The sequence below is a fragment of the Mchenga conophoros genome, linkage group LG6 (genome assembly GCF_057382185.1).
Source record: "Mchenga conophoros isolate Kocher_MC1m ecotype Shallow Benthic linkage group LG6, M_conophoros_male_GT1.1, whole genome shotgun sequence".
In the NCBI taxonomy this organism is placed as follows: Eukaryota; Metazoa; Chordata; class Actinopteri; order Cichliformes; family Cichlidae; genus Mchenga; species Mchenga conophoros.
This window is the reverse complement of record NC_140531.1, coordinates 12,593,141-12,715,462: the sequence shown is the minus strand read 5'-3', so window position 1 is coordinate 12,715,462 and position 122,322 is coordinate 12,593,141. Positions and strand designations below refer to the sequence as shown.

General features: G+C 40.2%; 5 protein-coding genes and 1 long non-coding RNA gene across 10 annotated transcripts; 4 read left to right on the top strand and 2 right to left on the bottom strand.

The window, feature by feature from the left end:
* The first annotated feature begins 13,958 nt into the window (after positions 1–13,958).
* LOC146572233 (uncharacterized) lies at positions 13,959–18,856 on the top strand. Its single transcript, XR_014892680.1, has 3 exons — positions 13,959–14,027; positions 16,869–16,929; positions 17,416–18,856. It is a non-coding gene; the product is annotated as an uncharacterized LOC146572233 (long non-coding RNA).
* A 9,734-nt stretch (positions 18,857–28,590) lies between these two features.
* LOC146572232 (vascular cell adhesion protein 1-like) lies at positions 28,591–50,840 on the top strand. Its single transcript, XM_085278478.1, has 10 exons — positions 28,591–28,671; positions 31,950–32,219; positions 32,384–32,713; positions 36,078–36,335; positions 36,518–36,649; positions 45,911–46,135; positions 47,453–47,722; positions 47,973–48,305; positions 48,743–49,000; positions 49,108–50,840. The coding sequence occupies exons 1-10, from the start codon at positions 28,599–28,601 to the stop codon at positions 49,302–49,304; spliced, it is 2,346 nt and encodes a 781-aa protein (XP_085134604.1). The 5' UTR covers positions 28,591–28,598; the 3' UTR covers positions 49,305–50,840.
* Positions 50,841–54,233: 3,393 nt separating this feature from the next.
* LOC146572231 (hsp90 co-chaperone Cdc37-like) lies at positions 54,234–68,844 on the top strand. Of its 2 annotated transcripts, none has more exons than XM_085276260.1 (8): positions 54,234–54,451; positions 57,686–57,982; positions 58,063–58,168; positions 66,084–66,199; positions 66,285–66,407; positions 66,493–66,675; positions 67,874–67,945; positions 68,064–68,844. In XM_085276260.1, exons 1-8 carry the CDS (start codon positions 54,344–54,346, stop codon positions 68,166–68,168), a joined length of 1,110 nt encoding a protein of 369 aa, XP_085132386.1. In that variant the 5' UTR covers positions 54,234–54,343; the 3' UTR covers positions 68,169–68,844. The 2 variants fall into 2 exon arrangements, with proteins under 2 accessions (XP_085132386.1, XP_085132387.1); XM_085276261.1 differs by having other exon boundaries at positions 54,309–54,500.
* Positions 68,845–71,615: 2,771 nt separating this feature from the next.
* LOC146572230 (3',5'-cyclic-AMP phosphodiesterase 4C-like) lies at positions 71,616–95,209 on the top strand. 4 transcript variants are annotated; one of them, XM_085276243.1, is made up of 17 exons: positions 71,616–71,815; positions 72,785–73,528; positions 74,499–74,633; positions 78,570–78,697; positions 78,790–78,972; positions 79,074–79,113; positions 79,354–79,424; positions 80,693–80,855; positions 81,230–81,323; positions 81,422–81,579; positions 83,570–83,668; positions 83,760–83,924; positions 87,269–87,368; positions 87,452–87,606; positions 89,553–89,675; positions 89,753–89,935; positions 93,100–95,209. In XM_085276243.1, the coding sequence occupies exons 2-17, from the start codon at positions 73,487–73,489 to the stop codon at positions 93,973–93,975; spliced, it is 2,715 nt and encodes a 904-aa protein (XP_085132369.1). In that variant the 5' UTR covers positions 71,616–71,815; positions 72,785–73,486; the 3' UTR covers positions 93,976–95,209. The 4 variants fall into 4 exon arrangements, with proteins under 4 accessions (XP_085132369.1, XP_085132367.1, XP_085132368.1 ...); XM_085276241.1 differs by having other exon boundaries at positions 72,781–73,528; XM_085276242.1 differs by lacking the exon at positions 71,616–71,815 and adding an exon at positions 71,861–72,339 and having other exon boundaries at positions 72,781–73,528.
* A 2,523-nt stretch (positions 95,210–97,732) lies between these two features.
* LOC146572229 (ADP-ribosylation factor-binding protein GGA1-like) lies at positions 97,733–108,180 on the bottom strand. The gene is made up of 16 exons (XM_085276250.1): positions 108,000–108,180; positions 106,396–106,480; positions 105,864–105,939; positions 105,228–105,326; positions 104,618–104,741; positions 104,327–104,427; positions 104,173–104,253; positions 103,943–104,080; positions 102,175–102,382; positions 101,918–102,097; positions 101,765–101,826; positions 101,584–101,690; positions 101,342–101,481; positions 101,056–101,225; positions 100,183–100,293; positions 97,733–99,832 (listed from the first exon to the last, which is right to left on the bottom strand). The coding sequence occupies exons 1-16, from the start codon at positions 108,040–108,042 to the stop codon at positions 99,722–99,724; spliced, it is 1,836 nt and encodes a 611-aa protein (XP_085132376.1). The 5' UTR covers positions 108,043–108,180; the 3' UTR covers positions 97,733–99,721.
* Positions 108,181–108,330: 150 nt separating this feature from the next.
* ears2 (glutamyl-tRNA synthetase 2, mitochondrial) lies at positions 108,331–120,543 on the bottom strand. Its single transcript, XM_085276251.1, has 10 exons — positions 120,112–120,543; positions 117,348–117,503; positions 116,314–116,503; positions 115,762–115,912; positions 115,152–115,473; positions 114,960–115,068; positions 113,932–114,085; positions 113,523–113,653; positions 113,302–113,437; positions 108,331–110,778 (listed from the first exon to the last, which is right to left on the bottom strand). The coding sequence occupies exons 1-10, from the start codon at positions 120,290–120,292 to the stop codon at positions 110,680–110,682; spliced, it is 1,629 nt and encodes a 542-aa protein (XP_085132377.1). The 5' UTR covers positions 120,293–120,543; the 3' UTR covers positions 108,331–110,679.
* Between the last annotated feature and the right edge of the window lie 1,779 nt (positions 120,544–122,322).

The window sequence follows — 122,322 nt, the reverse complement described above, 5'->3', positions numbered from 1 at the left end:
TTTTCTAGTGTTGCCGGTTTGGGTCTTAGTTTAGCCCCTGCCACTGTTCAAGTTGTTTTGTTTCACACCCTTGTCATCAGCCCTAATAAGGGCTCGATTTTTGTTTAAGCTTCAGTTCCTCTCACTAGTGTTTGCTAAATGCTAAATGTATAAACACTTAAACTAAAAATTGGAGTCTCTTCAGCAGTCAGTGGTTATACGTTGTTGTTCTACCTGCACGCCATCTGTTAGCTGTAATATTAGTTTTTTAAAGCACTTTATAAATGAGGACTGTAGGGAGGAGAGCCTGTCTGAGTCACCAGGCCAACAAGTTGGAGTCCTGATTTTGTTGCCAGTCTGGGTGCAACGAGCCACAGAATCATCTGGCAAAGCAAATGTTTGCAAGATGTGATCAGTGCTTTTTTATGCAATAAAATATTCTCTCTTTTCCTAAGCACAACCAAACCAAATAATATTACACTATTATATATTATATATATTTTATTACGTATTATATACGTTTATATAAAATTACTACTATTTTACTTATATTTTAAATGAAGTTTATGCGCAAGTTCAATAAGGAAGATCTATGGCCTCACATCTGTGCGCTCACAGGTGTTGCCAGTTAAATCTAAGCTTTATCACTTTCTCATACTGTCAATCTGTTTGTGTAATCACTGGTCTAGTCCAGTCACCTTCTCCAGGCCAATCGGCATTCAGGTCAAGTAACTGAAATCTCACATTTTAAGTAAGCTCTGCCTGGGTTTTTTTAGGCAACAAATGTGGATAATGTAAGCTCAGGGAACTAAATAGATTACCGAGAAAGCTTTTTTTAAACGTTAAAAAGAATAATGTTAATCCTTTTGATTATTTTTTAATGCCAGCAGGTCTTCAATGATCTTTGTCAATGATCATGATGTGCATTAAATGCATGTTTTATAAAAAATGCATGTAAAATAATATGGTGCCTATTTGTCTTCTTTGCCTCCTAAAACCTAGAAGCACATCTGCATTTTGTTTAGTCCCTGAAACTTTTAGAAAGAAAGAAATCCGCAAATTATTTCATCCTTCTATTTTTAACTTGTGTTCCACTTTTATATGTTTGTTGTTTAAATCTTTGTGGTCATTGGGAAAGCAGCAAGGCTTAAAAGAATCAGTCAATACTAACGCATACATATCTTCATAAAATGAAGGCAAATGATCAAAGTGTGACTTTTCTTAAAATTTATTTTACAATTACGGTGAGTTTTGAGTCTTGAACTGGTACCTGTTATCCAACTCAAACCTGTCGACTCATCTAAAAACAGGAAGTCATATTAAATAAAGCCCAGTTTAAGTTATTCAGCTTTTCGTAAGCACTGCTAAACGGTGTTTTTCATCAGTAATGTTAAAATTAAATTAGACCCTGAAGCACACTGAATTTATTTGTGTATTTTATTGAATAATTAGCCCCTGAAGGAGGAAGATGAAGCTAATCTTGGGAAGAAGTCCTTCTTCCAGAAGATCCCGAACTGCTTTCTTTTCTTTTTTAGGCAGATTTCCTTTGTTAATAAAGTTACGTAGAAACCAAGCACACCATTGTTTTTCTTATGACATTACCAATAAGTTTGATGTGTCACATGGCCCTCTTCCTATTGAAAAAACAAAAGTTGTATCCAAGATGGCCGACTTCTAAATGGCAACCATGGTCACCACCCATCTTGAGGAGTTTGCCCCCTCACATATACTAATGTGCCATACAGGACTTTAATATCACCAACCATTCCCATGTTATTATGGTGTATCCATATAAATGGCCCAACCTGTAGAACCTGGAATGATCCCTACAACTGTTTCTGCTTACAGATGATTCTCTTCATTTAGCAGGGCTTTGGCTACTGAGTCTTAATCCTGTGTGCTAGACGGGAAAAGCTCCCTCCAATTTCATATAGCACTAAACTTCAAGTAATATGTTTTATCATCACATCAAGTCCATTTGGAGATGATCAAAAGACTTATCCAGACATGAATGTGCTGCCTGTAAAATTTGGATACCTGTACCTGGATTATTAGTTCTACAAACCATTAAAGATTTGCAAAATTTTTGATAATAAATTTGCAACTTTTGTGGTACTATCCCTCTTTCTGACTTGGAGTTCTTCCATCATTTATCTCATAATATAGACAAATATGACATGTATCATGAAAACAAAAAGGATCAACAGACTGTTCTGTCCAGAAAAACTTAAGTTACCAGATATATTATCATTATATGTCTCAGTCACAGAAGTAGGTTGGATTAAAATACAGTAAAAGAGGCTTAACTGATTTTTTTTTTACACAAAAGGTTCACAACAGTTCAACCAAAGGTCTCCTATAAGCTACAGCCCCACACTCCAACACAAATTACTGTCCTGATGAGGACACTCATATGATCTTTTTCTTATTATTTAGGTATGAATAGAAAGCTGAAAACACAACGCAAAGATGAGAACCAGTACACCTCAAGGTGCGTGGAGCCAAAGGGTGAAGAACTGAGGAAAAGTCCCACCTCTGAAACATAAGGGTAAGTTTAACTTCATCACATAAAACAGACTCAGACAGTCAGATTGCCTTCTTGGTGATGGGTACAGTCTTGAACTAAATATTTCCAGAGTGAAATTCCTACATGCTTTCAGTCACACGTTTTTTCAACAAGAATGTTAAAGTCACACACCAATAGAACAAAAAGGTTACAGTATTTTTTGGACCCAAAGACACACCAGATTATAAGGCGCACTATCAACAAATGGGTCTGTTTCATACATAAGGGTTGTTGTTGCAGTTTATTAATGACTAACCTCGTATTGTGGATGGATTGTCTCAGTTGTTCTCCTGACTGAAGTTTGGTCCATTTACAGAATCCTGCCATGCGATCGCATTTGTCCCTAACCATCAGGAACCCTCATGTTAACTTTTATTGAGTGGAAAAAGTTAGCATTCATCCTCCAGCTTCACTTTGTTTATGTTATGCTAACATAGCTGTGTTGCTAGCGATCACGTAGCACATCATTACATACCAGCTAGTTCAACTTCAGTAACCCTACAAACGTCACTGCTGTTTAGTTTTCTGTCTTCATTTATGTCGGAAGTAATAGCAGAGCTGTACATTTTAGTTTTTTTAAATTTAGAAATCTCTCAGTCAGAACATGACATATAATGTTTGGAAACTAGCGAGCTAACTTCCTGCTAACTTCTAACTCCATTAAATTTAATAAATTCTGTTTTCATGGATGCCTGGATGTTAAACTTAATAGTTACAGCTGGTAAATGTTGCAACGCTGATCATTTTATTAAAGATGAAAGACTTTAGACAGTTTTTAACTCAGTGATGCAGCAGTGTTCATTTGACTTTGGGACCTGAAGCGGATGGAGTTTTGGACCCAGATTACTCCAAATCCGCAAGGCTCCTGACTACAGTAGCCGTAAAGCCGTTAAGTTGTTCTAAACCATTTTCTTTACAGATTTTTGAACTTCGTGTATCACTTAAAATCGGTTCGAGGTCTGTAAGCACAATCAGAATTCATACATAAAGCGCACCGGATTATAAGGCCACTGTCAATTTTTGAGAAAATTAAAGGATTTTAAGTGGGCCTTATAGTGCATAAAATATGGTAAATGAATTGAAATACAATTTCTTTTCTACTACAATGATCTGCCCTCATATGCTTGTACATGGGTTGAAACGTACAGAGAATGGGGGGTGAAAAGAGGAACTGCAGAACTGATACAGTTGTCTGTGAAGATTCTCAGTAATAAAGGTTATCGTAGTCTAAGGAGCTTGGAAAAAAAGCGTCTGGACATCCTTAAGTTCCTTGAAGAGGTTTCACCTCGCATTCGAGAAGCTTCTTCACTTCTAAGTGCAATTGGTGGAGAGTCCCAGATTTTAAGCCCTACGGGAGTGTCCGCAAGACGGTCATGGACCCCCTTTAGAGAAGTCCAGACGCTGTTCTTTCCAAGCTCCTTGGACAACTGATACAGTTGTTACTGTTATGCAAGGCTGGAACTTGGTACTTACAATAGGCAGCATCCGAGGAGTGTTAGAAAACAGTGATAAAGGTCTCCAGGAAGGGAAGAGGAAAGGAATGTACCGCCCATTCATTTTTACTGTGACTTATGAGCACATAAATTTCTTCCTTAAGCCTGAACTACCAAACATTCAGTATTGTTGCCTCTAAATCTGGACTACCTATAATCATACACAAATAAATTTATAAATGTGTCTAAGTGACTTTACTCCAATAGAGGTATTTTTCAACCAAGCGGTCAGAGTATACAAAGGAGCTCACGGTGACTGCAAAGCGATTTAATGTTCTAACTAAGGCCTGTAGAGTCTAACATATAGCATAAAGCTTCTGCTTTTACACAGGTGATCCCACGTGTTGATGATCAAATATTCAGGTGCATTTGATTAGCACCTCCTGCCTCTCACACTCTTGATTCTTAAACGAATAATAACGACTTGTTAATCTTTCGTCATCCTGCCTGTCAGATTCTCGTTTGTGTAACCTTTGTCTCACCGCTTTCCCTCAGAGCTCCATCCAAGCCTCCATCTTCATCTCTGGGGGAGTCCCATCCTAACTCCTATCACTGCTGGGATCCTGTTGTGATTTGATGGGTCATTGGCATTTAATCATCAAACTGTGCATCTCTGTATCTTTGCCTCAATAAATGTCTTGCTGATGCCTTTGGTTTATTTGGTTTAGCTTAAGTACAAATTTCAAATTTCTAGTTTAGTTATTTCATTTCAGATTCTGGTGTTTGCTTGTGATGGGCATTATGTTCAAACAATGTCAACCTTTGGTTATAATAGACGATGCATATTTTCCACCGGTGGCTACATCATTTTTAACAAACCAGCAAAAGTGCACAGTCCTTTAAATCCATGCAATAAGGTTTCTAGAGACCATCTAAAGCAGAGTTGGGCAATTAATTTAACATGACAAACTGGATCGCATCACTAAGCTGAACTCAGTTCTGTTCAATATTAATTTGATCTTTTTTCAAAGTGTTGGTGAGAGTCGAGGCCACAGTTAGGCAATTAAAGATAAAACAGACAGTGTTAACCAGTATTCACCCAAATAATTGTGAACAACATTTGCCCATGAAACACACTATATTATGCTATATTATGAAAGAACAGGTAACTATAGCTGTCATAAAAATGTGGTCAGGCAAAATTGCAGCAGCTTCCCTGATCATTTTACTAAGATAAGTGAAGAGAAAATGATCTAAATATCTTAGCCCAGCACCAATTTAGCTCTTTATTTAATAACTGCAAATCTCCACAGATAATTCCAGTCAGTTTCCACACCTATGTGCCAGGTAATTATGTTTAGTTGATATTTTTATTCATTGGTACAGCACACAGCCATTACACTAGGATATTTAGATCATTTTCTCTTTATTTTTTATGTACTTCAAAGGTCAAAATATTCACAACCTGAACCTAAAATTTCTCTTAATATACCAAAGTTATGATGCATTAAAAGTCTGCTGATTTTGGGACTTTTCCAGATTTGCTTGTCTTTATGTGGAGTGGCACACTTTACAACATTTCTCTTTGCTTGTTCTAACGCTGCCTCTCGTTCTTCGTCAGTTCTAAAAGCCGTCGGCTCGGCCTCGGCTATCGCCTTCAATGTGACGGCCTACCATCGCTCGCTGCGCTCCTTCCTGCCTGCCAAAGAAAACCAGAAAATAACCTCATCAGTCATCTACTTCATGTGGAACCTGGTGCTCTTCTCTTCTCGTCTCACTGCCCTCGCTCTTTTCGCCTCCGTGCTGCTCTGCTTCATCTGACTGATATTTGCATCCTCTGTACTGTGTGGTGCTGGAAGATGAGCACACATCCTCCTGATTTTGTAAAAGAGTCCATGTCAGCTTTAATTATAGCTGCCTGTGTTGTTGCAGTTTATGTCCTATGTCTAATATTTAAATTTATTTATTATAGTCTTTCATCCAAACCCCGAAAAAGACAACACAGAGCAACAACCCGAAGATGAGGTGGGATTTTGTATGCTTGTCCCTGCACCAAAGATTGCAGACCACCGTCCATCCTCCCCATCAGCACACTGCAATAAAAGAATGAGGAAGCTGGCTGAGAACGTCTACTGCTGACGTGCACTTGACATCCACAGGACGACTAGAAAGAGATCGAGTCATGCAGAATGTTTTCATCTAGATCACGTGGCTGAGTTTTGTAGCACTCTGACCTTTGTCTGATTTAGCCACAGATATAATGTCTCAAGGCATTACTCATCTTAATGTGGAGATGAAATTGAATATGCACTTTCTGCTGTGCATTAAATCATTTCACTGTGTGTCAAACCATTTCAAGATATCAGTCTTTAAATTAAATGAGAGGCTTTAATTATTAAATCTGTATTAAATAGTTGTTGTTTACATGTGAAGAGATCCTTTTTCAAAGGCTATTTCACTGGATCATCTTTTCTAAAGAATCTTACAGGTTAAATGAGGATAAAATTATTGTCAGCAGTGACTGAGTCTGCCATCCCACCTACCAGAAAGAAGGTTTATATGACTGTCCATGAGATCAGTCTCACTGTGATTAGCACTGGAATAACTTACTGCTACTAAACACTGAGCATGCGTGTCAACAAAAAACAGACGTTTATAGCAATTTTTCCTCTTCACACAGTTAGCTGGTAGATGGCAGGCATCTGACTGTGTAAACTGCTGTATATGTGTCACAGTACTGGATCTGCGACCCAGTGTTTTGTCTATTTTAGTTTTTTTTTGTTGATAACTGTATTTTTCTCCATGTTTCTGTTTTATTTTGAAAGAGTCTGATGTGTTCTTGTTCGTTGGTGTTAGTTTGACTTTCCCTGTGACGTCATGTTTCATTTCAGTCAGCTGTTTTCCTCATGTGTTTTCACTTCCCCTGAACACATCCATTGTGTTCATAGTTGATTATAGTTTTTCACAGTCTGTCTTAGTTGTACCTAGTTTTTCATAGTTTCATGTTAAATGCCGTGACACATCAACATGTGGCCATGCAATAAAGCCCTTCCTTACCCATATCAGTAAAGGGGCTCTGTAGCTTCATGATTAGTTTGCTTTTTTTATTCCTTCACTTTGATCTGTGTTTGTGGACATATAATGTGTGTAGCAGGACCTGGTTTGTGGCACGCTTGTGGGGGAGGCTGACACAGCGGAGCTCCATCAGTTCATCACCCCTCCCCTGCATAAGACATGCTGGGACCTGAGGTTGTGTTGTTGTTGTGTGTGTGTAGCTGGCAGCTGGGGCTGAGGGTTGGAAGAGACAAAAAATGAGTAAAAAGTGTAGTAAAGTGCGATCTGTGTGGTCGGGTCCGTCATTCACTGTCACTGTGTGCAATGTACACTTTCCATTAATCTCACAGTGGAAAATTCATGGAAATCAAAGTCAAATATTTATCAGTTGAAGAATCAGACTCCTTTTAAACATTATATTTGTACTAAATGTGTATGTAAATATGGTGTCTGTATATTTAATGCCTATATTTGTGACTGTGTTTCTGTTGTAGTTTATTCCTGTATGAATGTTAAATACTTGACTGAAAGTATTAAAAATGTATTTGCATTGCTTTACAGAAAAAGGGAAAAATCGTAGGACTGTGGGGGAAAGAGTGATTACCTCAGTTAAACAACTCGTGTAATTATATTAGGTTCATCTTTAAGGAACTCTGCATGTCGCCAAACAGCTTTGAATGTCTTTGAAATGAGAATAATACAAATAGAAAAAGAAAAAAAGTGGACACATGCAGACAAAGTAAAGAGATGAATATTCAGTAAGCTATAAAGATTCAAAGGTCTCTCAGTTTTTCTCAAATGTGTGTGAGGACTGCTTGTTTGTATTCTTGGATGCACTTAGTAAATCCAACAGCTCAGCTATTTGTTGTTTGTTGTTTTTAAAAGTTGCAGGAAGAACAAACTTCTTAAATAGTAAATGAAACAAAGCACAAATTCAAAGTTGTTTTTTTTTTTCATTTTTATTATTTTTAATTTTTGTTTTTTAACTCAAAGTGTCCTGTTGTAACTGGACTTTTTGAGTTAAGAAACAGACCAAATCCCAACAACACTTCCCTCATGGTGCTTTATAATGTAAAGTCAAGACCCTACAATAATGCACAAAGACTCCAATCCCCTAGAGCAAGCACTTTGGCGACAGTGGGAAGGAAAAACTCACTTTTAAAAGAGAGAAACCTCCGGCAGACCCAGGCTCTAGGATGGGGTGGCCATCTGCCTCGGCCAGTTGGTGATGAGGGAAGGAAGTTGGGAGAAGAAGAGTAGTGATTTTTAACCACTCTGGTTTCAAAATTAAATTTAGAAAGCCCAATTGAAATGAATATTCACATGCACGTGTTGGTTCGACTTTAGCGTGCACATGAGAAAGCCCTAAAGATGATGTTTTGGCTCCTCAATTTTGCATGTTTTTTGAAGCTGCTGACGATTGCTTCATCCATTACTGGGTTTCTTGACCACATTAAGCGTATTGGAGAATCCCACCTGTCATGGAGTTCATTGTATATTGTCAGGGCGAGTTCTCCAATGTTCTCCAAGGACATTTTGTACTTTTTTGACAAAATTTTGTCCCAGATCTTCTGGAAAAGCCTCTCTACAATAAACTCGGATGCTACTGGATTCAGTGTCATCGTCTCATTTCCTTCGCTCATGGCGTGCATTACCAGATCTTTGGTCACATTTTTTACAACTTCCTTGTACTCTTGCCTGTCTTTAGAGACACTGAGTACTCTTGGTGGTAATGCCAAGAGGTGTTTGGTGAAGACTGAGACGGTAATATTGTCAAGCTGTTCCCTCAGATTAAAAACCAAAAGGTTTTCTTTGCAGTTGTGTGTGTTGCAAAGATCCTTGAGAATGGCCTTGCCCACATTAAAAATGCTGTCGTGGGATAAATTCAAGTGTTTCTCCTCAACTTCAGGCCAGATTTTCTCAATCAGACGATGGCTGATGCAGTCAGGAGTGAGGCGCTCTGTGAAGATCTTGTATTTGGAGGAGACTTTTTCTTTGGCCAGTAAAACCACCAACTGAATAACCCAGTTGACGCGCACCTTTTTCTGCAGCTTCAGTGTCTTTTCCAAAGCTGAAGCTGAAGCCCGATTGGTCTCATCCTTTAATACAAACTGCACTTCTTCTAACACTTGTTTTTCCTGTTCAGTTTGTCTCTTTGCGTCCTCTACCATTGTCTTCTCCTCTGACAGTGCTGCCTGTGCTTCATTCACTGCTTTTTTGGCCTCTTCACACTCTTTCTTTGCCAGTTTGGTCGTTTCTTCGAGTGCATTTTTCACTTGGTTCAGTTCAGCTTTTTCTGTGGCGTTTGAAACCATCAACTGAACAACTTTGTTGACACACAACTTTGAGGAGGAATCTGGGGTTGCCGTGTCTTTTTTCTCTGTCTTAGCCTCGGCTAATGGCTCTGTCTGCTCATCCACTTTGTTCTGCATTTCTTTCGTGTCCTTCACCACTTTCTGCTCTTCCGGGACTTTTAAATTTTCTTCCTCCTCGACCTCCAGGTCGCCCAGTGTGCTCTCTGGCAGAGTGCACACTAATTCTGGTTTTGCTTGTTGGTCACTCGTTTTTGACATTTAAGCTACGATGTTACAATGAATCAGACATTCAAATAAGACTGAGGGTCGCAGAACAAAATCTCATCCAGTGAATCGCTCGTGACTGTAAGAAACGTGCTGGTCCAGTGTGGGTTTCACCTGCAATTTATAGACTTGAGTTGATTGTGACGTCACGGCCTGGTTCTCTTGCCTTTCATCTTTGAACCAGGCCCCGCCCACAACAACGTTCCATATTGGCTCATTGAAAATAGGTAACGCCCACAAATAACGGGCTGTCAGAGTTTCTGACGTCATGGCCCGATTCTCTCTTTCCTTTAATGTTTGAAAAAGGCCGAAAACCATTTTCACCACTTACGCAAAAGCTCTTCTCTGTGGTAGAAAACCTTTATTTTCCAGCTCTCTTCACTTCCATCCGCCTCTATCACGTCTTTTTGCCCACTCCCAGATTATTGCCTGTGGTCCTGTGGCTTACTCATAATATTTCAAACAAGCGGGCGAACTGATCTATTAATGTTTCCGACACACAGTTTACTTGAAACTGCGCTGATTTTCAACAATGAATAAATGACGTCTTCGTTTTCTGTGTTTTATATATATATAATGAAAAAAGCTGAACTGCAATTTTTTTTTAAATCAGCCTTAAAACCAACCACACCGATAAAATATATTTGCTGTTTTAATAACGTTTAATTGCCACTGTATGAGCTCATCTTGTGTTACATCCTTGAGAGAGAGACCTGCGGCTGCCTCCTTCCTTTGGCTCCTTGGGTGTCTTTATCTGAGCATCACTTTTGCTTCCACTATGACGCCCCTGGTAGCAACATTTAACTTTCAAGGCTGTTTACAATCAGAAAAAAATGTCTCCGTTTTGAGCGTAATCAGCTCTTAGTTATTCTGACCTCACCACAGCGCCATCGACACGACGTCTGTGTGCAGACTCATGACCGTCATGTCACACGTAGTAGAACACATGAGAGAGATGCTGGTTCATCACAGCCATAAATATGTTACAAATGAAGACATTTCACTATGTTCAGATACCGGATTTAGTGCTACATGTGGTATTTTAATAGAAAAGGCTGCGAGACAGTGTTTGGATCCCCGTTTTTTCATGTTGTCTGCAAATCTCAAAAGTGAGTGTTAAACTTTAACCTCACCTGTTCGCTGCAATAAAAATACAGATTTGTTAAAAAGTTATGTTTGTTATAACAGTAAGAATATGCTTACCTAGTTTTGCTATGAAAATTTGTAATTGTCATGGTCCTGGGTTGCTGAATCAGTGTTTTGAGTTTATTTTCTAGTTTCTTCTGTTTTTGTATTCGCTCTTAGGGGCTGCGTCTTGTGTTTAGTGTTTCTGTTATCCCTTCCTGGTGTTCTTATTTTGAATGGTAAATGGCCTGGATTTATATAGCGCTTTACTAGTCCCTAAGGACCCCAAAGCGCTTTACATATCCAGTCATCCACCCATTCACACACTGGTGATGGCAAGCCACATTGGAGCCACAGCCACCCTGGGGTGCACTGACAGAGGCGAGGCTGCCGGACACTGGCGCCACCGGGCCCTCTGACCACCACCAGTAGGCAACGGGTGAAGTGTCTTGCCCAAGGACACAACGACCGAGACTGTCCAAGCCGGGGCTCGAACCAGCAACCTTCCGATTACAAGACGAACTCCCAACTCTTCAGCCACGATCGCCCCAAGATTAAGTTAACTTTCGTTTATGTTTGAAATTATTGGGTTGATTTTTGTTTATATTTTTCAACGAAATAAACGCCAGAACTTAAAAGGCCGTGACACTGGTACTCATTTCTTGTCGTCTCACTGCCCTCGTTCTTTTCGCCTCCGTGCTCCCCTGGTTCATCTTCGCTCACTTCATCTGCACTTGGCTAGTTTTATTCTTCGCTTGCACAGCCAAGACGAACTTCATGGAAAGTCCTTGTGGAGAATGGCTTCATCGAGCCACTGTTGGCCTCATTTGGTGTTTCGACTGGTTTAATTTTGCCGAGGTGAAGACGCGGTACAGGACTGCGCCGTTTCACCGGTTTATACTGAGTGATATTTGCATCCTCTGTGCTGTGTGTAGGGTTGCCAACCCCCTGAAAAATAAATAAGGGACACCTCGTGGCCAGGGCTGGGCAACCCAGTTGTCTTCACCCTTCCCAGTGTGGTAGCTCTTTTTTTGTGTGTGAAATTATTTTTTAACCATTTGACTTGAACTTGATTTAAGCAGATGCATATTCTTTGTGATATGACTATATGTGAAACAAATGATCATTTAGCCATTTATTTTTAGCTCAAAATGACAACATTAACACAGTAAAACAGGTCTCTTTCTTAAACAGAAGCCTGTCATGCTTAACTTTTGAGAATATAAGTAAATCTTTCTTTAAAAGAACTCTGTCCTGCTTAACTTAAAATTATATAAATTAATAGAAAGCAATAGAACAAAAATATTCTTGTAACAGTGCACATATAGTGCATTTAGTACAATTGGCTTCAGCTGAGGTATTATTTCAGCTTTTCTAATGCTAATTAGCTGCTCCTGTTTGTAAACCCACTTGTTCCCATGATTACGCATCATAACTCATCATCATTATTCATCTATGTATTACTTTTATGTATTAGTCATCTATTTGTTGTAATCATTTATCCTTGCAGTTGTTTATTACACAAAATAAATTATATTATTACACTTCTGGCCACATAGCGCTGATATTCACTGCACATGCCCATATTAACCTTAACCAGAGGGTTTAAAAAAACAAACCAGTGTTTACATACCATATCTGCTTCTGCCATGCCTGGTGGACAAGAAATTGGTTAAGGGTTCCCCGAGCTTTCACGCCCCTCGTGTTCTTCATGTGCCCACCATTAGAAGCATGCCTATGGAAAAAGTGCGCCAGCACACAGTGCAGTGCGCTTTATAGTGCACTTTTCCAGCCAGGTGTTTTCCTTTTCCCATTCCTCCCTGTACTTTTGCAGCCTTTTTTTTCTTTCTCTGAGCGAACAAACATTGCTGCTCTAATGCTGGGCTCACACTGTGCGATTTTTGGCCCATTTTGAGCCGATTTTTGAGTCGTGCGACCGATTTGGTGATCGGCCCGATTTTGGCCTTCATCGTGCATCGTGTAGTATACGTGGGGTAACGAGAAGCGATTAACACCTCGAGCAGCTCCCGATCATCAATCGCTCGTGAGGGTGTCACCACAGGCGCTCACATTGCTCACGCGCAAACACATAAACGTCGGTGAAAAAGATGGAGCAGCACGGCTGTGCAGCGTGTGATCTGGACACAAGCGATGGAGGCACAACTTGTAGAACTTTGGAAAGCTCATCCGAGCCTTTTCGATGTGGCATCACAAAATTATCACGACCATAACAACCGTGAAAATAGTTGGATTTACACTGTTGCTCAATCACAGCTGCCTGATCAATGTTTTTCATTAGCAATTTAGCAAAGTTGATGGTGGCGGTGTGCGTGTCTGTGTGAGTGAAAGACAGACAGAGAGAGAGCGACAGATTTTCTGTTATAACCTTCATTTTATGGAGGCACAGTGTGCCGTCCGAGACTTGCACCGCAGTGTCGGCGTTTGTTTCCCTGTTGGCCGGTATTTTCTTCGTAAGCGACCTTTCCTCGACCAATGAGATAAGCGATAATCTGACTTGTCATACTCGAATTGTCATAAGTGTGCTGTCAGCGCATTGGTCACAAAGCAGGAGAGGGGCTGGGAATTATGTTTTCAAACAAAGTGTTAATTCCATTAACATTTATAGACTACTTTTGATTCTCACTGTATTACGGGATAAAGTGCGTCCCTTATTAGCTCAATACGGGACGTGAACTTTTGTTTCTAAATACGGGACGATTCCGTTTTTTAAGGGACGGTTGGCAACCATAGCTGTGTGGTGCTGGAAGATGAGCACACATCCTCCTGATTTTGTGAAAGAGCCCATGTCAGCTTTAATTATTGCTGCCAGAATCTCCTCCAATGATTACATCCCGCGGTTAAAGGATTTTTCTGTTGTTTATTGTTTAGTTTAACTCTTGTTAGCTTGCCACATTCTTGCCTTAGTACTAGCAACTGGGAAGATACACTGAAAAAAGTCTAACATGCAGTCATTCATTCAATCTAATAAGTGCCATTCAAAACAGAATAAAATCATTGATTTGATTGTGAAACCCTTTCTTTTTGCATTTTAAAATACCACTTTTGATTTGGATGAAACTAAATATCTGTACAAAGGACACAACGCAAAGTTTTTGATTTCTCTCAAAACATATATTTCTTTTCATGTTGAACAGATAATATCTTTAATTTGAGTCAAAGTGATTTGCACTTGAACACGCCCACCAGAAATAGACCGGGACCCATTTTTATTCTGCATGGCTGCTGGAAACATCGTGTCACATCTTTGATTAATTTCATCTGAAAATAAACGTAAGTAAAGCCAAGTGTGTTACAAAAGCTTTTATAATTTGTATTGCCAAAATTGCAGAAAATAACCCCATTTAAGCTGGGTCGACAGCCACCCCTAATTTTTGCATGATTGTAGCTGCTAGCTATAAGCTAGCTAGCTATCCTGCGCAACGTTAGAACTGGTTACCAGAAACCGACCATCACAGTCCGGAATGCAAGTTAGGCAAAAAGCCGTTTTTTACCAGTATACTAACTAGCTAGCGTTACCACGATGCATCGGTGGTGGATACAGCTAGCTAGCATAAGTTCATAGTTCATAACATTCATAGTATAACTCCGTGCTCCGCTTCGTTTGAATTTTTCTGGTGAGCTCGCGGTTTCTAGACACAAGCTTGTGTTTGTGCTAGTGATGGGTCGTTCGCGAACGAAATGGCTCTTAGAGCCGACTCTTTGACGTGAACGACACGAGCCGGCTCCTTATCGCGAGCCGTCACGTGGGTTTTTTTTTCTTTCTCTCAGCCTCTCTCTCGCACTTTTTTTCCGCTTCACTCTGCACGCGAGCCTTGTGCTTTACGCTGGGCAGAGGGGGGAGGGGCGGTAGTTACACTCAGTAGCACAGGAACAGAGCCAGAGAGAGAGAAAGAGAGGCAGGGACAACAACATTAGAAAGGTATAGTAATCATCCACAACTATTTTCGGTTGCAGATGATAAAGGATTCAGAAAGTTTATTCATGCAGGTCCATATGACAGAGAATATGCATGTTCTTTTAGTTTTCATATTATAATTTATATTTAATTGTGTTGTGGTTTGCAGTGTTTTGTGTTCTTTTCACTTTAAATTTGTGAAAGGAAAAAGCTGAAAATTTAAATAGTTAAAACTTGAAATGTGAATAGTTGATTTTTGTATTATATGATTTATTTATTACATTTTATGTGGAGTGAATAAATAAAAGTATATTTACGGTGGCCCCTAGAGACAAAGCACATACAAACTTCAAATCACGTACGAACTCTGAAGCATGTACAAACTCCAAAACACGTAAAAACACATACAAACTCCGAAGCACGTAAAAACTCAGAAGCATATAAAAACTCAGAAGCACATAAAAACTCAAAACACGTACAAAAGACAACAGAAGTGCTCCAGGATGCTGGGCGCAGTGTTGAGCCTTTGTTATCTTGTGGCTACACAAGCCAGCAAGTACCAACGACCGGATTTGGTGTGTGGTAATAACAGGTAAATGAACTTTTTTTTAAATTATTTGAATATATATATGAGTGCCTGTGTATAAATACACAAACAATACACACATGCTTTCAATTGTGTCATTTAAGTGATCTAGTAGCTCTGCTTTGGAAGTTCAGTTCATGCTAGAAATGTGTTTTGGAGTTTGTACGTGTTTTGTCTCTAGGGGCCACCGCATATATTTATATATAAACATATATAAATAAAACCACTTGTTTTTACGTTAGTAATTCCTTTTGTGCATAATTTTATATTATTGTTAATAATAAATTAATTAAAGCAACAAAACAACCTGAAGAGCCGGTTCGGAGCCGAAAGAGCCGGCTCTTTTTAGTGAGCCGAACCGAAAGAGCCGGATCTCTAAAAAGAGCCGGAAATCCCATCACTAGTTTGTGCGCGCACGTTTGTCTCTCTTCATATAAATATCTGTGTGTTATGTGTGTGTACACCGAGCGCAAAAGATAATTATTAATGTGCATGATTTAGAGACAGAAATAACACGCCAGCATATAAGATCAATGACATAAGACTAATTCCTTCAATTGACTTTCAGGCGCGGCTCGGAAAAATGTGCATTTTCTGAAGAAATTGTAATTTTAACAGCAAAAAATTGACCCTATGCCAAACTTAGTCGCTAATGGCTGGTCTGTAGACTGTTTGGTATGTCATGTTACGTATTTCTTGGTTTTTCTATGTAATGTGTTTTATAGAGAATGTTATGGTTCAAAAATATTGGAGATGGACACCAGAGGAAAAACCCACAATAACAACACTGGTCCGGTCGGGTTGAGTCAAACGATGATTTAATGATCACACACGTGGGAGATGGACACTGTATGCAGACAGTCTCAGATCTCATCTCAAAAAACACATTTCCATAGTTTTATGAAATCAGGGTATTAGAACGCCCCCTCATGCGTAGTGACAGGTGTAATACAATCAATGTTGACAATTTTATTTAACACAAAGAATAACATTGTCTCCTTCCCGAGGGCAGACGCTAACTGCCCCCCTTCTCCTGGAACCGTCTGTACCCTGCTGAGACACAACATGGCAACTACAAGGACTCTTTCATTTATTAAGACCATCAGTGTGTATTGCTCTAAATCAAGTATATAATATTAAATGAATATTGCTGGATCAGCTACTTCTACTTAAAACATATTAAAACATGACTAAGCACAAAATCACCAAGAATGACATCTTATAAGTGCTGTGTAAGCGCGTGCGGCCTTCCAAGCTCAAAGCCTTTGCCCTCCATAGATCAGCCAGACTCACGCTGGCTGTAGCTTTTAACCTTTAATTACCTTGAGCACAACTCTAGAATGAGCAACAAACTGCAATGTGTATGGAATGATCATGGTTACATCTGAAATGGAAAATCATGTTATTATTCTGGTACCTGTAAGAAAGATCAAATTAAAGTTATCACCATCACTGTAATGCAAAGAATAATATAAGATCAAAAACTTCAATTTATGCTTAATGCAAAGCTGGTTATATACTTCTAAGGAACTAATAATGACATATTAAAATATTAAATGATAATGAGAAAAACATCCCCTCCTTATTCTACAAGAAGTAACATTATTCTTTTTTTTCTGTATGCTTTCAGAACCACAGATCGCTCCATCCATTCCATGGCTGAAGCATACATTTTCATTTAATCTGAACAGGTATCATTTTGCATTTACACTGCACATCCTTTTTAAACATTTCATAATAATCTAGACTCTCCCTCATTATCCTCTCATTCACCTTGCTGATGTGTTGAGGACTTGATAAAAGAATACATAGTATGTCCATATCTGTTCTGTCTCTACATGAGATGCAGTCTCTTGATGTAAATTTGACAACTCTGCTATTAAATGCAGTGATTAATGTAGGACAGCAACGATTAATCAACTCATCAAGTTAATATCTTAGGGTTCTGTATTGTTTTCTTTTTTTTTTCTTGGGCTTTGTGGAACATTTATGAAAATGTTCCACCATTGATTTAATTTAATGATTATGCAATTCACAATCTGATTAGTCAAATAATTGTTCTAATAGTCTGTGACCAAACAACTATCAAAATAGTAGTTTATTATGGTCAAAGATTTATCAGGTGTGCCAGACTTCAGTTCTTCACTTGTACATTTTGTTCCATATTTTACCTCAAGATATCCCAGAAAGATGAAGCTGAGGAAGAGCTGCAGAGTACCACCATGGCACTCTTCGTCTTCAGGGACAACTCAAGCCTCCTACATCAGCCTCGAGACATCGGGATAATCATTGATGGTGTGGAAGTCCTGAATGAGTTGCCTTCTGTGGCAGCTGGAGTGGCAATGGTCTTTGGACTCTGTTATGCTCTTAATATGGAATATCCACGAGGATTCAGGTTCACCTTTGAGGCTCTTCAAAAGATTATGATGGAGCTTGACTTTAACAAGATGACCTCTAAGATTCGCAAACTTAATTGTGAACTTAACACTGCACAGTAGTGTGTTTGCATGCATGTGTGCATGTGTATGTGCACATGCATGTGCATGTGTGCTTGGTTGGCCTGCAGTGGTATTCTACATTCAAAATTTATAAGAACACCCATTTGAAAGGGAGATTTAAGTTGATTTCATTGATACATGTGTAGATTTTTTTTTTTTTACATTGTACACGCACAGTGCACATATAAACATTTTTGAGTACTTGCAAATTGGTTTAAAAAGAGTTTTTATAATGGTTTTATGCCAGTTTTAGACAGGTTGCAGGTTTTATACTGGTTTTCAAAAGATTGCAGGTTTTATACTGGTTTTCAAAAGATTGCAGGTTTTATAAAACAAACATTTCTCTAATCATTTCTGCCGTAGCACTAAATCTGTATATTACTAATATAATAATATTAGTAATATACGCCTCAACATACGCTCATCATATTCTGTGATTATAGTTAAAATGGTTTGGAACAATAAATAATTTTGAAATAATTGGTTGGCCAACTGTCTTGTTTTTTATAGGAAATGCAGAGCATGTTTGAACTGAAATAAAATGAAATGTAAAAAATATAGTTTGAATATATGTAAATCAATTACCTGGCTTCAACACAAACATATTAGTTCATGTTAATTTGGTTCGATGTGAATACATTAGGTTGGTTAAATTTCAATATATTAGCTTGGTTCAATAATTAAAATATGGTTCTATGTAAAAAAAATCAATTTGGATCAATGCAAAATTTAAAGTTTCAGTCAAGTCTAGTAATATTGTTTATATCAACATAAAAGTATCAGGTCATATCAAGTGACTCAATTTGGATTCTATAAAGCGAAATATTTTGGATGTGACAACTGGACATCATTTTTTTTTATTTGAATAGGGTTATTCTTTTTACAGTGTATGTGCTATTTAGCCAACTTCTGGTCTTACAGCGACCCCTTGTGGACCCTACTAATTATAGTATTACCTGTTTCTGTTTCCAGACAACCATGCTTATAGTCACCTATACTGCATCTGCCACAATTATAAGTGCATATCTGGCTGTATCACGGTTGGATTAATCATGGCAAGCCCTGCTGTAACCAGTTCTTCTGTGAAGCTTCATTAAAGACGGTGAACTAAACTCCTGGACTGCTGCAGTCTTTCTGACCCAAGACTTAGGCCAGACTTGTATACCCAGCACTTCCAGTACATATATATTCTACACAAATGTTTATCAGTTGAAGAATCAGACTCCTTTTAAACATTATATTTGTACTAAATGTGTATGTAAATATGGTGTCTGTATATTTAATGCCTATATTTGTGACTGTGTTTCTGTTGTAGTTTATTCCTGTATGAATGTTAAATACTTGACTGAAAGTATTAAAAATGTATTTGCATTGCTTTACAGAAAAAGGGAAAAATCGTAGGACTGTGGGGGAAAGAGTGATTACCTCAGTTAAACAACTGGTGTAATTATATTAGGTTCATCTTTAAGGAACTCTGCATGTCTCCAAACAGCTTTGAATGTCTTTGAAATGAGAATAATACAAATAGAAAAAGAAAAAAAGTGGACACATGCAGACAAAGTAAAGAGATGAATATTCAGTAAGCTATAAAGATTCAAAGGTCTCTCAGTTTTTCTCAAATGTGTGTGAGGACTGCTTGTTTGTATTCTTGGATGCACTTAGTAAACCCAACAGCTCAGCTATTTGTTGTTTGTTGTTTTTAAAAGTTGCAGGAAGAACAAACTTCTTAAATAGTAAATGAAACAAAGCACAAATTCAAAGTTTTTTTTTTTCATTTTTATTATTTTTAATTTTTGTTTTTTAACTCAAAGTGTCCTGTTGTAACTGGACTTTTTGAGTTAAGAAACAGACCAAATCCCAACAACACTTCCCTCATGGTGCTTTATAATGTAAAGTCAAGACCCTACAATAATGCACAAAGACTCCAATCCCCTAGAGCAAGCACTTTGGCGACAGTGGGAAGGAAAAACTCACTTTTAAAAGAGAGAAACCTCCGGCAGACCCAGGCTCTAGGATGGGGTGGCCATCTGCCTCGGCCAGTTGGTGATGAGGGAAGGAAGTTGGGAGAAGAAGAGTAGTGATTTTTAACCACTCTGGTTTCAAAATTAAATTTAGAAAGCCCAATTGAAATGAATATTCACATGCACGTGTTGGTTCGACTTTAGCGTGCACATGAGAAAGCCCTAAAGATGATGTTTTGGCTCCTCAATTTTGCATGTTTTTTGAAGCTGCTGACGATTGCTTCATCCATTACTGGGTTTCTTGACCACATTAAGAGTATTGGAGAATCCCACCTGTCATGGAGTTCATTGTATATTGTCAGGGCGAGTTCTCCAATGTTCTCCAAGGACATTTTGTACTTTTTTGACAAAATTTTGTCCCAGATCTTCTGGAAAAGCCTCTCTACAATAAACTCGGATGCTACTGGATTCAGTGTCATCGTCTCATTTCCTTCGCTCATGGCGTGCATTACCAGATCTTTGGTCACATTTTTTACAACCTCCTTGTACTCTTGCCTGTCTTTAGAGACACTGAGTACTCTTGGTGGTAATGCCAAGAGGTGTTTGGTGAAGACTGAGACGGTAATATTGTCAAGCTGTTCCCTCAGATTAAAAACCAAAAGGTTTTCTTTGCAGTTGTGTGTGTTGCAAAGATCCTTGAGAATGGCCTTGCCCACATTAAAAATGCTGTCGTGGGATAAATTCAAGTGTTTCTCCTCAACTTCAGGCCAGATTTTCTCAATCAGACGATGGCTGATGCAGTCAGGAGTGAGGCGCTCTGTGAAGATCTTGTATTTGGAGGAGACTTTTTCTTTGGCCAGTAAAACCACCAACTGAATAACCCAGTTGACGCGCACCTTTTTCTGCAGCTTCAGTGTCTTTTCCAAAGCTGAAGCTGAAGCCCGATTGGTCTCATCCTTTAATACAAACTGCACTTCTTCTAACACTTGTTTTTCCTGTTCAGTTTGTCTCTTTGCGTCCTCTACCATTGTCTTCTCCTCTGACAGTGCTGCCTGTGCTTCATTCACTGCTTTTTTGGCCTCTTCACACTCTTTCTTTGCCAGTTTGGTCGTTTCTTCGAGTGCATTTTTCACTTGGTTCAGTTCAGCTTTTTCTGTGGCGTTTGAAACCATCAACTGAACAACTTTGTTGACACACAACTTTGAGGAGGAATCTGGGGTTGCCGTGTCTTTTTTCTCTGTCTTAGCCTCGGCTAATGGCTCTGTCTGCTCGTCCACTTTGTTCTGCATTTCTTTCGTGTCCTTCACTACTTTCTGCTCTTCCGGGACTTTTAAATTTTCTTCCTCCTCGACCTCCAGGTCGCCCAGTGTGCTCTCTGGCAGAGTGCACACTAATTCTGGTTTTGCTTGTTGGTCACTCGTTTTTGACATTTAAGCTACGATGTTACAATGAATCAGACATTCAAATAAGACTGAGGGTCGCAGAACAAAATCTCATCCAGTGAATCGCTCGTGACTGTAAGAAACGTGCTGGTCCAGTGTGGGTTTCACCTGCAATTTATAGACTTGAGTTGACTGTGACGTCACGGCCTGGTTCTCTTGCCTTTCATCTTTGAACCAGGCCCCGCCCACAACAACGTTCCATATTGGCTCATTGAAAATAGGTAACGCCCACAAATAACGGGCTGTCAGAGTTTCTGACGTCATGGCCCGATTCTCTCTTTCCTTTAATGTTTGAAAAAGGCCGAAAACCATTTTCACCACTTACGCAAAAGCTCTTCTCTGTGGTAGAAAACCTTTATTTTCCAGCTCTCTTCACTTCCATCCGCCTCTATCACGTCTTTTTGCCCACTCCCAGATTATTGCCTGTGGTCCTGTGGCTTACTCATAATATTTCAAACAAGCGGGCGAACTGATCTATTAATGTTTCCGACACACAGTTTACTTGAAACTGCGCTGATTTTCAACAATGAATAAATGACGTCTTCGTTTTCTGTGTTTTATATATATATAATGAAAAAAACTGAACTGCAATTTTTTTTAAATCAGCCTTAAAACCAACCACACCGATAAAATATATATGCCCTCGTTCTTTTCGCCTCCGTGCTCCCCTTCGCTCACTTCATCTGCACTTGGCTAGTTTTATTCTTCGCTTGCACAGCCAAGACGAACTTCATGGAAAGTCCTTGTGGAGAATGGCTTCATCGAGCCACTGTTGGCCTCATTTGGTATTTCGACTGGTTTAATTTTGCCGAGGTGAAGACGCGGTACAGGACTGCGCCGTTTCACCGGTTTATACTGAGTGATATTTGCATCCTCTGTGGTGCTGGAAGATGAGCACACATCCTCCTGATTTTGTGAAAGAGCCCGTGTACACTTTAATCACAGCTGCCTGTGTTGCAGTTTATGTCCTATGTCTAATGCTTAAAGTTATTTATTATAAAGTCTTTCATCCAAATATGAGCTGAAAGGGGCCAACAGAGAGCAGCAACCTGAAGATGAGGTGGGACTTCGGCTATTTCACTCGATCATCTTTTCAAAAGAAAAATAGAAAAAATAGAAGAAAATAAATATGCAATTCTTCTGCATTAGATTACTTGTAAAAATGCCTCTGAGTTCATCAGGCTAACATTTAGCAGCTGTATGATATGAAATAACGAAAGAAGCAATAAATTGTTTATGCCATAAACAGTCTGTATATCTTTTTATAGCTGGAAAACATTTCACTTACCAAAGCTGGACACTTGATGGGTGCACAGAAAAGTGAGTAGGAAAACCAGAAGAATAAAATGGAAAAACATTGTCCCAGATAGATTTTTGGAAATCAAATGTGTGAAAATGATCAAACATGAAGTCCAAACGTGGATGGAAAGGGAATGGGTTTTGCTTTTCTGTTGCAGAGAGCAATGGTGACAGTGGAGGCTGTGTTTTGTTTGTTTTCTTTCTCCCTCAGCGCTGCATCCACTCGTTTTGTTATAACAGCCATGCCTTCAGTGAAAGTGGGTGTTGTAAAATCACCAAACAGGAGGCATGACAGAAGCAGGTCAGGTCTGCTTCCTGGGGAGGTTCTCGTGCATCCCTCTGCAGAATATTTTTTCAACTGACCTTACATAATGTGAGTAAGTATGGAGCGTTGCACTTTTTTAACAGGGCATTAAGGGAAAAGTAAGGACAAGAGTTTTGTAAGTCAGCCCTTGACTGGTTATAGTCTGTTCAGATGCTGACACTACTAGAATAGAAAGACCCTCACACAATAACAATAATAATAATAATAATAACAACAATACTATTCATAAAGCGCCTTTCAAGACACCCAAGGACACTTTACAATAGGATAAAACACATAATGGAAAAATGACAAAATGAAGAACAATAAAACAAAAACACAAGATAAAATGAACAAACAGTGGGTTCACAGTAAATATGCAGATTTGCAGACGTATCACTTATATCTCATCTTTTAAGCTTCATTAAAATCCATTTTTCCCTCTGACGTACAAAGCATTTATGAAAGTAATCTGACTGTTAAAAAAGTAAATCTTAAAATTAGACATACACAGCATGCGCTGAGCTGGATGTGTAGAGACAGAGCCGTATGTTCTGGAAACTGACTAGAGAGTCAGTTTGGGAGATGAATCCCGAACCACTTTGACTCAGGTCTGCTGACACCAAAGATCAGAATAATGAAGATTTCTGGTCATTTCCAAGGTTCACCTGAATTGCTCAGACTGTGCACCCTTCACTGGCATGAGAAGCTATAGGTCCTGTTATCTTGGACACCATAAACACCACCTCTCTGTGTGTCCAGTATTCACATTTAAAACTATCAGAGCTTTTCACAAAGCTGAAGCAAATGTTTCTAGACCAGGAAAGCTTTCACTTGGGTGGTCTCAGAATTTCACTTTAGCTTTCCACAGATGATGTTGTTCTATTGGCTTCATCAGGTGACGGCCTCCAGCTCACACTGGAGTGGTTTGCAGCCGAGTGCGAAGCGCTGGGAATGAGAACCTCCAGTGCAACTGGAGAAATGTGGAGTGCCACTCCAGGTCAGGGTCCTGCCCCAAGTGAAGAAGTTTTTTTTGTATATCATGGATGTGTTCACGAGTGATGGGAGAAGGGAGCAGGAGATGGACAAATGGATTGGTGCAGTGATGCGGACTCTGCACCAGATCGTATCATTATACCGGTCGCGCTACATCCCTACCCTCACCTATGGTCACGGGTGTAGGTAATGACCGAAAGAATGAGATCATCAATACAAGTGGTGGAAATGAGCTTCCTCCGAAGGGCGACTGGCCTCTTCCTAGAAATGGGGTGAGGAATTCAGCATCTGAGAGGGGCTTGGAGTAGAGCCGCTGCTCCTTCACACCGAAAGGAGCCAGCTGAGGTGATTCAGGCATCTGACAAGACGCCTCCTGGGAGAGGAGTTCTGGGCATGTCCCCCCAGGAGGAGGCCCTTAGGTGCAGACCAGGACACACTGGAGAGATTATATCTCTCGGCTGGCCTGGGAAAGCCTTGGTTTTCCTTTGGACAAGCTGGAGGAGGGGGCTGGGGAGAGCGAGGTCTGGGGTTCTCTGCTTAGGCTGCTGTCCCCGAGACCCGGCCCTGGAGAAGCGGAAGGAACTTCATACAAAATCTGAGAACAAATAAAAAAATGATATAACTAAGCACGGTCCGCTGTCCTTCCACTTACTGTATGATTTTTCTCCCAGCAGTATTAGTGGTGTGCTACCTTAGAACAAATTCAAAGATAGTTTATATCACACATGACAATCTTTATAATACAATAGAATAGCCCATTATTGTTATTGTACATGTACCACGACTGGGATTTCCACATCAACTGCACAGGAATAAAATATAAATAGTAAGACAGCAGGAATAAATAACAAACGGGAGGAATACATAAAAATTAGACATACTATAGAGACGTGCAGTTTGATGATTAAATGCCAATGACCTATCAAATCACAACAGGATCCCAGCAGTGATAGGAGTTAGGATGGGACTCCCCCAGAGATGCAGATGGAGGCTTGGATGGAGCTCTGAGGGAAAGCGGTGAGACAAAGGTTACACAAATGAGAGTCTGACAGGCAGGATGACAGAAGAGCAATGAGCTTTAAAGTATATGGAATGGGAGCTGACAGGGGCAAGGAAAAACCTTTTAACAGGAAGAAATCTCCAGCAGAACCAGGCTCAGGAGCCAGTAGGGTTTGGGGAGAGGGAGACAAGACAAATAACATGCTGTGGAAGAGACTCAGAGATTAACAATAACTCATAATTAAATGCAGAGAGGTGTAGAAACACATAGTGAGAGTAAAATGGATGTGAGAAGGAAAATCATTCAATGCATCATGGGAATCCCCCATCAGCCTACACCTAATGCAGCATAACTAAGGGAGGCTTCAGGGTCACCTGATCTAGTCCTAACTATATGAAACTTTTAAGCCTAATCTTAAAAAGTAGAGATGGTATCTCTCTCCCAAATCTGGTTCCACAGAAGAGGGGCGTGAAAGCTGAATGCTCTGCCTCCCATTTTCATTTCATTTCATTTTTTTTTTCATTTATTTATTCATTTTCAGGCACAACAAATACCTATATTGAACATAAAATGCACAAAACAAAAAACAAAAATTGCCTGAAAAAGGAGTGGGATGAAGAAAACTTATTAAATCCCACCCCTATACTCACTCATCAACAAAAAAAACAAACTTCCCGCAGCTACGCCCATCATTGCATACAGACCCATCAACAGCCCCGGGCACATACAAGCATCTAAACGGCAGCTCGCAAACAACAATTAGAGCCTTCATAACTGAATACAGAATATATAAATTATAAATTGGATTACCACAGGTAACAGGCAGTAATAACTACAAGTAACAAACACACATACATATACATACATATATATCTACACACACATGTACATATGTGTACATACATACGCACACTTTATTTTTTTTGGAATCCATACCAGCAATGGTAAGAGGACAGACATTACAGAGCACACTAAAACCCATCATTGAGTATACTGTGACCAGACCAACTGTTTGTAGAGAAATTTAAATCTATGAATATTTTTGCATTGTTTCAATTGTAAACTCAGACTGTTCCAGATTTTCACACCACATACAGACACACAAAAACCTTTACGGGTTGTTCGAGTTCTGGGTAATTTGAATTCTCCAAAGCCTCTCACATTATAAACCTTTTCTCGAATTTCAAATCTAGTTTGTAAATTTGCCGGTAAAAGTTTAGTAAAAGCTTTATACAAAATTATGGATGTATTGTAATTAACCAGATCCTGGAATTTAAGTAACTTTGCCTGAAGAAAGAATTTGTGAGTATGATCTAGATAACCAGCCTTGTGAATAATACGCAGTGCTCGTTTCTGTACTGTGACTAATGGATTAGTTGTATTTTTATATGTGTTTCCCCACACTTCCACACAATATGTAAGATATGGAAGAACCAGAGTACAGTACAGAGTACGAAGTGCATCTTTATCAAGGTATGGTTTCACTTTGTTCAAAACTGCGAGGCTTCTGGAAATTTTGGTTTTTATGTGTCTGACGTGGGGTTTCCATGAAATTTTGTTATCAATTACGACTCCCAAAATTTTTTTTCACTCACATTATCAATTGGTACACCTTCAATGATAATTGGTAATTCTACATTATATTTTAAATTACCAAAAAACATTGCTTTAGTTTTATTTATATTTAATGATAATTTATTTATGTCCATCCATTTTTTTATTAATTTTAGCTCCCTGTTTACGGTCATTACAAGATCAGTATAATCATCGCTACTGAAAAATATGTTGGTGTCATCTGCGAACAGTATGAGTTTAAGTACTTGAGAAACATCAAAAATATCATTTATGTATACATTGAAAAGTTTTGGTCCCAACACTGACCCTTGGGGAACACCACATGTAATACCAAGTTTCTCTGAATGGTAATGCCCTATGCTAACATATTGTTCCCGACCCGTTAGGTAACTTTTTAACCAGTTACCAGCTTTCCCTCGAATACCATATCTTTCCAATTTATCCAATAATATTGAGTGATTGATTGTGTCGAAGGCCTTTTTGAGATCAACAAAAATACCAACTGCATATTATTATTTTACTTTTAAATACTCGAGGAACCAGAACTAAGTCTGAGAGCAAGTGCTGTAATGGGGTGATACAGTTCTGTAAGGTTTTTAAGAAAAGATGGGGTCTGATTATTTGATGAGAAGGACTCTTACTGCAGAATTTTGGATCAACGGAAGACTTTTCAGCTGTTTTTAGGACAACTTGATAATAATGAAACTAGTTTTTCAGCCTCACTCTGCTACAGGATGTTTCTAATTTTAGAGATATTGCCCAAATATCTCTTAGATAAGATTAAGACAATTCATTAAACTTATTATCTTGAGTGTATTTAGTTACCTTAGGTTAAACCAACATTATTATTCTATTTTGAAAATAACATATGTCTGATAAACCGCAATTTAACCTGTTTGCAATATATGTATTTTTCTTGTTCATTTTATGTTACATTTAAAAATATACAGCCTGTCTGCAGCAATGTTAACCAGGCTTAAAGCTGATGTTACGCTAATCTCCAAATCCTGACTCATGGTACAGGCCTCTGCTCTGAGCTCTCGCACGTTTTGGTTGGTTTTGTTTGCTTAGCTGTTTTGGTGTTGGCCCTCCCTAAAATATTTTTGAACTTCATGAGCTGTCTCTAAAAAGAAATTCAAATGCTGACAAAACTGGTACATGAACATAAACACCCCTCCTGTGGTTTTGCCTTATCAGCTTCAGTCATGTGTGACGCATGTGTGAAAAGTGCTTGACACCTCACAGAACGCACTTTTTAGAAAGTGAAAATGTTTGAACTTAGATAACTTTGTTTTTGTTTTTTTACATAAAACATTTATATATTACCTTAGTTTTTGTTCTGTGTGATTTTTAATTTAATAAAATGTTCCCTCTCATCTGACAGCACTCATCATGGGCATTAATGCCATTGTATTTTGGGACTTTTAACGATTTCTTTGAACTGCTCTTTTTCCCTGCATCAAAATGACGACCTTTCCAGAGACATTGATAGGCCTTGTCAAGTTAAAATACTTTGTATAACCTTCAGAACCAGTTATTACAGATGTGAGTGTGTATATATCAAATCAAATAAAAAAACATTTTTTTATATACACAATCATACACAATATGACATGCAGAGAGATGCTTATAGCTGTGCAACTGCCGACCAGATAAAAGAATAAAACTAAATTTAAAAGTCAAGTATAAAAGTTAAAAATCAAAATTAAAAAGGTGTGCAAATCAACAGTGTGCACACTGACAGTGAACAGTTATGAGTTATGAGGTATATTACTGAAGTACATTGTTGTTGTTGTTGTTGTTAAGTGCTTGTGCAATGATGTGTAGAGATATATAGATAAGAATATTTCTGTTTGTATGTAAACTCTGGCCCAGTGCGGACTGAATAAAGTCTAAAATAAATTCAAACTTGTGACCCAATTCTTGTTTGTGTGTTTTTTAACAGCGTGTGCTGTACAGTCATTGCACCCTGGAAAAAGAACAGTTCAAAGAAATGATTAAAAACCCACAAATTACCAAAAGTTTCACACCCACGATGAGTGTGTGTGTAAACCTATCATGTAAATTATTTTGATGAAGAAGTTTAGTTTGCATTTTGTATCTGGTATTTGTAAAAGCACCACTTGTTTATGATATTCCCACCCAGTCTCACATCACACCTACACACACACACACACACACACACACACACACACACACACACACACACACACAGAGCAGCAGTTCCTTTAAATTTCAGACCTGAGCTGATCAGCTTCACTTTTGGACGACATCAGCTGAACATCATGTTTTGCTGTTGCATATTTTTGGCTGTTTCTTTGTTGCATTCTCTGTGTCACTTCCATGTGTCAGGCTACGGTAAGTTCTCACACATGTGGAGTTTTGTTACTGTGTTTATAAATGGCAGTTCTATTTTTTGCAATGGTCTTATTTACTGTACATTATATTAAACGATTAAATTATGTGATTTTCACATGTATTGTTTCACAATATATATATATATATTTATTGTAATTTTCTTAATTTACTTTTCTCAGTATTGTGCCTTCCTTATTTTCTGTGTAATAGTTATCATCTATATCCTTTTCAGTGCCAGACAGTGCATAACATATGAAGTGATATACTGCAACTATATGTGTAGTACAGTATTAACCACTTTCTTAGCTAATGGAGCAAAGCCTGGGAGCTACTTCAGGCAGGCTCTGCATCATGTATCAATTTGTTGGTTTATTTAACGTTCACATGTCATGGTTTGAGTGTTTTGAGCGTTTTGAGTTTTCCTTTTGATTTATGATGCTTTGCTTTATCAGGATGTTTAGGTCAGAGTTTTGCTCCTCTAATGTTTTGTGTTATTTTGTGTTCACGTTTCCTTCCGTTACATTGTGAAGATGTTTTAATTTCATTCAGTTTAGTCTTGAGTTCAGTTTTTTTATGCTGTTGAGTTTATTTGTATCTGTTTTTTGGGCTCTGTCTCTTTCCTGTGTCTCCTGTGAGAGTCTGCCATGTCCTCTGTGTGTGTTTCCCCAGTCATGTCTGTGTTTGGTCTCGCTCCCTCCGTGTCTCGTCTCCCGTAACTGTTTCCATGTTTCCCTCTTTGTGTGTCCTTCCTTTGTCTCCGCAGTTGTCTTGTGTCCATTTGCGTTCCTTCCTCCAGCTCTGCCTTCTCGCTCCATGTTCCCACATCCAGGTCTTGTGTTCCGTGTTCTGTGTTTAGTGTTTAGCTTTAGTTCATGCAGTTTAGTTTGTTAGTTAAGTCTCTGTTCTCATTTGCCTCTTATTTATATTTTCATTCAACCCAAATAAACGGCTCGCCTTTTGTTTAAACTCACTCCCTTTTTCAAGTGTCTGCATTTGGGTCCTCATAATCTCTCCACACTGTCCGACATCAGAATTTCTCATCTCTCTCTGTCGCTTACTGTGTAGGAAAGGGTGACTATGTCTTTATGACGCACAAAGCTGGAAGATTCAAGTCAAATCTAAAAGTTACTTTAAGATAATCAATGATTAATTATCATTATTAACTGCAAAGTCAGTTATCATTTAAATGCTTAGCAGGGCCTCAATTTGCTCTAAAACAGCCTCAGTTCTTCTTGCTCTTGAGTCCAAAAGATGTTGACAGATTTGTCCCATTCAGTCTAGAGATGGCATGAAACCACTTTTTTATGCCCGATACCGATACCGATATCATAAATTTGGATATCGGCCGATATGAATCTGATATAGTGTGTTTTTTAATCAATATAACTGTTTTTTTTTAATATCTTGCTGCTTTTTGTATAAGTTCATACTCAAGTTAAAAAAAACCCAAAAAACCCCCCACTAAAGCTATTCTGTTATACCTGTATGCAAAAAATGCACTGCACCCAAAATATTTCATAGTTCAGCAATACTGATCAATCTAATAAACTTAAACCTACTCCATCCTCCCTATTCTGGTATTTTAAAGAGTAAGCAACCTAACTAATAGGGTTGCAAACCCCAGCAAAAAATAAAATAAAATAGGGAACCCCCCCCCCCCCCCCCTCCACCTCATGATGCTTAATCGACGTAATCAAGTTTAATTTGATGCAGTGTGAAAAAAAATGCACAGAAATACATTTTTTTTCAAGAATAATTAAATAGATTCAACATCTTTCTTCAACAGAACTGCAGACTGCACAGATGATACCTTCCCAAAGGAAAAAGTAGCTTACTAGGGTGTATTAGACTTAATGGACTTCTATTCATTTTACATCAGATTAAAAATTTGGGTGTAAGATTCAGATAATTATTTATTAAAAGCTAGACATTTTAAATGAGAATAAGAAAGAAAAGTATGTCTTTGTGCCCCCTTCTCCCTGTTCATGCCCTATCGGCCCCCCTGGCTAAACTTTGCTAGATCCGCCCCTGCACAGTTACCAGCCGTCAGCTAGTAGAAAAAGATCCTGGTGTAGAAAGTAATATTAAATAAATTCTAACAACAGCTTATCAAGCTTAAACGTGCTGCTGTTGTTCAGCCGCTGGTTTCCTCTTCCTGGTGCAAAGTGGGCGATAAACAAACAAGAGAGACGGACTCGCGACAGAAAAGCCGATCAGCTGATCACTGATCAGTTTCACGATTGAAGTAGCAGCCGGAGAGGGAGGGGGAGACAAGAGGCAGTCCTCCATATATCGGTTGTTAAGCTTAACGTGGGAATGCTTTACAAACATTCAGAGATGAACTTACACACTTGCTTTACTTCTCTCTGGGATAACTTCCTCTGAGATGAAATGCAGGATTGGTAGCAGGCTACAAATACACACAGCCGCTCTATCACGTGAGCATACTGCTCCGATGTGCTACGGTTATGAGGAGGGTTACGCTGTGTCGAAAGTTTTGTGAGGTGCTTTTTTGATATTTAATGGATCGGATTACATTTTTTATTTTTCTCCGATATCCGATCCAGTAATTTACGTCAGTATCGGACCGATACCGATACGTAATATCGGATCCATCTCTAATTCAGTCAGTCTGTTTTTGGTTTGGAGACACCTGTGAGAAAAGATGTTGGAAAACTTTAACTGTCCAGATTTGGTGGAGCCTGTCTCTCTGCAGCCTCTGATTTCTGTTTTGGCTTGTTGAAACCCAACATGCATTTGTGCTGCTGTAGCCTCGAGGACAGATGCTTTTCTGTCCAGCACAGTTGCAGGTGAAATCTAAATGACCATAGTCTGTCCTTTCTCCTCTGGCCTCAACAAGCCACTGTCTCTGCAGAAGTGCTGCTCACTGGATGTTTTTGGTTTATCACATCTTTCAGAGTTACTGAAATGTGAATCCCAGGAGATCGACAGTTTCAAATATAGTCAAACGTTATCACAGTTGAAGCGATCGCATATTTTCTACATCCTTATATTTGTCACAGACAGCTGATCGATAATTGTAATCATATTCTTAACTTTTCACTTTCATGGGAATTTCTCCCACCTGCTTCATGGACCCCATCATGATCTCCTGTACATGAAAAAGCTCATCCTCAGACAGGGTGCAGGCTTCAGTCATTTGTGACGGGCTCAGATTGGACCTGCTACACTTATACATTGAAAGCAACTGAGGTGAGCAGGATGGATGGTAAATATTTTCCTTGCAAATAATTGCATGTAATGTTTTTTTCTTACAGATCCCAGCTGCACAGAGTATCCTGTGTTCACTCCATCTGCACTGGTAGTGAAGTACGGTGACCCAGCCAATGTTACATGTGTTGTATGTCAGAAGGACTGCAGTGGAGATGTTCCAGGTTTGGAGCACACTGTGGGAAATGTTACACAAAATGGAACCACGATGTTCTGGACAGTTGACAGACTGACTGAATGGGGCATATCTCTACACTGCTATTATAACAATGATGCTGGCAATCAGTGTACAAGCATTCTGAATCCAACTCTTTATCGTAAGTATGCTTACTTTAGAAAATGAGACTTTTTAGTGGATTTTACATCATCTGTGATCTAAATTTAATCTCTTTGTGTAAATACACAGTTAGATGGATTCATACTCTCAGCGGTTACTGACTGACATCTACCTGTGTTACTCATTCTTTCCCTGTCTTCTCAGAGCCTCCAGAAAGTGTCTCCATCAGCTTTGTAAACCACACTGAGATGATGTTTGAGAATCAGCAGTACACCCTGCAGTGTAGCGTACAGAACGTAGCTCCTGTTCAAAGCCTCACTGTGACCTTCTACAGAGGAAACACAGCACTGCGTCACCTACAGTCCGACAGTGAACAGAAGAAACCAGTGAATGAGACCTTCACCCTGAACATCACTCCCAGAAGAGAAGATGATGGAGCCCAGTACTGGTGCGAAAGCAAGCTGGAGCTGAGACCAGCTGGACCACAGCGCCCTCCAGTGGTGACATCAGAAAAGCTCCCTGCTATAGTTCACTGTGAGTCTGAGGGGGGGAAACAGATTTACATTTACATGTGTAATTTTCATGGCTCTTTATGTAATGTAAGAGGTTTCAGTGCCTCAAATCATTTTCCCCATTTGTTCAATTTTCCATCGGATTATGACGAGAATACAATTTCTATCCTAAGTCTCAGACTGAAGACACATCTCTGACCAGTGAGACTCTGATCTTTTAATATCAATATATATCTAATATACAGTGGGTACGGAAAGTATTCAGGCACCCTTAAATTTTTCACTCATTGTTATATTGAAGCCATTTGCTAAAATCATTTAAGTTCATTTTTTCCTCATTAATGTACACACAGCACCCCATGCTGACAGAAAAACACAGAATTGTTGACATTTTTGCAGATTTATTAAAAAAAGAAAAACTGAAATATCACATGGTCCTAAGTATTCAGACCTTTTACTCAGTATTTAGTGGAAGTATTTTGGGAAAGATGCAACAAGTTTTTCACACCTGGATTTGGGGATCCTCTGCTATTCCTCCTTGCAGATGCTCTCTGATTCTGTCAGGTTGGATATAAACGTTGGTGGACAGCCATTTTTATGTTGGGTTTAAGTTAGGGCTCTGGCTCGGCCATTCAAGAACAGTCACAGCGCTGGTGTGAAGTCACTCCTTTGTTATCTTAGCTGTGTGCTTAGGGTCATTGTCTTGTTGGAAGGTGAACCTTCGGCCCAGTCTGAGGTCCAGAGCACTTGGGAGAAGGTTTTCGTCCAGGATATCCCTGTACTTGGCCGCATTCATCTTTCCCTCACTTGCAACCAGTCGTCCTGTCCCTGCAGCTGAAAAACACACCCACAGCATGATGCTGCCACCAACATGCTTCACTGTTGGGACTGTACTGGGCAGGTGGTGAGCAGTGCCTGGTTTTCTCCACACATACCACTTAGAATTAAGGCCAAAAAGTTCTCTTGGTCTCTTCAGAGAATCTTATTTCTCACCATCTTGGAGTCCTTCAGGTGTTTGTTTGTTTGTTTTGTTTTTTTTAGCAAACTCCATGAGGGCATTCATGTGTCTTGCACTGAGGAGAGGCAAAGAATGAACAATTTAAGTGGGTCTGAATACTTTCCATACCCACTGTACACTACCAGTCAAAAGTTTGGACACACCTTCTGAGTTAATGGCGTTTCTTTATTTTCATGAACATTTACATTGTAGATTCTTCTGAAGGCATCAAAACTATGAACACGTATGGAATTATGTAATAAACAAAAAAGTGTGAAATAACTCAAAACATGTTTTATATTATAGATTCTTCAAAATAGCCACCTGTTCCTTTGATTACTACTTTGCGCACTCTTGGCATTCTCTCAATGAGCTTCATGAGGTCGTCACCTGAAATGTTTTTGCAACAGTCTTGAAGGAGTTCCCAGAGGTGCTGAGCACTTGTTGGTCTTTTTGTCTTCGCTCTGTGGTCCATCTCATCCCAAACAATCTCGACTGGGTTTCGGTCAGACGACTGTGCACTCCATCACTCTCCTTCTTGGTCAAATAGGCCTCTCACAGCCTGGAGGTGTGTTTGGGGTCGTTGTCCTGTTGAAAAATAAATGATGGTCCAACTAAATGCAAACTGGATAGGATGGCATGTTGGTTTAGTGTGCCTTCAATTTTGAATAAATCCCCAACAGTGTCACCAGGAGAGCACCCCCACACCATCACACCACCTCCTCCATGATTCACAGTGGGAACTATACATGTAGAGACCATCCGTTCACCTTTTCTGCTTTGCACAAAGACGCGGCAGGTGGAAACAAAGATCTCAGATTTGGACTCATCAGACCAAAGCACAGATTTCCACTGGTTTAATGTCCAATCCTTATGTTTCTTGGCCCAAACAAATCTCTTCTGATTGTTGCCTTTCCTTAGTCGTGGTTTTTAGCAGCTGTTTGACCATAAAGGCCTGATTCACGCAGTCTCCTCTGAACAGCTGATGTGGAGATGTGTCTGCTACTGGAACTCTGTGTGGCATTTATCTGGGCTCTGATCAGAGGTGCTGTTCACTTGCGATTTCTGAGGCTGGTGACTCGGATGAATTTATCCTCAGAAGCAGAGGTGACTCTCGGTCTTGCTTTCCTGGGGTGGTCCTCATGTGAGCCAGTTTCCTCGTAGTGCTTGATGTTTTAGCAATATTCTGACTGACTGACCTTCAGTTCTTAAAGTAATGATGAACTGTCATTTCTCTTTACTTAGCTCATTGGTTCTTCCCCTAATATGAATTCTAACAGTTGTCAAATAGGGCTGTCAGCTGGGTACCAACTTTCTGCACAACACAACTGATGGTCCCAACAATAATTAAGAAGACAAGAAATTCCACAAATGAAAAATGACAAGTCACACCTGTGAAGTACAAACAGGTGAGCATCATGAAGCTCATTGAGAGAAGACCAAGGGTTTGTAATGCTGTTAACAAAGCAAAGGGTGGCTACTTTGAGGAATCTAAAATATAAGACATTATTTTTAGAGTTATTTATCATTTATTTCTTTGCTACATAATTCCATATATCTTGCTTCATATATTTGATGTCTTCAGTAAGTATCTACAATAATGAAAGTAGTAAAAATAAAGAAAAAACATTAAACGAGATTATGTGTACAAACTTTTGGTAGTTTTTTGGTGTATACTGTATATTATTTTTTGTATAAAGAGCAACACCCTGCAAGGTAACTGCAGCAGTTAAATATAATGAAGTGGAATAAATAGTAAAATATTACCCACTGAAAAATAAGTATTAAGTATACTAGCATACGGTGAAAGTGAAGTATAGTATAGTGTACTAGAGACAGTAATTTGATACTTTCCACTCTCCATGAATATGTGCTTCCACTTCAGTGTGGACACAAGGGGCATGCTCAGTCTTTATGTGATAGTCATATTGCCTTTGACCTTTATTATGTTTTTGTTATTAATTTAAGACCCCCTCAGTAACATATTTAAGATGAACATGATTCTCAAATCATCACAATCAACAGCACAGTTTGATCACTGATGTGAGCCGGTGACATGAACACATTTAAGCAGGTAACTTATCCAAACAAAGGAGTCTGATGTCAGACACAACTGTTAACTCGCTACTCTGACTCACATCTGGATCCAGAAACCACCATACGTATATGTGCATCATATGACCTAGAGGGGATAACATTAATTGAGAACATTTAGTAATAACTCCAGAAAGCCTCAGAGGCTAATTGTACACAGTTCAGCAGAGATTAAAGGAATTGTCTGACTGTCAAAACAATTCATGTGTTCATCAGTGAACATTCCTCTTTTAAATTAAAAATGGTTGATTTTGCTAATATATTGTGTTCTGTTTCTTCTTCAATAATCACACAGATGGGCCTGAGCTCAATGAGCCACCAAATCCAGATGTGATCACAATCACGGAAGGAGACACTCTACACCTGAACTGCTCCTCTGTGGGAAACCCCAGCCCCTCATACACCTGGACACTCCCATTAAATAGCTCTCCTTCCTACAGTGGCAGCGTTCTCACTATTAAATCTGTTGGGTTTGAGCATGAAGGACAGCATATCTGCACTGTGAGCAACACTGTAGGGACTGTCACCAAGGAGTTTAACATTGACGTACAAAGTGAGTGTTGTCAGATACTTCCTGGAAAATGAGTCACTGAAGATCAATCACAATATTTTCCTCTAGAAATGATACAGCAGTTGAGAATAATCCAATCTTTAATCCAAGAATTAAATTCATTGTGATTGTTTTGGTGTTTTTAATTTGCCTCGTGTATATTATTCTTCTTTTCTTTTTTACAGTCAGCTCCATCCCATACATAATACGTGGAACCTTACTGGGAGTTCTGGTCCTTGTCGGTCTGTCACTGGGATGCTACTGTAAACGCAAGCAAAGGGGAAACTACAAACTCAGTAAAATTATTGTTATTGACAGCTGAAGAAATGACTGAATGGTTAACACCTGATTCTGATTAGCAGCTTGTCTGTCTATCCTCTGTGAGCAAACTTCCTGTTTAGCACATATGCAAGGCAAGCTTTCACATTTCTGATCATTTCTGATCAACAGTTGATTTCTTTCTTTAAATATTACAGATATTTATACAGCTGTTGATGAGCTGTAGTCCCTCACTCTCTGTTTAGCCGAACTAAATTCATGGTTCTCTTCCAATTTTCTTAAACTCAATAGTAACACATCAGAGCTTCTGCTGGTAGGCACTAAACAACACTATCCAGAACTAATAGCTTTTCAATTACAATCAATAACTGGCCAGTCTCTGTTTCTCCATGTGTGAAAAGTTTGGGTGTCGTCCTCGATAGTACTCTTGTAACTCACACATCAATAACATTACTCGGTCTGCATATTTCCATTTGTGTAACATTAATCGTCTCCGTCCTTTTCCCACATGCCACTGCTGTTCTTGTTCATAGCCTGGTCACTTCCCGGATCGATTACTGCAACTCTCTTCTTTTTGGTCTTAGTCAAAAATTTCTCCATAAGCTTCAACGTGTCCCGAACTCTGCTGCTCGTATTATCACCAGGACCCCTTCTATGCACCACATCACCCCTGCTCTGCAGCAGCTTCATTGGCTTCCGCTCAAATACCGCATCAATTTCAAGATACTTTTGTATACATTTAAGGCTATTCATCATCTCTCCCCTTCATACCTCTCTGATCTGGTTCAGATCACCATTCCTTCTCGGCTCCTCTCTCTGTCCCTTCCCCTCGGTTAGCCACCATGGGGCACAGGGCTTTCTCTGCTCCTCGACTTTGGAATTCCCTTCCTCCTGATATGATAAATATCACTTCCTTCTCTCTTTTTAAGTCTAGACTCAAAACTCACCTGTTCACAATAGCCTATTCCACATAAGCTTTTCCATTCTGCTTTTTAAATTTACTCCACATTTTATCTTTATAACTTTGTAAACTGTTATGCTTGTTGTTGTTATTGCTTGTCTCTATTCTGCTGTGTACAGTGTCCCTGAGTGTTTTGAAAGGCGCTTTTAAAATAAAATGTATTATTATTATTATTAGTCTCAAAGTAGGGCCATAGGGTCTGCAAAATAATTTACTATCAGTTAAACAAATTTCTTTGTTATATCACAAAAACATCTGGGTGTCATTTTGTCTACAAAACAACCACATGGTGTCCTCTTCACTCCCTCGTGATATCAGTGGGACAAAGATCACTGTCAAAGATCACTGAGTGTGTGCAGGTGACCAGTATGTGTGGATATTTACTGGATATTTATTGCAATGTTATTATTCTTTGCATACTTCGGGCAACATCTTAACTGACTTATTTTCCTTGATCAAAACTCTTACATGATGTTAGCGATGTCTCTTTGTTGCATTTACAGTAGTTTGTTGTTGTTGTTCAGCTTAAGTACAGATTTCAGAGCTGTGGTTTAATTATTATTTCATGTTAGATCCTTGTTTTCTTATGTTTAAGCAACAGCTGCCACTGTGTAATTATCTAACAACCTGCATTCATAATGACATTTATTTATTCGTTACAGAAGCACACACACACACACACAGACTAACGAGCTATCATATCAATACTTTGTAACTGATGCCCCCTGGTGGTCACATCTTTTAAGAAACAAACATTATTGTCCTTCAAATTTGCTGCAACAGGGTCTTCAGATCAGCGGCGCCTCCAGGATTTTTTCATTGGTGTGGCCATATTTCCATTTTTATTATGCTGTTGTCAAATATAGGTGACTTGAAAAATAGAGTTGATATCACTGAAAACAGATACAAACATACAGACTTTTAACTTCACACAAAGTGCTGTCACTGTTATGCTTGCAGTTTATTCACCCACAGTTTTTATTTCATTTTTTACTTTTTTTTAGTTCAGCGAGAGAAGTGAATAATGTTTGAGTCTTGAACGAGTACGTTTAAGGATCCGTGTTTGTATTTGTTAAAGTCTTTGTTTGTCCCATTTCATCCTCAGCCTATCCAAGCGCACTTATCTGAACAAATCACTCAAATCCCTCCCTGTCATAGCCTCTGTCTGTCTGACTTCTGCAAGTGAATTTGCTGTAAAGCAAAGCACATCTGCAAGGGAAGGTTCATTGTTTATACTCATCATTAGTTTCATCTCTGATTTAATGTTACATTTGTGCTCTGCCAGCTGTTGATGAGCAGTGGATTTCAAAGTGGGGTTCAAGATCCTAAAACCCAGTCTGCAAAATAATTTACTAACATTAATTTACTAAAAATGTTACCAATGTCACTGACAAATTAGTCTTTATTCAATGTTTTTAAACAAATAATTGCATCTAAGAGCACAAATGGTGTCAAGATTATAATAGATAAATATTCTCACCTGTGAGGGGGTCGCTGGGCCCAAAGGTTTGACTAGTGAGCTCCTCCTGAGGACCTTTAATAATGTAATACTTGTGTTTTACCACTAGAAGACGCTAGATAATAATCTGAGATACTGGAGGCAGTGTGAGCAACAGTTAATATGAAAAAGCTGATGATCTGCATGAATCTGAACTTTTCAGTCAAGATCACAGTCAGAGCTACTATGGTAGTGACATAATTCTCCAGGCCTATTTCCTGTTATTTAAAGGTTGAGCTATTCCCATGTCAGACAATCATAACATGTAATGTAATAACAATGACCTTTCTTTTCTCACATAACACCACACACACACACACACATCAAACTTGGATTATTTATGTGAATATTACCTGATTAAGACATTTTCACAAAGTTATGTAGTTTATACGTATCTCACTTTGACCCTGAATATAAATAACTGTGAATAGAGGGTTATTAGTGGGGACTTTATTGTTAATTGCCCCTTGGAGATAAATAAAGTCTCTCTGATTCAGTGAGAAAAGATGGACATGAGTTATTGCTGAAACAAACTTGAACTGAAACCATACAGCATCAGTATATTTTAATACTAGATGAGCCTAATGTGTTTGGACAGGCTGTAACCAGCACAAGCCTCACACACTTCTCACCTGACCAGCTGTCGTAAGAGGACAGTGTGCTGCAGGCGAGGAGAGGGAAAAAGAAACAAAACAGAAAAATGGGAAACACTTCATATAATTGAATTCAGCAGATTAACTATAAGAATAAAAACATATAAAATAAATAGTATGAGTGTACACATAAAAACAAATAAGCTAATGAGGCCGAAGAAAGGCGTAAAAGCATGAAAACCCTGACAGCAGAGTGTAATTTGATGACAGGGCCTACCAGTTAGTTAAACTTTAGAATAAAGCAAACTAGAATCGATCCTGTCAAGCTGTTATTTCTGTTTTTTTTGTTTGTAGAAGCTTTCAGTGTCTGTAAGAGGTATCAGTCATCACTCAGAGAGCTGTGACGTCTTTATATTCTCATAGGAGTACTGGCAGTATGACTAGCTGCCAGTTCTTTGAATCAAAGTCATAGTGTTAAAATTAGCCGTACTGAGAAAAAAAGTCCCGTCAGGATGCAAACGTAATCCACTCCTCAGTGAAACTCATCAATCCACTGTTGCTTCATTTTTTCCACTTCTGTCAACTTTGCAGAACTGAAAACTCAGTTTTAGCTAATCTGACGCAGGCCTGTTACAGGTCAAAGCTGAAGTATATAGATGTACTGTTAAGTGGAATCTGAATGTAGAAATATGCATTTATGTTTTAGCGTTTTCATTTCCAAACAATCAACAAAGTCCTGGTGAAATTTAAAGGCTGCTCAGTTTTGCCTCCAGCGTGTGTGTTTTCTCCCCTCTGTGTGTTTGTGTGCATGTTTCTTATTTAAAAGTTTCAGGAGGACAGGTTAAGAGGAGGCAGACGGGTAAAACTGTAAAATGCAAATCTTCATGCCAGAGCTTGACTCAGATGTGGAAGCAGTCAGATAATCAAAACAAACCAGAAGAGGAACAGGCAGAGGGCGAAGTCCAGAAATGACTTGGCTCTGTCCAAAACTAGACATCTTTAAGGTTTTTAAGCTACTTTAAAGCATTTTTTCTCTGTTGGCAATTTGTAACCTCATGAATGAACATCAGAGATTAGCTCGAGTTATAAGGAGAAGCTTTCACTGAGCCTGAATAAAAATCAGTGGAAAAGCTAGAAAGCAAAACATGGGCATTTTTCTTCTTCTTCTGGTCACTGGAGGCTGACAAACGAACTAGTGAAGCTAAGCTAACTAAAGTATGACTCCAACCATTCCCACGGTTTTTGCCACCTTTACTTTCATTTCTTCTTTACCAACGGGAAACTGAAACAATGAATGCTCTGATTTGATTCATTATACTGTTTAATGTGTTGTGAATTTAAACAGAAACACGTATATGTAAAAAAAAAAAAAAAAAAACAACCACACATCCATGTGGCAAATCAAACTTTAAAAGCAGTTATACAAACTCACAAACACACAGAAAAATATTAACAAGATGAAGCACAAACCTCCGCTAATGCAGCTCAGTCTCTGAGCAGTGTTTACTTTTAGGGAATAGTATTGTATTTTATACACATACACTATGTAGGAGCAGGTAATGGACAAGGTATTGATTTGTAAATAACTGGATGTGAACAACTTCAGCCTATTATATAATATTATGCTACAGTATATTTCTAACTAACTAACAAGTCATTGTCTTTCTCATTTTTAAAGATGTAACAAACTTTGGATTCAACTTGATGTAAAATATAAATCAGGTTTGATATCATTTGTGACATGATATTTGATTGTAAACTATAATGTCATATTTAAGATCTCCACTATCATTTTTATAAATGTTGCCAATATTAACAAAGGCACTAAATTTTAACCACAGTTTTAAAGATAAAAGACATTTTATGAAAGTTTAACCTTATTTGACCTCAAAGAAGCCGTCAGAGGTCCAAAGGAATTGTCAGGGCCTGGATCTGTGACCCAGTGTTTTGAGTTTATTTTGTATTTTTGTTTTTCTTTTGTTAGATTGCATCAATGTTAAGTTCTTGTGTTATTTAGTTAGGGTTTATTGAGTGATTTATTCTAGTATGTTTTTATCCATGTCTCCGTATTCATGAGTCTTTCCTGTCTTCGATGTAAGTCTGTCTTAGTTATGCTTTCGTCTCCCTTATCTGTTCCCGTGTGTCTCTCCCTGTGTTCTCAAGCTTGTGTTGTCATGTCCACGTTTCATTATGTTTCACAAACACTGTGTAGGAGCAGGACCGGAGTGGACTGCAGACAAATTTCCATGACTCCACTCCACAAGATTTCATAATTTTTTTCAAAATGTTCTTTTTACCAACAGAATAACATCCAATGCTACCAAAAACATAACTTCCTTGTCTGAGGTATTTACTGAAAAAGCCCTGTAACATTACAGACTTTCAGTGACTCTACTTCAAACTATGGTTATCTGATAACCACAGTTTAATAGATCTGGAGAAAGGAGATGTTGGGCAGATGTTACACTCCTTAATTCTGTGGGTATAGTATTCTAGGAATGTGCTCAGTAAGATTCAGGATTCAAGAAGTTTATTGTCATATACACCACAAAACACAAGTGGCCGTGCAGAGCAATGAAATTCTTACTTTGCGAGTTCCCTTCACTCAACTAAATAAACAACTAACTAACTAAAATAAGGAATAAACTTAACTAAAGTAAGAGAAATGTATTTTAAAGCCAGTTTAATTATTTTTCCCAGTTTAATTAGCCCCAGTTCACACAATAATGACGTGAATTTGAGTTTTTAATCTCATGTTTTCAGATCCTGCTTATGGATTCTTTCTACTGATGTAGATGTGATCCAACTTGTCTGGTAGTTTATGTGAGACTGAGGCTGATTCTGTTGTTATAATTCTGATTCTTGTGATTCTTCCATCATTTAAACACTTTGAGTTAATTATTCAATTATCCAATATTATCCAGTAGCAATATTTACTGATTAAAATCTCACATTCATTCATTGATTCTAAAAATCTAATAATAATCCAGTGTCTCTGATATGTGGATTATGAACTGCATCTATTTAGCTGTTCCCTTGCTCACCCACATTTCAGTTACTACACATTACAAAAACACAAGACTGAATTCACATCCCTACATGATGAGCTACATCGGGGTGGCTGTAGCTCAGGTGGCAGAGCAGGTCAGCCACTAATCAGAAGGTCGGTGGTTCGATCCCAGGCTGCCTCCTGGCTGCATGCCAAATATCCTTGGGCAAGATACTAACCCCGTGTTTGCCTACTGGTGGTGGTCAGAGGGCCCGGTGGCGCCAGTGTCCGGCAGCCTCGCCTCTGTCAGTGCGCCCCAGGGCAGCTGTGGCTACAACGTAGCTTGCCATCGCCTGTGGGTGAATGACTGAATGTAGTGTGAAGCGCTTTGGGGTCCTTAGGGACTAGAAAAGCGCTATACAAATGCAGGCCATTTACCATTTAAAATCTGTGATCGCACTGAGAATACCACCGCATGCCTTTACACTACAAATGGCACCAGCGTGTCTGGCACTGTCCCAGCACAGAGAAGCAGAGAGATAAGGTCTAACCAGAAAGCTCACAGAGTCCAGTTTAACTTTATCTGGAAGTTTTGTCTGAAGCTCCAGTCAAACAGAATATAAACTCCTTCACCATTAGATGTTTAACAGTCCTCGTTCTCTCTTCCCTTCACTGCCCTGATTGGTCTCTTTGAGGCTTTCCAAGTCTTCATGCACAGAAGCACCTCCCCTGTCACTTTAGCCCCGAAAAACCTTTTACTTCCTGACTCACTAACAAACTTACATCATCCTGCTTGATTCTCCTACTTGTAACATTTTGAATCACCATTGTTGCCAGGGTTGCTGGAAAGCTGCGCTCACAGTCACAGGAAGTCCAGACTGGAATGTGCCAAGTGTCCTCAGATCATGAGGTGATGACAGCAGTGGTCTCTTTTAAGTATATAGTTGATCTCATTTGACATTTAAATCCAGTATTTAGTTATGTTGGAAGTGATTAATGAAAAGTTAAAGTGGTTTAGTTTCTTTGTATTCAGATCATTTCTTAGCGTTTGCTTGTTTTTCCTTTTGACCTCTGTTTGTTAGGTCACTTTTTGCCACTTCAGTTTTGTTTGTAGGTTTTGTTGAAGCTGTTGGTTTGTTGTGTTTTGCTGTTTTTATTTAGCCTAAGTTTACTTCCATTAATGGCTCAGAACTATGATTTTCTTTTTCTAAAACTATTTTTGATTCTTTTTTGATGATCAAATAAAATCCACGTGTTTCACAACCATCTAACCAATGTTCAGTTCATGTCCACTCTATTTAAATAACGCATTTTACATACAATAGCAAACATCATGAAGATAAATCTAAAATGAAGCTAAGTAACTGGAATCTGGGATGGCAGCCTTACAACAGCAAACTCCAGCATTAGCCAGCATTTTCTGCATTGAGAGCTTCTGTGTTACTACTTTAAGTTCATTTGTCTACTTCTAGTTAAATTTTTTTGCTTGAGTAACATATTACATGCCTTAGTGTCTGTAGCACAAACATTTTACAGATTCATATCAGTGCTTTTACTTGGATTAATATTAAAAAAGATGTTTGGTGTGAATAACAAATTGTAGCTCATACTATACCAACAGCATGACTTGAAAACTTTTTATAAATGACTAACACCTTCAGAATTTCCTCATTTAATGTTGCCATGGTTTCAGTGGTTGGCTCACAACCAACATTTTTGTATCTGCCTCAAAAAATGAAAACCAAAGCATTAAAATGAGTCCAAAAAGCAAAGGGAGGCAAGATTTTAGTAAACACAGAAGCATGTTGGGAATGTAAACTGTCTTTACACTCCTTAAGGCTCAGCACGATTACCAGTGACCCCCGAGTCAAAAGCCTTTTCACTAACACTTGTTCATTTTTACTGTTACATATAAAAATATTATAGGAGCTATAAAGAGAATAGTATACTTTAGACAATGTCACTGATATTGTGATTTTTTTTTAATTGGAGAATGGATAAATGCATTTGTTTGATCTAGTCTGTGTGACAAATCAGTTCGTTTGGGGAGATTTAAACTTCACAACACTGTGTTTTTATGATTATGAAACTTTCGTCCCTGACTCAAATGAATGACATGAACGAATGACAAGTTTTCTTCAGATGGCTTGGTCTCTCTGTTTCACTCGTGTGGCTCTGCTGCTGCACTTCCAGATGTTCTGATATGTAGTCGTGCCTCTTATGACTTCAAGCTGGAGTAAGGGGGAGCGAGAATAAACAGACTAAAAATAACTAAGGAGGAGTGACTAAACAAGGTTGTAGATCATTTCTGAAGTGTGAAGGAATGAAACAGATAGGAAGACAGGCTAAAGGGCTTTTAATGCTTCAGTCTTAGCAGTTGAGAGCTGGTCCTGTGCACGACTTTGTCCTGGAGGAAGGCTTCACAGGAAAGAGATAAGGGAAATCTGCTTCACTGAAATAACTAGGCCTCAGCATTTGTGTGTGCAGACCAGCAGGAAGGGACATAAAGTATATTTGCTGAAGTTTTTGAGTTTATTGAAATATTTCTAATTTATACATTTAAAAGCAAAACACTGCAAACTGTTATTGTCTTTCCTTTAAGAAAGCACATTTTAGAATTTATCACTCAGATCAGTCAGACTACATACACGTTTTCATTTACCAGTGTGTGTGTGTGTGTGTGTGTGTGTGTGTGTTTGTGTGTGTGTGTGTGTGTAAGATAAGATAAGATAAGATAAGATAAAACTTTATTAATCCCTCGGGTGGGTTCCTCTGGGAAATTCGGTTTCCAAAAGCACAGCACCGGCAGAAGTTACAGTTACAGAATATTATATATGCACACACACACACACACACACACACACACACACACACACACACACACACACACACACACACACACACAATAAAAATAAAAATACAAGTGAATTGCACATTTCAAGTATGGAGTCTATTGCACCATTGACTATTAACAAAAGTACTGTACAAAAGGTATTGCACAGTGAGGTGAAGAGGCACTACAGCTTAGTTGTTCCCCCCTCCTTTGTCCTCCTGTTGTTTCCCCTCCCTCTCCCCTTTGTGTGTGTGTGTGGGGGGGGGGGGTCGTGGTGTTCAGAGGACCTGACTGCTATGAGGCTGACATGAGCTCATCGCTTATTTTTCTTAATGGGATTTCCCCGAAAATTCAGATTTCCCGGATGGATGTTTTCGATTTCACTTTCCCAAAGAGAAGACCAGCCCGCTGATCCACGCCCACAGCTTATAAAGGAGCGTGGACCTCCATGTTGCTATCTGTTCTGCTCTCAGTTCATTACAGACACCATCTGGCCAACAAACTTTGGGCTCGGAGATTTTTTTTATTAACAAACGTTTTTTCTTTTTCGTTTTCCCAACGAAACTATCTGGACACGATGCTTTCCTGTTACCTTTTCCTCGTTATTTCTTTGATGATCTCCTTCCGAGACGTCCGCGTGTCCGCCTCTGGTAAGTGTCCCGTTATCTGTTGTGCTCAGAGATTTTTTTTCCCCCGTACTTTTGGGGGGTAGAGTGTTGCTGCTTCAAAGTAATACAACAGTTTGACGCTTCGTGTTTTTATTATGAGACTCAGAGATTGAATTATTTCATTATGTCTCATGTTATTAAATAGATGGGGGGGGGGGGGGGGGGGATGAAAGGAGTCAACATAAAGTTTTACTAGCAAAGTGCTTCTTAGAATCGACCTCCAAAATCTCCGGACCCCTCTACCGATGGAAAAGCATTCTTCCTAAAGCTGTTCATTCGTTTGGTGTTTTGGTGGTGGCTGAGAAACCAGACAGTGTATAAACTAGAGCGATAAAAATGTATTACAAAGTGGCTCCATGGCGTAGGGATTTACAAATTCTCCGCTTTGATCCATTTGGGACTGTGTCCGGATGGCAGCTGACCTAAAAATCTGCCACATCAAACTTCATCAAGCTTCCCGCTGTGGTGATCTGTTGTTGGGAGCAGCCGAAAGTAGCTTTCCTACAAAGACTGTCAGACATTTTCCATTTGTGATGAATATATTTGCTTAGCAGGAGACTTAGGAAAACTTCATTCAAATAAACTACAGTAGCCTGTAACCTGCACAGTTACAGTTACTCTTTTTCACATATCTGGATCTGATCAGGCTAACCCACACTGGTTAAACTGATTTGAGATCTATAGTGACCGCGAGGTCTGTAGCATATAATTTACATGCTTTTTTATAGTCATTAAACCAATCAGAGACCCGGGTCTCTGATTGGTTTAACTGATGTTGGTTTAACTGATTGGTTTAACTCACACTTTATGAAAGTGAGACCAATTAGGATGGAACAGGATCGACTGATCACTCAGAACAACTTTATGATTGATTTGCTCTGACTGTGCCTCAAGGAAAGATGCACATAAGGGCCAAAACTTCCCACTGCAGGGTTCAACTGTTCAAATTTTTCCTTTAACTTGTCACCAGAGTGTGTAACTATGCAAACAACGTCTCTCTGCTTTCTTAATCCTTATTCTAATTCTTATTATATATAAACCTTGTACAAAATGTTCTGATATCAATTGAGAAGTTGAATCTACTTGTATAATCTTGCTGATTAATTTTGTGTTTGATTTTAAATAAACATATACACACAGAGAACAGCAGAGCCATATAATGTACAAAGATTTTATTGGGTTGCAAAACCTTTTACAGGATACAAAATATACAGTAATGTCTGACTAAAATAGTGCACACTGTGTATGAAGTGTATCTGCTAATCTACCAAATAACAACACTGGATGTGTTTCTTACAGTTTCTAACTGCACAGAGTATCCTGTGTTCACTCCATCTGCGCTGGTAGTGAAGTACGGTGACCCAGCCAATGTTACATGTGTTGCATGTCAGAAGGACTGCAGTGGAGATGCTTCAGGTTTAGAGCACGCTGTGGGAAAAATTTCACAAAATGGAACCACGATGTTCTGGACAGTTGACAGACTGACTGAATGGGGCATATCTCTACAGTGCTATTATAACAATGATGCTGGTGATCAGTGTCCTACCGTTCTGAATCCAACTCTTTATCGTAAGTATGCTTACTTTATAACAGGAGACGCATTAGTGAATTTTACATCACTTATACTTAGTTATAATTCTAAAGTGAAAATTGCTTTATAACCTTATTATTATATTTATTAATTCATAGATTAATTAAACTTCTTTATTTGTGGAAACATACAGTTGGATGGATTCATACTCTCAGCTGCTGCAGACCAACCTCTAGCTTACATTCTATGTTGTTCTTTACATTTTTGTTTCTTTCCCGGTCTTCACAGAGCTTCCAGAAAGTGTCTCCATCAGCTTTGTAAACCACACTGAGATGATGTTTGAGAATCAGCAGTACACCCTGCAGTGTAGCGTACAGAACGTAGCTCCTGTTGAAAAGCTCAATGTGACCTTCTACAGTGGAAACACAGCACTGGGTCACCTACAGTCCAACAGTGAACAGAAGAAACCAGTGAATGAGACCTTCACCCTGAACATCACTCCCAGAAGAGAAGATGATGGAGCCCAGTACTGGTGTGAAGCCAAGCTGGAGCTGGGACCAGCTGGACCACAGAGCCCTCCAGTGGTGACATCAGAAACATTCTCTGCTCCTCCAGTCTACTGTGAGTCTGAGAGAAATAAAGATGCTCTTTGTTCTGTTCCTCAGAGTTTAACATTTTGAGCATGTTTCATGTCACTGGTTTAGTTTTATGTCCCATTACTTTACTGTTTTGATTCTTCCTCACACCTCTCATCACTGTTAATGAACAGGCTCTAAAAAGCATCATCAACAAACTGTTGACTGTCACAAGCTGATGAACATAGTGGAGGATTTAGCTGCTAAAAACTAAAACACTCAGTGTGTTTGTAGAGACCAAAAATAGAACTCCACTTTGTTTGTGAACCTTAAAAAATAATAATAATTGTGTTTAAACTCTAAATGAAAATTTTTTAGTATATATCAATTTGTTTGTAATGTTTCCCGATATTGAATTTCTCTTCCAAAATTGTTTGTTTTGCTAAATCTTTTGTTCTTTTTTTTCCTTCAATAATCACACAGATGGGCCTGAGCTCAATGAGCCACGAAATCCAGATGTGATTACAGTCAAAGAAGGAGACACTGTACACCTGAACTGCTCCTCTGTGGGAAACCCCAGCCCCTCATACACCTGGACACGCCCAAAAAATAGCTCATCTTCCTACACTGGCAGCGTTCTCACTATCAGTTCTGTCGGCTTTGAGCATGAAGGACAGTATATCTGCACTGTGAGCAACACAGTAGGGAATGTCACCAAGGAGTTTAACGTTGATGTACAAGGTGAGATTTTAGTTTGTTTTTCACATCCAGTTTCAATTCAAGCAGTGTTTGGATATTTTCTGTTTGACTAATTTGAATATTCTCTTTTTCTGTTTTCTTTACCAAAGCCTCTATTCCCAACTCTGCAGCTTTCCCCTGGATATGGATAATAGTTGGGGTATCTGTGGCTGTTCTGTTTGTCCTCATTTGTGTGCTATGTTGTCTTTTCTATAAACAAAACCGAAAGGGAAGCTACAACCTAAAGGATGTTTTACGGTTTCCTATGCGCACTGCCTTGCCTCTGCAAAACTGCGAGAATATCTGAACTGTGGACAAACAGTCTGGAGCTGTTTCTTCGACATTAGGTGCTGTCTAATTCTTCAAGTCAATTTGTCAAGTTTGACATCATCCCGGTTTGATTGAGGTAGTGGTTACCTTCCTCTACTGATGACATCTGATGACACCAAACAACAAAAATGACAGCATGAAATGAAGACTTTAAGTGACGTGACCGGTGACCTAAATACTGAATGGAAAAAAAGCTTCTTTCTCTTTTAACAAGCTTCTGCTTTTAAGGTACTGTAACACAGTCAGCAGCAGTTCTGCAGTCACTTCCTGTAAATATGCTGCCTTAAATCCAGGTCTTGGGTTGCAGCTTTTAAGGAGTGATCTCTAGATTTCATTGTAGTGAGTGTGGAATTCAAAGTTCCCGTGTCGATATAGACTGAAAACATAGGATGTCACCAGCTTTTTCCTTTAACTGTTACACAGCCTGGAATTTAGTACTGTTGTCATGGCAGCAGCTTACTGGCCTTTGTCTGTATTTCTGCCACTACTTTGAACTAGAAGCAAGATGTAAAACATTCGCGATTTTGACTGTTGACTGCTGAGAAAATCGAGTTCTATGAGAAATATTTGATATTATTTTAAGTTATGTTTTCAGTATTTGGTGACTGTAAAAGTACAAACTCAAGACTAACAGGACACTAACTTAAAGATTCTGCACACTTTTTTTTTTTTTCAATTTGTTTTGGCAAATGTGAAAGTAAATTAATGCTATCAAATCCATATGCAAGCAGAGGGCTGAATATCCACTATCACTGCTGTGTGGATGAACATGCTGTTTAACTGTTTTGTTTGTATAAAAATAATTTAAATGACTTTGTATGTTTATTTAGACATGTGCTTTTTTTGTACTAAAGTCTAAAGGAGAATTTCTGTTGCTTCCTTCAACGAGTGTAGTGGCTGCAATTGTGTCAGGCTAGCTTTGCACTCCTGACCTCCACTGTAGCGAATCAGAGGAGAAATGTGAAACATGCAGGTTATTGGCTCTGCCAGCACGCTGCCTCAGACTTGCAGCTCCCATCATTGCCAGGAATCTGGAAGAGGATCGTGCCAACTTAGAGCCATGCTTCTACCGGCTGATGGGAAATAGACAAGGCTGAAGTGTTTTGTTGTTCACATCCGTTATGAAATTTCCACTGAAGCCCTGAAACCCTCAGAAAGTCTAAAGTGTAAAAAATAAGTGGTCTCTGTGACACCACCCACTGGCTTGTGGGCTGAGGTTTTGAAGCCTCAGGTTTGACACCATCTAAGACATGTTAGGCGTCATGTTTCTGACCTGTAGCAACCCCCATCTTTCATATATTATCTACGATTCAAACAAACAGCTAGTGACCTACCAACGGTTGCCACATCCATGTATGTTTGTGTATAGTATGTGTGATTGTTTGTTATATTGTGGGTATTAGTGAAAAAGGCTAAGTTGTAATAATACAGTGCACACTGGAGCTTGTGTTTATTTTTAAAATGTAAATAAATTACAGAACCTTTTTTGAAAAAAAAAAAAAAAAAAGAGAAACATGTATACTGATTTTTTTTTTCTGATTCTATTTATCCTGTGGAAAAATCTCACCTTGTCTATTTGTCTACATTCAGTTCAATTCATTTTTATTTATATAGCGCTAAATCAGGATAACGCAAGGTGCTTTATATTGTAAGGTGAAGACACTACAGAGAAAACCAAAGCAATTAGGTGAACCCTTATTAGCAAACACTCTGGCAACAGGGGGGGGGGGGGGGGGGTGGAAAACCTCAATTTTAACAGGAGGAATTCTCTGACAGAAGCAGACTCAGGGAGGGGCAGCCATCTACTGCAAATGTTTGGAGCAGAGGGGAAGGGAGACAGGGCAAAAGACAGCCAGAGAGTAATAATAACTAAACAATTCAAATAATTAAACTACTAAAAACATTTTTAGTGGAGAGTGAAAAAAGGTGAGTGTGGAAGAAACACTCAGCGCATCTGTCACGGCAGTGTAACGGACTCGGCGCGGACTGAGGAAGCACGGTTCAAACAGTTCTTTATTAATGGCACTGGTGCGCTATATACATGTGAAGGGGTGGAAACACCAGGGCCCCGAGGGTCAACAGGTTGGGGAAACACACGTCTTCGTACTCCCTCCTCTCCTGGTCCGAACAATCTCCACACAAGCAGCTCACTTTCACTCACCCCAGGCGTCACAAAGAGGGCAGATCCAGATAAACCTATTTACAGAGACGTGGATTAGTCAAAGGCAAGTACGGGAACAACAGAATCGCTATAGAGCCGGGCAATACTAACAAGAGTAGCTCAATGTGCCAGCGGCGAGTAGTTCAGAGCCCCTGCCTTAAGAAGAGCCAGAGATCAACTGCAAATCACCGGTGATCAGCTGCAGGTGCGTAGGCCAAGGGCGGGAGCCCAATCTGAGCTCCGCCCAGGCAGACAGGCAAGAGAGAGAGCATGGCGAGGAGAGCAGAGAGAGCAAAACAACAAACACTTGTGGCCACACTGGGCTGGCCGGGGAGGCACAGGGACCATGACAGCATCATGGGAAGCCCTCCAGGATCCTAGGCCTAGTAATGGGCAGTTCAGGCTTACCTGATCTAGACTTAACTATAAACTGAAATTAAAGAGGGTGCTTGTCTTTTAAGAGCTGATTGCACAGAAGAAGGCCCTGAAAGCTGAAGTAAGCTTTGAGCAGTCTGAAAGTGAAAAGCACTAATGGAGTGATATGGTACAATGACGGGTCCTGATTGTTCAAGAGCTTGTATGTGAAATATTTCTGTATGTATATCAAAGTCTACCTGACATGTTCTTTCACTGTGAAAACAATAAACACAAGTAATGAGAGAACTGGAACTGGTAATTACGAATTTCCTGTTTATAAGATTCTTCAACGCCAGATTAACTCCTGCACTCTTCTGAATGTCTTTGGATTTCAGGGGAAACTCCGCTGCAGAAGTTGTACATAGGATGAGTGAGTAAATGTGCTTCCTCCCCCTGCTTCCTTCACAGGAAGACATTTCCAGTGAAAGGAGTAAGGGAAAAAAGAGGGCACTAAGCCTGGTTTTTCTTATCATGCCATGCTTATTCACTGAAAGAACATCATAATTGATTTAAAAAAAAAAGCACACCCAAACCTCCTTTAACATCCAACTTGTCTTCTTACATTAAACTTGTCTCAGTCCTGTGTAAGCCCCAGTAGAAAGTGTTTCTCCCCCGCTGATGAAATAAGTAATGCTTGTAAACCACTTAAAATATATATCTTGTGCTAAACATAATTAAGGCTGGTGTAATGTCCTCCCTTGTGTTTGTTATTGTTGGAATCACTTCAGTGTGTGAGGCTGGCTGTTTAGCTGTTCTTTAAAGACCTTTCATATTGTACACTTTTAGCCCTGCGATAGACTTGCTTGCATGTTCAGGAGTACCCCGCTTCTCATCCCATGATAGCTAAGATAGGCTCCAGCAGCCACCCGCAAGCCTGATAGGATCTCCATTATCTTGAGCTAAAATCAAATTCAAATTCAAATTACTGGATGAATGGATAAAAAGTAACACATGTAACCATTTTTCTCAGCAAAACAATATTCTTCTATGATGTTTATAAATAGCTATGATGTAACAAATTAATAAATCATCAAAGTAGCTTGACTCATCAAAAAATGTGATTTGGAAATCTTGGACATTCTGAAAATCAGAAGTTAAATCCCTTTTCTTACTGGAAGGAATGCATTGCTTTCCTGTGAAGCTGCGCTTAGAGCAGGCCTTTCCTTTGTGGCATAATCCCCACAGTCATGTGCACAACAAGAACTTCCGATGAACAAGCCTGACACCACGCTTTTTTTCCAAGTTGCCATGGGGAAAATCTGCGCATATAAAAACACTTCCAGAGGAAACATCTGCCCTTTTTATGGTCACAAGAGTTCATGATGAACTGCAAAACTTTCAAAACAAGTTCAACATGGTGTTTCATTTCCTTTATATCCTTTTATTTGGTAAACTCAGCAAAACTGCTTGAATAAGTTCAAAACTACATGACTACAAGATCTAACGGTCTTTTCAAGAAAACATTGTAAACAAATGTCAAGATGTGACCCTGTGAAGACTTCCCAAAACTGGTGCCAGGAGTCTAGCAGTCCATCTGAACAAAAGGCTCTTATACTTAAACAGATATACGTGTGTTTGCTATACCATATATCAGCAAGAGAAGATACGACCTCTCATAGAAGGTGTGTGATCTATGCCAGAACCCTCTGAAGAGGAGTGAACGCACCCCCCTCTTCATGTTACACAGAGTTGTTACAGACCTCCTAGGATGAGACATTCTTTCAATCTACAAATGGTTACATACTTCTAAGCATATATATAAATATATATTTCTGGGCATAAATGACAATCCAACAATACAAATCTAACAAAAACACTTCCACTTTGGTAGAGCTGATGGTGTTATAGGAAGGAAGACTAACTGATGTGCTGAATCGGTGGCAAAGATTAAGAGGTGTGGCCCAATACTATTGACCGAAGTGTCAAAAGAAGAGCTTCAAGAAGACTGTTCCTAAAATCTATTTATAGAAATGACAATGAAAACTTGCCTGGAGCTCAGGCTGTGTTGAGGAATAAATGTGGCGACACTAAATGTCAACTTTCAAGTTCACTGGAATTCTGCAAACACATTTTTTCCTTACAGTGTATGCCCAAGTATGTTTGCACACGTTTCAATAAATCATTGCATCTATTTATCATCAATATATAAAATATAAATATGTGTAGTTCAGGTCTCTTGCGCAGCCCTGTAGTTTATAAATAATATATTATAACAATGTAAGCACACCCCCTTTAATCCAACCCTAAGTAAACGCTACACTTTCAACAAGCGCTTCTTGATGACGTAAGTGGCTGCATTGCGCCTGGCGTTGTCCTTGGATACGGGATTTCTCCTCTTAGCTTGTTTCGCTACTCCGTCTTTGCTCGCTTGGCTGATGTTTTGTCGGTGTAGGCTCACAGAAGTTGCCTCTTAGTATAACTGATAGGAGTGGGACAGCATGAGCGGTATCGACTACAGCGTGTGGGACCACATCTACGTGTCAGACGATGAAGATGTCACGTGCCCGTTCGTGGACACTCCGAGCTTGTTCAGAATGAGACACCGGGTCAGCAGTGACAGTAGTGCTAGCCGTGAAGTTTGGAGTGCTACACCTGGTTAGTCTTCCCACTAGTAAACCTGTAGTAGCAAACCGAGAGGGAGTAGACAGTTTGAGCAGCCGGTGTTACTTATGTGTAAATATACAGCGGATATACGCAATTCGGCTGCAGGCTTATTTTAAGCCTTTAGTTTCGTAAAGGCAGCCACCGATAGAGAAAGAAAAAGCAACGCTGTGTGTGAGATAGTGAGGTAATTCTGTAAAGTTTTGGGGGGTTTCCATATACTTTGCTGTTGGGTAACATCAGGTTATTTTAAAAGGGGAAATTACTTGAAATCCTTTAGCATCTGAAACATGGTAAACAACAAGGCATTTGAAGGAAGAAGGCAAAAAAAAAAAATACTAAAAGAGGAAGACAGCTCTTAAAGAGAAGTCCACTGCCAAATTAACAACAACAAAAAATGTTTCCAAAGTCAAAAAAAGAACCACTAGAAGAGATTAAAAGTTTACTTTAAATGATCAAAACATACAAATGAAACCTGCAGTGTCATTTAACAGGAAATGTAACATGTAGCATGTCTGCTCCTGATCTCCAAAGTAATAATAGGCTTTCCTGGAGCTTTCAGTCCCCCCCTACACTCTGCTTGATGAGCTTTTCCTGAGCTTTCTAATGCACTCTCAGAGTCTTCATCTCTTTAATGGTAAACACATTAAAAGTATGCTCATCTAAAATGTGTATTGTACACTGAAGAGATGTCACATGTTTAATGTTCGACAGCAGTTTTTCTTCTCTGATTTTCATTTTAAGTTTGAAACGCATGCCAGGATTTTGAGAAGAAAATTAATCTAAATGACATTAGTTAGAAGGTAAAAAGGAGTTTGTGTAAGTAAGATTAAAGTGCGTTTGCTACAGTAACACTGTTGGTCAGACTGTGTCTGTCTGTGGAAACTGGCTCTGATAAGCTTATCTCATTGTTACCGTAGAAAGTGAAAGGTTCTAGAGAAACTTTCATTTCAGTATTTCCCTGGCTTCTGTTGCCTATTGTGTCACCTGTTTGTTTTTTTAACACTTTACAGTTTGAAACATAAAAACTTTCCAGGATAACGGGAAAGTTTTTACATTAACACCACTGTGTTTGAAATGTTAACTGTGGAGAAGAAAATTCCAGTTAGATTTTTTGAACTGTGCGACTGTATAAATGTGACCACATCATGTAAACTCACTCATGCACTTACACAGTGTCAATAAAGCTCCCAAAAGTCAAGGCAAGAATTTGTTCAGAGACTGTTGAACTCAGACTCCAGTTGGAGTTCAATGACCTTGTTTTCCCGTCTGCACTGCAAACACATTTAAAACTAAAAGAGGCCAAAGGGCTGTGAAACAAGCTCTGAGGTCTCATGATTGCGGTTATTTGTCACCTTGTTGGTCGCTCTGTAGATTTCATTCTTCTGCGTAAGCTGAGCCAATCATGTGCTACCTTTTTCAGTCAGGAAGGAACATGTCATGGAGACACATGAGATATGTGAAAAAAAAATGGCAACACAGCTTCTGTAAATAGAACATTTCAGCAGTCAGTGCACTCTGTGCTGCTGTTTATTTTTAATGTCACTGCTTGCGCTGCCAAAAAAAAAAAAACCCAAGCACATGCAGTTCATCTGTAAGGTTTGGGCTGCAGTACAACCTTGTACTAAAGTACCACTCAACAGGTTTCCATAGATATTATGTTCTGTTGGACACGAGTTACCATGGTGATAAAGCTTGGTTGAAGAGCACCACCTTCGACACAATAACAACTCTTAACGGTAGATTCACACAGGGAGAAATAAAACAAAATAATGTGATGCTATAAATATATCCAGCTGTTTCTATGTGCAGTGTTGAGCAAAAGTCTGAATCTGTGCCTTTGTTCTATTCAGGTATGCTTTTACTGCACTGGCAGTGTTTTTGAGATCAGTGTCGTGGTGAAAAATGAAGCCGATAGCTGAACTGCAAATGAGTGAAAAAGCAGTTAGTGTCCTAAGAAAATCCTTTAAACCTTTAAGAAATCCTGAAGAGCTATTACTCAAGACCACTTTTAAAAAGGACAAGAAACTCTGGCCCCTGGAAGCAAAACATAAAGAAAAGAGTAGTAGCCCAGCACTTTTTTCACTGTTCTTTTAAGCCTGTTATTAGCACACAGTACCTTTAATATAACGGTCAACAACAAATCATCAGTGCATACACACAAGCACTACAGATATCACGTTAGATATACTAAAAAGAAACGTGTCAAAGCCAAAACTGTAGCAACCAAAGCACGGCCGTGTCATCTCAATGATATTCTTTTTGGCAGCGGTCAGTCAAAGAGCATACAAACATGCTCGTTTGCTCTTCTTTTTAAATGCAGTCGTGCGCTACCAGAAGTACCAGATATTATTCTTGACCACTTCACCACCAGAAGTGGTCAAGAATAATATAATCTATAATCTATTATAACACAGCTCAGTCTTTCTTTTTTGTGGCTCAGAGAAAATATTGTGAGGCAACTTAAACTTATTGACCTTTGATCTTTCTCCTACATCAGGTATTGATTTTTTCTGTAGTTTTTAAATTCATTAAAATTCTTTAAAACTACAGAAAAGCAGTACCTGATGCAGGGAACTGCATTTGTACTTTTTTCCTATTATGCCATCTTTAAAGTGGGCCTGCAAAGCCCTTTTTCAGCTTCAGCTTTTTATTCTTAGACTTTGGAAGACTAGCTTGACATGATTCATAGATTAAAAATTTTCTCATTGACCATAAACAGCACCTCACTGCGTCCACTTCCTTGCTTTAAAGTCAGATTTCATCTGATTGGCTGCACCATTAAAAGCAGAAGGTTTAAATAGCTGGTGGGTGGGGCTTATGGTCTCACTGCCAAACCTACATGCCCTAGGTAACCATATTAGGATATCATTTGTCTTTGATAACAAACAGTCTGAAGTATAGTAAAAAACTGCCAGAGATTGAGCGATTAAAGGCGTGTCAGCTCTCTGGGTTACATACACTCACAGTGGGCCAACATTAAATTTGACACATTAAACAGGATACTTCTTATTTAAATATACTTATTGTATGTTTTCTCCCTACACAGTGTCCATATAGCTCTTGTCTTGGTGTCCCTGTTTCACTTTTAAATCACTTGTGCTTTCAGCTCGGTCTCTGCCTCATGCTTATTTTACTTTTGTCTCTTTGCTCCCGTCCACTCGGGACCTCCACAACAGAGCCGGCTGGAGAAAATGGTAGAGTTTCAGCACAGAGGGGAAGACCTGGAAACCAGCTTTGCAGAATGCAGGAGGCTATTAGAGGAAGCCCAGGGACGACTTGCATACCTAGAAGAAAGAATGAGGGAAGGAGGTGAGGATAAGGAGAGGGAGGCTGAGCTGAAAAAAGTCCAGACAGAAATAAAGAAACTGAAACAGGATGAGAAGTCCTTTGAGAAATTGCTAGAAGAACACCAAAAAGAAGAGAAGAAGCTGCCCTGGAATGTAGACACTATCAGCAAGGATGGTTTCAGCAAGGTAACGCAGGCCATCTGGGCCGCAGGATTTGTCAAATTTTCAGTTTCCTGATTTACATGTTGTCTTATCTTACTTTGCAGAGTGTGCTGAATTTTAAGCCTTTATCAAAGGAGGAAACTGGGGAGGAAAAGGTGGGGAACCACAAGAACTTTCTGAGGAAGTATGGGAAAGAAATCAAACTCTTTGGTAAGTGAGCTGGTTGTGTTTGTTGTGTTTCCCCCTATACTCCCACACAATGTTCTGCCTCACTACTTCCCTTATCTCGCTCTCTTCCACTGCTCTCCTCCTCCACCCGGTGGAAAATACGTGTCATTCGGAGTCTACAAATACATTTTTACTCATTGTCCCAGAGGTTTCAAAGACACTAAATTTATCATGGGCTCTGGACAGTCCTGTAGCTACAAGTTGTTAAATGTGTTGTAACGTGCAGTTTCTACTGATTGATAGCTCCATGTTCATAAGGTGCATGTTCATAAGAAACACTGAATGAGTGAGCTTCTTTACAGTGACAAAAAAGGGGATGGTTTACTGGTCTGGCCCACTTAAGATCACAGAGAGCCGGATGTGACCTGCTCTAAACCGACACAGCTTTTACTTGCAGTTTACTAACAGGATATAACCAATAAAATTTTTTTTTTTTTTTTTTTTGTGTCCCGTTTGGATCTTTAGCCATCAGAATTGTTGTCTTAAGGCCAAGAAAGATGCCAAGCGGATTTATTTTACCAAGTGGATCATCATGGCCTTGCCATATTGGTCCATTTGATTGACCTTTATTAGAATTATGTATTTATTTTATATTCAGTTGCTACAAACGGGACAGGACAGGGAGAAAGAATGAAAGAAAGAGAGGGAGAGAAAGAAAACCAAAGGGGAGAAGAGACGGTGAGAAGGGGGGGAAGAAAAAAAAAAAAAAAACACCTCGGTCACCTGTATGGAGAAAAAAACAGAAGAGAAAGCAAACAACAAAGAGCAACATAGTAAAAAAAAACGGCACCATCACAATAAACTAGCTAGCAGTAGATACTAAATAATAAACGATATTGTGCAGCACGCAAGATAGACAGCGCACAATGTGCTTTGAGGCAGCAGCCAAGAAAGCTGTAGTCCGCGTCTGTGAATACCCGTGTGTACGCCTGTGTGCATACCTGTGTGGATCAGCATGCTTGCATTCCAAAGGTTTCTCCATGTAACGATCTGCTAGGGAGTGTGGGGGGGCCACAGCCCCATCCTCCAGGGTATGAAGCAGGTATGGAGGAGATCAAAACTCCAGACATCCAGAGGCCCCCAGAACACAAGAGACCAAGGAAGACCAACAGAGGGGCAGCCGCGCCACTGTCCCAGAAAGAGCTGAGGAGAGTCCCAGATGAGGGCTCACTCAGCAGCCGCGGAGCAGAAGCCAGGGGGAGTTGCAGTGACGCGCCCGTGAGCTCCGCCGGCAGCCAGCTGTGCCTATGTGACCGAGCCCCAGGCCGAGAGGCCGGGGGCACCCCACCTCCGAAGTGGCCCGAGCGAGCCCCAGGCTCCAGGCCCCGATAAGCGGCCGTCAAGGAGTGAGCCGGTGTGTACCCGGACGCCCACCCCCACACACAAAGAACCACTAACGCACCGATGTCTGAGGGAGTCCGCCACTGGCAGGGGAAGTGGTGGTGGGTGGAGATAGGCCTCCAAACCTTGGAGGGCCTGAGGTGTCCCCAGAGAGGTGGCGTCTGATACCCAACCTGACATATAGACACAGACATACAGGCACACACAGATACAAACATCCATTCCCACCCTCATGCTCTCATATGCACTTACTGCACCCAGACCCAGGTGGTGTTACCCTTTTCCCTGCGGTGGGGAGAGGCAGACCGCCCCGACTCCGCAGCAGCAGGGAGGCCCCACACTCCAGACCGCAGTCGGACGGCCAACTCCTCCTAGCCCCCCCGCTCCAGCAGGCCGCAGAGAACGGGGGTGTGAGAAGACTCCAAACCTCCCTCCGCCCGCTCATTGTAGTGTTGATGCATATGTGTTCTAAGGTGCAATTAAAACCCAGGAGGGCATGGAGCTACCTGCCAAGGAGCAGCAGGTAAGCGCATGGTCCCTCCTGCTAGCCCTCAATGTCTACGTGTATTTAAAATTGAGAGGTGGGCAACGACGCCAGGGGTGAGGTGTACACCCTGATGGTAATTTGGACTCCGTGTATCGTGCCCACCCCCAAGATCCTATATGTATGTGTAATGAGAGTGTGAGTAATGTGAATGTCTAAGTTGTGGGATAAAATTGAGGCAGAGGCAGCCAGAAGGGGACAGAGGGGGGGGGGTAGCCTCCTCTGCACCCTGGTGACATACCCCTACTCCAAGGCCCTGCATGTGTGGGTGGTTGTGGTGCAGCGGGAAGGGGGAGGCAGCTGGAGATGGGGAGGGAAGGAAGGGAGGGGCAGGTGACCCCTCCCTGGGGCCAGCTCCCCCGCTGACCCCAGTAGGCACTCCCATACTCCGCGACCCGCCAGGGAAAGGGGGCCCAGGCCCATCCAGACCGGGGCCCAGCGCAGCAGCGACCCCCGGCCCCACCACAGAGAAAACTGCACCCACCCCACCATCCACTCATCTTCCAGACTACATGAGACAATAGACGCCCAGGCTGAGATCTTCCTCCACCTCTCCTGTATCTCCCCCTCCTGCAGAGAGTTCCTGAGGAGAGGAAAGCTCCTGCAAGGTGTGACAATCTCCCCCACCAGTTGAAGAGCCCCCCAGGTGGCTCGACGCACCGGCGGCACCCTGCGCCAGGGATGGGCCCCCATGCACCCACCCGCCCACAACACCGGCAACACACAAACCAGGACCCAAGGCCCCGAGGCCCGGCCAGGGCCCCAGCCCAGAGACGGAGCGCCCCCAGAACCTCACGCCCATCCCGGACCCACCCAGGGGCAGCCAGGCTACCAGGTCAGTAACCCACGTCCGTCAGCACAGACCCTCCCCTAGCCCCGCTGCACGCAGCCACGAGGAAACAGTCACCCGAGAGCCAAAAGAGCCCCCAACCGGAAATGACCGCTACCCCGGGTTGAGCCCCCCAAGGAAGATGCCTCCGGGGAACCCCCCGACGCCCTAAGCTTGTCCCTACCCCCACACCAATCACAACAGTGAAGGCGGGACCAAACTATGACCCCCCACCCCCACTAGGTGATGGAGCTGATCAAAGGAGCCCAGAACAATTGATCTGATGTGGTGGCAGAGGCTGTGTCAAGACTAATGTAATCTAATAGATAATTTCTATATTGGTTAGAATTAAGATTATTTTTATTTTTCCAGTTCATGAGGACTGTTTTCTTGGCTATGCATAGGGCAGTGGAAACCATATGGGCGATATTCTTATCTGAAGTGACATTATCTAATTGTCCGGTGAATTGGTTTGGCAGTGTAAGCAGTTGTTGGTAGACGTAAAGCCCATCTTCAGTTCAGTTCAGTTCAGTTCATTTTTATTTCAAACATTTCAAACATGTGCCTTCACAATCATTACAAAATATCATTCCATTATTTGTTTGAAAAGGAGTAGGCTGAAGTATTTACTTATTTGTCCCTACCCCCTCAAGTTTTACCTCTCATTCATTTAATTTTTTTTTGTCTTAAATTAAACAAACAACATATGAAACATATAAACATATGAAGTAAAACAAAACATAACATACATAAATCAAAAACAAGAAATTAGCAAGCCCCATCTTGAACATCCGATGACCTGTATAGTGCACTCTATGTAGTATTTTGTATTGTATTAATTGTAGACTGGGATTTTTAATCAATTTAAAGGTTTTTAAGCATACCTGAGACCAGAAGTTTTGGTCTAAGCTGACTGATAAATCTGCTTCCCACTTTGCAATAGGAAGGGATATTGATTCATCTAATTTAGAAAGTGTTCTGTATATTTTAGATAATAATTTGGGGGATTTAAGAGTAAGGAAATGTGCCGCACTTGGTGGTGTTTGTAATTCAACTTGACTGAGGTTAAATTTCTTTTTTACTATGGATTTAATTTGTTGATATTCTAAAAATCTTTTCTTGTTGATCCCATATTGTGCAACTAGTCTGTCAAATGGAATAAATTCTGTTCCCTCTAATATATGTTCTAAGTATTTAATTCCTTTACAACTCCATTTTGGGAAATTAATCATATTATTGTTTTGTAATATGTCAGGGTTATTCCAGATAGGTGTACGTTTGCATGGGATTAATGAAGATGCCGTCAATTTTAGAAACTCCCACCATGCTGTCAGAGAGAAGCTGATGTTGATACTTTTAAAGCATTCATGTCTTTTGATGTTTGAGCTAATAAATAGTAGGTCTGAAATCTCTAGATCCTTGCATAGTGCCTGTTCAACATCTAGCCAGGGCTCATCTAAGAAGGTATGTTTTGACCATTCTGAGATGAACTGAAGCCTGTTGGCTAAGAAGTATTGGTGAAAATTAGGCAGATCTAATCCTCCTCTATCCTTGGTTCTTTGTAGCGTTTTTAAGCTGATACGCAGGGGTTTATCTTTCCAAAGGAATTTGGAAATATATGAATCCAGAGATCTGAACCAATCTTGTGATGGTTTGTTAGGGATCATCAAAAATAAGTAATTTATTTTTGGCAAGATCATCATTTTTATAGTGGCGACCCTTCCCATGAGTGATATGGGTAAAGATTTCCATCTAGTCAGATCGCCTTCTACTTTCTTTAGAAGTTGGATGTGGTTTAATTTAGTTAAGTCTGAAAGCTTAGGAGAAACATTAATACCTAAATATTTAATATTTCCGGATTGCAGTGGGGCAGGAGCAGTTAATGGGGAGAACTGTAGATTTTGGCCAGTTAATTGAATAATCTGAAACTCTTGAAAACCAGTTTATTAGAGTAATTACCTCAGAGAGGTTGGTTTGTGTGTTTTGCAGAAAAAGCAACCCATCATCCGCATAGAGACTGATTTTATGTTCTATGTTCTTACATTTTATGCCCTTAATTGTTGTAGCCTGTCTAAATGCTGCTGCTAGAGGTTCGATAAAAATTGCAAAAAGTGAAGGGGAGAGTGGGCATCCCTGTCTGGTGCCCCTCAGGAGACAGAAGCTGGAGGATGTCTGGTCATTTGTTCTGATACGAGCTGTTGGGGAATTGTATAATATTCTTATCCAGTTTATGAAAGAGTTTCCAAAACCAAATTTGTGTAAAGTTGCGAATAAAAATTTCCAGTTAACTCTGTCAAATGCTTTTTCTGCATCTAGAGATAATATTATGGTTTCGATGTTTTTATTGTATGAGTAGTCAATTAAATTAAGTAATCTACGAGTGTTTGTTGAGGAGTGCCGACCTTTTATGAAACCAGTTTGGTCAGGATGAATTAAGAGGGGGGTTATTTTCTCTAATCTCTTTGAGAGAGCTTTGCAGATTATTTTAAGGTCTACATTTAAAAGAGAAACTGGACGATAGCTTGAGGGAAATAAAGGGTCTTTGCCTGGTTTTAGCAGGAGACTAATGTTGGCAGAATTCATATTTGGTGGTAGTCTGCCATTTTCCTCGATTTCCTGCAACATTCCGTGGAATACTGGTGCCAGAATTGTCCAGAATTCTTTGTAGAATTCTGCAGGGAAGCCGTCTGGACCTGGAGCCTTATTATTGGGCATACTTATCAGGGCTTCCTGGAGTTCACTTGGCGTCAGTGGCGAATCCAGTTCCATTGCTTGACTGTCTAGTAATTTTGGAAGAGTTACGTTGTCAAGAAACAGATCAATTTCATTTTTAGATGGGTTTATTTGTGGTGAGTATAAAGTTTCATAGAAATCCCTAAAAATGTTGTTTATTCTTCCAGGGTCATATATTGTGTTCCCGGATAAATCTTTAGCAGCACATATAGTTGTTTTTTCTTTATTTATTTTTAACTGGTTAGCTAGAAATCGACCTGATTTGTTACTGTGTTCAAAATTCTGCAAGCGAAGTCTTTGTATAAGGAATTGTGTTTTTTTATTAATAGTTTCATTTAATTCTAATTTTGTCTTGCGTATTTTGTTCAATGTTTCCTGATCTTGGTCGCACGCGTAGGCTTCTTCTAGTGATTTGATGGTTTTTTCTAATTCCTGAATATTTTTGTTTTCTTCTTTCTTTTTATGTGATGAGAAAGAAATTATTTTACCTCTCATCACAGCTTTCCCTGCTTCCCATAGAACAGAAGCAGATATTCCGGGAGTGTCATTAAAGTCTAAATATGAAGTCCATTCCTTTTTAAAATATTTAATAAAGTCTTCATCTTTAAGCAATGATGTATTAAATCTCCAGTTTTTACTTGGCGTAGTATTATTCTTGTGCATTAGTGTTAAAGATACAGGAGCATGATCGCTGATAGCTATAGGATGAATCTCAGTGTCTGAAATGTCACACAGCAGTGAGCTGCTGACCAGAAAATAATCCAGACGAGAGTAAGAGTGATGAACATGCGAGAAAAAAGTATATTCCTTACTGTTGGGGTGAAGGGAGCGCCATGCATCGCGAAGGCCAAAGTCGCTCATATACTGTTTGATTATATTTGTGGATTGACAATTGCGCTGAGTTCCTGTTGTGTTGAGCCTATCCATGTCTTCATTTAGTCCAAGGTTGAGGTCACCGCCAAGAATGAGTGTGCAATCGAGGTGATCAGAGAGTGTACTAAAAAATCCGTGGAAGAATGAGGGTTCATCAACATTTGGACCATATATACTTTCAATACATAGTTTTTTGTTCAATATTGATAGATTAATAATTAGAAATCTACCCTCTGGATCTATAACTGTATCGAGTACTGTAAAATTAACATTTTTATGTATTAAAATTGCTACTCCCCGTTGTCTAGAATTATAACAGGCTGCAAACACGTTAGGAAACTCAGGTGTTTGAAGTTAGTTTAAACCTGTGACAGGTCTGTGAGTTTCTTGTAATAAAACAACATCTGCCTGTAGTTTTTTAAGCTGGTTAAATATCTTTAACCTCTTTCCTCTTTCCAATTAAATTTTTTTAAGTGTGGATTTCCTGTTTGTAAAATTATGCTTGGAGTGACATTAACAGGACCACACCCAGTATATCCTGAAGGGACTTCCACTCGCTCAGATTGCCTGCTGATTAAATGCCTTCAGCTTTTGTGTGCCAGAGTTCTTCTGAAACTAAACAAACTGGGGAGGGGTCATGGAGAAGGAGGGTGTTGGGTCTGTGTTTCCACAAGCCCCGCTAATTCTAGAGAATTTCTTTCATCATAGTTAAAACAATGTACAAATGGTAAACATAAAAATGACAATCATTTAACAATTCACTCTAACAGAGGGAGTATGTTTTTAACTGCGTCACATAGAAACGGATAAAGAGTAAAATTTAGTGTGTCCACACACTTTCTTAAAAAGATTCCCCTTTTCCTATCTTAGAAGCTGTTGATTTTTATGACTTATCTTATCAGCCCATATTAATGTTAATAATTATTATTGTTGTCACAGACTTAATGGAGTTCCCCTTAAAATGGGTTGTGTAAGCAGTCAAATATTTCTAAAAAAGGGATGAGTTGAGTACCAAGAACAGCAGTGATTTCGCAACTGGAGCCAGTATTTCAGTAACTGAAAGCAAAGGACTTACAAAGTGTTTGCTTTGTAAGTCCTTATACACACTGTTATACACAGTATACACTGTTACTGTAGTGGGTATTCATAATAAACATGGACAAAGTTTCAAACAATGAAGTTAGCATAGGAAAAAAAGCTCAGGCTTTACGCTGCTCTGAACATTTTTCATACTCTTGCTCCTGATGTCACTGGCAGCGGATATCCCAATACTGTTTATTAAGAGCACAATAGTGGCTGTGTGAGCAGAAGAAATAACCAGCTGCTATGTTTATGAGAGCAGCTATTCAAAAGGAAGCTGGCTAAAATAAAGGGGAAAGAGCATTTTAATGGTGGTGACAGTGGGTGAGAAGAATTTTCCTGAGAACTGACAAAGCAATGAAAAGAAGTCCAAGATCTCATTTTGTAAGATCTAAAAATATTGAAGCTGATCTCTATTTCCATTCTTTTTTCAATCATATAACTTCTGGAGATGTGCTTGTGCTCAGCATAATGCTCAATACGATGGCGTCTTCCAGGGATGCTGCGGCGCTGGGATGACAGTCAGCAGTATCTGTCAGACCACCCGCACCTGGTGTGCGAAGAGACTGCTAATTACCTTGCTGTCATCTGTATCGAGTATGAGATAGATGAGGTGAGTGCAGTGAGGAGCGTGTGAGTGCGTGTTGAGGTTGAAATTCAGGCAGGTAGAGCCTTCAAAACTCTCAATATGCTTGCAGAAACACGCCCTGATGGAGCAGGTGGCCCACCAAGCCATCGTCATGCAGTTCATCTTGGATTTGGCTCGGACGCTGAAAGTTGACCCAAGAGGCTGCTTCAGACAGTTCTTCTCAAAGATCAAGGTATGCTACTTAAACATGCCTTACTGTGCAGTCGCTATGCTCAAGAGAATTCAGTCATTGTCATATGCGTGCATGTCCATGTCAGACTCTAGATAAGTCGTACCAAGATGCATTTGAGCATGAGCTGGAGATGCTAAAGGAGCGGGTCCGCAGTTCTGCACAGACTCGTATGGAGAATGCTGTGAAAGAGTTGGAGGAGGAGGAAATACAGAAGAGACTGGGCCCAGGTTGTTTGGACCCTGTAGAGGTCTATGAATCGCTACCAAAGGTAGGCCATACATGCAGACACACTCTGGAGAGAGTTTTGGAACAGCAGTTTTTCATGCAAACTTCCCGCCCCCAGTCTCTTTCCTTGCTCTCTGTTTTCGTATCCCAGAGTTTGTAGCACACTCTCTTTGTTTTTCAGAATAATTCATGGGGCGTGTTTAGAAAGTCAAAGGTTCCTACACACACTGTAAGCTTCTGCAACATTTTATGCAATCGCACACTGCAGCTAAACACCTCACTGTCTTGTTGTTAAATTGCCTCAACTTTTAAACATTGTTAAAGTGTCCTAACTGTACACAGTAGCTCAGACGCTTTGTTTTGGTATACCAGGTGAAGCTAAAAGCCCAGAAAAGTCAAAACTACAAATTAGCTCAGAGAAGCTGTAATTATCCAGTGAGGAGTGGCTAGGAAGTGGAAGAAGAAATAACAGGCTTTTGAAGGATGGACGATGCAGTCTTCTTAAACGTAGATATATTTAGAGAATATAGCTTCTCCTTAACTATTTAAAATTTAACACATTCACACAACAAAGACGAGCTCCTCCTCCTTCATGCTACACTTGACACATGCTAACCCTGTTGTAGTCATAAAGTAAAGGCCTAATTATCCATGCAGTTTATGTTTTTTATAGATAATTACAGTCCTGTTGTTGGAATATTCTTCTCTTACTCGTTTTGTTTTTTGTTCTTTTTAAATCAAACAGACTTCAGCATTAAACCTAACCTTGATAAGTGATTCTACTTTGAACTCACACAACATTATATAATGTTATTCGGGGGGACTTAGTTGGTAATCTTAACTTGCATGTATTGTTCCGGCGTTCTCATTGGATGGATTGTTTATGCACCTTTACTTTAGCTTCACTGACGTTGTGTTTCACAGCCAAGGTTTCTTTTCAAAGACTGAAAGGTCATTAAAAGTCCCTCTCATCTCATGCCATAAAAAAGAAAAGCCTTGTTACTTTGATAATCGTGTAGTTTGTGCAAGTGATCGTGTTGCCATTTGGATAATCAGGTGAGTCGGTAGAATAAAGGTCAGCAGAGTGGACTCCACCTGTCAGACGTGTGTGCAGTGCAAGGTAAACACTAGCAGGTTTACATATGTGCTTCAAATAAGTTACGCTAACGTTTCCTTCTGTTCAAGAAAGCAAGTTCATATTAATATAAAAGGAGAAGAGTGATGAATTTATTGTCTCATAGGAGGTAAAGAGGAGCTTTCATGAGAAGAACATTCAGATGCTGCAAGAAGCTATGAGCAAGCTGGACCCTGAGGTGTGTGTGTGTCTCTGCCTAAAATAATTTATAGTCATTAAAAGCGGCCTGATCAGAAAGTTTCTGTGTTTGTTCTTGCTGTCTCAAACTGTTGTCACCATGTTTTTTCTGTCTATAGGAAGGAAAATACCACCTGAAGAGGTGTATTGACTCTGGATTGTGGGTCCCTGATTCCAGAGGGGATGAGGATGGGGAGGAAGATGGGGACCAGGAAGAGGATTAATAATACTTTATTATAAACCTAGTCAGTGTACCGACTGTGTGTTGTTATATAAGTGTTGTTTCTGGCTGCTTAGTTTTTAAATGTCTCCATGTTAAACTAAATCTAGTCAATTAACTGCATATACATATACTGTGAAATGTGCATTGTATATTTTTTAATAAAGGAGTATTTGAAGGTTAGTTTTAAAGAAGTATTTTTATGAATCAGTTCTTATTATTGTTACTGACAGTATTGACAGATTTATCCCTGCTGTTAATCATCTTTAAAAAGCCAGTTCTCTCAAACATGTTAATACAATCTATGTTTTGAAACTCTATAGTTACTCAGGATGTACTTTTAGTTTCACAGTTGTAGCTGGGTCACGTTTCTCTGCAGCTTATAAAAACACTCTTCTCTCTCAGTATGAACGCTTCATGTCACCGTCCATGTCAGGCGTAAAGAGCAGTTTTTTCTGCTTGGTTGTGTCTGTTGTCCCATTGTGGTCAACAGCGCCACCTAAAGTCGTATTTGGGGAAAGATGGCCGAGGCGGTGTGGTCGACAGCTTTTTTGTGATTGTTGAATCTTAAGTTCATTAAAGATGTAACTGTTAAATAATATATCAACAGAGAATGAGCTGGACACATGCATATAATCTTTATTATTTAGTTAACTTGAAATAAAGTTAATTCATTAATAGATGTGTCGATTGTTGCATTATTTTGATTTATTTATTTATTTTTATTCTTGCGAAACTTCATTAAATTTTTTTATGTTTTGGCAACATAGCTTTGATAAACTGTCGTGCCAGTGAAGCACCATTGGACTGGATTAAATTTGAATTTAAATATCAAGCTAAAGGCACAAGTTAAATGAATAAAGCAAAAAGAAAGATCCTGTACAAACACACATTTTATAGATTTATTCCAGTGACTGAAAAGGAAGTTACACTATATGTTACTCAAGCTCAACAAGTATTGAGTTTAGGTCATAAAAAAGTGTGCTGCTTTGAATTTAAAGAAAGACGTTTAACAGTGAGCAGGCTTATTATGCACTGATGACATCATATGAAATTTTAATACAGATAAATTTAAGTTTAGGGCTTTATAGTTCTTGAGAACATCAGCAGCCATCTGTGCTAACTCAGTGACATGAATCCAACATCTTTGTTTTTAATCCTCTTTCTCCATCTTTACTTCACACAGTCTATCGCAGCTTGTGTAATACCCTTCATAGCATGACAGAGGGCACTTTGATGCTTCACTGTTATCCCACACCCCACCCAAAGTGACATCAGGTGGACACACTGAAACAAGAAAAATAGAAAAAAATCACTTTAAAAATAAAGAAAAGTTTACTAGAACGTGTTTAAGCTGGTGTAAGTTTATCTTGCTACTACTATGATTTTTCCAGTTTACAGTGACGGACACAAGACACAATATTTTATGCATATATGCTTGTTTTTATGACAGTGTATCATTGGTATGATGCACCTTATACCATAATACACCATATTATAAGTAAGTTGCCAAATATGCTGGCTCTTATTCAGCTATGTTTGAAACAATTCAGATTGAGCGCCTGAAAATCTGTGGAAACATTATCAGTTTATTGCTGGTTTTTGTGGGCTTTTGTGGTTAGGTGCGGACATTTCAGACTAAAACTGGCAACTGTTTTTATTTATGATCACAAAGCTGAACACAACATTGCCGCTTTGGACATATATTAAGTAAACAGTTTGCTTGATCAACGATTTGATGTTTTAGTCATTAAAATGTTGAATAAAGTCTCCAGCCCATTCAGATCATTTTCTCTTTTTTGACAAACTGACATTTCAGCTCGGGTTTTGCTGCTTGTGTCTACTCTGGAGTTTCTTATGCTGTATTTGTCCCTGGAAGTCTCTCTTACAATAAACTGAGCTTAACTACTGTCCATTTATTTTTCTCTAAGTGCTCTCTCTCGCTCTCTCTCTCTCTCGCTCCCTGCCACTTGCATAATGAATTGCTGGGCCGCTCTCTCTCTCTCTCTCTCTCTCTCTCTCTCTCTCTCTCTCTCTCTCTCTCTCTCTCTCTCTCGCTCCCTGCCACTTGCATAATGAATTGCTGGGCCGCTCTCTCTCTCTCGCTCTCCTTCATAATTAATTGGTGGGTTTGATTTAGCATTCTAAATCAATTTTTTCGAGGCAAAGCGTCTTTGCGCTGTCACTTTTGCAAATAGGGAACAATCAGTGCAGGTCCTGGGGAGGAATCAAATCTAGATAATGCCTATAAAAGCTGATGGGAGAATAACAGAACAGCAAGGCAGCGTCATGGAAAAAAAAATGTTTGTGTGTGTGTGTGTGTGTGCGTGGACAATTTCTATTATTATTTGGCTGTAATGCTAACAAATCAGATCCTCTCTCAATGACAAAAGGCAGCACAGGTTTAGTATCTGCTCAAGCTATTCTATTCACAGTTTCTGTGAGTATCAGTGTCTGTCTGAAAAACTAAAACACTGGCTCAGTGTTTCTCCTTCCTGCTTCTCACGTGTGAATTTGCTGCCTTAATTTGTCCTAGAACAAAAGGCATTGAATACCATGCATTGTGATGACCCCTGGAAACCTACCTATCTATCTATCTATCTATCTATCTATCTATCTATCTATCTATCTATCTATCTATCTATCTATCTATCTATCTATCTATCTATCTATCTATCTATCTATCTATCTATCTATCTATCTATCTATAAGACGTTTATTGCCATATATGCTGTAAAACACAGTGGTTATGTGGGCTCCTTTCACACCAATACATAACTTAAATAAACAAAAATAGAAAAATAATATGCACAAGAAAAATTAAATAAACAAAGCAAGTACTGTGCAGAAGGGTAGAGTGTATTCAGACTATAAAGTGTGATTGCTTATGCGTACTATAACAATCTTATGATATAATATTGTACCTTACAATATAAAGCGGCTGTTTGTTGGCTGGTGCTTTATAAATAAACCTTGGTTGAAAATTAAATAAATACAAAAGATACAGAAACAGTGTATTGAGAACTGTGCTGCATGCCCTTGAATGGCTGTAAAAATAGCAAAGAGGCGTGGGAGGAAAAAAGGAGAAATGAATGCTTATTGTGATCTGTGGGTTGTTGTTTTTTTTAATATGAGTGGTTTGTTCCAATAAAAATGTGCCCTGTGTCGTGGGTGTGTGTGATGGAGAGCGATGAAACTGACTATTGAAACAGAGGATCAGTGTGTGGCTGCTAATAAGATGGAAAAAATAGAAATAGACAGGAGTACCGATGGAGAGAGGAGGAGGAGAGGAGCGGAGAGTGTTGTATGGGATTAATGGACATACTGTGCGTCTGTGCAGGAGGAGGGAGAGGAGGGAAGATGGGCTTCTCCGTGGAGGCTGTGGCGGTGGTGGGAGGGGGGGTGGCTGGGGGAGACCACTGAGGCAGGGGAGAGGGAGAGGAGAGAAAGGGAGGGAGGGGAGCTGGTAAAGCTACGGATATTCATGAAAACAGCAAGTGTGTGTGTGTTTTTTTCTTTCCCCCTCTAGCCGTGGCGATACACCGCTATGTCTACAGAAAAACAGAGGGAGCAGGGGAGAGAAGGAGAAGGCGACAAGTGAAAGCAAGAGGAGGCGCAACCCATCTTGCTGTTGATCTTCAGGCGATCAAGGTGAGTGTGATTTTTTTTCCTACATCCTCCAGTCTGTGTGTGCCAGTGTATGTGGACATGTGTGTGTATGTGTGTGTGACACATACCTCATGCAGTGTGTGCAAACAGTCATGACAGCAGGGGCATTCCTCATATGTGAATGTTTTCAGCATGTGCGCGCTCGCTTTATATATGTATTTGGGTGTTTTGTGAGAGAACAGCAGGCTGGTGGTTGAGCTGCATATTGATGCATAGCTGCTTGGTTTTATAAGCTGCTTTATCTGTAGTGGAGGTGGTATTGGTTTGCAGCTATTGCGTGTGTGTGTAAAGGCTCAAATGCCTTGATTGTCTGTGCATATATATGTCACTGTGTCACTATGCATTTGATGATTTCTCCTCTTTTGTTTTGGGTATGTTTTTCTTTCATTTTGTTTTGTTTTTTTACCCGTGTGAATCTGTGTGGACGCTGCTGTGTGGAAGACCCATCGCTGAGAGGGTGTGTTCATGGTGACCCTTGATGAAAGTCTTCTCCAGCAGCTCTCTATGTGTGTACCAGCTCCATCAGAAACACTCTGATATGCTGAATCTGTCCCATCCAATAGAATTAGGTCAGTTTGGACTGCTCAGAGTAATTATATAACATCAGAGAGCTTTTTGGTGTTGCAGTATCTGCTCAGAATTAGCCACACTGTAGGTACGGCTCCAGCAAGGCCAATCAAAACACGTTGTCCTCGCTCTGAGTTATTTACCAGTCAACCAGCCATGTCTTGAGAGTTTTGTTTGGAGGCTTTTTTTTTCATATATGAAATTTGTATCATGGAAAACCACTCACATCTTCTGTAGTACTGTATACATGAGGACAAGTTTTTCCAATTTTATGATACATCAAATGAATTCACTGAAATAAGACAGGAAAGAGTATTTCTGTTTTGTTCTTGTTTTTTAAAGTCTGTACATACTAACACTTAATTTCTGTTTTCTCACAGGAAGATTTTTTCCAGGATTGACTCTGGCAGATCAAACCAGGATGTTTGGACTTCTCAGACGAGGTCATGCTTGACACGTCTTCCTAAGCAGGATTTGGATCCAGACCATGACCAGTCATATTGTGGATGATTGACCTGAGAAAGGAGAGGACCAAATTTCTCTGTAATCTCTTTGGAGTTTGGATTCTTAATTGTTGGGAAATTGCCTTCATGTGGAATCAGGTTAACAACTGGGGAACATCATGCAGACAACTCTCAGAGCTGGATAGACGTTTTAGAGAAAGGGGTTTCCTTTGGCAACGGCATCATGAACCCTGACTGAGATGTTCATTGGCTCATCTGGCCAAAGCAAGACAACATGGAGTGACTTTTTTTCTTTCTTCTGCCTTTGACTTTGGAAAACAGACAGATCCAAACAAAGGTCAGCGGCCTCGGTCTGAACCTGCAGCCTTTGAGGGCTGCGTAAATGCTCCTTTACTGTTCTCCACCACGCTTTACTTCAACCACCTGAAGACTGAGGTGCAGAGGGAGCGCGAGTGAGGCGGTTGGCTGGCCGAATCCGCTCCAATGGGGGCCGGTTGTGACCCGGTCTGACCCCGGTTTGACCTTGCAGTGACCTCTGACCTCTCCGGTCCTGGCTCTCCACCTGCTCTGCTGCCTGGGTTCCGGAACGCTCCGCCCTGGGGCCCAGAACGAGCCAATCAGAATGAAGAAGAGCCGCAGCGTGCTGTCGGTGACTGGAGAAGAGGTGAGGAGGAAGATCTGAACAATCAGGGAAAACCTGCTAACCTTGTCACAGTCACAGAGACCGTAGATCCCAGGCCTAGTAGCAGACTGTCTCACTGAACTCTGTGTGTGTGTGTGTGTGTGTGTGTGTGTGTGTGTGTGTGTGTGTGTGTGTGTGTGTGTGTGCAACTTGAATGCCTACCGTCACATAAACGCCCCATGACTTTCACACATCCAAGCTCTCTTTGTTCCCGCACACACTCAGAAGTCCGAGTGGACAGTTTGCATCCTCCAGCCTACACTCACCCAGCAGGAGCCACTCAGTCCCAGTCCTCTATGTAAATGAGCCGCAGCTAAGTGAGTGCTCTATGTAAATGAGTGATTTCCGTTTAAAGGTGAAGTCCTGGCCAAAGGACATAACAGCATGCATTAATCGGGAGCTCTTTTATTGATTATACATTTTGTTATGCGTCCATGTGTGTGTGTGTGTGTCCGTGCGTGCATGCGTGCGTGCATGCGTGCGTGTGTGGATGCGAGCATCTCCCCACATCTGGGTCTGGATGACATCAAACACAGCATGGAAGCAACACGGCACTGTTGCCTAGCAACTGCTACCATTCCCCCAGTGTTTTGTTGCTACGGTACTGCAGTGCAGATCAGCCTCTAAGAGCTCAGTCTGTAGAGGCCCTATCCCAGACACACATGCACAGTCACACACACTTACATCAATAATTTATAGTCTGTGTTTCTGTACAAGTTTCTTTGCTCGTCATTGTTTGAATATGGCAAAACAACACAGCCTGGGACATGAGCCAAAACAGCAACTGCGTTCTTCCATTTTTGCTACTGAATGTGTTGGGTTTTTTTAATCATTACACACGCAACGCAGTGTTTTTGTGAAAGACACAATATGTTCTCTTTTAATCCTCTGAAGATGCACCTTCTTGTTCCATATCCCCATTTCCCTTACCTGCCTCCCTTCTGTCTCTCAGGGAAATGACACAGATATAACAGGTGCTGGGGAGAAGGCGGAGTCATCTCGCTACAGCCGATCGTATACGTCCGGGTCCACGCTGGGGGCTGAGTTACGCAGAGGGAGGAGCAGAAGACTCTCGCCAAGTCTCCAGGTATGGGAAGATGGAATGAGCATGTTAAAGTGGCAATCTGAATGGTTCCAGTCCCGTTGATTTGGTAACACCTGAAGTCACTGTTGATAGCAACAAACACTTTAGCACAACAGGTCACTGAATTATAAGGACCACCTTGGTGAGCCACCAAGATCTGTCCCTTTTTCTTCTGTTACTTCAAGCAATACTTCAAACTTATCTGAAGTTGAATAATGCAGGAAATTACCCTTTTTAGACATATAGACTGTAGTTAATAGATGAAAGCAGCTACCGTGAGTTCATCCACTGATTGTGGGCACCTGTTTTGAACCCTAGAAGGCTATAGCGATCCTGGTTTTATGAAGCCAAATTGTATCAGAGGACAGAGGTAATGATTGCAAGCTTAGCTGAATCTGTGCGAGAATTCTATAACAGCAAAGATGGTGGTCAAACTATAATTTCCAGGGAGGAAAAGCTTTCTAAAACTCTAGTTTGGAGCAAATACACCAAACCGTTTACGTCTCTTTTAATCAGATGTGACTGGTGTTCCTGTACGAGCAGTTCTCATGTCCCGCTGATCAATGAAAACTGCCCCAAAAAGTTCCTACACCAATTCACAATGCTGATGAGAGACACCTGCTAATTAGTGCTAAGTAACATACAAATAAAATAAAAGATTGCTGGACTGTGATAAAATGGGCTGCTGTGCAGATTATTAACCACACAGCAGTTTGTATAATTTGACACATAATTGCATTAAAATGTTTCTAAAGGCACCAAGTGCACAAACATGGTCAAAGGGTTCAGTTCAGCAATAAATATCATGCAAAACAAATACATATGCTACGCTTTGTCTGCTCCGTGTTTTCTATAGGAAATTATTTATAGGTTTATCACTTAGCGAGAAGTTAAAATGTTAGTGTATTTACAGCTTTCTCCTGCTGCCAAGGAAACAATAGGAAAAACTCAAAACAAAATTTTTTTTGATAGCACTTCATGCCAAAATATTTTTACCTGCTGACAAATAGATTTTGAAAATGTGGACTAGATGGGCAAATTTTGACCTCTCACACTGAAAATCACCAAAAGTATTTACAGCTAAAAAATCATTCATTCATTTCACCCTAATCCTAAAATTTTAATCACACCCTCGTGTGCACCTGATTGTGAGATATGTGTGAGAATAAAAAGCACAGCCTTCCCGCTGCTCTAAATCTACCCTTGCCTCTGTATGATGTCAGTGACACTGACTGGTCATCTCATCAGCTAGGTGTACTAGCTTTAAGCACATAAGCTCCACCCACCTATTGTTAAAACCTTGGTTAGGCAAGTTATATCTCCCAAACAGTGGCGTGTCCAGCGGGGTGGCCTGGGGGGGCACAGGCCACCCCCCCAACCAGACTGGCCACCCCAGGTGCCACCCCAAAGGCAAAACAATAAAATTCAATCAAATATCAAATGTCCGATTATGTTTTCACGGTGAAGCTCAGATATCCAAGTGTAAGTGAATGCAGCATCGGCTTCTGCGCTATGTGCATCACGTTAGCAAAGGTAGGAGAGCCAAGCACGAAAGACGTCACTGCAGGAAACAATTTTTCGGTGAAAGAAAATGACAGAATAAATGTCCCGGTAAGTAATATTAAGTTTGTTGAATTTAGTAAACTTCGGTGAAATTAGAATACCAAAGAAAAAATAACACTTAAAGAATTATTGCTGCCATCAAATATTTCAGACAGTATGCTACTGAGGGGAGCTAACATAAGAGTTATGAGTTATAAGATATAATCTAAGTCGTAACATTGCTGTATGGAGCTGCAGATTTGGTTGCAGGTTAACATAGCTGGACTGGCCCGGTGACTTATTTTTTTTTCTTTTTTTTTTTGTAACGGCATGAACAATGAGAGGTGGTGGATTGGCCAGATGCAGGTCGATGTGTAAAAATAACTCAGTTGTTTGGTGGTGGCTATGGCGGGGCTTCCACAGAGGCCAGCAGGTGGATGAGGGAAGGGGAGGCAGGAGGAGAGCCCCGAGGCGGCCACCGGTCCGAGTGTCAGGTGAACTGAACTTCAGGTAAGAAGTTATGACCTGCAGTCTATCTGGGTCAGATATAAACCAAGTTTAGGTGGAGTTTATTTTCGTTGTGCTGACTTTTTACCCTCAGTTGCAATAACTCGTACCGCGTTCTAGCCAGCTTGACAGAGTTTATATACAGCTGGGTGGGTGCTATGATGTTACTGATAGTGAACTTTATTTTATTCATAAAGTTAGTAGAGTTGCCAACGGCTCCTTAAAAAAAATGGAATGGTCCCTCATTCAGAGAAAATATTACACGTTTCGTATTGAGCTGAGAAGAGACGCAGTTTGTCCCGAACTTTAGCTAGAATGGAAAAAAGACACAAAGCTGGAGTTATTCTGTCGTTACGCTGCACAGCTGCCTCTTCTTCTCTCATTCTCTCCCCCTGCCTCTCCTGTTGCTAATTCAATCATGAAACTGATCAATGATCAGCTGATCAGCTTTTCTCTCTTGTTTATTTATCGCCCACTTTGGGCCAGAAAGAGGAAACCAGCAGATGTCGTGCTAAACAGCAGCAGCACGTTTAAGCTTGATCAGCTGTTGTTAGAATTTATTTAATATTAATTTCTAATATCAGCTGATGTTTGCTGGAGCCACAGCTGTAAAGCTGCTGGTCATGATGTCGGTTTGGATGTGTGATGAGAGGGAAACGTGAAGATGAAACCAGGAGATGTCCTTACTGAATCATCAGAGCTGAACAGGTGATGGAGAAACAGGTTTACCTTTTAGGTGACATGAATGAGTTGAAGGGAAGTTATGAACTGTTTCTGAGAGATAAATAGCACCAGGATCCTTTTTCTACGTAGCTGACAGCTGGTAACTGTGCAGGGGTGGATCTAGGAAAGTGTTGCCAGGGGGCCAGGTAGGGCATTAACAGGGAAAGGGGGGCACAAAGAAATACTTTTCTTTCTTATTCTCATTTAAAATATCTAGCTTTTAAAAAATAATTATCTAAATCTTACAACCAAAGTTTTTATCTGACGTAAAATGTATAGAAATCATACATATACCAACAAGACTGTACATCACTGTCACAACAGCATTTGTTTTCATTCAAAGTCTTTATGGCTTTAATACCTGGTGGGTCGGTCTGTAGTCAAAATGCCCGATTTTCTGTCCCAGTCCAGCCCTGCAGGTTATACTGGCAGTGTCACCATGCCAGCTGACTGTATTTCATCATCAGCCAGTGTTGTTCTTTATCAATATTACCAAAGTTTACCATAAGGCAGCAGAGAAAGTATTTACTTGCTTTCAGGTTTCATTCAAATGTTAGTCTTTTCAGTTGTTTCCCCACTTTTTTCCTGTTTCAAAATCAAACACCAGTTTGTGAGAAGATTATCTTCTTTTTTTAACAGGCAGATAAAGTTTTACATTGGAACTGGCTAATTTGTCAATTGTTTGTTACAAATGTTCGTATTTTAATATTCAAAAATGTTTTTGCCCAAAACATATGTGCACTACATGTCAGTAAAAATACTATGCAAATATTTCTGTCCTTGAATGCTGAGTAAACACTGACAAAGCACTGATTGTATCTCTTGTACTTTATCAACGCAGTATCTAAAAACTTTGCACCGTAGTGGTTAAAATCTCATTCTAATAAGAGTTAAAAGCGCATTCGGTTATTAGGTGTATAGGATTATTGAATTATGGTTAACGGTTGGTAGAATTTTTTTTTTAAACATTATCTGCCAATTACATCTGCCACCCTTCTCCAAATCTGTGCCCCTACCTGGCCCCCCCAACAAAAATTTCTAGACACGCCACTGCTCCCAAACAGTAGCTTTGCCCATAATTGTGCCTAGAATCACAGATCGTTGACTGATGTAATTGATTGAGTCACACCCATTGTGCCGGACTGAACCTACGTTTTACCTCACCAGGTACCTTGCTGGCTGCGACCTCGAGATCGCACCCGGTCACCAGAAGTCCTGGGCAACGCGTCACGTCCCACAACTCTTCCCCTTCGTATCCCGCCTCGCATCTCCATCACACAAGCAGACTCTGACAGGTTCACACACATTTTAAGCCCTCGTCAAATCACCGATTTCATTTTGCAGAAAGCTTTCCTGTCGTTCTCTAATCACTGCTATCATGTTCCAGTTACGAAGCAGAAAATGGCGTGTCCCCAGGTCACACCCCTTTGGGCTCCCAGAGTCCGAGCCTCACGCTCCACACGACCTTCCCCCAGGGCCAGAGAAGAGAGTCCTTCCTGTACCGCTCCGACTCGGACTACGACATGTCCCCCAAGACGGTCTCACGGAACTCCTCCCTCGCCAGCGAAGGGTGAGAGTTAGAGAGAGATGAGATTAGTGATGACTTTATCCATGGCTGTATGAAATGTTGCACTCAGCTTTCTCTCTATTTTCCAACTCTTCCTGTCTTAGGCATACTGCAGAAGATTTTATTGTCACACCTTTTGCCCAAGTGAGTTTGACTTTATAGATTCATTTATCTTCATGAGTGGTCATAAAAACTGGTTCATACTGTTTCCAGTGTGCCCAGACACTCAATATAATTATAGGATTTGGAGGCGAAGTTTTTATTGAAACAGCAGAAATGATTGATCACGTTATTAAGCGTTCACCTCTCAGTAATATGTGTACATCTGTGTAAGCTTGTTTTGTATTTATGCTGTTTTCCTGTGATGCTGTGCGATCATTGTAGGTATTGGCTAGTCTGCGATCGGTACGGAGCAACTTCACCATCCTTGCCAACGTCTCCACACCGACCGTCAAGTCAGTATCACCACCTGTTGTCCACAGAGTTTATGTTGCATAAGTTAAAGGACCATTTGTACGTTACAGGAGTTTATAAGACCTGTTACCAATAAAAAAAGGGATGTTAGGGAAAATGTAAATAAAGACAGAATGCAAAAGTAGTTCGGTGCAAGAAGGTTTTACTTATTTTATCAAACCACATTCTGCATGTATTCCAACCATACAGTAGCTCAACATTGCTATAGGAAAGTAGCCGAGGTGCCTGATTTGACCAGCAGTGCCTTATAACATACATTTGAAAGCAAAAGTATGAAAAACTCCTCAGACAGTTACAGCTCAGTCACACGTTTAGCTTTATTTTGTATAGCATTTTTTATCTTCTATTCTTTGCCAAATGAACTTATGTATATTGTTTACATGATCGAAATAAATTAACGAACAAACAAACAAACAAAGTAGGACAGCAAGCTCCTTGCACCTTGGAAAAATCAGTAAAAACCTGTAAAAATGCAAGTTTGCAGAGCGCCTGTCATTTTGCAGTTAAATCGCTGCCCTGTAGATACGAGGTTCTGTCAGGACTCTAAATGTAAGTAATGAATGTAAACTTCAATGTGAATTTTTGTGTACGTAGACAGCAAAAGATTTATTTTAAACAAATTTCACATTTAATAGATGCACTACAAACAGACCCCAACTTGATCCTATTCAGTTGCAGACTGACTCCATCTTATTGTCATTTTATTGCCACTTTGATGCCCAAACGTTGTTTTGAAGATGGTAACTGACTGCTCGTGGTCGCAGACCTGCTCCTTTCTTTAAAACAGCGAGGCGAGAAAGCTTCAGGTTTATTGTGTTTTGATGATTTTGGTCTTGCTGTAGTCTCCAACCACTGTTTCTGTCAGCATCAAACAACTGAACTACAGTAACCACAAGTACTGGAAGTCTGTTTCCTTACAGAGCATTGCTAAAAACATGTAATGTAACACACCTACAGTTTTTTTTAAAACAAAACAAAACATGTTGCTTGCACCATATTCAAATTTTAGCAAGTTAAAAAAAATCTCAGTTTCAACATTTCAGATGTTGACTTTGTGCTGTTTCCAACTAAATGTATGCTCAAAATAACGTCCAAATTGTAGCATTCTGTTTTTATTTACAGTTTAGGTAGTATCCATGCTTAAAAAGCATGCAGTTTAACACCCATGCACACATTTGTGATTACAGATACTTGTGGATTGTACTGGGTTATTAAAAGCCTAATTATTTTACTACTCTGTTTTTTTTAGGAGGTCTCCTTTGGGTGGAGTGTGCGTCAGTCCTAGGGCGACACTATCAGACCAGCAGTACCAGCAGCTCGCTCTGGACACACTGGAGGAGCTGGACTGGTGCTTAGACCAGCTGGAGACCATCCAGACACACCGCTCTGTCAGCGAGATGGCTTCCAACAAGGTTTGTAACTAACACCGTATAAACGTATTAACATGTCACCAGCTGTAGATCAGCTCATAACCATGCAGATGAACCTTTATGTATGTTTTCAATATTTAGCTCAAATCATTACATTTTGATTTTTGCTAGCAGTTAATACATGAATTGGTGCCTCTGTGCTGTAAGTAATAATTATAGGACACTAAACAGAAAATGTAAAAATCTATCTCCAACATTTTTTTTTCAGTCGTTTTACTGTTTCCTTAAACCTCTGGACTCACTCAAAGCCCAGAATCCAAACAGGCCTTCTGTTTTGAATAATAACGCTAAGTTTCCTGAGGGAAGCCTCAGGTTGACTCACACCATCTTTGTGTTTTGTTCTCATTCTGCCACAGTTTAAGAGGATGCTGAACAGAGAGCTCTCTCACCTGTCAGAGATGAGTCGCTCCGGGAACCAGGTGTCTGAGTACATCTCCAGCACCTTCATGGGTGAGCGGGACCAGAATGTGATTTCTGTCCACATCGCATTTATGACCTTATCCAAATTAAAAACTATAAATCCACTGTGTGTGTGTGTGTGTCTTCAGACAAGCAGAATGAGGTGGAAATCCCGTCTCCCACTCTGAAAGATAAATCCATGAGTCACATCAGCGGAGTGAGGAAACTGTCTCACAGCTCCAGCCTCTCCAGCGCTTCCATGCCTCGCTTCGGCGTCAACACGGACCACGAGGATGAGCTTGCCAAGGTGCTGTTTTCTATCTGCGTTATTCACACTCGCCATCAAACTTTGCTCAGACTTGAGCTCGGATCTCTGAAAAATGATATTATTTTTCATGGCTTTGGCATTGTTTTTCCCTTCTAGCAGCAAGAAACAGATGTACGCACGTACCCTGTATCTGATAGAAACATAAGCAAACATGATTATATCCCACGTTACTGTATACTTTATGCAATCGAGAAAGTTTGGCCTGGCTTTTCAGAAAATAACTGCAAGTACTGACTTGTTGTAAGAAAAAAGTGCTCATATATTTATTAGGTTTATGTCTGTTCACATACCAGCTGGAGTCTTTTATTAATCCTTTAGTCTGCTTTCTAGTGCCTGACGCCTGCTTGTTTAATTCCATCCAGTCTTTAGCACCACATTTTTTTGGAAGGTCCACAGTGGGGTGGAGACTGTCTCTGACTGCTTGGTCATGCAGCACATAAATCACATTAAAGTATGCTAGATACAAACATAAAGCTTTGTTCCTACGCCATTGTAATTAAGAACTGGACCAGGTGACAGATATTCTCTATACATCTGTGGACCACCTACCACTAAGGCTCAACTGTCAAGGTTATGCTGAGAGACATCAAAGCAGTGTCTGCTGTGTGATTAGTGTTGAAATGGTGCCAGAGCTCAAAGATGGAAGCACTGGAAGTCTGCTCATGTTTGGGATGGAGGATGATTTGAACTTTCAGCTGTTTGCTCAATGAAGTCTTGTCAGGAAACATTATGTAGGTTAATACAGAGTGACCTTAGACTTGATTTAGAGTCATGTGTTTGACCTTTGGGCTAAAGTCTGGTGCTAAAGTCTTAAACTACCATCCATGTATTTATCTAGCCGGGGCGATCATGGCTCAAGAGTTGGCAGTTCGCCTTGTAATCGGAAGGTTGCCGGTTTGAGCCCCGGCTTGGACAGTCTCGGTCGTTGTGTCCTTGGGCAAGACACTTCACCAGTTGCCTACTGGTGGTGGTCAGAGGGCCCGGTGGCGCCAGTGTCCGGCAGCCTCACCTCTGTCAGTGCGCCCCAGGGTGGCTGTGGCTACAATGTAGCTTGCCATCACCTGTGTGTGAATGGATGACTGGATATGTAAAGCGCTTTACAAATACAGGCCATTTATTTATCTGTTTTGCTGGGAAACTCTTTTCTTTAAATAGTCTTCAGGAAGAGTTCTTTGGATTTTCGTTGCCTTTTGTTCTGTTCTCGGTCAAAATGATCCCACACTGCTTCAGTAATGTGTAGGTCTGAGTTCTTTGGAGGCCGATCCATGACTGATAGGGTTCTACTGTGTGTTCTTCTATCCATGTATGCTTTTACTGCATTAGCAGTGGGCTTAAGATCATTTTCATGCTGAAAAATGAAGCCACTGCCAGTCAGAATAAACGTTTCTGGGTTCAATATTCCATCATTTTTGCGAGCCCCGACACCACAGGCTGAAGGCTCTCTGTTGTTCCTCTCTGCTGACCTCCTCTGTACATATTAATGACAGTTGTGTGTTCTCTTTTGAATTTTTTAAATTCATTTAAGAACAAGTTATGTGTTTTGGCAATATGCTGTTAGTAGCAAAGTGACTAAAGATACTATTTGGAACGGGTTCTTTGTTGTCTGTAATGTGTAGACACAACACTTGTTCATACCTTGAGTTAGGTTCTTTTTTATGTTTGAGTGATTCGTAGGTCAGTTTTAAATGACTTACTAAACATCTTCTAAAAATGGTCAAGTGCAAGAATTGGACTGAAAATGAGAGAATGTGCAAAGAAAGTCTTTGAAAGATCTTCAGAAAACTGGAGAATTGTTGCTCTACACCACTGTTAAAAGTTACAAGAAAGTCTGGCCCCTTGAAAGTAGAGTATACAGCGCACTGCACTGTAAGGAGGACTTTAATACGACCATCTGAAAGTTTTGATGAAACATTTTTGAAACAGTGTGATTTTCAAGCTATGGCTCGCTTTACTTTGTGTGTTGAAACAGGAGCTGGAGGATCTGGACAAGTGGAGTTTTAACATATTCAGAGTAGCAGAGTTTTCCAACAACAGACCTCTCAGCTGCATCATGTACGCCATCTTCCAGGTAAAGAAAATAATCGTATAAATGTGGACTGTTCGTGTCTGTGCTCATGTACACGGTGTACTCCCTTTTCTTTTGTCTCGCTCCTCCTCAGGAGCGAGAGCTGTTGAAGACATTTCGTATCCCAGTCGACACCTTTGTCACTTACGTGATGACCCTGGAGGACCATTACCATGGAAACGTAGCGTACCACAACAGCCTCCATGCTGCAGATGTCACCCAGTCCACACATGTTCTTCTCTCCACACCTGCTCTTGATGTAGGTCAACACGCACACAAACACACACACACTTTTGATGTCCGTTCACACATAAGGAGAGAGGCGTGAAGAAAAGGTGGAGAGAATAAAAAATCAAAGCAAAGAAAGACAAACATCTTCTAACTGAAACATCTGGGTACTTTCATAGTTGAACATGAATTAACTTTTTCTCAAACAAATAGACCTATTTAAATAAGTGTGTCATGTTGTAATACATTATATATTAAAATTCATATTATTCATGTCTCTAGACAAAAAAAATATGTTTGAGCTTCAAGTTTCCTCAGACTTTTGGCCCAAGGCCTCAAACTGACCTGTTCAACATTTCTAAATTGCACCTGTGGCTGCTCTGATTCCTCAGTCCACATACTGAAGGATCCTTGGGCAAGATACTGAACAGTGAGTTGCCCCCGATGCATCCATCCAGCTCTGAGTGTGTATGTCTATGTTAGAAAATCCCTTGGGCATAGATGAAAGTGCTGTATGGCGGACTTTGAGGGCTGAGTAGAAAGGTGCTATACAAGTACCAGTCTTTACGGGTTAGTAGAGTAACAACTGTTTAATTTAATAAAGTCAGTTGTATTTATATACCGCCAATTCACAACAAGAGTTGCCTCAAGGTGCTTTATTCTGTGAGGTAAAGACTCTACAATAAAACTCCAGCAATCAGAGGATCCTGTTTTGAGCAAGTACTTGGTGACAGTGGGAAGGAAAAACTCCCTTTTAACAGGAAGAAACCTCCTGCAGACCCAGCCTCAGGGAAACACAGACATCTGTCACAACTTGCTGTGGGTGAGGGGATTCAACTGTGGGTCCAGGTGTTAGATTATCAACAGAAAAGAAACGTGTACCTGATCTAACACACATGGTTCTATGGAGAAGCTGCACCTGAGAAACATCCCTGAAAAATAATAACAATTTAAAAAAGATAAAAAGCTGGAGAGAGTGTTTTTACTTTTGTCACATGTTTGTTAATGTGTTGCATAAAAAGCTGGAGCCCTTTTATGTGGTCACATTGGATCCAAAGCAGACTGACCATGTGACCCTTATTACACCATGGCTTATGCCGTGATGTAACAACAAAGAAATCTTAAGTTTAAAAGATTTTCACAGCATTATGACTTGAGTATGAAGTATAAGTAAATCTATGAGCTGATATTGATCACAGATTCAAACACACAAACAATGGGAGCTGGGTTCAGTGTCACTGTGGTTGCTGTTTTTTCTACTGGAAATAAAAGAACAACATCTGACTTTATCTGGGAATGCATTTGTCTCCCACACACTGAGACAGTGTTCCATATTTTGAGTAGCTCTAGTTTTCAGGACAGCAGGACAGCCGCTTTTCTGTCTGGCTTGCAAAGAAAACAGGAAAGGCTGTTCTAGTGGGTCAAGTGCAGGTTAACCCGCCACGAGCTTTTGCTGCTTACACAATACATAAAATTAGGGAACTACAAAGTTACAAGTTGCACAGTTTTTGGCGGAATATGGAAATGCGGTTATAAAAATGACTGGAAACAGGAAACTGGGTGAAACCACTGGAAGACCCAATATTTTTTTCTAGTTTTTATTAAGTTTTACAGAGAGGGAAGAATATGATGTGACGTGAAGTCTACAGAATGAATCCCAAGAAAAGGCGTTAAAACATTTTATACAGTTTTTAAAGGCAAAAAGGGGAAATATGACTCCAAGAAAACTGCTGCAAAAGGCAATAAGAACACACAAACTCTTAGAACAGAGTTTGTGTGTGTTTGTTGTAGAGATGGACCGATCCGATATTACGTATCGGTATCGGTCCGATACTGACCTAAATGACTGGATCGGATATCGGAGAAAAATAAAAAATGTAATCCGATCCATTAAATATCACGAAAGCACCTCACAAAACTTGCAACATGCCATAACTCACCTCAGAACGTTAGCACGTCGGAGCAGTATGCATCACGTGATAGAGCGGCTGTGGCATGCGGGACCTGTGGTCTGGATAGCATTTGGAGCTTCGCTAGCAACCTGGCATTTCATCTCCGACAAAGTTATCCCCGAGAGAAGTAAAGCAAGTGTGTAAGTCCATCTCTGAATGTTTGTAAAGCATTCCTGCGTTAAGCTTAACGAGCGACTGCCTCTCGCTCTCCGGCTGCTACTTCAATCGTGAAACTGCTTAAATGATCAGCTGATCGGCTTTTCTGTCGCGAGTCCGTCTTTGTTTTTGGCCCACTTTGCACCAGAAAGAGGAAACCAGCGGCTGAACAACAGCAGCACGTTTAAGCTTGATAAGCTGTTGTTAGAATTTATTTAATATTACTTTCTACACCAGGATCTTTTTCTACGTAGCTGACGCTGGTAACTGTGCAGGGGCGGATCTAGCAAAGTTTAGCCAGGGGGGCTGATAGGGCATTAACTGGGAAAAGGGGGCACAAAGACATACTTTTCTTTCTTATTCTCATTTAAAATGTCTAGCTTTTAATAAATAATTATCTGACACACAAAGTTTTAATTTGATGTAAAATGAATAGAAGTCAATTACTGTATATAGTGACTATTAAGTCTAATATATATACCCTAGTAAGTTTTCCTTTGGGAAGGTACCATCTGTGCAGTCTGCAATTTTGTTGAAGAAAGATGTTGAATCTATTTAATATTTCTTGAAAAATAATTGATTTCTGTGCATTTTTTTTCACACTGCATCAAATTAAGGTTGATTACGTCGATTAAGCATCATGAGGTGGCGCGTGAGGGGTGGTTCCCTATTTTTTATTTATTTATTTTTGTTGTTGCTGGGAGTTGGAACCCTATTAGTTAGGTTGCTTAATATTTCTGCTAAGTACTCTTTAAAATACCAGAATAGGGAGGATGGTGTAGGTCTAAGTTTATTAGATTGATCAGTATTGCTGAACTATGAAATATTTTTTTTGTATACAGGTATAACAGAATAGCTTTAGTGCAGTTGTTGTTTTAAACTTGAGTATGAACTTGCAGACTTGCAAAATGCAGCAAGATATTTAAAAAAACAGTTTTGTTGATTAAAAAACACTATATCGGATTCATATCGGTATCGGCAGATATCCAAATTTATGATATCGGTATCGGTATCGGACATAAAAAAGTGGTATCGTGCCATCTCTAGTTTGTTGTTTAAGTTAGATATAATTTTGTCCCATACCGTCTCACATTTAGCTGCGGTATGGTCACGTCTGCAAAGACAGTAAAAACGTTTATCCATATTCTTCAACTGCAGTATGTTCTTTGCTATTAGACGCACCTTTTTGCATTTTATTAGCACAGAAACTAGTTTTGAAACTGTCAGAGGTATTGACTTTTGTCTCCTGCCCTTCTTGTCATTTCAGGCTGTCTTCACTGACCTGGAAATCCTCGCCGCTCTATTTGCTGCAGCCATCCACGATGTAGACCATCCCGGAGTTTCCAATCAGTTCCTCATCAACACCAGTGAGTTCACATACGCTCACACACTCACACACATGCTTTGATATTTGCACACGCTGTGTTCACACCCCCTCCTCTGCGCTCAGACTCAGAGCTGGCCCTAATGTATAACGACGAGTCAGTATTGGAGAACCACCACCTCGCCGTGGGCTTCAAGCTTTTGCACCAAGAAAACTGTGACATTTTCCAGAACCTTACCAAGCGGCAGCGCCAGAGCCTTCGCAAGCTCGTCATCGATATGGTAGGGAACTAGTTTTAAAATAATGTAGCAGTAACCTAACAGAATTTCATTTTTTTCTATTATCATGCAAATGATGTATGAATCTAATTTATCATTTTTAGTTTTAGTCATATTTTATTTAGTTTTAAAGATTTGTATTCTCTTAAGATTCTCTTAAGTGTATATTTAAACACCTTGAACAGGAAACTGAATGTATCTGTTTTGGTTCTTCTCATTTAAGCTACCCTTATTCTGACTGGCTGAGCTTTGCAAACACAAGGTTTGCACTGGGTGGGGTTGCTGTGCTCACATATGATGCCTTAAAGATACAGAGGAGGTGCTTTAAATACAGCTTTTGATTTACAGGGACTACTTGTACATACAGTTGTGTGTCAGAATCATATCCGCTCTCATGGGGATAAATGTCATTGTAATTTCTGAATGTTCTTTTTCCAGGGTGGAATGGTTGACAGCATTTGAATTCATGTTGGGGTGGGGGGTAATCAACACAGGGTCAAAAGTATACCCACTAATATTTGGGTAAATGTGTTACACTTCAACCAGACCTTTTTGTTAGCCATCAACAAGTTTCAGGCATAATTGTGGCTAAATATTTGACTACTATTCTTGGTGGAATTGGTAGAGTTCATTTAAATTAGTTGGTTTCCTGGCACTGACTCGGCGTAGTCCAGAAATTTTCCGTAGCCTTGAGGTTGGAACTTTGGGAAGCCTGCTTGCTCCATTTTGAAACCAGTATTGATGTGTGTTTGGGATCATTATCTTTGTGGAGGTGTTTCCTTTCTTTATTGCATCCACTTTGTGTAATGCACCAGCTGCACTGGCAGCACAACAGTTCCAGAACATGATGCTACCACCACCATGCTTGACAGTTGGTACAAAACCTCACCTTTACTCCTTGAAACATACCTCTTGTCACTGTGGCCAAATACTTCAATCTTTGTCTCATCTGATCATAAAATGTAAAGCTGTCTACATGGAGAATGGCTTGTCCATGTAGACTGCGCCACACTTCCGTTGAGTCTGAAGGTGTCAATTCTTCCTGCACCAAGGAGTGGGGGCTTCTTTCCTGGTCTTCTTCCTCTCGGCCCATGGTGAAATGTTGATGGTAGAACTCGAGTCACTGTGGACAGTGATCCAGGTGTTCCAGCGGTTTCCAGTTCATGCCAGGCCTGATTGGTTCCTGAAAATCATATTAGTGTTTGAACTGATGATTGTGGAATTTGCAGTGTAGAATGCCTCCAAAAACGTTTGCAACTTTGTACTCTGTGCTTTGTACTGCATTTCTTGGACCCATTGTTCTGAATACTGAATGAGACCTGTTAAACAAATTATTTTTAATGTTTGCATTGCCTATCAGCTATAGTCAATCATATTACATATATATACATATATACACCCAGCACGCCCCTGCGGGCGGTTTATCCTTCAAGCTCGGGTCCTCTACCAGAGGCCTGGGAGCTTGAGGGTCCTGCGCAGTATCTTAGCTGTTCCCAGGACTGCGCTCTTCTGGACAGAGATCTCCGATGTTGTTCCCAGGATCTGCTGGAGCCACTCGCCTAGCTTGGGAGTCACAGCACCTAGTGCTCCGATTACCACGGGGTCCACTGTCAGTTCAAAGAGAACATTCATGTCCATGATGAATGTGTGCAAACGTCTGACCACAACTGTAAGCTCAAATCTTTAAATAATGAGGTCATTATTTAAAGATTTGAGCACACAACATTGTGATAAATAAAGAAAAAGCATAATAGGTTCCCTTTAGAGAAAAAGTGGACTGACTTCATCCCTGATTCTTGCATTATATATTTTCAGAGTAATTTATAATCACACAGGAGTAGAAGGGGGTTGATTCCTAACAGGGCGTAGAGCATATTACAGGTTCAAGGATGCAAAATAAAAGCTTCGGGCAGAAAGTAGTTTGCATTTCTTTCTGTCGTTTTCTGCAGGTGTTGGCCACAGACATGTCCAAACACATGACACTGCTGGCTGATTTAAAGACAATGGTGGAGACCAAGAAGGTGACAAGTTCTGGCGTGCTACTTCTGGACCACTATACAGAACGAATACAGGTAACTTGATCAGTAACGTTTGACCCCGCAGAGAGAGAATGACATACATAACATTAAATATTCTTGTATGATCGTAGGTACTGAGGAACATGGTGCACTGTGCAGACCTGAGCAACCCCACCAAGCACTTACCTTTATACAGACAGTGGACAGAGCGGATCATGGAGGAGTTCTTTCGGCAGGGCGACAAAGAACGCGAGAGAGGGATGGAGATCAGCGCCATGTGTGACAAACACACTGCGTCTGTGGAGAAAAGTCAGGTAAAGCTTTCTCTGACTCACAGCGTCATTAATATAGTGAAGATGTTAAATGTGCACACAGAAAGGATAATGAGCCACAAACAAGCAACTTTAAAGTGTCTATGATAGCAAGGGTGGATAAAACAACAGAAACACAGAGCAGTGTGAAATAACAACCCTGAAATAGACTCTGTTAAATCTTCAGTTTATGCTGAGACTCTGAGAAAGTGTTAATGAGCATTTTTCTGTCTGTGGCAGGTCATTCACAAACACCGCAAATGTGGGAGTTGGTAGTGTGTGGGGAAAGTATCCGATCTGATAATGATAAAATGAACACAAAACGACAAGCAGTGGTAAATATATGCACAAATGCAATTCAGTTTTATTTATATAGTGCCAATTCAGAACAACTGTTGCGTCAAGGAGCTTTATATTGTAAGATAAAGAGCCAGTGTTAGAAAGAAACACCAAACAATTAGACAACCCCTCTATGAGCAAGTACTTAGAGACACTGGGAAGGAAAAACTCCCTTTTAACGGGAAGAAACCTCCAACAGAACCAGGCTCAGGGAGCGGCAGCCTCTGATATGACCAATTGTGGGTGAGGGGAGGAAGTGTGCTATGGAAGAGAGCAATTTGGTAGCAACCAAAGAATTGCACACAATACAAATTTTTCCCTAGCAACCAGCGGTTGCCAGATGGTTACCACTGATTTGGGCTTGATTCACTTGATCCTACAAGATTCGATTAGATTCAGTTCAATTCAATTTTATTTATACAGCGCCAAATCACAACAACAGTCGCCTCAAGCCGCTTTAAATTATAAGGTAGACCCTACAATAATAGATACAGAGAAAAAAACAATCATATGGCCCACTATGAGCAAGCACTTTGGCGACAGTGGGAAGACAAGATCACAAGTCCAAAATCGCAGATTGGTTGCAGTTATTTGACAATAAAGCTTCAGGTGTAAGTATACTGGGTTATGAAGTGTCAGTTTCAAACCAGTAAAAAAAAATCAAAATATGTGACAAATGTCCATCAAATGTACAAACCATTTGCACAAGACTAGATCAAGAGAAAGTGTGTGTGTGTGTGTGTGTGTGTGTGTGTGTGTGTGTGTGTGTGTGTGTGTGTGTGTGTGTGTGTGTGTGTGTGTGTGTGTGTGGCTGTGATTTACACACAGTTGTGGATTGGGCTATTTAAACATGTTTGTTTGGATGGTGGCTATTAGGACAGAAGCCCAGCTAAGATCGTTCCAATTCATATACTGTGGGGGAACAGATTATTTCTTTTAAAACCACATTTTAGTCGGTGCATCTGCTTTCTCTCAGAGCAACAGGAAGGAAAGAAAAAACTCAGAGACACAAAAGTCAGTAAGGTTCATCCTCTGGAGACATGAAATTTTAAAGCAGTCCAACTGCTGGCTGCTGAGTGACGTGGAGAGACCAACAAACCTCGGGCCACGACGCAACTAGAATTAAAACTAAAAATTGCGTTTTATATTGCGTTGTGACAGAATGACAAACTGTTGATTGTGCAGCACTTTTATTTGTCCCCCAAAATTTGTCAGCACAATTAATACTGGAATAACTTATGCTAAACTCTCAGTCAGTAAATCTGTTTTGGATACGTGTGTGAGAAATGTATTCCTGTGTCAATGTCCAGCTGGAAGCAGCTACAGAGATATGCCTCTTCTGATTTTCACGATGAGAAACAGTAACATCATTCTGCATCAAGTTTGTGGTCACAGATTCTGCACTTTGTAAAATGGTTTTGTGTTTGTTAATGTACAGCCAGTTGGATTTAGCTCTAGCAAAGGTAAAATACTACTTAAGGGACATATGTTATTTGCTTTCTTTGCCAGGAGTTATTTGAAAGAATTATGTATTACATGGACAATCATCAGTATCAATGACCATGAAAACATGGAAATATGCAATAATGCATCAGTGTGTCATTTCACGCACTTTATTATTTACTATAATGTAGATCAGAAAACCCCGACCCTAAAACCATATTTTAAGCTGTCGCATCATTTGGTGTTTCATGAAGTTCTTTCTTTCTCAAAGCTGAGAATCTGATGTGAACTACTTTGTTAAGTTGCTTTGGTCTCAATATTGTTCAATACATCAGGAGCAAGAATTGTGAATCTGTGAGAAATGTGAATGGAGGTTTTTCTCTGAAAATGTGGGGAAAAGTGCCCCTTAAAATCACTAATGTGACCCTGACCTTGAGCACAGTTTGGGTGAAGACCCATCTGCTGATGATTGAGTGCAACTTCACTAAAATCTTACCAATACTCTCACAGAGGAGCGATTCTTGTGACTTGTAAACAGACAGACGACAGATGCCTCGGCACTGCATGAGCTCATCACTCCTTCATTAAAATGAGCTGAATTAAAGGCACCATAGTTGAGTAATATGGAGTCTTTGGACCAGCACTCTTTTTCAGCCATGGAGGTTTCTGCTTAATAAAAGTTTACCACTGCAGATTTTACAAATAGATGTACAGACCAAAACCATTTTCTTGGCTATAAACCTTGTGCTGTGAAGTTAGTGATGTTACCATGGGAATTAAATGGATTTCAATCAGCCTCAAGTGGCCGTTAAGGGGACTGCAGTTTTTGGCATTCAAGTGTTGTCCTGGGTTTGCTCTGACTTGTCTCAGATATTTGTCAGATATGGCAGTGGAGACTCACACCGGTGTCAGAGCAGTCTGACTTTTTCTTTGTATAACTATCAACCTAAGTGCAACACAGCAGCAAGAAAGTTGGCACCACCTTGTGGCCTAATAAAGCAGCTGCAGTTACAATTTAACAGCAATTGACAGTTTACAGAGTTGAAATAAAAGCACAAGTATCACTTGGGTTTTTGTACAAGTCAAACATACAGGAGACGTGCTTATAAGCATGTCTTACAATATACCTTGAGATGACTGCGGTTGTAAGTTTGTGCAAGCTGAGGCATTGAATAGATAATGTGTGATTTAGTCGTTAATGGTTATGGCACATGGAGTTTGTGATGTAAGGACAGAATCAGGTCAACTCAGTTTTTATGCTCAGCTAAGTCAACCATAAGTGAATCAACATATTCTCCAAAGTGTTGACATGTTCCTTTAGCACCACACATTAAAGTGGCTTCGTCTAGTATTTGAAGTATTTTCATCTTCTTTTTCTTTCCCAGGTGGGCTTCATCGACTACATCGTCCACCCGCTGTGGGAAACGTGGGCCGACCTGGTTCATCCAGATGCTCAGGAGCTGCTGGACACGCTGGAAGAGAACAGGGAGTGGTACCTGAACACCATGCCCCAGTCTCCCTCGCCTCCTCCAGATAGACACCTCCAGCATGACCGCTTCCAGTTTGAGATCACTATTGAGGACCTAGAGCAAAACAACCACAACCACATACACATGAGAAACAGCAGCGGGAGGAGTGGCCGGAAAGCCATCTGTGATAACAACGACGAGGACTTAATGCAGGACGGCCAGGTGGAGGCAAACGGAGAGGAGCAGAATCATGCAGAAGATGACAAAGATGAGCAGGAAAATCACAACAGTGAACAGAATGGAGTCCAGGAGGAAGAGGAGGAGGAGGAGGAAGAGGAGGAGCAGGAAGAGAAAGAGGCAGAGGAGGTGCAGGAAGAAGGGCAATTTGAAGAAGAAGGAGCACAGACAGAGGAAGAAGAAGAAGCCAATGATGTAGCACAAGAGGAGGAAACAAAAGGGGAGGAGGAAGCTGAAGAAGAAGAAGGCGAGGAAGGGGGAGAGGAGAAGGGAGACTGCGAAGAAGGTGGAGAAACTGCATATGTAGAAGAGGAAATAGATGGAGAAGAAGTAGAAGATGAGAGAGAAGAGGACATTGAAAATGAGGAAGCAGAAGTGGAAAAAGAGGAGGCTTTGGAACAGGAGGAGGGGGATGTTGAAGAGGATGAGGGGAAAGAGGAGGAAGAAGTGGAGGATGAGGAGGAAATAAAGGAAAATGTGGAAGAGGAAGAGGCAGCAGCAGAGCAGGGAGAGGAGGAGGCAGAGGAAGAAGTACAAGAGGAAGAGGAGAGCTAGCCAGGTGTAAAAAGGTGAATTCACAGGGTCAGTGAGGAAAGACTGAGATGAAGAGGGCCAGAAAGAGGCCACAACGGCAGCGAGTGGGTGTAGAGGATGATAAATAGCTGATGACGCCCTTCCTTCCAAATAACGCGCTCTGACCACTTTGTCCTGTGAGCATCGTAGCTGAGGAGCAGTTTGTTGTCTGCTCCGGACATCCTTAAAACACTCAGAGAAACACTGAAAGACCAACCGTACACCGAAAACAAAACCTCTCTGGATCTTCCCAAACGCAACTTGAGGAGCCGGTAGTGACAGACTGGAGTCTTCTTCACCTGGTGTCTGTAAATCCATCACTGCCATGGAGGATGAACTGGGGGGATGATAATGATGATAATAATAACAATAATAATAATAAAAGGGAAGGGATTTGTTCTGTCGACCTTTTTGTAGCTCCTGGAAATCTAACAAAGCCTGAAATACGCACATGCAAACAAGTGCGTGCCTGTTCTGTTCTTATAGACTACCCTCCGCTGTCTCTCGGTCACTGTCTCAGTCCCGTTGATGAGGAAGATAACATCTCACACACACAGTGAGCATCAAATGCTAAAAGAATGTCAGCTTCCTCCGTTTGTCAGAAAACAGAAAAAAATAATGCAAAAAAAAAAAAAAGTCTGGAAAGTGTAGTCTGTCATCTCACATTTACTAGAAAAAAACGTTCCACTTGTGAACAGGAATGCCGAGTACACCTCCAGGGATGTGGTCCAGGAACAGTTTAACCTCGTCACATACTAACCTTAATGCAACAATGCTGGATTTCTGACACTGTCTCTGAGTAATATGTGGACCGTTATAGCTCAGAAGCCTGATCTGTTGTACATGTCGATGTTGGTTAATGTTTTAAAAATAATAGTAATAATAATAATAATTAAAGAACACCCAGTATTCATCCTATCATGACAGGTTCACCTGAATCGTGCCAAACCGTCCCACAACCAGCACTGAGCAATTCAGCCTCCGAATGAGGGGGCTACTCGTCACGAAGCAATGAAACTGTGGGACCCGGCCACCAGGTGTGATGGTCTTCCACAAATCCCATTGTTTTATTTTGTTTGATTTTTTTGATTGTTTGGTTTTGTAAAAAAAAAGAAAATGTATTTGGCACTTTATCTAACACCCCTGTTACATATCTGTACATAGTAAACATGTATTTTAATCTGCTGATGTCATATAATAAATACGATCAATGCAGCTGATGGGCTGGAGTTTCTAATTGCACAAGAGCTGAAACAAGAAGCCATTTAAGGAAAAAGGATAAAATTCTTTTTTTTTTTTTTAAATATATATATCAATTACCAATATTATTGCCTGACAGACATGTATTGGTATTGGCGTGTGTCTTGCCAAATGTTTTTTAACGCTCTTCCTAATGCGACTCTGCAGGGAATTGTGTCTCCTCCTGGGATCAAACTGGACACCTTTTGCTTGTCAGGCTAAATGACTACACTATGAAGCCATTTTTACAGATGAAAGATGTTTGGAAACAGTGTTCTCAGTTTATCCAGCAGTGGATCTCCCACTCTGTTACTTGCACAGATCTCACTCTCTCTGCAGCACAGAGTAGCATGAAGATGGACCAGACCTGGGCTCAGCAACCTTTACTAAGAAACACAACTGCCAAACTTTGAAGCCTCACAATGAAGATGACAGGCTCTAATAATTATAAGTTAGCGTATCCAAATGAACAGGTGTAAATAATTAACATCTTTTATCACATAACTACTCTGCAGTACGTTATTTATCATTACCTGGTTATTTAAATTTGCCTTTTCATTATAGTTATTCTCCTTTTAGTGCATTTTTTATTATTACAGAACTAAAATAAAAAGTTTTATATATAAAAAACACCCAGCACGCCCCTGCGGGCGGTTTATCCTTCAAGCTCGGGTCCTCTACCAGAGGCCTGGGAGCTTGAGGGTCCTGCGCAGTATCTTAGCTGTTCCCAGGACTGCGCTCTTCTGGACAGAGATCTCCGATGTTATTCCCGGGATCTGCTGGAGCCACTCGCCTAGCTTGGGAGTCACCGCACCTAGTGCTCCGATTACCACGGGGACCACCGTTACCTTCACCCTCCACATCCTCTCGAGCTCTTCTCTGAGCCCTTGGTATTTCTCCAGCTTCTCGTGTTCCTTCTTCCTGATATTGCTGTCATTCGGAACTGCTACATCGATCACTACGGCCGTCTTCTTCTGTTTGTCTACCACCACTATGTCCGGTTGGTTAGCCACCACCATTTTGTCCGTCTGTATCTGGAAGTCCCACAGGATCTTAGCTCGGTCATTCTCCACCACCCTTGGGGGCATCTCCCATTTTGACCTCGGGACTTCCAGGTTATACTCGGCACAGATGTTCCTGTACACTATGCCGGCCACTTGGTTATGGCGTTCCATGTATGCCTTGCCTGCTAGCATCTTGCACCCTGCTGTTACATAACAGCAGGGTGCAGGATGCCCCAGAGACAATCCAGCACATGCTGGATTGTCTCTGGGGCATCTTTACACAGCCTGCACCTGGGGTCTTGCCTGGTGTGATAGACCCCAGCCTCTATGGATCTTGTACTCAGAGCTTGTTCTTGTGCTGCCATGATTAGTGCCTCTGTGCTGTCTTTCAGTCCAGCTTTGTCCAGCCACTGGTAGGATTTCTGGATATCAGCCACCTCCTCTATCTGCCGGTGGTACATACCGTGCAGGGGCCTGTCCTTCCATGATGGTTCCTCGTCTCCCTCCTCTTTCTTGGGTTTCTGCTGCCTGAGGTATTCACTGAGCACTCGGTCAGTTGGGGCCATCTTCCCAATGTATTCTTGGATGTTCGTTGTCTCATCCTGGACTGTGGTGCTGACACTCACCAGTCCCCGGCCCCCTTCCTTCCGCTTAGCGTACAGCCTCAGGGTGCTGGACTTGGGGTGAAACCCTCCATGCATGGTAAGGAGCTTTCTTGTCTTTATGTCAGTGGCTTCTATCTCCTCCTTTGGCCAGCCTATTACCCCAGCAGGGTACCTGATCACGGGCAGGGCGTACGTGTTGATGGCCCGGATCTTGTTCTTACCATTCAGCTGACTCCTCAGGACTTGCCTGACCCTCTGCAGGTACTTGGTGGTTGCAGCCTTTCTAGCGGCCTCTTCATGGTTCCCATTTGCCTGCGGGATCCCCAGGTACTTGTAACTGTCCTCTATGTCTGCAATGTTGCCTTCTGGTAGTTCAATCCCCTCAGTTCTGACTACCTTCCCTCTCTTTGATACCATCCGACTACACTTCTCCAGTCCGAACGACATTCCAATGTCATTGCAGTATAGCCTGGTAGTGTGGATCAGTGAATATTATATATATATATATATATATATATATATATATATATATTGTTACTGTTGTTACTGTTTTACTTCAGTAACAACTGTAAAGTGGAGAGACAAAAATTAGCATTTTTAGGCCTACTGTGAAACAGTAACTACAAAGTGGTCTGCAGAGCTTTGATTTATTTCTGTTTGTAGAAATTTATCAAGTCAAAATGTAGCAGTCCAAGAGCTTTAAAAGTTATATAAAAAGGTAGGTTTTCAGTTCTTTGACTTAAACCCAGCTGCATGTGGAATCCATAGCAACGGAGGGTGAAGACTAAACATTTATGTGTATTCAGCAGAGCTAATCATCGCTGTAGAGGTCGGCAAATACAAGAGAATGAAGTAACACGTGTTAGACGAAGGAGATGAAGCACATGTGAAAACGTTTTTTCTTTTTTTAATTCAGTGTAAAGGCTACATACTTTCACAGCTGGAGGATGTAGAGACAAACTTTTAAAAAACACTGCAAAATATCCATTGTTCATTTTGTGTTTATATTATTGTCTTTTGACGATACCACATTGAGCCCCTGCATATGTAAAAGAGCCACAGATCTGAAATCCCTGGACCCAGAACACAACTGTAACAGAATCCATATTTATTAAAGAACTCAATACTGACACATGACAGACATGCATTTCCTGTTTCACAGTCACACAGGAGGAAGCAGGTAAAACTGAGCCTGAATGTCTTCTTTGGGGTTCATAAAGTGGTTGAAGCTGAGGAAACAACACACAGTCTGTAATTAAAGAAAACTAAATAAAATGAAATGAAACACAAACAAACTGGAAACAACTTCACACAGAGAAACAAAATGAAGCATGCTACTAAGAGTCAAACCCTACAAAAAGCTACAGCAAAGAGTAGTAACTGATTTATTTTAAAGTGTATTTAACACATTCATCAGTTATTTTGTCCTGCTTTCAGCCACAGAGTGGGGGGAAAGTGTTTACAGATGTAAACAATTTTTTTATCAGCTTTGCTACATGTCTTTGTTTTTTCTTGAATCTTTTAATTGATACACAAACAAGCAGATCCGAAATGCAGTAACACAATTATATAATTATACTCACACACTTTAAGTGTAAGGAAAGGAAATCTTAGTTGGAAGATAAATACATATTAAAAACATCTCAAGGTGCTTCGGGAGTTCTGATGTCAGAAAAGCAGAAGAGTTTTTCAAATGCAGACTTGAAACCAGCAACACGTCAGCTTACGCTGGATTGCACCTCAGTGGTTTAACAACAGCACGAGGCAGCGAAATAAGATGACAGCAGAGCATCTGACACGTGAATCGGGTCCAGTCGGGGATGTGCTGAACCCACCTGAACACCCTTACATCAAATGCTTAGATTTGAAATACAATATTCTGATGCACACAAAAGTGTAAAAGAACTGTAAAATCCTCTGAATGAATAATAGATTGTTTTATTTTTGCCACAGATTTTGTTGTACTTGAGTTTCTTAACGGCACAGCTAAAGCAACAATAACTACTAAAGCCTTGGACTGTTTGGGTTTTACAATAAACAGAGCAACAGCTCCTGCCTTTGCTGCTCATTATTTGTGTGTGTGCGTGCATCCCACTGGCCTGTTGACTGAACTGAGTATTTTAGAATTCAGTGACTGATTGAAAGTGGTTGCAGCAATTAAGTGCTAACCAGAGCATAAACACGGGTGCACAGGTCACCGCGTGGGAGACAAACTGTGTCCAAAGCAGTCACTCCAAAGTGAGCACAACACATCCACGTCATATCTCTTTGCAATAAGGGGCTCAAGTCAGCTGGTTGCCAACTGGTTGTATTCTTGTTATGTACCTAAATAAAAGCAAGGTAGCAGAGTTAATGTCATTCTGTAGTTTGCTTGGAATACAGATCACAACAACTCACTGACGAGTAGTTAGACTAGATCTTCAAAAGGCAACAAGATCTCAAGGTCACAATACTTTTAGTTGCACTGCTGTGTCCAGCCACCGTTTACCATAGTGTGACTCCAGTGTCAGTGCTTGGTGTTTCTTTGGAATACCAACCAGGTATAAAGGAACTGGAAGTAACGGATTCCATGTGCAATGTAAGACTTTCAACTCTTTTTTAAAATAATGTAAGACATTTTTCTTTGCCTGAATCACAGTTGCTACTTTTTTTAATCACAGCAAATTGTTAAAAAAAAACAACAAAAAAACCTACGCACACAAAGTAGGATTTTCAAAAATACAAACTTGCTTGGTGTTACTTCATGAAGTGTCCAAACCTGAAAGCATCTCCATCTTCTGGTTGAGTTTTTCTTCCTCCCTGGCTTCACTATCACTCTCTCTTCTTTCAATTGTTAATTTCACACCCAGCACAGAGTACAAATCCGAGTTTGTGAAGTTTTCAGTGGCCGGTCAAAGACATCCAGTCAGGAAAGTTGTCGATCTCTCCCGTTTCGCTCAGATGTTGGTCTCCGTGCATCAGTGTGAGCTTGTAGCGCAGGCGGACTTTACGCTGAGGGAAAAAATAAGGGACATCTTAAGAAATTGGCTGAATTTCTCCAAAGAAAGAAATGAAGAACAAATATTTTAAATATTATCAGCATTATCTTTTGTGTTGTGTTGTAATATAAAACAAAGTATGGTGTTTATCTACAGCTTTACTCTCTTAACCATTCCTGCCATGTACAGGAAATGTGTAAAGCATCTTACTGAGGATCCGACAATTTATAGCAAGAGCAAAACAACCCTGCTCTGTGGAAATATACAACAAAAACAAGTATAAACAAACAAACTCACATGCAGAGACGCTGACAACTTTAATCAAGGTAGACAGGTAGTAACAGTTACATGCATATAACTCACCCTCTGAGGATTAGCTAACAGGAGGACCTGGGAGACAGCAGGTGGAGGCAGGACAGGGTTGTATGGAGGTAGGCGTGTCCCTGAGGCAGGCTGAAGTTTCACTAACATCGTCTGTGTGACAGTGATTAAAGTAAGAAAGAGCTGTGTGCCCAACTCAGATAGGAAGCAGGTAGACACTTGAAGTGGTTTCAAACAGAAAAACACTGACAGGGACTGCCCCACAAATTTGAACTGTCAACCCGACTCCAGCAGGGGGCGCCAGATACATTTTGTTGTGATTTGATAGTCTGAGCCTTACAATTAACTGCACAGAGCTTGGTGTAACAGCTGTCACAGGCCAATGACCTAGCTTCCTCTCCATCTAAACATATACAAAGTTGTAATATTTTTAGACCCACAATGAAGCTACAGTTTAATATTCCCTTTTACACAGACAAAGCCTTCGTGTCATCAAATAGACACACACAGAGGTGTTACCAATCCCACCTGTGTGTGAGGTGAAGGCCAAGTGCGTAACATAATTCATTCCATCAGTAACACCCGTGTCTACCTACTTCTTAAGAAAAAACATCTGCAAGTGAGAAAAATGTGTACTGGCATTTATACAGCACTTTCCTAGACTTATTGACCAGTCACTATTTAAAATTCAGAAATTCTAGCACTAATTTCAACATTTTATTTCATTTTTTAAGCAAAACTGTGAAAAAAGTACATCATTTGAACCAGCCTGCTTTCTTTGTTGTATCTTTTTTGTTTCAAGATTAAAGAGGTTTGAAGTCGACACGTCCTAAAGATATTTTCAAAAGTTTTCCTGATTCAAAAGTGCATCCGTCCACATTTTAAAAACATCACCCTGCAGTCTGAGTTTGTTACCTTTGGAACAGCAGCTTGAAACAGGAAGTCTCTCACATCGAGCGCAGATGTGTTCACTGCAGACATGACGACCACGGCGACACCTGGATGACCTGGCGGAGGGTCTCTAGCGAAATGAAGAGATACGTGGAAACCGGCCCGGTTGTATAACGTGATCGGCTCCAGCTGACCTAACATACACGTGAAAATAACAATTAAACAAAGTATCTGCTGATACTGAGGAACGACTTCCTCACAGCTGCAAAACTCGCGGCAAACACTGGACGATTCGCTTCAGACGACTTACTGGATTTGATGCTTTCCATTGGAACAAAGATGTTGTTCAGGAGGTGTGGGGGGCATGAGTCCTCTAGTTTCACTGGAGAACCTGAGCCTTCATTTGATGGTTTGTCCGACCATTTGAACTGCTGACTTTGAGGGTGAGACCTAACGGGACAAAAGACAGATTTTTAAAAACAAAAGGTTGTTTACTTGTTTACAACTCTGACTAAGTGCATGCAAAAGCTAGAAATTTCTTTGCTATCTTACCAAATGTCTGTCCCGTTAGTTGTCGCACTGCTGCCCCCACATCCACGGGCTCTCAGTAAAAGCCCCCCTCCTCCGTTCTGCTCAGCATTAAAAATGTCTCCATTTAACTAAAAGTAAAAGAACATGTTAAATCGCATATTCCAAATAAAATGCATGTTTAAATCTTCCATTCAAGCCTCACCTGCATCAGTTCCTCAGAATAGGACTTGGAATTCTCCTGAGTCCTTTGCTTTGAGACCAGATCTAATCACACAACAGGACGTCATTACATTATGAAGCGTATTTGTCAGTGTTACAGACAACAACGGCGAAATAAGAACAAAAGCAGGCCCACCTAATTCGTTTAAGTCCTGGTCGTCTTCTGAGCTGAAAGCTTTTTCCAGATAAGAGGTGAAGACTGGTGACGAAGATTCGAATACAGGCAGGGAATCGGCTTTCCTGTGAGTCTGCGGAGAGTCCAGTGCTGACAGATCAATGAGGTGGTAGCTCTTAACCTCTCTGTGACTCGTAGGAGCTGGACCAACGAGAGAAAAGAGGTTCGCAAACAAGATTTTTCCACGAGGACTAAAAGGTGAACAAAATGAAGCCTACCCGTATTACTTGTCACTTCTTCACTTTTACTTCGTGCTCTTTCTCCGTTACACTCTGCTCCCACCACCCGGACTTTGTAAGCGTTCACTACGAGAGTCAAGTCATCGTTAGCTGCCAGGATCTGCGCCAGAGCAGCGTCGTCTTCCATCGTGTCGCTGGCTAGTCGAAAGAGGCTGGGCCTCAGCCGGTCGCAGCGCTCATACAGTGTCTGCAAAGGTTTAAAAATAAAAATAAAAATTTAATGTTTTCTTTTTTTTCTTTTTTTAAATGGATCATTTAAAAAAAGAAAGCTTGGTTTTGACCTTTGTACAAAAGGTCCTATTTTTTTGAGGTGTATTTCTCGTTCAAGTAAATCAACTGTCAGACACTGTGCCTCAAGTTTCCACCAGCAGAACATCGTTTCCCAGCATTGTGATAGTGGGAAAATTGGCTCTACCAGCTCAACATCACAGCTTGAGTGAAGTTTTTAAAACCGATCAGTTGTATCCAAGGAGATAAACTAAGGGTGGAAAAAAGCGACTTCATCACAGACACAGATTTTACTAAATAAAGATCACAAGACTTCAATCAGCAAACATCCTGTCCACAAGGACAGGAGCTACTAACAAATGTAACTGCTGAGGGTCATTAAAGCATGAGTTCAGCTTCCAGTGCTTCAGGTTACTCAAAACACTAATGACCAAAACAGGGATAGAAAGATCTGTAATGATAAATGAAGCTCAAAGACATATCGATGTATCCCAGCTCCATCGAGCTGATTAAAAAAGGTTAAATGTGTAAAATTGCAGAAACAGTGTATCCATGTGTCCAAAGGGTATGCAGTGTATCCTGTGCATGCATTCATCAGAAAACATAAAGCATTAACACTCGTGACAATACGGTTAAAAGGTCGAAACTTTTCAACCCATTTCACATTTCCTAACCCGTCCATTGAGTCTGGATTCCAGTCTTGGCTGGGCCGATTCTGGCACTCAGGCCTCATGTTTGACACCCCCGCCTTAGGGTAAGGCAGTGTGTTGCAGGGCTAACACAGAGAGGCAGACAATCTTTCGCACTCACGTTCATACCTACGGGCAGTTTAAAATCACCAATTAACAAAACATGATTAACTAATTTTCAACATATTTTCAGAAATTCCCAATTATAAGTTAGATTTTTGATTTAAAATAAATATTCAAGACTAAATTTATAAGTTTTTTTTTTCATTTTACAAATTATTTAGATTATTTTATAACCGAGCAAAGGTAAAATAACGCAATATCTAACACATCAAAATAATTGATTTTATGTAGAAGAGTGTTATGGAATCATTACAAATAAATGTAGGATAAAGTCTGGTATTACTTATGCTAAAGAAAAAAACGCTCAGTGTGAAAGATCGAACCGATTGCCTCCGTTTTAACACTGGGTAGTGTTTGCTAATAATATTGTTTATGGAAGCATGTGTAACGTAAAACGCCTCAGTCCCAGCACAGAGCCCTGTGGAACTCCATGAATGACTTTGGCATGTGAGGAAGACTCAATGTTTATATGAACAAAATGGAATCTATTGGATAGATACGATTCAAACCACCACAGTGCATTTCATTTAATACCAAAAGTGAATTCTAGTCCTTGCAATCAAATGTTGTGCTCAAACACACCCAACGCTGCACAAAAAAAAAAAAAAAAAAAAAAAGAAAGAAAACAGTTCTGCAGTTGCAAAGCAAATAAAGACAACAGTCACAGGACTTCCCAAGCGGAGTGTGTATTTCATGTAGTAACATACCTTCATGTCGTCGCTGGGCTGTAATGAAGTTCCAGTGATAGCGTGCTGTTCCAGCAGCTCTCTGAGCTGCTTAGTGTTGCTCTCCACGTCCTGCAGAGTAGACTCACGCTTTGACACTTTCTCAGCCTTCTCTTGCTCCTTAATGTAGCACATACACAGGGAAAAAAAGGTCAATATTAAATTGATATAAAAGCACGATCATCATCTTTGATCACCGCAGCACTCCTCACCTCTTTGATGGTGCTTTTAATGAGCCTGTTGGCAGTTTCCAGGTCTTCAGGACGGCCACTTTTCAATAATCTGGCCAACAGCTATAAGCACAGAAAAAAATGTAAGCAGGATGAAACCAGTCGCACACCTCAGTAGACAAACACACATGCTCACCTTCGCTTTCTCCTCCTGGTCAAAAACAGACTCTGTGGTTCTCTGTGGTGGAGGAGCCATTATAACCGTGTCCGGCAGTTTGGGATCTTTCTCCACAATACCTAGGATCAGAAAAAGAAACCCACTCAAAGAAAAAATCAAAACACGTCCTCTCATCGAGACTTGAACACAACAGAACAACTAAGAAATGATTAAACTGTTACGTATCACGTGCTCAGTGTTAAATGAAGGGATTCTCAGGTAGAGCTTCTGAGCACAGACTTCATGTTTTGTATCTGCATTGTTCCTCACCTTGTTTCTTGAGCATGCTGTAAGCTTCCTGAATCTTAGGTTCATCTTTAAGCCAGAGCGTCCAGCCGTAGAGGACCTCCGTCACCCTGTCTTTGACTTTCTGTGGAGTCCACGAGCCAAAATACTGCTCGGAAAGATGGATCACATGTCAGTGTTACTGCAGAAAAAGCTGCTCATTAGAAATTTCCAGAATATCCTGGTCCCACAGTCTAGAACGTGGACCTTTGGATGTTGGACTAATTTTAAATCTATACGCTGTCAGATTCTTAGATTAGATTGGAGCAGATTTACTAACGTGCTGCACAGTTGGGAACACGGAGACTTTTGTGACTCTATCCCTGCAGTAACTGTCTAAACATATTAATTGAAGTACATTTTTCATTCTTATAATATGAATCTCTATATGCCTTTTTTTTTATTGAACTTTCGACTGAGCCTTGTGATATATGGAGGCTATTTTTTTTCCACGTTCACAAAAGTTCACTGCAGTTCATTTGAACTCTTAAATAATTTACTTCGTGGAAGTCTGACTACCAAATGTAGAGGTTTTCAGACTGTTCTCACAGCTTTAAAAACTACCACTGACATTTTTGTGTCTGATAAGCAGTACCTTTGGTGTTAAGACTTTGATGAGCTCATTGAGAAAGCGAAACTTGGCAGCCTCGCTGTGGAACCGCTTGCCGCAGTTGTTCATACAAGCCTCGAGAATCTGGAAAACACCAAAAAAACAACAAGAAAAAAAACTCAATCCTAACCACTAGAAACTGAAGAACATTTACGCAGCACAGCACAGAGAGAAGAGATTTTCATCTTTGATATTTGTGGTTAACCACATTTAAAATGTCACATGTCCTGAGGCACATGGTCCTCGAGAAGCTTCTCCAAGTCGCATCTCATAGCGAAACACTGGCTACAAGCTGTGCGTGCCCTCACAGCAGCTTCAAACTTGGATTAAGTGCCTCATGTCGCTTCGTCCACGTGATAAATATTAGTCACGGATATTATTCACCCCACCCCCACACACAGAGTTACAACAAACACATTTGTTTTTCTGTGATGGCCTCTGTCGACAAAAATACTGTGACAAATGCCGAGTATGACCGTTGAGAAGGAGAAATAAATCAATACAGAATTATAGTACTTGTCCGTGTTAAAAAAATCTGATTCAAATTCAGACGTCTGCAGATAAAAGCACCGCAAAACAAGAGAGATAAATACATGCCGTGACATTAGTCTGGTTACTCACTGTGAGAGCCTGCAGAGCCACTTTCTCCTGTGGGGACTGGATTTTATGTGCGAGAAGACGAACGGCTACCTGCGGCCTGAAAGGCAGAAAAATCTCAAATCATCTGAGTGAACTGCGAGCAAACATGTCGTGCAAACAGCTGAAGACGTAGTGTTTGCACAGCTTCCACACAGCGCTCTGCCCGCCTCAGCAGAAATCCACTGAAATGCTTCAAATAAAACAGGACTCTGCCTTTACGTGAAAGTACCTTTACACTTTATGCTGCATCATATCGGGAAGAGTGAAGGGGAAAAGGTGTCACAGACTTCCCTCTTGATCTTGCGCGATGGTGTAACTGACAAACTGTGATGGCAACATGGATGTGAAGCAACTATTTCCCAAATGTCTGAGTTGTGTTGAAGTCATTTTTAGAACCAAGTGGCTTTGCTTACAAAACTTTAGTTTATACTAACTACAATAAAGAGGGAAAGTATACAAGTTTTACAGGTGCTTAAATTATAGGTAAGACTGAAGAAAGCAACACTCTGCTCACCCGTTAGTCTCCTGGTTGACAAGCTCGTAGAAACCCTGAATACAGTCCCATCTGTCCTCCTGATTATTTGGGTCCGTGGCCTGATCTGGACAAAAAAAAATCAGACCACAGAAAGAGTGAAACACAGAAGAAGAAGAAAAAATGATTTTCTGTGGAAGTGAAAATTAAAGATCTGCACAAAAAGGGGAAACAAAGCCTATGTTGCACCAAGTGTGCTTCTAATGTGTGGAGGCTAGCTAGCACACATATTTGTGCACTATCCCCACCATATAAGATGAAACTGTGTTTTATTTTCCTTTAAGTACTCTATTTAATAATTTTCTAGATCCAATTTTTTTTTGATGAAATACATAACCAGGGGTAGGGGAGGTTTTTTTTTTTTCATTTACAGAAAAGCCTGAAACCACATTCAAAAAAATCACTTCTTTATATTTTGCTGTCATGGAACTAGACTTCGTATTATTTTTAAAGTGGTGTTGAGCAATAGTTCTCCAGGCCTTCTGAAGGTCTTTCAAAGTTTGGACATTGGCTACTTCTTTACTGATTTTCAGTCCAGTTCCTATACCTGACCTTTGCGTATGTGGGAAGCCACTTAACACTAACCTATGAATCATTCATGCACAAAAGGCACCATTCTTACAAATTCCATTCATAGATTCAGCTAAAGCCAATCACTTAGGACCACTTTTAAAAAGTTACAAGCAAGAAGGGCTACTTGGAAGCAAAATATAAAGAAATGAGGGTTAGCTCAAGGTTTTTGCACAGTACAGTGAATACAAGAAATATACAGAGGAGCTTATCCAATAAGGCGACGAGGCTTTAACGCACATTTTAATTGAGATTCTGGATGTCTACAAGCCTGAAAGTCGACTGGTTTTAAAATGTTCTGTGTTTTTATTGAAACACCTGTAGTGACTCTGATATATGTCCTCCACACAATGATACTAAGACTAAACCTAACATTGAGCCAATTAAAAACTAAACTAAACAAAAAGTCAAAAAGAAATAAAGATAAAACCCATCATAAAAATAAAAACTATACAGTACAATATGACCATGCTATGAACTGACTGCTTCAGCACTACCTCTCTCCTGTCTGGGTGTCTACTTGTGTTATTTATTTTAAGTAATGCTCTGAATACAGTATGAGATGCATTATGGGCTGAATTATTGCAGTAAAACCTATAAAAACCTGCTCTGTACTTCATCACAGGTCTAAAGTCAATACCAGCTACTTATTTGGTCACACGCCTGCTTTTATTACATAAAAAACCTGTGACAGCACGCGCACTTCTGCAGGTGACACGCGAACACCGCTTCTCTCTCTCGCTCTCTTTGAGGCACACGCACGAGCGAACAACTTCCTGTTCCAGCTGAGAGTTTCTAGAGAATACCAAAACGTAGTTTAAGTTAAATAAATAAAACAGGGCGTTGTTTCGCGCATAAAAAGTGTGTGCGGTGATGGAGTCAAACTGAAGTCACGAGCCGACCGTTGACGGGACGTTAGCACGGACCGTCTCGCCAATGAGAAGTACGCTAGCTCTGCAGACTCGCAGCTGAACGCCAACAACAACACAAACTTTTTCTGTTCCTTGTTCACTTACTGAGCCATGACTCGAAAGTTTCCTGGCTGTCACCGCTCGCCATCGCCGTCCGTCTCCTGCCGGTCCAGAGCCGCTTAGCTGCTGACTGTTTCTCTCTGGCGGAGAAGCGGAGGTGTCAAACTGCCGTCTGTGTACGCTGACATGTGACACTCACGCCCCTGACACACCAACCACGTTACACCCCCTCACTGCCTGCATCAGCACGCGCTCACACACATATCTGCTTATCTTCAACTCTGTCGTGTTTGTCAGTGCAGCGGCGGAAAGAAGGGACTCAAAAACACACTTCAGGCACATGCACACTTCTTCACATTTCACACGGAAAGCTTTTACTTCGTTAGATCACCCAAACTTCTTTCCACTTACAGAAGAATTCATTAGGAATCGATATTTTTATATTGTTTATATTGTTTGGAGTACTTTTAGTACTTTCATAGCGCATTTCTTATGATGCTTAATTCATAATGTATTAAGTTCAAACGTCCTTCACCTCTTCTTGTAAAAATATTTATTCTAAATATAATCTGACTCAAATTTAAAAAAAAACAAAAAACGTGCTTTGATAATTCAACTAAGAGTCCATTATCTGCGATGCAGTTCTCAGAATTGTCTCCAACAGTCTGCCCAGTTAGGATCCATAAACCATTGTGGATGCATTTCACCGGCTTTGATGCAAATGTAAGTGTCACCAAGAGCACTGGAGAAGCAACAAAAACATAACCACCAAAAAGGAAATGGTTTTGGAGGTGATGGCCACAGATCATCACTCTCTCAGCTCAGCTGACAGTAACTGCAAGCACAGGTACTACTAAAGGACTCAAGGCCCTCATGATAGCCTCATGGAGTCTGCTGTTCATGTTCTTAAAATAATTGTATCTCACTATTTAACCCTCCCTGTACCAAAAAAGTCAAAGACTAATTGATCATTAGCAAATGTGAGGACCTCTGTAAAAGTATTCAGGGGTGTATCTACACTGAGAAAGATCATTCACAAAAAGGAACGTTTAAGAGAGTCTTTTGTTTCAGACTCTATAAACATGCTAAATGAGGCCCAATGTTAAAGTTCATGACAGTACAGACTGTTCAGATCTAAATTTGCATCTGGCAAAACCCACGAAAGACTTCTGGAACAATGTCCTTTGAACAGATTAGAGCAGAGTGGAGATGTGCGGCTATAATGCACAGCATTATGCTTTGAGAAATCCAAACACGTTAGACCGTCAAGCACAGTGGTGGAGGTGTGATGATTCGGGCTTGTTTTGCAGTCACTGAGTCGACCATAAACTCCTCTGCATACCAAAGTATTCTAGAGCCAAATATGCTGCACAACAGCTAAAGCTTGACCCAAACAGGGTCAAGCAACAGGACAATGATCACAAACACAGCAACAACTCTACATCTGAAAAAGAAAAGACTCAAACTGTCGCAATGGCCCAGAGTCCAAACCTCTGCCGTATTGAAATGTTGTGGTGGGAACAATGCATAACATAAAAAATGCCCCAAAAACCTCAATGCACTGAAGCAATGTGATTAAAAAAACAACAACAAAAAAACAAAAGTAAATCCTTCACAACAAATGAAAAATTAATAGTCATAAAATGAACAATGACTTCAAATTATTGCTGCTAAATGCGGTTCTACAAGAACTACCCAATGATGGTATGTGCTCAGTTTTTCACATGCTGCTTCTGCATTTTCCCTTTGTTTAATAATAACAGTGTAATTTTTAAATTTTTTGTCATGTCAGGTAATATTCACCTATATTTTTATTATTTTAAAACCTGGTTACAACCAGATTTTTTTTATAAAGCTCAGTAGTGAAAGAGGGTGCATGATAACAAAAGGTCACTCTGCAACAAGATTTCACGGCACTTCACACATCAGTCAACCCTGTGATGTCACAGGATTATAGAAGCAGAAGCATTATTTCACTGCCTGTTATTCTATATAACAGCATTATAAATGTCAGTTATCACACTGGTGTGGTGGAGTAAATAAATACTCAATAATATGAAAATGAAGGGAAGTAGAAGTACTTCAGAATGTGATTTCAAAATGTTTACTCTAGAATTTCTGTAAGCCATCTTTCATAAACAAAAACATTTTGAAAAGTAGTTAAATTAAATGGTTTAATTACACAAGTCTTACATCATTTATAAAACAGAAAAGCATATAATAAAAGAATATATTATGTCACATTCAAAACAAAAAGCTGTTAACTGACAGGAGAACAACTGAGCAGAAACTCTGTATTAAATTTAAATATATTTATCTATCGGTCTCTGGGGTATTTATTTATTGACGTTTTCATCTTCATCTTTTACATCTGCCCTTGAAGTTGTAACACTTGTGACTGTACATCTGTGGACCAGTTCATTAAAATTTCTTCAGTAAAGTACCTTGATATTTGCATGGAAATATCAAGGTACTTCCCATCCATGTGTGAGCACAGCAACAGGTGTAAGGTCTCACATTACTGCATAACACAGTCTGAGTGCATAAAATTCTCAGCACCTTTTTCTAATATTTCGAGTATTAATTGGCATTCAGTTTATTTTAAAGGTGGCAGAATCAGCATGTGTGAGATCAACTGTCAACATTCAGGCCAACCAGTCCAGCAGCAGCTGTTTTCTTCAGGCGCGGTGACTGTAGGGTGACGTGGTGGCGGGTAGTTTAGTCATTAATCTGTTTCGTTTGAAAGCAGCAGAAGTTTCTGGAATCGATGGATGATCTCTGCAGAGCCCAGAGACACCATCATCTCAGCAACACTGGGACCTTGCTGCAGGTCAGAGGGGAAGAGAGGATCAGGGGTCAGAAAAGTTGACACAATCAACCCAGCCAGCATCCTGTGTGAAACACAATCAAGAAACAGCTTCCTCTTTCTTCATGCCTGCCCTCACCAAGTAAGCAGGGCCAACGTGGCGACTAAGTAGACGACTGTTTGTCATTACCGCCACCTTTCAAAAACGGTATTGTGGAGTTCAGTTGAGTCATTTCACATAAGTAAATGAACATATGGCACATGCTATGAGTATTTTTCTGATTTCAGCAGCTAGACATGATTGAATCTGCTGATCTGCAGTTTGACAAACACAATTTTAGAAATGAGACTACAGAAACAAAAGTGATCTTTAAAAAATGACCGATGGACATTTTAAGTTCCTCGTATTATGCTACTTATCTGTCACTACTCTAAAGCACACAGTGTTCTTAAGGACGAGCAAACGTGACCTCTAAAGTAAAGATCAAAACGACAAACACTGATCTTTGCTTGATTAATTTAACCACAGACCTCACAACCTCATTAACATGCAGGGGTGTGTGTGTGTGTGTGTGTGTGTGTGTGTGTGTGTGTGTGTGTGTGTGTGTGTGTGTGTGTGTGTGTGTGTGTGTGTGTGTGTGTCTACTTCTGACAAATATGGGCATCTATATGCAACCTTTCAGATAGGAAGAATCAGGCCGGCAGCTACAATAAGACACGTGCAGAATAAAAGCTCTTTTAAGAACATATAATTGTTATATTTATTATGAAATTATTAAGCTTTTTTAAAATATGTTCGTTATTTTTTTAACTGCTATAACAAATCTTGTATCTACAACTCTTCATTAAAGACTGCAGTCTGTATCTGACGCTGGAAAAAAACAGTATTACATCATTGCAGGAACTTCTTTTAACAAAGTCTTGTGATCAGTATGGGAACTGGATGACTTTGCAAGAAAAGGTCAAAACATCAATTAAATGTAGTTGGGGTCAGAGCTGAACTGTCACCACTGAATTAGTGACCACCTCTGCTTGTGGACTTCTATTTTAACTACTACAAATACTTATTGACTTTTTAGAACCCATTGGGAGACAAGTTTGAGAAAAGACGAGCACTATAGTAATTCAGAACTAGCTTTACTTCACAGATTTTGCACATTTCCGTGTGTTCTTTTTCAGACAAGCTGCAGCGCACATTACTCCCACACCTGACTTGTGGTTTCCAGTTCTGACAGAGTTCAACTCAAATGGCAACAAGTGATATTTGATAAAACTTCTGCAGGTCATTTAGAAGGTGATACGACTTTATTTATACACTGCTTAAAAAATTAAAAGTAACATTTTCAAAACACATAATGACTATAGACTGGGTAACGTTTTAGGAATGAAAGATGGCACATTGTTTGTTGGAAATGATCACCTTACAGATCATTGAATTCAAATACACACAAGAAATCAAAGTGTAAAAAATAATGCAGCAGGCTACTCCATTCTGCTTAAATTGCATTGTAGCAACTCAGAATGACACTCAGTCGTTTGTTTGGCCCCCACATGCTTGTATGCGTGGCTGACAATGTTGGCGGACGCTCCTAAAGACTGAAGTTGATATCCTTATGGCGATCTCCTCCCAGATCTGGACATTGTTCATTTGAGCTCCTGGACAGTCTGGTAGCTTAGACTGGAGCCAAACATAATGTCCCAGAGGTGCTCTGACCAGCGTAGGGTCTGAGTGGGTCCAAGGATTTCATCCCAATACTTAACAGAAGGGGTGCTGTTGCTTAGCCTATAGAGGTGTGTGTGTCCCTCTATGGATATGCCTCGCCAGACCATTACTGGCCCACCACCAAACCAGTCATGCTGAACGATGTTACAGCATTATTTTCTCCACGGCATCCCCAGACCCTTTCACGTCTGTCCAATGCTCAGGTTGAACCTGCTCTCATCTATTAAAAGCACAAGGTGCCAGTGGTGAACCCACCAGTTCTAGTACTCTATGGTAAATGCCAAACATGCTTTACAGTGCTCAGCAGTGAGAACAGGGCTCACTAAAAGATGTTGAGCCCTCAGCCACCCTCAAGAAGTCAGTTTGTGATTGTTTGGTTCGAGACATTCACACCAGTGGCCTGCTGGAGGTCATTTTATAGCTCAGATATTAGAAGATATGATATTAGAAGTGACACTGACCCTAGCCAAATGCAAAACTAGTCAAAAAGAAGTCAGAAAAGATGAGGGAAAAATGTCAGTGTCCTCCACCTGTAAAACCATTCCCGTTTTGAAGCTTGTCTCATTGTTGCCTCTCTAGTGCACCTGTTGTTAGCTTCATTAACACCAAAGCAGCTGAAACTGATTAACAACCCCCACTGCTGCTTGAGAAGAAGAACTGACTTGATCTTGTACTCTGATTAAAAAGTGTTCCTTTATATTTTAAGCAGTGTATATATTTGTTTTTGCTTTGCAACCACATATGCAGATAGTGCGAACTCTGTTTTCATCTTATACACTATCTGTAATGAAAACACTCTACAGGACGAGGCTGAGTACCTGCTGACCGCTGAGAACCAGACGTAACAGCTTCATCACCTCCCTGTACTTGGTGGCTTTAGCCTGCTTAGCCACAGCTTTCAAGTCTTTACCGAGTCGATCCACCAAAAGCTCCTCGCTTCGCTCTTCTATCAGCCTAAAAGCACAAATTCAATTGTTTAAAATCACATTGAGAGACTGAAACTGTAAGATGAAAGATGAATGAAACAGGCTGTACACACTTCAGCACTAATGAAGCAATGTGCTGGGCCTCTCCAGTGAGTGATGCCACCTCCTGGCTGGAAAAGGAAGGACGCACCCACAAGTAAGAGTAAGTGGGGCTTACAAGCTCCTTCAGGAAGGATATGTGACCCTGTTAAAGAGAGAAGAGGATTGTTTCCATAATAGTGCACACTGTTTGGACATCACACTAGAAGCCACACCAGTGTAGGACAGTATTTAACTACAGATCAACAACTGACAACAGCTGGTTTCATATCCTCAACATACCAGAAATCAAATGATAGGAATGCACACAAACGCACTACAGTCACTATAAGGTCTATATAATTTAAATCTTCACTAAAAAGGCCAAGAACCTTTTAATTAGCAGAGGAAAACAGAGTTAAACCAGAGTAAAGTCATGGTTACCTTACGGAGACGCAGAACCCGCCTGATGTAATCCTCGCGCAGCACATCCTTATCCTGGATCTGTTCTGCGAAGGCCTGATAGATTTCCTCCCGCAGATCTTGTATCAGCAAATCACACTGCTGCTCATCTTCAATTCGCTGCTGCAGGTGAAGTCTGTCATAATCACAGAGAGTTTCATTTACCTCGTAAAACGAATATGTATTTATATATTCCTTTTCATCTCTTCTTTTTAATAAGACTTCCTCATGTTCCACATAAAAACAGACACTTTGGATTACTCTTAACAACAAGGTGACATTTTGGGGAATGATTACTTAAACTTAATGTTTTGCTGTTCTTGAGTTAAGCAAAGATCCATTGAGCTTCACTGTGATGCGCTCGATTCAGACATTTCAAACTCTTGACAGCTTAAACTAAAGCAATCAGCAGGAATGAATTCCAGTAGAAAGAAATCTACACTGCGTTAAAATTGCAGTTGGAAACATTTATCATCACCAGAGGAAGTCTGAAATAGGCTGTTCTGTATCTTGAATTGCTCATTAAAGGCAAATGTTTTTTGTTGGGACATTTGTTGGCAATAACATGAAAAGAAAAAAAAAGCACTGGGTTTTAGACGACTCCTTTCAATCTGTGTCTCATGGCCTCACACTGGCCAAACTAACAGTACTGAAGCCTCAAAGCCGGTCTTCATGAACACGCTCATGTTCACTGCAGTAAAAATATAAAAACAGCTGTATAAGAACCAGTCCAGGATGCGGCATCTTTAATTATCAAAGATCAAGATCAAGATGAAAAATCTGCACTGATGCACTCTCAGAGTACCGAGTACATAGTTCTGTGGCTCATTCAGTCATTATCATGTGAAAGTTAGAGTGACTCACGTCTGCATGATAGAACACGATCACTTCAACAGACTGAAGAATGAACAGACATAATGCATCTTTCCTCTTTTGCTTTAAAAATGAAATAAGGCCTAAATAAACAGAACCTAGGCAATAAAACCAGGACGTATAAAGTTCTGACTCACCTGTTGAACTCTGGCAGCTTCTCGAGGTCTAACAAAGCAGAGTGAGTCGTGATCTTTGAAGGGTTAAACTCAGAAATCAGTTCATCTATCCTCCTCCCCATTCGATTAGCTATATGGAAACACAAGACGTTGGACTTTGATATAATGTTCACTGTTTATAGTCACAGTTTTGCAGAGTCTCCCATCACTCACTGTTGAATCCAGATCCACAGTTGGTTGTTGTATCCAACAGAGCCTCTGGCAGGACTCCGTCTCTCTTGAATGTTTCGATGAATATGTCCCCCTGCCTCTTTGACAGTTTACTGCCGTCTTTGTTCATCAGCAGCGGCAGATGTCCGAACGTGGGCGGCTGCCATCCAAGAGCCCGGTACATGAGGAGATGTTTGGAGGTGGAGATCAGCCACTCTGAACCCCGCAGGACATGGCTGACCTTCATGTAATGATCATCTACAATGTTGGCGAGGTGATAGGTGGGGAAACCGTCTGCTTTTATCACCACGGGATCCCCCTCCACCTAAAAGTGACAGAGGATGTGTTTGAAAACGAGAGGAGCCAGAAGAAATCTGGCAGATAGACTGAAAACTAAAGGCAGGTTTTTGCATTCAAGTACCACTGTTAACAGCTCATTATATGGACTACGCTTGTTTTAAAAGCACAGTTACAATCTGAACCTCAAGAAATTTTAAATTTATTTCAATCAAGCAAGAATATTTATAGTCAAACATTAAAAAAAAACAACAAAAACATTAGCTTTATTAGACATGGTTACACGTTTAGCATGAAGCCCAGTGAAAAGCCCAACCTGTGCAACCTCATGCCGATTCCATCCAAAGATCAGATCCTGAAAAGGCTCAACGCCCTCTTCCAGACGAAACCTGATCACATATGAGGCTCCCTGAGCCAGCTTCTCCTGGACCTGGTCGGCCCGCAGGTGACGACACCTGTTGTCATACCTGGAGAGATGCAAACGCTGTCAGAACCTTGACAAACAAAAGCACTCAGAGAGCGCAACTCTCTATTATATTAAGATATAGTCATGCAGTGTTTGATTGTGTGAAACTTTATGGTGTCATTGTGTCGTCGTAGCGCGTCTTATTGAAAAAATTAAAGGTTTGCTGTCAGTTTTCTCCAGACCCTTTCATATCATATATTTCTTGAATTTTTTCAGGGCCAACTTTGACCTTGGCACTAACGATGAAGGTCAAGGTGCAATCCTTAGCCAACATGTTACTCAGGTCCCCCATGGCCTAGTATATTGCTGTGAAGTGTATCGTCTGAAGTTTGAAGATGATACATTAAAAAAAAAAAAAAGTGGGTAATATAAAGTTTTTTACTGATTTGTGTTCTGAATTACCTTGGAGTCTGCCCCGACCTTAATGCCTCTTTTTTGAGCAGCTCCAGTCTCTGAGAGCTGCAGAAACAATAGTAAGCGTGATCACTGGCAACAAGCTGCCGGGCTGTCTGATTGTAGAGGTCGAGTCTCTGAGACTGCAGGTATGGACCTGTCAGGCCACCTCGACGTGGACTTTCATCTGGAGGTATACCTGTGTGAAAAATTCAGCTTAGATGGTGGCAACAACTTAGCCAAACGCTTTTAAAGTCAATCCCCGGTATTTGTGGGGGTTAGGGACCACACCTGCCCTCAAAACCTTGAGACCCCCTCTAAAAACGCTTAGAACTGCCTATTTTAATTTTCCCGGGATCTTTGTGTTTGTAATTTCTGTATCATGCAATAAATCAGCAAATAATTTGGAATAAAATCCATGAACTGCGAATAGACGGGGATCGACTCTATTAGGATTTAATGCAGTGATTGCATTGATCCATTTACCCAGTGTTATTCAGCAGATCAACCCTGAGGAAAGACACAATTTTCAACACAGTTTTAAACAGAATGAAGTTAGCAGTTCTGTAAGAACTGTTTAATGCGCTTCAGTTTTTCAACAATATTCAAAATTCAGCCAGTAGTTTCTGTGTAAGCATCAGATCAACTGATCCCTCCTTCTGTGTTAGCCATTACCTCATATTAATAAAACACTCAAGAAAGCACAGTGTGCAAAAAGCAGATCTAAAGACAACTTTTAACAAACTTTGAAAAACAAAGAAATGGAGAACCACGGCCCATATTTGTGTCAGACTTTGTTTTTTTCAAGAGACATCTTAGAGATATCTCGTATTATATAAATGTTCGATATATGTACAGACTGAAAAATAAAAGGAAATGTTTACTTATTTCTTATGTTGTTATCTTAGGTTCATTTTCTATTTACTGATGTAAGTAGATTCTTCACTTGGGAGCCACATTAGATGAAAAAAATGAAGTGGTCATGATTGTGTACAAAGAGCTACATATTACAGAGTCAATCCTTCTGGACTAGTGTCTCTTACCAGCCCACTCTAACATGTCCTCTATGGACTCTGCTGCTCCTGGTACCAGTCTGCTCTGATCAGTGTCCTCCAGCCGCAGGATGAATACACCTCCATACTTCTTTGCAAATATGTAATTGTAGAGAGCAGTTCGAAGTCCGCCGAGGTGTAGGAAGCCTGCAGAACAAAGCATTAAATGGTTACAGCATCCGATTGCAGTTTTGAAGGTTGTGTGTGAGAGAGAGAGCCAGCACACACACAGCACCAGAACACTAAAAATGAACCAGAAAATGCATCACTAATGTTACATGTGGAACTACTCTCTTTCACAAGAAAAACCCTAATCGTTATCAATCTTGTGACTTCCATCAGATAAAACTTGCAGCTGCACTCACACTTTGTGCTGAACAAAACTATCTGACATAAGCTGAAGCAAAAAACACGCAAAGGCTTACGCTGCACCATATCCACGCTTCTTTGCACGAATGCCAGCAAACACCATGTAACATTTATTATTGCCTATTATTGCTTTGTCTAGGTTTGCAGTGCAAACACTTCCCACACACACACACACACACACACACACACGAGTCATTTTTGCCAGAGTCACTGTCAACCCACATTTTTTTAACACATGGAAATAAATAAAAAATACTGAAGTCAGTTTAAGTGGAAAATTACATTCATATATGCATATTTTTGTCCTCCACAGTACCAAGCACCGTATACAAATGGAAAAATACTCAGACTGCATATCATATAAATAAATTCTAATGAATACTCCTTTATTTATGTCAGTAATCACTGATATATCCCATGTGTAGCATTTAGTAAATAGAAAATTGTGTTTTTATTGAAAAGAATAGCTGCAGCATGTTTTAAATAACCTGACATTAAAAATGCGAAAGCTACTGAATATCTGGCAGTTATAACCAGGACTATTGTTGATTAAGATTTAACTCTAAAATGATGTATATATATATATATATATATATATATATATATATATATATATATATATATATATATATATATATATATATATATATATATATATACATACACAAATCTAGATCAACACCAAAACTAAAAACAGCAGACTGCTCTACCTCTTTCAGTCACTGCCCATTGACATACATGAAAAACAATTCAGATTATAGGACAAAATCCTTTCCAAGTTTATATGGAACGGTCACAGACTGAGAATCAAATTCGAAACACTACAGATAAGAAAGGATAAGGAGGGTTTGGCACTCCCAAACCTTTAAGCATACTTTCATGCTGCACAAATCAGGTATATAATTTGTTGGTGTGACAATGATTATGAAGCCAAATGGAAGAATTTAGAAAAATCAGTACAGGGAAGAGAAATGCAAAGCCTTATGGGAGACAGAAGAAGCAATGAGTGTAATTAAACAGCTGAATTAAGTCACTCAGTTTACGTTAAAAATGTGGTTTAATCTGGTACGAAAATACAAACTGGAAAAAGAGCTCAGACTGCTTCGATGGACAGCTTATGATAAGGGTTCTATTGGTTGTATGAACCAAAGATTTAAACAGTGGATTCCTAATGGATTAACAGCAATATGTACACTAATTAAAGATGGGAATTTTATGAACTTCCAGGAGATTAAACAAAATATGATCTAAGCAATCAAGATCATGATAGATATTTGCCGATTAGGGACTTTTTTTAATAAAGAAGTAAAACGTAGTGTAAATCTGGATAAAAATTCAATAATCAAAACCATAACTGAAGCCCACAATGCAAAAAAAATTAGAATAATCTCTACAATTTACGAGCATATAATGGAGGCAAGAGGGTGTACAACAATGTATGTAAAACTGTGGCACAGAGAGTTGGGAGTGAACATATCTGATGAGGAATAGTCACAAATTTGGAAAACAGCAGGCAACAACATCATCATCACGTGTCTGGAGATTGCATTGCTGGAAAAATGTAATTCGATTTTTTATAACACCCAAAATTAGGAACAAACACACTTCCTTCACACTTTAGTGTGTTCTGGTTCTGTCCCAAGATCACAAAATTTTGGGAAGATGTTCAGTTAGCTATAGGTAAAATTCTGGGTTGTGCTGTATCTAAGTCTTGTACATTATTATATCTTGGTGTCATTACGGGAAATGTGTTGAAAGAAGATAGAAACGTACTGAAAATTATGCTTGCAGTCGGTAAAAAGGCAATCACAAGGAAATGGAACAAGATAGACCCACCATCGCAGGATGAATGGATCAATATTATAGACGAAATACAAATTATGGAACAGCTGACTTACAAAATAAGGACTCAGGAAGATCAATACCATTGAAAAGGGGGAGAAATGGACTGATTACATAAACTCGACAGGACAAAGACCATCACATTGATAATGAGAAACGATCAAATTGTAGAAACATGGTGACCCAACACGTTCTTTTTTCACCTTTTTTTAAATTATTATTATTATTAATAATAATAATAATAATAATAATAATAATAATAATAATAATTTTATTATTTTTTATTTTTATGTTCCGTTTTGTTGTTACACTCCATCTCCCTGTATAATGTTTAAAGAAAACAATAAAAAGAAAGTATCAAAAAAACAGCCATGAGACCACAATCAGACCACAAGTTAGACGAACAAAACTGAAGCATAAAAATATCCATCTAAAAGGATTTTGGGGGCTGTTGACAGTTTTTTTTTTCTCCATAATTCTTTCAACTAAATTTACCGTAACACATGTTTACAGCCAGGTCGTGCAGGATACCGAAGGACCTTACCTGTGGGACTGGGGGCAAACCTGACCCTCACCTCCCCCAGCTGCGTGCAGCACCTGTCGCCTGCTGCACGCAGCTGGAGCTCCGTCCGTCTGTTTCCGTCCGACGTGAGGCAGCGAAACCCCCTGCGGACCTCCAAACTGTGCAGAAAAGACCGCGTACAGGTTTTAAACCACCGCGACATGATGACAGGTCACGAGGACACGAGCAGCATCCTCCAGGGTTTTTCACGCTCTCCCTCGCGCGCTGACCCGGCCGCGGTTAGGCACAGTTAGCCACGAGTGTTGCTAAAACCGCAGTAAGCACAAAAACAGCAACACAGTAACAACAGTAGCAAAAAGACAAAGTTTGTCCTCACATGTGCAAATGCTAAACCGTGTTTATTACGTAGGTTACGTTCTTCTTCGTCGAAACTAAACCGGAAACGAATCCTTCAGACGTAAACCTGCTTACCGCCGCCTGTCGGAGGAGCGCTCGCTTCTTCCTTTAGGTTTCCTGGTGGCAGTACTGCCCTCTACAGCTGACTCTGTGTATAATTCAGTATCGTTTCATTTGGATGCCACACGAAATAAGAGCCGGTAGCTTTTATACTTGAGATAATATTTATTTTATCTCGTGCATCCAGGTTGTTTGGTTGTCTTATTCTACTGATGTCCGACTCATTTTACATGGTAGGGGAGACCGGGGATAGTTGTAACATTTTTGACATTTCTGTCTGTAAATTGAAGCTCTTTTAAGGTAGTGGATTCAAAATGTAATGCAAAGTATTTACATGTCTCGGCTATTAAATAGTGCAGCTATTTTCTCTGCAGCACAATTACCTATTGCATGGTATGGCCTCAAACACAAAGAGTGAAATGTTACAATTAACCCCATAGTCTGGGTTAGTTGTAACATATCCTGGGGTAAAATGTAACACAATGAAATAAGGGTACTGACAAAATATTAACATGTAATCTTTGTTTATTCAACACATGAATGCACTTAGAGCCATTTATGTAGCTATGTGTGTGTGTGACAGAATGCAGAAATCTAGCTTTTGAACATATTCCAACCCCCCCAAAAAAGACAAGTTATGGAATTTTCTGCAGCTGAATATTTCATTAATTTTGGTTGGTCTTCCTTGAGTTTGGCCTCATTGGCTCAGTAGGCATTGTAACCTACAACTCTTGCACCAATTTGAACATAACAATGAAGCTGAAAAAATGTAGTTGTTCACCAGCATCGCAATTCCATTACTTTTATCATGGCTTACCTTGGTGTGGTTTGCAAAGTGCTTCAGAAAGATGAGGAAATCTGTTTCGTGCACCCATCCTGATTTATTTCCACTACCAGTACTTCCTACTGGCCCATCTCTGACACAGTGGTCTGCATAATGTATGTGTGGGAACACAAACAGTGGAGGAATTGTGTTGTCAATGGCATTAACCGCATATACAAATGCGACCAGTGAACCTCTCTCTGCTGATGTCGTTGCCCCAACTTGTTTAATATACGTTAAAGTAATAGTGTGGTAAGTTGTAACATCTGCATTATTGTTACAACTAACCCAGACTGTTGCTGTTACAACTGACCCAGACTCCTATAGCCATGAACTAGCTAACATTACAGCCAACGGCTAAAACATTAGCACTAAAGACCTACACAGAATATATCCCCATAGACATACAAATAACATAATTTAAGTTTGATGAGTTTAACTGCAAAGCAGATAATGCTATTAAACATTGAAATAAAGTAGAAAAACTTACTTTTTGCCATACAAATGACTTTTTTTCGTGTTAAATTGTCTGTGTTTGACAAAATGTGCTGATTTTTCACATGTGATAGCAGAACTGAATTGGGCATGTACAGGATGAGTCACATCATTTGAAACTTAGCCCTGATTGGAGAAATTGGAAGTGTTACAACTGACCCACGTTACAACTATCCCCGGTCTCCCCTACTTTAATATTAACTTGGCCCGACCAGTGAAAATACCCTTTCTGTCAGTGTGAAGAAGCCTTACTTATATTTTTTTCTCAACATAAGAAAAAAAGTCCAATTTCAAAGGAGTTTTTCTAATTGCTAAAAAAAAAAAAAAAAAAAAATCCAATGTAATGAATAAAATAAATACATAAAATAATTCTGTCAGCACAATTAAATTGTATGAAATAAACATGTAAAATCAGAGAAAAAGTTCTGGTAAGCCATTGTCGTCGTTTTTGTTAATCA

Coding starts and splice junctions, on each gene's coding strand:
- LOC146572232 (XM_085278478.1), top strand. CDS start 28,599: ATGTTTTGCTGTTGCATATTTTTGGCTGTTTCTTTGTTGCATTCTCTG. Junction 32,220..32,383: donor TCTGAATCCAACTCTTTATC/GTAAGTATGCTT, acceptor CTGTCTTCTCAG/AGCCTCCAGAAAGTGTCTCC. Junction 36,336..36,517: donor GTTTAACATTGACGTACAAA/GTGAGTGTTGTC, acceptor TCTTTTTTACAG/TCAGCTCCATCCCATACATA.
- ears2 (XM_085276251.1), bottom strand. CDS start 120,292: ATGTCGCGGTGGTTTAAAACCTGTACGCGGTCTTTTCTGCACAGTTTG. Junction 115,069..115,151: donor CTGTGGATCTGGATTCAACA/GTGAGTGATGGG, acceptor GTTTCCATATAG/CTAATCGAATGGGGAGGAGG. Junction 114,086..114,959: donor AAGCTGCCAGAGTTCAACAG/GTGAGTCAGAAC, acceptor TGATTATGACAG/ACTTCACCTGCAGCAGCGAA.
- LOC146572231 (XM_085276260.1), top strand. CDS start 54,344: ATGAGCGGTATCGACTACAGCGTGTGGGACCACATCTACGTGTCAGAC. Junction 66,676..67,873: donor TCTATGAATCGCTACCAAAG/GTAGGCCATACA, acceptor ATTGTCTCATAG/GAGGTAAAGAGGAGCTTTCA. Junction 67,946..68,063: donor TGAGCAAGCTGGACCCTGAG/GTGTGTGTGTGT, acceptor TTCTGTCTATAG/GAAGGAAAATACCACCTGAA.
- LOC146572230 (XM_085276243.1), top strand. CDS start 73,487: ATGAAGAAGAGCCGCAGCGTGCTGTCGGTGACTGGAGAAGAG. Junction 80,856..81,229: donor GCGAGATGGCTTCCAACAAG/GTTTGTAACTAA, acceptor ATTCTGCCACAG/TTTAAGAGGATGCTGAACAG. Junction 83,669..83,759: donor TCATGTACGCCATCTTCCAG/GTAAAGAAAATA, acceptor GCTCCTCCTCAG/GAGCGAGAGCTGTTGAAGAC.
- LOC146572229 (XM_085276250.1), bottom strand. CDS start 108,042: ATGGCGAGCGGTGACAGCCAGGAAACTTTCGAGTCATGGCTCA. Junction 102,383..103,942: donor AGCCCAGCGACGACATGAAG/GTATGTTACTAC, acceptor AAACCTTTGCAG/ACACTGTATGAGCGCTGCGA. Junction 101,691..101,764: donor ATTCTGAGGAACTGATGCAG/GTGAGGCTTGAA, acceptor TTTTACTTTTAG/TTAAATGGAGACATTTTTAA.